Source organism: Pristiophorus japonicus, chromosome 17 (genome assembly GCF_044704955.1).
Source record: "Pristiophorus japonicus isolate sPriJap1 chromosome 17, sPriJap1.hap1, whole genome shotgun sequence".
In the NCBI taxonomy this organism is placed as follows: Eukaryota; Metazoa; Chordata; class Chondrichthyes; family Pristiophoridae; genus Pristiophorus; species Pristiophorus japonicus.
In genome coordinates this window covers 11296030-11440208 of record NC_091993.1, presented here as the reverse complement: position 1 = coordinate 11440208, position 144179 = coordinate 11296030, and the positions used below count along the sequence as shown (strand labels likewise).

The window sequence follows — 144179 nt, the reverse complement described above, 5'->3', positions numbered from 1 at the left end:
GGGGTCGAGAGAGGTAGTGGTGAGGTACAGCTGGGTGTTATCAGTGTGCATGGCACCCTGTTTGAGGCCCCCACTGCAAGATTGGTTTGGCCTGAGGCATTTGCCCCCGCCAAGCAAAAAGTGAGCGTACACAAATATCTAGGCCCAAGGTAATTCACAGAGACGTAATCAAAAGAAATGGACTCCAAAGCCAAAGGAGATAGTAGGAGTGTTGGGCTACAGCTTAGCTAAAGAGGTGAGTTTTAAGAAAGGCCCCAAAGGAGGAGAGTGAGGTGGAGACGCGAAGGGATTTAGGGATGGAATTCAGGAACATGGGGCCACCAGTGGTGGGGTGAATAGAGGGGGAGGAAGCACAATAGATCGCAATACTCAATGCTATTGCATGGACACAGGTCACTCGGGCCAATCAATCCATATTAGTGTTTATCCTCCATATGAGCAAATAGCCCTAATCACGTTTACCTGCCATGTTCCTGTAGTGTATGTAGGCACCTTTAGTAATGACTCCACGAGGCAGGGTATGATACTTAAACTGTGTAGACCTGTAGTCCTTTATTTGCAGCTCCTGAGTGCCAACAACAAGCTGTGAGTTCCCTTTTATACTGGGTTACCTGCCGTGTGCAGGTGAGAATGTATAGAGACATTGAAGTTGAGAATGTGGGAAAATGTATACAGACATTGAAGTTGAGAATGTGGTAAAATGTATAGGGACAGTGGAATTGAACAAAGGATTCATGGAGGAATAGCCTTAAGAATGTCAGACTGCAAATGTTACAACATTGATACAACTAACAGGCTGGCTCCAAGGTCTTACTAGTCACACCAGTAAACTTGAAACATTAACAAGGGAAAGAAAGGCTCTTTGTGTAAAAACAGCCCATACAGATGTCGGCTCATGAGTGGACAAAGGGAAGGAGGGATCAAAGGGGATAGGCTGAACTGAATGTCACTCTAATTGTATCTTGTACTGAAAATGTATAACCGTTGCACCTTTACAATGTAATGGCACTTGTCCGTAGGGAGTAGGTGCACTCTAGAGGGAGAGCATTCTTTCTTTCTGATAAGTCCCGGCCGGTGAAACAAAAGAATAAAGTCTGCTTTGTTATAAGCGGCAACGGTGTTCGACTCAGTGAATTCGCTGAACCAGATTGAGGGAAAAGAATCCACATTTACATTTGGTGTCAGAAGTGGGATCTCAACAGACGACTGCCGAAAACTTGCGAATTAAGAGCCAGACTAGCCTTGGACGAGACGGAAGGAAAGTGGCCACTGGAGTGAGTATAATTTCAATACCGCTCCAGTTTCCTTCGGTTTCAAAAGTCTGAGGAAAGTTTGGCCACTCGCTGGTTCTCAGGTAGTGTCTGAACGAGATCCAGGACAATCTGGCGAATACCTTTTAAACTTAGAATAGGGAAGGATAGGGAAATCGCGCGGTGATGCGAACCGGGTGGCGACTCGGAAGGATAGGTTAGAATAGGTAAATCTGGAACCTAGAACAAATTAAGTAAGGCTTACCGCGCGGAGACATGGAGGGATAGATCACGCGGCGACGCGAACAGGAAAACCGCATGGAGACGCAGAGGGATAGATAATCGCGCGAACCGCGCGGAGACGTGGAGGTTATGGAGTTAGGTAAATTAAGCCGCGGGGCAATGCGGGACTGTGTAAATTTAAAATTGTACTTATTTCAGGTACGGCGTCGATCTTGTATATCACTTGGTCCGCCTAGGCTCTGGATAAGATAACTTAAACCACCGTGGGGTGACGCGGGGACAATCGGGATTAATTAGGACCCGGATCCAATGCGGGGCGACGCGAGGGATCGGGATTAATGAGGACATCCTACACGGGGCGACGCGAGGATGGGTAATTTAGATAAAACTACGAATTCCCTGAAAGTTCATGGATCCAAAAATAGAGCCGGCCAAAACAATTAATAGGAAAGAAGAGAGACTTTTGTGAACATCTGTTTTGAATGAGAAGTACTTATGTGATTTAGTACTTGTGTGATTAATAGGAAAGAAGAGAGACTTTTGTGAACGTCTGTTTTAAATGCGAAGTGCTTGTGTGATTTTGACTGTGGATAAGGAAGCCTGTTTGGGAAACCGGGGAGTTGTGGTTTGTTTTAGCTCCACCCACTTTTTCAAACAGAGTGAAAGTTTTTTTTAACCCTTCGTAGTGTTATCCTGTATGTGGGAAGTTTAAGAGTGTGAACCTTATTGAATTACATATATTCGGATGATAAGTTACGGAGCTAGGAAATGCACAAAGGATAGGTTTGTTGAGTAAAAGATAAAAAATATATGGTACCGGTGGTTGAAAAAAAAGAATTTATTTGACACGCTCACTTAGTTGTCGAAAGAAAACATGCAATGATTGATTACATTGGGTTGAAAGACATAAATTTAGTCTCGGAATGAGATAAAAAGAATGCCTTTTAAAAAAGCTTCTAAGCTCAAAAAAAGTTTTAAATAAAGGTTGAAATTACAAAGTTTGAATTGGGATTTTGAGATAATCAGAGAAGGCACAGCAAAATACTGAGGTGGATGCAAAAAAAAATTATTATTATATTAAATCTGCAGTTTAGAAGAGACAGTATAACACGACCTTGAGGCTGGAACAATTGAGATAACAAAAAGCAGCCCTCAGCCTACATGCCAGACTTCCCTCTAGTTATGGAAAAGACGAAAAAAAAGATGCTACCTTGAAAGAAAACAAATTGAACGAATTTGAAAAAAAAAGTGTCTTCGATTGTCTGAGATTTTAAATTAACAAATTTACCGAGACCCAAGCCCTCTGTGTAAAATACAAAACCTAATTTGAAGAAAGGAGATCTTAAAAAAAAGACGTAACGTACTAAATAGGTGCTGAAAGGAAAAAAAAATGTTCTGAGATTTTAAATTATGAGAAAGTTCCACAGCAGTTTGAAAAGATGCATCACTTCTGTCGAGTTGGCAGGAGAACGGCACTAAATTAGAGCTCTCATTAATGGAAGGAGGACATGTTAAAACCGTAGACGTCTTAAAGAAAGAGTGCGCGCACGAAAAACGTACTAAGAGTTCCACTGGGACCTCTGAGAAAGGTATCGATAGACTACGTAGTCAAATGGTTGGCTTTGCATTGACCAAGGCTGATGACAAAATTGAATTTCAGTAAACAAATAGCTATTAAAAATGTGTGGTCTCGTTTTAAATCAATTTAAAAAAAAAATCTTTGGCAAGTACTTGAATTAGAAGTTAAAAAAATTGGAGTTTAATCTAAATGCTGCCTTTCCTGATGAGAAGACTTTTATTATGACGGCTTTACTAATGATTTCTGCTGTTTAACGGATTCCTAATTTATAAGCAAATTTTGAAGGCACAAAGACTTTTTTTTCAGATGATTATGTGAAATCACGAAATGACATCAGGTCTTCTTACAAACCTGTAAAGGAGTTAACCCTTTCCATTGACAGCCGTTTTATACTGAACATTATTAATTTGGATTTCTTAATAGAAAAAAGACTCACCTAACATAGGAAATGGTGCGATAGTCAGAATAAAAATAAAAACAGAACTAGCTTATGTAATAATACTTGCCTGATACAATAAAGAAATAGATACTCAAACAAAACAAATTGAAGAGTTAAAAGGCTAAGATAAACAAGCTGAAAGAGATCCACAAACCCAACCTAACCCTGACCTCCGATTTCACGGAGTGACCTCGCCATGCATGGATAAAAGATAAGTCAGACTAAAAATCCTGCAAAGGATAAGTTAGCCTCGTGAAAAACCAATGCCAACCATCCAAGATGTTATTAAAGCACAGGAGGACGCTCCTGAAAAAGATAAACTGTTGTGGAAAAATGATGGATGTACTTATGACAATGTTTCTAAACTCTGGACCACTCCCGTGGAACAGACTTGCATGTCTGACGAGTTGGCCCTATGGGTTATTGACTGTATGTACTTTGCTACTCATTGTGGAACAAGGACAACAAGTGACACATTTTTGGCCACTTGGTGGCACCCTAGACTCCAGGCGCTGGCCCAGAACATCAGTAGTCGCTGCCTTGTTTGCCAACAGCATAATCCAGGGAAGGGAGTCCCCTGTGATTGGGGTAAGACGCCCCTACCCGAAGGTCCCTTTGAGACATTGCAGTTGGACTACATTGAGTTGCAAAGAGTTCAGTGTTACAAATATGTGTTAGTCATAGTAGATGTGTTTAGCAAATGGATCGAAGCCTACCCTACCCTGGACAATAAGGCTCAAACTGTTGTTAAGGTGTTAATGAGGGAAATTGTTCCTAGATATGGTATCCCAGCTCGACTGAGTTCCGATAATGGCCCTCACTTTATTGGCCAAATTAACAAAGAATTCTGTTCCCAGATGCGCATTAACCAGCAGCTGCCTTGTGCCTACCGACCCCAAGCTGCGGGACTAGTTGAACGTGCTAATCAAACTCTTAAAACCAAGCTTGCAAAACTGATGGCATCAACCAGACTCAATTGGCTTAAACTCCTTCCCATAGCCCTATTCCAGATCCGAACTACTCCCACTGGTAAGGCTAGACTGACCCCCGCTGAGGTCATTTATGGTAGGCCCCTTAGGACCCCTTGGAATCAGAATGTCCCCTCCACTGTCCAATTCCACCACATGACTGAGGAAATGACCACCTATATTCTTTCTCTGACTCAGGCTCTGCGAATAGCCCACAACCAGGTTTGAGAGGCTCACCTCGACCTCCCAGTTTTACCCGAATCGTCCCTCGTGGCACCAGGGAAGTATGTCCTGATGGATTCGGAAGGGATTAGAGTCACGATGGGAGGTGCCTTTTCAGTTGTTACTTACTACCCCCACTGCAGCTAAGGTTGAGGGGAGAAGTGCCTGGGTTCACCTGCACCACTGCAAGCTCACCACCCTCTAACGAACCTATTTTACTGGTTATTCTAACTCCTGTTTCTGTTCCAGACTTCCTCTTCTCCATAGCTGAACAAGGTCCTTTCTAGGAGCGTCCTGACTAACCGAGTGAGTCCCGAGGAGAACAGTTTGAACTCCTACCCGTAGTGATAGACAACCAGCTACACCGACGGTGACCTGAGAAGAGAGGCGAGAAAACCAAACTCTTTGAATCAGCAAAATATTCGGACTATTTATCCTTGTCCATAGAGACGCTACAAGAAACATTTTGTTCCCGAGTAATTGTTAACCTAGAGCGATAAGATGAAACTGTGTCTGTGTGCCACAGTCTGTATAGTAGTGTTGGTGTATGTCAAGTGCGGCACATGGGAGGGGAGACTGAAGCGAGAGCTCCATGTAAACACCTTTTTGTACATGTCTTATGTTTATGCGCGAAAATGGGAACTTTTCTAGATGCTGGGTGTGCTCACATATCCCTATACATTCCAAAGGGGGAATTCCTTTGCGCCCCGTTCCACTGACCCTAACTGAGACTGTCAAGTGGCTTCTGAGCCAGACTAGCATGAGAGGAGGGGGGCCAATGCAAATACGAAAGATGAAAGGCGGGTCAAGATGTTGGTCTGCGGGCAACCAGACTTTCAGCTGCGAGGCGGCCTGCCCTTCGGAGCTTTCCCTTAATTGTGAAAGAGATAATAACGATACTTGCTTCTTGCTTCCCTCTTGCTTTCAAAGATTGCAATCTAACAGGTATCGTCAGAGGGATCACGGAGGGCAGGAGGAGCATCATACCGTTATCGTGTGGACAACCACGGGGACGTCACTAAGTGGGAGAGTGCTGGGTACTCCGTTAGTCAAACGTTCCAGGGATGGTACCAACCAACCTACGATCGTGAAAAAGGAACCCCCATTCTTAGCCCTGACCAATACCTCGGGGATCGGAAGGCCAACCGGGAACCTATGTTTAACCCGAAATGACACCAGTAGCAAGGGACATATCATAGGGTACAGCGATTGCCCACACAGTCTCAACATCACAACAGGTGCACGAATCACTATCCTCTATCACCTTCCGAATAAAACAGGTGGAGGTCTGTGGGCCCAGTCTTGGGACCCCAACACAATATATCAGAAGGCAGCATATAACGGCACGTATTTTGTGTGCGGGCATAGGGCATATCCCTGGTTGCCTAGGCGATGGACAGGGTCCTGCTATCTGGGATATGTGGTGCCATTTGTGCGGCAAACACGTACCCTGGCGGAAGCACATGCCTCCAGCCGACACAGGCGAGCCCTCACCCCCGCCGAAAGGTTCTTTGGGGTCATGATGTTCCCATTCGGGATAGGACGCACCATGGATGAAGTACAGAACCTAGAGAGGGTATTGGAACAGATAGCTAACTATACCGCTGAAGCTCTGGAGGACATCACGGCCGAAATGGTAGCAATGCGGACCGTAGCATTACAAAACCGAATGGCCCTCGATTATCTGTTAGCTGAGAAAGAGGGAATGTGTGCCCTGATAGGATCTGAATGTTGCACTTACATTCCCGATAGTTCAGAAAACATAACCAATCTCACTGATCATATAAGAAGGGAGGTAAAGAAGTTATCCAAGCCAGCAGGAGGATCTAGCTGGTTTGATTGGCTATGAGGTGGATCTTGGAGATCCTATCTAATGCATGGGGCAATTATTCTCATCGTAGTAATAATTACCTGTTGCTTGATTGTTGGTTGCTTTAACCTTTGTTGTAAAGTCATGATGGCAAGGTTAGCAAACCCTCTTGTGGCCATGGGCTCCCGGGTTATGATCCAGCAAACTAAAAACCTACTTGACAAGGAGGATCAGGAAAGAGAGTGTGAATGGCTGAATGCGATACTCCTGGAATAATCCTAAGGGTTATCATGGAATGATAAAAGGGGGGAATGAGAATGTATAGAGACATTGAAGTTGAGAATGTGGGAAAATGTATAGGGACAGTGGAATTGAACAAAGGATTCATGGAGGAATAGCCTTAAGAATGTCAGACTGCAAATGTTACAACATTGATACAGGCTGACTGCAAGGTCTTACTAGTCACACCAGTAAACTTGAAACTTTAACAAGGGAAAGAAAGGCTCTTTGTGTAAAAACAGCCCATACAGATGTCGGCTCATGAGTGGACAAAGGGAAGGAGGGATCAAAGGGGATAGGCTGAACTGAATGTCACTCTAATTGTATCTTGTACTGAAAATGTATAACCGTTGCGCCTTTACAATGTAACGGCACTTGTCCATAGGGAGTAGGTGCACTCTAGAGGGAGAGCATTCCTTCTTTCTGATAAGTCCCGGCCGGTGAAACAAAAGAATAAAGTCTGCTTTGTTATAAGCGGCAACGGTGTTCGACTCAGTGAATTCGCTGAACCAGATTGAGGGAAAAGAATCCACATTTACACAGGCGCAACCCTTAGGTCTCCAGGCAAGGTGTGTACATTGTAAGGGTACATTCAGTGTTGCATAACAGTGTTACAGACATCACACCGTAAACAGGCATGCATACACAACAATACTCCCCCCTGAGCATTTTACATATCCTTATTGACATGACCAGGGGAGGTGATCAGTGGTGGGCTATGGGAGGTTGTGGTGAGGGTTGTGTGGTTGCCAGGTGTGACCCCTGGGCTTGAGGCTGGCATCGTACGTTTCCCCTCCCTCACACACAGACCAAGTGGGTGTCACTGTTGTGGGATCCCTCGGGGAGGTAGCCACGGCAGCAGTGGGTGGTGTGTATACACTGTGATGTGAGTAGTTGTGGGGTGGTGGGCAGGGCCACAAGACTGGGTGGGCTCCTTGTCCACCAATTGGAATGAGGGTCAGGTCATCCCAGGGTTTGCCAGGGAAGCTGGAGGGTATTGGCCTCATGCTCCTGGTGTTGGCCCTGGTGGCCAGGGGCTGTAGGGCTGGTCTAGTGCAGTTTGCCAGTGGTGGTGGCTGGGCTGCCCATTGACCACTGTCCCTGTAGTGGGTCTGCTCCCACTGGCTGTGTGTGTCCTGCAAGGGGCATCACATTCGTTCCAAAGGTCCAGGCTACATGGTCAGGTAGCCTGCTGGATCTGGGGGTCTCCCACAGGGGGATTCCATTGGCATCAGCATGGTCCCTGTAGGACCCAATGTCCTTTGGCAGTGTCCTACCAGTATACATGACACCTTGGCTCTGATCACACATAGTCGAACATGCATTATACATTCTAGCATTTGCGTCACTTTTGGGTGTCCTGGTTTCAACAGACATGGTTACATTAGGCATTTCACAATCTCTATCATTACTGTTAAGCATAATAAACTTGTTCTTAAGCTTACTGACACCTGCATTCATATCATTAGTCACATTAGTTAAACCAGCATCACAATTCATTGTTACATTGCATACATTTTCATACTTGCACCTTTTAATCGCATCTTTAGCTTTAAAGTCCGTGTACTCAAATAGTTGAAACTTCCCCTTTAAATTTCTTTGGTTACCGACTCCTTTAAGGGAGCCTTCAAATCCGATTGGCCGCTCGGTGTCATGTGATGCTCCTCCATGCTCATTGGTGGCATGGTGGCGGCCATTTTGATTACAAGTGTTTTTCCTTGTGCTGCTGGTGCTGCAGCCATTTCCTGGCTTTCCTGCAGGAGGGCTGTGGTGGTCTTTTCTTCCACAGGGCCACTTCGCCTGATGTGGACCCGGTTCATCCAATTCCTGCCCAGCTGCGTGGGACCGTCGCCAGCTACAATCCGCAGGGGGAGTTTGTGCAACACGCTGCCCTGGGAGACCTGGACGTCTACACTGCCAACAATTTGGATTTTACCTTTGGTATAGGTGAGCAGCTTTGCCTGGACAGGAGACAGTTTTGGTCGAGTGGCAGGATTCATCCAAATTTTTTCAAAGGTCATTTGGCTCATTACAGATTGGCTCGCCCCTGTGTCGATCTCCATGGAGACTGGGACCCCATCGCTGTCCACTTCCATCATCCACGGAGAACTTCCGGTGGAGCAGGTAAAGATTCCATACTCCTCTCCCAGGGTTAGAGCAGCTTCATCTTCATCTGTGTCGCAGCCCCGGTGATCAGCCAACTCGGAGACACAGTGAGTACAACCTTTTCTGCACATTCTCTGAAAGTGCTCTTTCTCTTTGCAGCCTTTGCATGCATAGTCTTTGTAGCGGTACTGGTGGGCCCTGTGGTTTTCTCCACAGCACGGGGCCATCTGGTTCGCCCCATGTGGCGGACTCAGGGTTGCGGGACTCGGGGCAGCATTTCTGCCTTTAGAAGTGTCCATGCGGTGCACTGCGCTCGCCAGTTTCGAGTCCTGGGTCAGTATTCGCCTGGAGTCGCTGGCCGAAACCATGTAGGCCTGGCTCATTTGAATTGCTTTCTGCAGGGTGACCGTGATGTCAGCCGAGAGCAATTTGTGTAGGAGGCTTTCGTGGCCGATTCCGATGACAAATATGTCCCTTAGTGCTTCATTAAGGTGGTCGCCAAACTCACACGGTGCAGCTAGTCTTCTTAAGTGTGCAGCATACTTGGCAATTTCTTGACCCTCAGGTCGCCGGTAAGTGTACAACCGGTGCCTGGCTGTGAGGATGCTTTCTTTCGGTTTTAGTTGTTCCTGTATGATTATTACAAGTTGCTCATAGCTCTTGGTGGTTATCTTCTCCGGGGCTAGCAAGGCCCTGATGAGACCGTAGATGGTGGGCCCACAACTGCAAAGCAGGATGGCCCTGCATTTGTTCGGTAGTGTGGCCGGTGTGTCCCTGTCCAGGTCGTTGGCTATAAAGAAGTGTTCCAATCTTTCCACAAAAGTGTCCCAATCTTCCCCCTCTGTAAATTGCTGAAAGTTACTGAAGTGAGATATGTTGAGCGTGTAGTTCGTGACCTCGTATTCCCGTCGCCAGTTGTAGTGTATGTAGGCACCTTTAGTAATGACTCCACGAGGCAGGGTATGATACTTAAACTGTGTAGACCTGTAGTCCTTTATTTGCAGCTCCTGAGTGCCAACAACAAGCTGTGAGTTCCCTTTTATACTGGGTTACCTGCCGTGTGCAGGCAACCCCTAGGTCTCCAGCAGCAGCACCCTCTGGTGTACAGGCAGGGTTTGTACAGTGTAAAGGTACATTCAGTGTTGCATAACGGTGTTACAGACATCACACAGTAAACAGGCATGCATACACAACAGTTCCAATATCCCTTTATCCTTTTTTCCTTCATCCACTCATTCAGTGTAACCCTTGAAATTAATTCCTTACCTAACCAAGTGAGGGCAGTCGCACTCAACTGGACAAAGGAGGAGAAATGTTGGAGTCAGCCGTAAGCCAAATTTCCGTCAAAGCCAGGATGTCAATGCAACTGTCCTAACAATTTTGAAACCCAAATCTGTCATTACCTAATCACTACTTCCTGGTTACCTCATCATCTCTCCTATTGTTTTCAACCTTGGTGGTGTCTTGCACCATAGACCTCTCTCCACCACCTAACTTTCTCAATAAATAAAAGGAACATGGGGTAGATTTACCCTTTGTCTGGTTTCCAGGCGGAGCAAACATAGGAAGACGAATAGGCCATTCAGTCCCTTGAGCCAATGAGATCATGGCTAATCTGTGACCTAACTCCACAGACACGCCTTTGCCCCATATCCCTCAATACCTTTTGGTTAACAAATATCGAACAATCTCAGATTTAAAATTAACTATTGACGTGGCCTCAATTACGCTTTGTGGAAGAGAGTTCCAAACTTCTGCCACCTTTTGCATGTAGAAGTGCTTCCTAACTTCACTCGTAAAAGGTCTGGCTCTAATTTTTAGACTATGCTCCCTAGCCCTAGACTCCCCAACCAGCAGAAATAGTTTCTCCCTCTCTACTTTATTTAGGATATTTAGGGAACCAAGGGATATGGGGATAGTGCAGGAAAGTGGAGCTGAGGTGGAAGATCAGCCATGATCTCATTGAATGGTGGAGCAGGCTCGAGGGGCCTGTACTCCGAATACTTATGTACACATCAGTTCCCCTTAATACCTTGAAAACTTCACCCCTAAGTTCCAGGAAATACAACACTAGTTTGTGCAATCTCTCCTCGTAATTTAACCGCTGGGAGTGCGGGTATCATTCTGGTATGTCCACATTGCACTCCCTCCAAGGCCAATACATCATGCCGACTGGAGTCCAATTTGTGGACTAACTTCAACTGGTGAGCTGTGGGCACAAAACGGGCATCCGTGGGCAGCTCCAGGCTGCTGCAATATCAGGTGGGCCTCTGAGCCTGATAAAGGTAAGCCTATGGGGACTTGTTCCGTTCGGGGGCGGGGGGGCGGATGGCCTGGTGCAGCAGTGGCCCAGGTCATTTCTGTGGATGCTGGAAAGCACTCCTGCTCCTCCTGGCCCACAAAAATAATAAAAACATACCATCTGATACTAAGCTGAATGTGTGCTGCGCATGCTCTGCTCAGTTGTGTCTTAAAAAAACTTTGGGGACCCCCAATTTAAGTAGCTATCTTGGCTGTACGCTTGCTTCAGGCAGCCTACTGGACAGTCTCTTTTGAGGACCCTGGCAAAATGGCGACGACCAAACCAGCGACGGTGGGAGCGAGGCAGTAAATTCCTACCCGCGGGTTTTTGGGGCATGACTGCCCATATCTGCTGGCTGGAAGGCCTCAAAGTCTGCCCTATAGTATATTACAGGGATGTTAAACATGGAAACAAACTTGATTAGACAGTTAAGAGTTACACAATTGACACAGCAGAACTGAAGATGCTGGACTACCTTGTATTGCTGGAATATAGTGTAGCGGATATAAAACACTAAACGGTAAACAGTTTGTTACACCAGAAAAACGAAAGGTGGGCTGGGGGGAGGTGTCAGTAATCAGGCCCGATCCCTTAAATGAAATTCAGTCGTATTATTTGTGTGCCTAAGTACAGTATCCTGTAATCATGTGCAATAATTTCAATGCCTTTTAAACCGCTATTCTCACAGGATCCTAATGTTGGCTGGCAATAACTTTTATAAATCAAAAGTTATTGGTTTCCATCACCCTCAGGAAGGTCTTCCACACAAACCTCCCAAAATGTACTAATGAGAAAACTCTGATAAATGGAAAGCATGCCATGGGATAGCCTTGAGATTCGATAAATAACTTCACACTCGAGGCTGAAAGTTCAACTCACAAGTAATGAAATTGAGAGAGAATTATTGTCAGCCTCATAAATGGAGATACTCATCATATCTCACTGCTGGCAAAGGCATCCTGCTGATGCCATATGTTTAAAATATAATTTAGAAACAAATTGGTGTTTTTATGGCTTTGCAAGTACGTGAATATAAAAAGTGACAAACAGCTACCAGCCCACAGTGTGGAATAAACAGCAAATCACTTGAATTTCAAAACATGTGCTGTGTACATGTCGAGTAGGATTGTGCGGTCAGTGGTGAAGGAACGGCGCTGGCCATTCACCTCGCTGACAGCTGCCCACAAAGGTGTGACTGGCTTTAGAGTGGAGACTTTCTGCCATCAGACATCTGATCCAGCGCGGCGCCCTCTACAGGGGATCTGTGGCATCAGTGAGCAGATCAAGAAACTGCGAGGCTCTTCAACCAATCAGATTGAAGAATCCTCACTGAGACACGCAGAGTCCAAACCAGGAACTATAAAGAAGGAAATATAAATTAGATTGAAATAATGTATAGAAAGCAAAATAAAGATTGGGAAATACAAATGGGATTGAGCGAGAAAGATAAAAGAAACAGACAGAAAAAGTAAATAAATAATTATTTTTAAAAATCACCAACATTAATTTTCTTCTGAGCATTGACTCTCAGCCTTTCTATAATGTGGGTCAAACTGGCACTATGGTTTTGCTGGATAGCGCAAACATAGGAAATCTTCCCGCTATCTTTACAATGTTACCAACGGAGAAATTGCACAGCGCCCTGTATGTGGGGCGATAACATTTCCGGGCGCACAAAAGTATCGCTGGGCGCTAGCCAATTCCAGCAGATGCAAACTTCCGCTTTCGTGCTCCAGGTGCGCCGTGGAGTGTTAAATCAAGCGCTACCACTTCCCTTGAGCACTAAAGCCAGCAGAAGGTGCGGTAGTGGTGCAGTGCTGCACAATGTCCCGTGCAGCGCTGCAGGATCGGTGGATCCTTCCCTCCCTTAAAGGGAAGGGCCTTTGCTGCGGGCCCTGCATTAAATATACTTCCATGGTGGCCGACTGCAGCCGCGATCCGCGACCATCAGCCCCAAGGGCTGATTGATCTTCGCCGAAGAAAAGGAATAAAATGCTCAGAGGGTTGTTTCAAGAGTTCTCACTCACCCTCGTGCCGATCCCTTGAAATATCACTCCCCAAGCGGCCGGCCTACCTCACAACGCATCCTGCAGCTGTCGGTGTTGATGCCCGGCGATGCTGCCGGGGACGGAACCGCAGCCGGATGCCGTGGCGATCTCTGGGGTGCTGGAGATCGTGGTGTCAGGTCGCCGCTGCCACAAACCTCCCAGGCAAATTCACGGGCGTCGGTACTCTCACTGTGCCTGTCACAGAGGCGGGACCGCCCTCTTATTGCCGCCCCCCCCCCCCCCCCAGAGGCGCGAATGGGAGGCTTAAAGGAGGCCAATTTCTAGCCCAAAGTGATCAAAAGAAAGCTTCATCTAATCCGTCCACAATGCATCACATTACCCTGACTCACATGCTCATTATTGGATTGAATAAATTATGTGATTACTCCTAATCCCTGTCAGTCCAGATAACTGAGGTTTTGTCAATGTGCTGGGTTGTTATTGAGAAGCTGCTGAGGAAAGTAGCTCAATAATCCTTTGTCTTAGGCCCCAATGGACAGCAATGACGATTAATCATTAAACCCAAAGTATTTCTGGAAGCCTAATTTCACAATGGTCGAAGTATTACTTCACAGTGGGACCTTGTACCATTTGCCAATTATCATCAGTGACTAGGTACTGGTCATGGGCAGAGGAATGATGTTCCTCCCCAAGAATGTGCAAACTCCCAGAACAACACATTTGGATGTCTTTTTGATGCTGTTGGAGCTTCTCCAGAGCAGCCTGCTTTTCCTTCTTCGGGTGCATTTACAACAGGGTGGCCATATTTACTAAACCGAATCTGAGGACACACCGGGTGGAACAGCAAAGTATCCAGGACGGAAAATTGAGGTTACGCAGCGTAGTGAGGCTAAATGTTTTGCTATTTTGATGCAAGCTGAATCTGCACAAAGCAGTGCCGGAACTTCCTGTCTGAATTATGCGGCCGCTATTCACCACATGTAGCGGCCACAATCACTGGCTCCTCCCCCTCCTCACAGCCCGCTACTTGCCCACATTATCCCAGGCCGCGGAGCGCGCTCTGATCCAGCTCCCGGGAGATCCACATGGCCCGGCTCCTGCAGCTCATTAGTTCAATGACCAGCGGCCCTCGCTACTCGCCAACAGAATTTCACAGATACTATCTGGGGATTCGGTGGGTGGAGCATGCGTACTGCGGCCACAGAGCATGATCGCTGCATAAATTAAAGTCCCTCAGTGAGTCCACCCCTTCTACTGGTTGAAAACAGGAGATTTACATCCCTCCCACCAATCAGAACCCGCCCCGCTGCTCAGCCCCGCCCGCTTTATTGACTGACAATAATTGGGGTCACATGCTCCTGATTTGAACCAGCACGTACTCGGAGATGTGGTTCCTGAACCGGGGACTTTTCCGGGGACATTGTTTGCCCGGGGACAAAGTCCCTCACCCAGAGACTATCCCCGAAAAATGGGGATGCACGGTCAGCCTAATTTATAAGTTTAGTGTCAGTGTGAGGTGGTTTTGGCTTGACAATAACACTAAACTTGTGTAATGCAAGTTACGTTAACACAAGAATTAGGAGCAGGAGTAGGCCATTCGGCCCCTCGAGCCTACTCCGCCATTCAATGAGATCATGGCTGATCTTCAACCTCAACTCCACTTTCCTGCACTGTCCCCATATCCCTTGATTTCCTTAATATTCAAAAATCTATTGACCTCCTGTCTTGAACATACTCAACGACTGAGCCTCCACAGCCCACCGGGGTAGAGAAGTCCAGAGATTCACCACCCTCTGAGTGAAGACGTTTCTCCTCATCTCAGTCCTAAATGGCCAACCCCTTATTCTGAGAAAGGTTGAACTGCCTCTGAAACAATGTGGAGTGAGACTCCTTGTTAGTATTAGGTCAGGCCCTGACTCATGATGCATTTACATGAGACATTCAGTGAAGCTGCTCTGTACTGACACTACCGTTATAATGTAAGTGAACCTTAAGAGTCCCTTCACTTAAATAACTTTGGCTTTTCTTTCATTCGGTATATTATGCCCTCAGACTATGTCTGCTTTATGTTAAAGTTGAGATAGGGTGCGGGTTTGGGTCCTTGACAGCTGATGTACTGAGTTTCTGAGTGTAGTCATTCTTTGGCTCAGTGGGTAGCACCGCGCCTCTGGGTCAGAAGGCTGTGGGGAGCACAAAAAAAATCTAGGCTGACACGCCAGTGCAAAGGGAGTGCTGCACTGTTGGAGGTGCTGTCTGTTGGATGAGGCATTAAACCGTCTGCTCTCTCAGGTGGACGTAAAGGATCCCATGACAATATTTCGAAGAAGAGCAGGTGAATTATCCCTGCGGTGCTGAGGGAAGACTGCACTGTCGGTGGTGCCGTATTTCGGATGAGATGTTAAACCGAGGCCTTGTCTGTCATCTCAGGTGGACGTAAAAGATCCCATGGCAGTATTTCGAATAACGACATGGGAGTTATCCCCGGTGTCTTGGCCAATTCTTATTCCTCAATCAACATCACTAAAACAGATTATCTGGTCATGATCACATTGCTTTGTGGGAGCTTGCTGTGCGCAAATTGACTGCAGGGTTTCCTTCATTACAACAGTGACTACGCTTCAAAAATACTTCATTGGCTGTAAAGCGCTTTGAGACGTCCTGAGGTCATGAAAGGCGCTATATAAATGCAAGTCTTTCTTTCGTTCACAGGGAGTCGGCAAGCAGAAAAGGACATGTGCGCACAAGGTGGTGAAAGCAGGCCAGAGAAGTAGTCCCGTCCCGTCTCTTTGTGACTAGCCATAGAATGGGGGCTTGGGAGCGTTTGTTTGCCCTCTGCCAGAAGCCATGCACGATGAAAAGACAAGGAATGGGGTGGGGGGGGATACCTTTAAAAGAGGGGGAACTCTTATCCTTGGGTGAAAACAAGTCGATATGTTTTTAATAAAAGAATGGACTAGAAACAGCGCTGTTCCATCTAATAACAGTGAGCCTCCTCCATGTGGATAGCTGATAGTAAAGTGATAACATGCAAAGTAGATTTTGCAGCCTAGATAATGCTTCACTTTAACCAGACACAGTTAAATCCCACAGGGATAAGTCAACAAGGAATGTTGACATGAGTGTTTAGTTCAATAAAGAAGCAGTGTACATTAGTTAACACATTGATCCATACCATCACAAGTATTTCTGCTTGAGCACCCATCATTACAGATTTGAAGACACCTCTCCTTGCCAGTTATCAAGAACATTAGATGTCATGTATTCTTGTGAATGACAGGAATCAGATAGGAAATTTGAAAAGAATATTTTGAATGATATTTTCAGCAGGCCAGTTAAAAGTTTTGTTATGGTGAGACTGGTGGACCAGTCTGATTATGAAATTCTTTCTTGGTATTTTTATTTCAATGGGCGATTTATATTGAAGACATCCAGTGGGCCAACTCCACCTTGCTCACCACATAGCCTTGTGCGGTTATTGGTAAAGCAGAACAGCTTTTCTACATTTGCATATTTTGAAGCACCGATGACTTGCTGCCATTCTGTGACTCTGACAGCACAATCCCAATTCTTGTCTCGTTCACATTACAGTTCCACAGAGCTTGCTCTCTCGGCTGCGTGAATCCTCCTCGCTTCAGGTACTGAGAGTTCAGGGCAGTTTATATCGTGGGCTGAATCTAAATGTAGAATGAGAGCAGCATGGCACTAGATACTTTGGAGGCTGTTTTGAATGCAAGAGCTATCTCAGAATTAGCCTTCTGAGTTTCATTGCGATACTTGCCAACTGAGTTAATGACAAAGGAGCTCGATTCCACCTCCGCACTAATTATAGAGCGTCACGGTTAGTAACAGCGGAAATCAGAGAGTAGAATGCCAGCAAAGTGTTTACTTTTAACGCTGCTCCAAAGGGTTCCTCCAATGTGTAAAAACAGTGATAATGTTGCTTTTTAAGAAAACCGCGTTGGGGACTTGACTCCCTGCTAGGGACCTTAACTATGTTCCTCCTGTAATTGAAGCAGAAGCAACACTAACTGAGACCCATTGCTGCTACTGATATCGAAGCGTCGGGTGGTGATGCCAGCTGAGTGATGCCAGCTGAGTGATTGATGCCAGGTGTGGTCAGGTGTGTGATGCCAGGTGAAGCTACAAGAGAGCATCTGAGGGTCTCATAACTCTGGAAGTTTTACCACCATTGGAATGTGGTTCCTGGAACAACAGGGAACAGCAAGGGATGCTGTTGAGGGTAAAGGGTACAGAAGGTGTGCCATACAGATTCGAAGTTAGTCCCGAAGCAGCTGTCGTGTCTGAACCCAGCACTGCATCATCAGCCTCTCACCGAGAAAGCCTAGCCTGAGGAGATTCTACACAGCTCCATCTGTGGCAATAAAATTAATCACAATCCAGAATCCTTAAGCGACTGGTGTAGTCACTCACAGGCCAGTGACAATGCAGTGCAGAGCTCTGTAATGATGGTTCAAGATCTCCTATATCAACATGCAGCAAGGTAGATATATTTTTACATTGACCCAAAACAATTACAGCTGAGGAAAAGCCACTTGGTTCACGTTGCTGGCCTCCCCAGGGTTTAGGCTGCCGTAGACCATACTGGGTTGTCAGTCATACGGCCACCATTGGTCCAATGGCCAACACGAGCAAGGAAGGCCATTATTTGCTGTGGTGTCTTATGCCCACAGGGAGCTTCTCCGTGTCAGATACTTATTTACTGCCATCCCCCGCTCCCCGCCCACCCCCTCTCCGGTTCCCGGGTCATCTCTGGGTCTCTGGATTCTCTGGCTCCTCTCCAGCCTCACAGGTTTACAGCTGCAATCTTGTTTCCACACCACACCCTCCATCCCAGCATAAAGAGGAGGCAGGCATGTAATGGGACTACACCAGGGCTATGCAAATAGCCTGGACCAATACAATTGAGACACTCCTTCCCTCACAGGAGCAGGGCACCTTTCACTCAAGCTGCAAGGGCTCCTGAAAGGAAAATCAGTCCTGATGTTTGAATTAATTTTGAACATTCCTGATTATAATCGCTCCGCCATTGGTGGCCATGCCTTCTGTTGCCTCGGCCCTAAGCTCTGGAACTCCCTCCCCAAACTTCTCCGCCTCTCTACCTCTCTTTCCTCCTTTAAGACACTCCTTAAGACCTACCTCTTTGACCAAGCTTATGGTCATCTTCCCGAATTTCTCCTTATATGGCTCGGTGTCAAATTTTTTGTCTCATAATACTCCTGTGAAGCACCTTGGGGCATTTCACTAGATTAACGTGCTATATAAATACAATTTGCTGTTGTTGCAATTTCAAATTTACACTAATCTCTTGAGAGTTCCAAAACATTCTCTGCGCTACCCCTCAGCATAAGACAGGCCCTCGTAACATGGTTGCTTAATTCCAACATGGCTCCCCACTCCCACGGAGTTGTCTAGCTAGGAGTGTACCGTTGACAAGCTTCAGACTGACTCCAAATTTAAAGTTGCAAGCTGTAGCTTCCGAGCTAAAAGGGTCTACAAGGAATCCTGGCCCCACTCCTCCCTCCAACCCCATCAGCTCAGGTAAACGGTCAATCAAAGCAATTCTTTTAAAAAAGGATCCTCAGGACGTCAATCATTTGGGATGTTTGAATTGAATGGAAATTGCAGACACTTTGAACAATCTGTGAGACAGGTCCCCATCCACGGACAACAGCGACAACCAACCGACGCATATCAAGGACTTGTTCCGAGGCGTATACATCAGCCAGAGTGCAATGTACATTCTCTGCCGTTTGAACAATTAGCTAACAGTAATTGACTTTAATCCTGTGAGTGCTGTTCCCAGCAAGAGAGAATCTATTAAACAAATTAGAGTCATTCAGGAGTGAAATCAGGAAGCACTTTATCACACAACTTCAAACAGGTGTATTAGAAATCTGGATCTCTTTCCCCCTCCCAAAAGCCTGTGGCTGCTGGGTCAATTGAAATTTTCAGGACTGAGATCGACTTTTTTTTTTAGTTAAGGGTATCCAGGGATTTGGAGCAAAGGCAGATAAATACAGTTCAGATACAGATCAGGCTTTTCCGTGTCAGTTGTGAATCTACTGATAGCACCTTTGCCTCCGAAGTTGTGGGTTCAAATCCCACTCTAACTTGAGCACAAAAATCTCGGCTGACACTCCAGTGCAGTGCTGAGGGAGTGCTGCACTGTCGGAGGTGCCGTCTTTCAGATGAGACATTAAACTGAGTCTGATCTCTCGTAAAAGATGCCATGGCACTATTTCAACGAAGAGCAGGGAGTTATCCCCGGGTGTTCTGGCCAATATTTATCTCGCAATCAACATCACTAAAACAGATTATCTGGTCATTATCACATTGCTGTTTGTGGGAGCTTTCTGTGTACCAGCAGGTGTTTCCTACATTACGACAGTGACTACACTTCAAAAGCATGTCATTAGTTGTAGAGGGCTTTGGGATGTCTTGAGGTTATGAAAGGCACTTTAGAAATGCAAGTCTTTCATGATCTAACGGAATGGTGGAACAGGCTTGAGGGGCTGAATGGCCTACTCCTGTTCCTTTGTTCTGTAATCTAATGCGATGATGCAAAACCTCTGGGGCAGTCCGTTCCCTGGTTTGCTCCTCTTGGACCACGTTAACTGTCCAATTGTGAGCAATCTTCACCGGCATAAGTAACTGTAGAGTGATGCTTCACAGGGAATGGTGTCAAGTTCCATGTATTTCACTATCATTCTTTCTGAGGCATCGTTCAGAACATCCCATTAGTTCCCTTCTGTTGACAGTTGGCAATTGCACTCATTGGTGTACATAGTTTCAGATTATTTACATATTAGCACGTTGGGGGTCAGACTTATTTTTGTCCTCATGAGAGGTGATCTTATCGAAACGTATAAGATTATGAGGGGGCTTGGTGGGGTGGATGCAGAGAGGATGTTTCCACTGATGGGGAAGACTATAACTTGAGGGCATCATCTTAGAATAAGGGGCCACCCATTTAAAACTGAGATGAGGAGAAATTTCTTCTCTCTGAGGGTTGTAAATCTGTGGAATTCGCTGCCTCGGAGAGCTGTGGAAGCCGGGACATTGAATAAATTTAAGACCGAGATAGACAGTTTCTTAAACGATAAGGGAATAAGGGGTTATGGGGAGCGGGCGGGGAAGTGGAGCTGAGTCCATGATCGGATCAGCCTTGATCGTATTATGTGGCGGAGCAGGCTTGAGGGGCCGTATGGCCCATTCCTGCTCCTATTTCTTATGTTCTTATGTCCCCTTTTTAAAAAAGATCACTAAACTTCCTTCAGGCATCTTTCCAAATCTGGAATGTTGTGGGCAGAGTTGACATTATCAGACCCCCTGCCCTCCTCTCCCCCCTCCCCGCCTACTCCCTGCCTCCTTACCATCAGTGTCGATTTGGCAACCAGCAAATGCTATCTAGCTGTGATCCTGTCGATGAGGGGCTTCAGGACTCACTGGTAAAGCAGATTTAGCACCTTGGACCTGAAGCGCGATGCAGGGCTGAATTAATGAATGGTTTTTGCTTTTCATTTGCCTAGTTAGCTGCTAGAACAAAGGCTCATATTTGCAGCTGCTTACTTGCTCATTGGTTGATTCCTGGCCATCTATTGCAACAAACTTTACTACACTCCTAGAGAGTGTTGGGGGTCTGGAACTTACTGCCTGAAAGGATGGTAGTGGCAGAAACCTTCATCACATTTAAAAAGTACTTGGATGTGCACTTAAAGAGCCATGACCTACAGGGCTACGGATCTAGTGCTGGAAAGTGGGATTAGGCTGGATAGCTCTTTTTCGACCGACACGGACACGATGGGCCGAATGGCTTCCTTCTGTGTCATAATTTTCTATGATTCTATGATACTAAAGTCAAACTTCCCCATTTCACAACAGTGTGCACCCACCATCTTGACAGTGATGGGCTGTCCCTCCATTTTAAACAATCAGTGGAAATCATGTCTGGATGATAAAACGAACGGGGTGAAGGAATTATCTGAAAAATATTATGCAACGAACGTACCTGTCTGTAGCAACTTCGTTAACTTTACGCAAGCTTTCAATGGTTTTTGGAGAATAGATTGTGGATAATATTTGAAGGCTATCAGCTTGGTGAGAAAAAAATCCTGCTAAAGTCTTCCACATAAATGATGAACTATCCAATCATTTTAACATAGCCGATTGAGATAAGGGCTGCATTCTTTTAAGAATACTCTCCAATGTAATGCAAGATCCAATCATCAAGGCCTTGCTGGATGATTCTAACACAGACAGTAAATAAAATATATTCGATAAGCAACATGAGATCCACTGGTGATGTTAATATCAAGAACCACAATTCATGGAGCAAGTAAACACTGTGGCTTAAATATAGATGCAGGCAGGAAAAAAGTTTTAGTCCAGTAGACTGAAAGATCCTAAAGTTACAGTAAGTGGAGAAGAAATAGAGCAAGTGGACAAAATTTTTATATCTAGGCAAAATTATTTCAGAAGATGGGAGATATAGCAATGAAATCTCTGTTTATATATCACTCCACTGTCAATTTTGGTTCTGTATTCAGGGGCATGGTAGCATTGTGGTTATGTTACTGCTCGAGTAATCCAGAGGCCTGCACTAATGATGCAGAGACATGAGTTCAAATCCCGCCATGGCAGCTGGGGAATTTAAATTCAATTAATTAAATAAATTTGGAATAAAAAGCTAGTATCAGTAATGGTGACCATGAAACTAATGGATTGTTGTAAAAATCCAGCTGGTTCACTAATGTCCTGTAGGGAAGGAAATCTGCCGTCCTTACCCGGTCTGGCCTATATGTGACTCCAGACCCACAGCAACGTGGTTGACTCTTAACTGCCCAGCAAACCACTCAGTTGCACCAAACCGCTACTGTGGGAGTACCTTCACCACATGGACTGCAGCGGTTCAAGAAGGCCATCACTTTCTCAAAGGCAATTGGGGATGCGCAATAAATGCCAGCGACGCCCACATCCCATGAACAAATAAATAATGTAGTTAGTACAGTTATACAAAGATTGCTGCGTTTAACTGTCTAGTTATTTTGTGCTGAAACTCCATTAAATATCTTATGGTAAAACGCCTTGCAAGACCCTCTATCAGAAAAATTGACCTGTGAGCCAAAGAATGCAAAGAATGCTTCAACTATCACTCTGCCGCAAACCACTATCAATGCTCTCCATATATTACCAAATAATACAATCAGCAAATGCGTCCAGAAATGACGAAGGTAGCTAATAACTTTCTAGTTGTATTTTACTGAAATTCCACCAAAAAGAATCACCCCAGCGGTTTTCCTTCTTGCAATCCAACTGCTAAACGCCTTTGCAATCGCCCAAATTACTGAGAGTAGAAGCATGACTCTGTGCCCTTACCTTTTTCCTGGGTGCTGGCATTTTGGGCATTAAGGGTGGCACAGGTGAAGAGGAGGAGAGATACTTTTGCCCAGTTGTTCATCTTCAGCTTAAGGCCTTTTCTCTTTCGCAGACTGCCAGTTGTACCGTCTTAACCGGCTGCAAGACAAAATAAAAGCAACTCAACTCCCCTTACTTTACTGATTAATAACTAAGCACTGGCTGCAAAGAAAGGGCTTTAAAAATATATATATGACTGGCCTCCTGCACGGAACTCCGTCTGTGGTGATTGTCTGAGATGCCAGTGATGCTGGATGCCGGTTAAGTTTTTTTTATTTATTCCTGAAGGCCGTGAACAAACTGTTCTGGCGTCTGTGATTCGCTCAGGCCAGAGTAGGGACACATTGCGAAAGGATTGCAAAAGTTATCTGGAGCCGGAGCATGTCCCGAGCTTAACCCCAGGCAGCGTTCAGAAAAGAAAGTCAATCCAAATCATTTTGCTGCTGCAAAAGTTACATAGGATTACATAAGATATACGGCACAGAAACAAGCCATTCGGCCCAGAGAGAGAGAGACAGGGAGAGACAGGAGAGAGAGAGGGAAAGAGACAGGAGGGAGAGAGATTGGAGTTTATACTCCAATCAAGCCTCCTCCCGTCTTTCCTCATCTAAATCTGTCCACATACCACTCTATTCCCTTCTCCCTCATTTGCTTGTTTAAGCCTCCCCTTAAATGCATCTATACTATTTGCCTCAACCACTCTCTGTGGTATGGAGTTCCATATTTCACACAAAAATGGGTTGATCTGAAATTGTTTTGGCTCTCAGTTTGTCTCAATAGAACTAGTTGCTCAAAAATGGAAATGACCAGTTTAAGCAGTGCAGTGATTTAAAAGTAAAAGTTTGAAAAGGTCCTTGTGGGTCAAAAGGAACAGGAGTTCTCGCCCCATAAAGATACCTTGGACCTCCCTTGCCCTGGGCTTTTCCCCTCCCTGATCGCGGACTTGCCGACACCTCCCTTCACATCCTTACTTACCTCGCCAGGGATCATTTCTGTGGGTCCCTTGCAGCGGCCTGGCCTTGCCCCCCCCCCTTCCCCTACCAAGTTCGACTCCCGCCCACTGGCAGTGTCGTCATTCTTGCTGGCTTCAGGCGGGTTTCATAGTCGGCAAATGCTAATGAGGCCTGGGAGTTAAAGTCTCCCAGGCCTCATGCTCCGGGGGGAGGGGGGCTGATGGATGGTTTATCCCCACTTCAACAGCCCCCTCCGCCCCCCCGACATATCCTCCCGCAGCCCATGACTTTCCTCTTCATTACCAACCACACAGCCAATCTTAGTGTCGTCTGCAAGCTTCTTAATCATACTCCCTATATTCAAATCTAAATCGTTGATATATATACCACAAAAAGCAAGGGACCCAGAGCTGAGCCCTGCGGAACTCCACTGGAAACATCCTTTCAGTCACAAAAACGTCCATCAACTGTTACCCTTTGCTTCCTACCTCTGAGCCAATTTTGGATCCAACTTGCCATTTTGCCCTGGATCCCATGGGCTTTAACCTTCGTGACCAGTCTACCATGTGAAGAGAACAGACAAGTTAACAATTCAGCGGTGGACTTCTGTCAGAACCTGTTCTGAAGAAAGGTCTGTACCCAACACTGCAAGCTCCCTGGTACCTTCACAATTGCAGCCTGGCCTGCTGAGCGTTTCTAGCATTTTCTGCTTTTGTTTAAGATTTCCAGATTCTGCACTTTTTTTGAAGGTCGCTAATAATTATATCTCTGGTGTGCTGCTCCGGCAGGTTATTCCAAACAATAATCACACTTTCTTGATTTGTATTTGATTTAAATGTACTCTTCACTCATTACATTTAAATTCTTAAATTCTACTTTCCTAGCTTACTTTAACGTCGTTCTTAATTTTGTTGTAGGGAAAAACAAAGATCAGTTCTATCCAGGCATTTTATTAGCTTGTTTCTGCAAATGTTATTACAGGAGCACCAGTCTCAGACACACACACACGTACATATACATACATGCATACAAACATATACCCATACACGAAGTTCATCCAACTGTTTTCTTACCTTTCTGTTCAAACATAAACTCCTTCAGGAATGACAGTCATTTCCTGTTGGTTTCAGAAGTATTTCTGTAGCAACAGAAATTACACTCTAATTTGGCACAGGATGTGTGTAATATACCGCAGGATGTCCTTATTTATAGCTACAAGACTTTATGGCTTTGCATGCAGATACTCCCGAGCATTGGATAATACATTGTGCCCTCATGGTATAAAGTTCCTATCCTTATAAAATTATACAACCATGAACAACAGCACAGAAGATCTGTCAGCATGACTGAATTTTGAGTTCTATTTAATGTTTTAAACAGAATGTTTTCAGGATAGATCAGGGCTCTTGGACTCAATAATTGGCCAAATGCTTCATAAATTCAACACTTTGCTTTTCAACTGTTCTACTCTTTTGCATAAATGATCCAAATCCTTGACTGCTTCTCTGGGTTCAACTACTCTCCATTAATTAGTGGGTCAGATGTTGCTGAAAATGTCACACTGTCTGAGTGACACACACCGTTATTAATTTGCAAATCGACCAGCAACATGAAGCGAGGCAGAGAAGAGAACTGCAACCGTCACAGGTTGCTGGCTGATTTGTGACGCTCTGCCATTAGCTCCGCGAAAACGGCATCTCCCACTTAAACCACCCCGTGATTTTCCTGAAGTTGCTGTATTTGTAGACTTCGGTCGCCTGAGGAAGAGAGTGTTTGAAGACCAGGCCCTCAAATCTGGCACCAAGCTTATGGTCTACAGGGCAGTAGTAATACCCGCCCTCCTATATGACTCAGAGACGTGGACCATATACAGTAGACACCTCAATGTGCTGGAGAAGTACCACCAACACTGCCTCCACAAGATCCTGCAAATCCACTGGGAGGATAGATGCACCAATGTCAGTGTTCTCGCTCAGGCCAACATCCCCAGCATCGAAGCACTGACCACACTCGACCAGCTCCGTTGGGTGGGCCACATGGTCCGCATGCCCGAAACGAGACTCCCAAAGCAAGCGCACTACTTGGAACTCCTACCTGGCAAGCAAGCCCCAGGTGGTCAGAGGAAACGTTTCAAGGACACCCTCAAAGCCCCCTTGATAAAGTGCAACATCCCCACCGGCACCTGGGAATCCTTGGCCCAAGACCGCCCAAAGTGGAGGAAGAGTATCCTGGAGGGCGTTGAGTACCTCGAGTCTCATCACCGAGAGCATGCGGAAACCAAGAGCAAATAACGGAAGGAGCTTGCAGCAAACCAGACTCCCCACCCACCCTTGCCTTCAACCACTGTCTGTTCCATCTGTGACAGAGACTGTCATTCCCGTATTGGACTGTACAGTCACCTGAGAAGCAAGTCTTCCTCGATTTCGAGGGACTACCTATGATGATGATATACATTAAGTGCCCATTAAACTCACCACAGAAAGTTAAGTCTAGTCATTATCAGCATTATCCTTTTAACGACATGATAATTGTTAATGACTGCCAATCAACCTCTCTTGTCCAGAAAGCGAACAATTATAAGTGCGAAGTCTCATTCCTTCAGGTTGTGAATTGTTTTCAGAGATTTGAAAAATGTCAAATTTAAACTTTTACATTTTTTTTCTTTCTTTTCCTTTCTGTCTTTTCTCTCTTAGTGTCAGCTGTGGCTCAGTGGGTAGCACTCTCACCTCTGAGTCAGAAACCTTTTGTTCAGAGTCTTGTCAAAGGCCTTCTGAAGGTCAAACTAAACTATATTCTAGGTGATTTCAGTGTGTACTTTTTCTATTATTTGCTCAAAGATGTAAAAGGCCTTGGTCAGACATGATTTCCCCCTCCTAGACCACATGGGCCATTTCTTATATTATTTCTATAAAGCAGCCTACCCCTTGGAATGACTTTGTCCGATGTGTGGTTGCCTGGATGAGATTTGTTTCCCTTTCTAGGTGGAGGTTTTATCTTTGCCTGATTCCAGCTCTGTGGAACCTATTCAGCGCCCTGCCATTCTTTCATGGTGTTTGCCAGATCCCCATAAAATCTTGTCCCTGCTCTCCCTCAACACCCCTGGTTATTTGCCATCAGACTCGGGGAATTTGTTTGACTTCTGCCCCTTAATCTTGCTCATCACCACTGGCGCACTAATCTCAAGCAGTGTTTGAAGGGGTATCTTGAAACCATCATCACAGCATATACTTCGCTTCTGTTTCTACAAACGGTCTACAAGAACCAGTCCAACCTGGATAATGACCCAACACCTTACGGCATCACGTGCCATCTCTCCATCAGTCGCAACCACCACTCCAGGAAACTTGGGTCGCTAGATCGAGGAGAATGCATCATTGAGTGCAAATGAGCAGATGCACACGATGATGGCAGCGGGGGAACAGGAATCTGCTGGCTGTCCTCTCCTAGATGCCGAGCCCTAGAATTTAGGCCAGCATTTAAGAAGTCCTCCCAACTGAGCAGCAACATTTTATGCAGCCATTTGAGAGGGTATCAAACACCCAACGGTGAGTGTGAAGGAGGTCACGACCACCATCTGCTCAACTGCTTCTCTGAACTGCAGCCCACTGTGAGGTATGTGATGGCTTGAGGGAATTTTATTGCTAGAGGCCGTTCACCCAGCGGCATTATCTTTTGGGAAGGGTCGCCCTGCTGATATGGAGGTTGTGGGCTTCAAAATTCAGTTTGAAGATGTTGGGGGCTCGGATGGAGAGGTATTTCACAGGACTTCACTGCCCTCATTGCTCCCATGCAGATGACTGGACATGTCAAGGGAGTGCTCAGCTGCACGATTACGACTGGGGTCGACACGGATGAAGCTCTTGTCTTTTAGGCCGATGCTCCGCCTGACTCGTCCAGACCCCTCTTCCCCCATAGCTCAAATCACAGTACATATGCCAGAAAGTAGATAGGCCCATACATCCAGCGGAAGCAGTTGCAGGACCATCTCATGGCTCAGTACAAGGAAGAAAGACTTGGATTTATATAGCGCCTTTCATAACCACCGGACGTCTCAAAGCGCTTTACAGCCAAAGAAGTACTTTTGTAGTGTAGTCACTGTTGTAATGTGGGAAACGTGGCAGTCAATTTGTGCACAGCAAGCGCCCACAAACAGCAATGTGATAATGACCAGATAATCAGTTTGTTTGTTATGTTGATTGAGGGATAAATATTGGCCCCAGGACACCGGGGTTAACTCCTCTGCTCTTCTTCAAAATAGTGCCATGGGTTCTTTTACATCCATCTGATAGAGCAGACGGGGCCTCGGTTTAACATCTCAACCAAAAGACAGCACCCCCGACAGTGCAGCACTCTCTCTCAGCACGGCACTGGAGTATCAGCCTAGATTTCTTTGTGCTCAAGTCCCTGGAGTGGGACTTGAACCCACAACCTTCTGACGTAGAGGCGAGTGTGCTGCCCACTGAGTCACGGCTGACACTACAAGGAAGAACAGGCCTATCTCAATCCCAAGAGGCTTCCACTGACAAGCCAGCCACCTCACTTACTTGCCGTGAAGCCAGAATGTCCCTGGCATTCATCACCCATTTTATAAAGATGATTGGGGTACCTGTGAGAAGCCCAGGGAGTGGGGCAAGTGCTCATTATCATCTTATTTGAATCCATAACATTATTAAAATGAAGCTCTCGCACATTTTGTGCAACAGCAGATTTGGATTGTAACTGGCCAGCCGGGAGATAGCATGCTGTGCAAATCCCGCAGCGATCTGGCAGAAGTGATTCTCCGCATGATTTTCCAGTGCCGGCCGGCATTCTACACTGTGATACTGAGCCCAGCCATGTATAAATACCATATTACATTGGCATGAGGAAGTGGTGTCAACAGATCTGTTTTAAAAAATGTATTGGTAACAAAGAATTGTGATTAGCATGCACCGTTCTGCCCTTTTGACTAGATTTTTGTTTAGGAGGCAATTTTAACCCTACCTGCTCAGTGGCAATTAAAATGTCCTGGGTTACTTACCTGCCGGAAATCCACCCGGATCCTGCCAACCGCGATTTTTACTCAGCCTTCTGGACGAAGTGAAGAGGTCCAAACAGCTAGACCTTGTGGCATCAGGAGGAATGCTCTTCCGGACCCTACAAGGAACGCTGTGGCCTCCCCTGCCGCGGACCCCCCTCCCCACTCCCCTCGTGTGAGGCCCTCCTGAAACCGCTTCCCCCGACCCCTCCCTTCACATCGGCGGGAAGCCAAGAGTCGCTCGATTTTCATAAGAGCATAAGAAATAGGAGCAGGAGTAGGCCATTTGGCCCCTCGAGCCTGCTCCGCCATTTAATACGATCATGGCTGATCCGATCATGGACTCAGGTCCACTTCCCCACCTGCTCCCTATAACCCTTTATTCCCTAATCGGCCCAGAGGCCTGCGGCCTCTTCCCGCCCACTTCTTGCCTGTTCCAGACATGAAGCGGACCGACAGCATGTTAATGAGGTGTGGGAGCTAAAATAGCCATGGTCTTAAGTTTCCTCAATTTGCACTCTCCTGAAACCCACCCACAATTAGAATCAACCCCTTAAATGACATCCTTAGTGACAGTGACAAAGGCAAACTATCCCTCCTTGTCCTTCTTGACTGGTCTTCAGCTTTTGACACGCTTAAGCACTCTACCCTTCTCCAACGCCTCTCCACTGTCTACCCTACGTAAACTAGAGGTGATCCGAAACTTGGCAGCCCATGTCCTAACTCGCACCAAGTCCTGCTCATCCATCACCCTTGTACTCACTGATCTACATTGGCTCCCAGTTAAGCAATGCCTCGATTTCAAAATCTCTCCATGGCCTCGCCCCTCCCTATCTCTGTAATTTCCTCCAGCCCCTCAACCCCCCCCAAGATGTCTACGCTCCTCTAATTCTGCCCTCTTGAGTATCCCTGATTATAATCGCTCAACCATTGGTGGCCGTGCCTTCTGTTGCCTAGGCCCCAAGCTCTGGAACTCCCTGCCTAAAGCTCTCCGCCTCTCTACCTCTCTTTCCTCGTTCAAGGCGCTCCTTAAAACCTATCTCTTTGACCAAGCTTTTGGTCACCTGCGCTAATTTCTACTTATGCGGCTCGGTGTCAAATTTTTTTATCTCATAATACTCCTGTGAAGCGCCCTGGGATGTTTCACTACGCTAAGGGCGCTATATAAATAAAAGTTGTTGTTGTTGTAGTGTTAGCTGGAAGGGTTGCAGAAGCAGGCAGTATGAGGGGAGCTGAATCAGGTCAGTACTGAAGCACCTTTGGTTTGATTGCTGCGTCCGAGTATCTCTTTCATCAGCGCCCACTCTATAAACAAGAACATTCAAAGAAATTAGCTTAAATGAACTGAACTACACAAAAGAATATTAGCATTGTAATTTGTTGATTCTCAAAGAGGAACCTGATGTTGTGATACTTCCTTATGGTAAATGTGCCCAGGTTTATTTAATATCATTTCTATTTGCAGATATATTTAACACACCGTTGACCTGAAAATTGTTATTAAATCTTACCCAACAGGGATTGATAGCGACTCATTTCTCAACAGCCAATGACAAATTACTATTTCTAATTTTGCAATCTGAGATGAGGAGAAATTTCTTCACTTAAAGGGTTGTGAATCTTTGGAATTCTCCACCCCAGAGAGCTGTGGATGCTCAGTCGTTGAGTATGTGCAAGACAGAGATCGATACATTTTTGGGAATAAAGGGAATGAAGGGATTTGGGGATAGTGCGGGAAGGTGGAGTTGAGGTCGAAGGTCAGCCACGATCTTGTTGAATGGCAGAGCAGGCTCGAAGGGCCAAATGGCCTACTCCTGATCCTAATTCTTATGTTCTTGTATAATATATGAATTCTAGATATTATATTTCAAAATGTAATCCTTTAAAATTAAATATAGTTAGTTATTTTAAACAGCGTTAAGAATTGTATAAATAATTGTATAATAATTTTCTACAAATATATTGGCCAAGAAATCCCGGTCCTCTGCTTCCTGCGGGCGCTCGACAGAAAAAGGTTAAAAAAAAGCTGCGCACCTACCTGTTCCTGCTGCACTCACCAGCGCTCCCGGTCCTGAGACCTTCCCTCACTGCGTGTCACAGCGCATGCACGTCGGGACGTCCGTAAGCTGGAGCTGCAGTCACATGGCACTGGGCAGCCAATCCAGGTACAGTATTTTCTCATTCATAATAACGGGAATTCCGTAAGTTGGAGTCCTCATTATTATGATTGAAAAACACCCCCCAAAGACAAATAAAAAAAATAGAAAAAATACACCGCAGATTTAAGATTAATTTAAATTAAAGTTAATAAATGTATTATAAAAAATATATATTTTTCCGATTTTTAAAAAGTGTTTTAATTATGGTTTAAAATAAACTTACCTTAGTAGGCAGGGTTTTTAACATTAAAATGTGTTTTTAAAATTTTATTTTACTATGTTTTTGTATATTTTAATACTCTAACACCTGTAAAAGTAGGCTATGCGCCTGCTTTTATCAGACGCAAGAGTGTTCAGGACATCCGCTGGGTAAATACCGCAATCTTGCCAATGCAAATGCCCTGGCTGCCGAGATGCATGCGCATTGTGCGATGAAAACCGGCTTCTGCGATGCCTAGCCGGGTCCGGACACACTCCGTACGGACCGGGGGACACCGGAATTTCTAGGTAATTGTGATCCCTTCTCCTCAACTTGTTGACTTTCCACAGGTACTGCGTGTCCCCTGAGGCTTCATTCAAGTGGCCATCGGTGTTTGAGCCTGGATGGCGAGTCTCAGTAGACCTGTTGACCCTAGAGGCCACTCCCGCTGAGCTTGATCCCGTTAACACCCCTGACATCTACACACATACCTGCAGCAGGATCAAGAGCTGGAATTCTGGCTGAGTTTCCTCTCCCTGACCCAGGAGCACCGGGCCTAGTGTAGCACTCTACCACTGCCCCTCAAACATCAACTAACTCAGCATAGGCCGGTAACTGAACTCTAACGTTTCCTCAGCTATTCAGTTGTCCAGCAGTGCTGTCTGGAAACTGCGTTTTGGACCAGAGGGAAACATTATCAATCACGTCTGCCTACTACAAGCTGTGGAGAGGTTGTGTCACAGGCCATCCTGTCCTCCGAGCCTCTCATTAATTATTTGAACTATTCTTGTTGGTATGGATAAAGGTGAACAGGAATGAAATAACATTTTTGTAAAGTCAAACAGCCGTGTTAAAAAAATATAAATCAACCTCCAACCTGCACTCATTGCACAGTACGATCAGAAGGTAGTTGGACTCGGCTCCACAGCAATGATGTTGCAGGACACCAGCGTGTGAACACTAATACATCTGTCTGACTGGCTTCTCCCTGCTATATTAGGCGCAGTGCTAACCTGTTCAGCTGTTGGTATCCCACAGTGAAAGTTAAGGCCCAGTATTATTGATCCCTGGCCATCGCACACAATTTGTAATGTCAGCGTGACATGGTGATGAAATCCCCACTTTATTAAAAAATTGCGGTGCTTCTAAGTTTCCTGTTGTCAAAACTTGTTTAAACTGTAAATCTGTGGAGAAAACAGAGCGCTCCCTTGTTAGCAAGGCTAGTGACTCAGTGACTCTGAGAGAGTCTGGAACTGTATTGGAGTCACCCCATCCTGGCTTCAAACCTGGCAGCTATGGAACATTAACACACCTGAGACAGAATAGAGCTGACACTTTCTGTCAGATGCGTATTTAAGAATGGTGCACTGGAGTGATGATGACATCCTGTATTAATGAGGCTCAGAAGGCGAGGATGGATAAGTGAACCACCAGCTTACTTCCAGGGGGATTGCAAGTGGCGGAATGCAGGGATTTTCCTCCAACTTTCAGATAGCTCATTAAGATCCCCTGTGAGTGGAGGGTGAGGGCTGGTATTTGAGCCTTCAGATTTCCAGGGCCGGAGAGGAATACAAGCGGGTGAGTGTTGGGGTCTCTCTGGTTAACAAAGATCCATGTCAGCGATTTTTGTCTGCGGTAAGTCCACAATTTTGGCTGGGGTCTTTGTTTTACCTTCTTTCCAATTCAGGCTTCATGACTCAGTAATCACCTGACAAAAATAAAACTCCGATCAATTCTATAAACTTAAAGACTGGAGTAAAATAACCTTGAGTTCTGAGATAATCAATACACTGTAATATTTGTTCAATGTTAAACATTATTCCTATCTTCGTAGCCGCCAAACTTTGGGCCCTGTTCTTTCAAAGAAGCACACACCTGTCCAAATGGGTTTTGCTCACGGCCTCCTCGGCTTAGTTTTAATATTCAGGCGCCAATTCTTGTGAGAGCAAACTTCTTCAACTTATCAAAATGCAATTACTTTCCACAAACAATGCTGTAGCCAACTTTCTGCCTTTTATAAGGCACAGGATTGTTAGCATGCTGTATATCCTCTAACGTGTACATTTTCATGTCGGTGTTTACCAAGTAAAGAAAGAAAGATTTGGTTTTATATCGTGCCTTTCACAACCACAGGATGTCCCAAAGTGCTTTACAGCCAATGCAGTACTTTTGAAGCGTTGTCGCTGTTGTAATGTGGGAAACGCAGCAGCCAATTTGTGCACAGCAAGCTCTCACAAACAGCAATGTGATAATGACCAGATAATCTGTTTTTTTAAAGATGTTGATTGAGGGATAAATATTGGCTAGGACACCAAGGATAACTCCCCTGCTCTTCTTCAAAATAGTGCCATGGGATCTTTTACGTCCACTTGAGAGAGCAGAACGGGGCCTCGGTTTAACATCTCATCTGAAAGACGGCACCTCCGACACTGCAGCACTCCTTCAGTGATGCACTGGAGTGTCAGCCTAGATTTTCATGCTTAAGACTCTGGAGTGAGACTTGAACCCACAGCCTTCTGACTCAGAAGTGAGAATGCTACGCACTGAGCCATGGCTGACACTGTATAGGTATTCTCTGACAACGTGGACCACTTCCCCTATCTCGGGAGCCTCCTGTCAACAAGAGCAGGCATCGATGACGAGATTCAACACCGCCTCCAGTGCGCCAGCGCAGCCTTCGGTCGCCTGATGAAAAGAGTGTTTGAAGACCAGACCCTCAAATCTGCCACCAAGCTCATGGTCTACAGGGCTGTAGTAATACCTGCCCTCCTGTATGGCTCAGAGACATGGACCATGTACAATAGACACCTCAAGTCGCTGAAGAAATACCACCAACGATGTCTCCGCAATATCCTACAACTCCTCTGGGAAGACAGATGCACCAACATTGGCGTCCTCGACCAGGCCAACATCCCCAGCATTGAAGCACTGACCACACTTGATCAGCTCCGCAGGCAGGCCACATAGTCCACATGCCAGACACGAGACTCCCAAAGCAAGCGCTCTACTCGGAACTTCTTCACGGCAAACGAGTCAAAGGTAGGCAGCGGAAATATTACAAGGACACCCTTCAAAGCCTCCCTGATAAAGTGCAACATCCCCACTGACACCTGGAAGGCCCTGGCCAAAGACCGCCCTAAATGGAGGAAGTCATCCGGGAGGGTGCTGAGCACCTCGAGTCTCGTCACCGAGAGCATGCAGAAACCAAGCACAGGCAGCGGAAAGAGCGTGCGGCAAACCAGTCAAACCCACCCCTTCCCTCAACGTCTATCTGTCCCACCTGTGACAGAGACTGTGGTTCTCGTATTGGACTGTACAGCCACCTAAGGACTCATGTTAAGAGTGGAAGCAAGTCTTCCTCAATTCTGAGGGACTGCCTATGATGATGATGATTCTCTGAGCCATATAGGAGGGCGTGTCTCACTACTGCCCTGTAGACCATAAGCTGGGTGCCAGATTTGAGGTCCTGGTCTTCAAACACTCTTTTCCTCAGGCGACCGAAGGCTACGCTAGTGCACTGGAGACAGTGTTGGAGCTCGTCATCAATGTAGGCTCCCGAGTTATGAAAAATATCCACGTTGTTCAAGACTGCGCCGTGGATTTTGGTGACCCAGGGGGCAGTGCTTCGTGGTGGGGTCAAGTTGGCGGAGGACCTTTATCTTACCGATGTTTAGCATAAGGCCCATGCTTTTGTACGCCTCGGTGAAGGTGTTGACGATGACTTGGAGTTCGGCCTGAGTGTGCGCAGACGCAAGCGTCATCCACGTACTGTAGTTCGATGACAGAGGACGGGACGACCTTGGATCTAACCTGGAGTCGGCAAAGGTTGAACAGGTTCCCATTGGTTCGATAGTTTAGTTCCACGCCAGCCGGGAGCTTGTTGAGAGTGAGATGAAGCATTTGCAGCAAGAAAGATCGAGAAGAGCGTTGGCACGTTGGCGCAGCCCTGCTTGACCATATACAGCAGACATCTCAAAGTGCTGGAGAAATACCACCAACGCTGCCTCCACAAGATCCTGCAAATCCACTGGGAGGACAGACGCACCAACATCAGTGTTCTCGCTCAGGCTAACATCCCCTGCATCGAAGCACTGACCACGCTCAACCAGTTCTGCTGGGCAGGCCACATCGTCGGCATGCCTGACACGAGACTCCCTAAGCAAGCGGTCTACTCGGAACTCCTACACGGCAAGCGAGCCCCAGGTGGGCAGAAGAAACGTTTCAAGGACACCCTCAAAGCCTCCTTGCTAAAGTGCAACATCCCCACCGGCACCTGGGAAACCCTGTCCTAAGATCGTCCTAAGTGGAGGAAGAGCATCCGGGAGGGCACTGAACACCTCGAGTCTCGTCGCCGAGAGCATGCAGAAAATCAGCGCAGGCAGCGGAAGGATTGTGTGGCAAACCAGATTCCCCACCCACCCTTTCCTTCAACCACTGTCTGTCCCACCTGTGACAGAGACTGTAATTCCCACCTCAGAACTCACTTTTAGAGTGGAAGCAAGTCTTCCTCGATTTCGAGGGACTGGCTATGATCGGCAGTCTGATGTGTAGTTTTTATGTCGATAACAGAATCTGGATTAAAGACTTTACATGTTGCTGGAGTTGTACTGCACAGTGCGTAATTGGTGTCTTTGCTACCTTTGGACTTTATACACCATTGTTTTAATATTGATCATTTTGCAAACACAATGATATTGGCCCTGAAGTTCCAATGTCCCGGGTCCGTACGAAGTTCCTACGGACCCGGGAAGGCATCGGAAAAGCTGGGTTTCAGCACGCAATGCGCATGCGCTGAAAACTGGCTTTTCCGATCTGTCAAGTTTCTGGCTGGACAGATCTTGCGTATATCGGGAGTGAGGACACATGCAGGGCGAGATTTCCGATATTTACGCATATCTTGCCCTGCAAATGTCCTGTAAAATCTTGTGCCTGATAAAGCAGGTGTCTAGCCCACTTTTACAGGCGCAAGTGTTTAAAAATACACAACCATTTAAATTAAATTAAACAAACACATATGAAAACATACTTTATTGTTTAAAAACCCTCCCCACCACGGTAAGTTTATTTTAAGGCATCTTTTTTTTTTTAAAAGTCGGGAAAACATTATTTTTTTTATAAGAACTTTAACTTAAATGATTCTTAAATATGTTGTATATTTTTTTTTTTTATTGATTTTTTTTGTGTGTTGTGCGGGGGGTTTCTCATTCATAATAATGGGAACTCCAACTTACTGTAACTTGATTGGCTGCCCAGAGCCATGTGAATACAGCTCCAGCCCTGTGCACGGCCCAATGTGCACGTGCTCCGACGCATAGGAGTGAAGGCCTCAGGCTTGGAGGTTCGAGTGGGTGCAGCAGCAACAGGTAAGTGCGCAGTTTTTTTTTACCTTTTTCTTTAGTTTGCCCACGGGAAGACCTCTAGCGGAATTTCAGGCCCAATATCATGTACATTGTGGAACTGCTTCCAATAGAAGGTGTATCAGAATTTCATAAGGTTGCTGGTGTTCACCCATTTTACATGAAATTCAGAGCAATGCCAAAAGCAAAACCCAATTATAATTTAACACAAATTAATATATCTTCACTGTTGTTCAGTTCGAGGAGAGTGAAGAGTGGATGAATGCTGCGATTTCTCCTTAATCTTCAGGCAGTTCATTTGCATAATGATTCACAGTGAGTAGTACGTGTGGCGAGGTGAGAGCCTTATCTCCAGGGTTGGAGAGGAATTCAAAGCACTCGAATGCTGGAACTTTTCCTTAAGGCTCAGATAGCTCATGTGCATAACTTTGCATAAAAGATCACTGCGAGTGGAAGGTGAGGACATCTAGTTCACCCATCAGGTTTCACACATTGTGAGTAGGCGAATCGCTCTCTAACACTCGGATAGTCCCCTGGGAGGAGTGTATTGCAAAGGTGAAACAGAAACTGGTATTGTGGGAGCAGCGCTCCTATCGATTGCGGGCAAAACCCTGGTCATCCGGTGCGGGGTGCTCTCGGTGTTGCTGTAGGGGGTGCAGGTCTGGCCCGTACCTTGCTCCTGCGCCGCAGCTGTCTCCCGAGCCGTCTTCCACCTTATCTGGAGATCAAAAATGGAACCGTGTTCGCAGGGACACAATGTATAAATCTCCAGATAAAGGGGGAAAGGCCATCCCCAACGCCACCCTCATCCTGACGGCCACCTTTGTGTGCGGCCGCATCAAGCTGTGCATCGACCCTGACCACGCAAACACCAAGTGTCACTGCGTGCTGAGGTTCTATCTGTCCCCAGTGTTGCGAAGGGTGGGTCTGGCCAAGCTGCCGCGGAACGTTCCAATCAGCTGGACCGTGCCAGATCACCTGTCCTTCGTGGAAAGGTTTGTGCAGGGAAGTACCTTTGACCACAAGTTAATCAAGCAGTGGTCTCCACGGTACGTCCTCGAGACCCTACGCAAAAAGGCGATGGTGGATCCTGCCGGATGGTTCCCCGAGCAGATTGCCGAAGTCATTTGGCAGAATGTCTCATCACCAGAGCTTTCAAACAAAGCACCAAGACGTAGCTTGGCTACGTGGTGAGAAGGGCCCTACCTGACTGATCCTTCATGCACAGCCGGCGTCACAGCACCACGGCACACTGCCCTCGAGTCGGCTGCGGTGGAGACGAGACCGTCATCCATCTCCTTTTTAGAATGTACCTTTGCAAAGAAGGTCTGGAAAGAGATGCCGTGCTTTCTGTCGAGGTTCATCCTGAGCAGCTCGGTAACACAGGACTCTGTGCCCCACGGGCTGTTCCCGGGGGGACACACACCGAGTCGGACATCAACCGCTGCTGGAGGGCCATCAACTCGGTGAAAGACGCCCTTCGGTCTGCCCGAAATTTTTGGTTTTCCAGAGCAAAGGAGTTGCCCACGACCGAGTGTTGCAGACTGGCACATTCCAAGGTCCAGGGCTACGTGCTGAGGGACGCAGTGAGGCTTGGTGGGGCATGATGGGGAAGGGCCCTCCCCTACTGTACCCCAAGGGGCGGGAACCAGTGTAAAACCCCCTCGCACTGTATGACTGAAAAAAGGTTTAAATGAAAATGTACATGTATTCTGCAAATTGAGTGGCATGTACTACTGTTAATTTGTATTGTACTACATCAAATGTGATGCAGATTGTATTGTAATGTACCTTGACAAGTATTGAAATGTATTATAAAGTTTTATGAATAAAGTATATTTTTGAAATTTAAAAATAAATTGTAATAATGAGTCCCTGTATGGGGAAGTCAAAGTTGAACAGAATAAGTTTGTGTCAAATTCTTTTGTCCAGTGTGCGAACCAGTCAACGCCTCTACCAATGGACGGAGGAATTGCTTACAAATTCATCAAATTAATAAATGAAAACAGCAGTGAGTTAGCTGGGGTTATCCTCACAGGGCAAAATTCATCACGCACGCCTCCTTTTTGTTATAGAACACTTCTTTCTCATGAGGATGTAACCTAAGCAGCGGTTTCTTGAGATCTTGTGAATGTGGAAACATGTGGTTTTGTTTCTACAGTGCCGGGACCACGAGTGCACAAGGAAGTGGAAGAGCTCCCTCTTACGGGAACTTCCTGCACAGAGGCCTAGAGATTGGTTTGCACCGCCCTCGCCGGTGTGAACTAGGCCCAGGGAACGAGCCCTGCACCAGCACCCGATATTGGGCCTCTGGGCCTTGTTCACATCAGGCTGCAAACACCCACTGGCCAGCCCTGGGCAGTTCACCGGTGAAGACAATGTGAGGCTCAGGCTGCTGCCTTGCCGGGGTGGGGGAGCAGGGGGTGGGGGGGGTGGGGGAGCAGGGGGTGGGGGGGGGGTGCAGGGGAGGGAAGGGCACATTGGGAAATAGCAGTAACGGGGGCAAAAATTAATTTACAACAGCTGAAAAGAAAAACTTGCATTTATATAGCGCCTTTTACAACCCACCGGACGTCCCAAAGCACTTTACAGCCAATGAGTACTTTTGGAGTGTGGTCACTGTTGTAATGTGGAAATATGTGGCTTTGCTGTGGCTCAAAGACTCTAAGGGCAAGAAAACGGATGAAGAAATGGCAAAAATAGACTTGACTTTATATTTCTGTGTCCTTTCCGTGACCTCCAAGATACTTACTTCTGTCCAGCAAATCTGGACATTCATTTCACAGGGGAGTCATTTGCACTGGAAGTCCCGCAAGTTATGATGAGAAATGGTGCACAGGATATTCCTGCCCCAAAATACACGTGCAAAGGGAGGGCCCGCCTATTGTGGGGTCTTCCACCATCCCTGGTCCCATGCACCGAAACTGTATTGGTGCACAAAGTGGCAGTGGCTCGGGGGGGTGGGGCAACCTCTGCCCATTCTCTGTGACTGCTCAGAAGTGTATGGGTAAGTGGTGGAAATCTGAGTTTGTGTCGACTAATCGCACCAGAAAGCAAATATTTGTGTGGTAAGGGCCCAATTTCCCGAGATTTACCCCAGTCAGTTATGGGTGGGACTCTCATTTGCTGTGACTTTTGTTCAAAGTGCCAGTCTCAGCAAACTTGTACAACCAACGCAGAAATCTGTTTTTCAAAAGACTTTCAGACGGGAAACTTGATGCTGCGAGAGTGTAACATTTGCAATCCCTCCCACTCTCCATCAATACAGTGAACAGGGGGTCCTGCCAAGTCTACGGGTTGCAAAGGCCGCAGCTCATTGACCTTGGATGGTGGAAGTCTTTCCAAGTGCTTTGTGCAGACTCCAGGAACAGCACTGCCGCCCATCGGAGGAATCTTGCCAACAATGAGCTGAGGCACGGGAGTTAGATCGGCAGCGGCCTGTGTGTCTCTGTACCTGTCTGTAAAATGTTGCATGTTACTTATCATCATCACAGGCAGTCCTCGAAATCAAGGAAGACTTGCTTCCACTCTCAAAGTGAGTTCTCAGGTGACTGAACAGTCCAACACGGGTGGGACAGACAGCCGTTGGAGGAAAGGGTGGGGAGCCTGGTTAGCCGCACGCTCCTTCCGCTGCCTGTGCTTGTTTTCTGCGTGCTCTCGGTGATGAGACTCGAGGTGCCCAGCGCCCTCCCGGATGCTCTCCCTTCACTTGGGACGGTCTTTAAAGCCGTGCCTTTTGAAAACAGGACTGAAATAGGAGCATTATCGCAAGACTCATCTAACTCGGCGGGTGGGTTTGAGTGATCCGCCCATTTTACACCGCTCCTGATTTCCCCCTGGATTGAAACCAATGGATGGTCAGATCAGGCGGGATGTGAAATAGCGGCCAAGCCAATCCCGTCAGTTTACCACTGAGTAAAATGGCCTTTCCCCAAATTTGCCACTAAACGACTGCCTGTCCCGCCGTGACTTTGTGGCAATTGGAAATGTTTGGAAAATGTGCTCCAAAATGTTCTTTAGCAAGGTCTTACAAAATCATACATGAAACAAAGGGAGCATTGATCTTTTGGGGTAGATTTGGGTGTACTAGATCACCGCAGGAGCAGTGAATACAGGGAAACCAGGTGGGCAGCACATCCTCATAGTGGGGCCCACCCATTTCCTGTCCATTTAAATTAATAGATGAAAAATCCAGTGGGCTCCGCTTGGGGTGAGCAATCCTCTCGGCCCAATTCTCTTGTATTCATTGCACCCAGGTGACCCAGTACCCCAGCGCAGGAACACTGAAATCTGCCCCTTCACACATCACAGTTCATTGAGCTTTAGATGGGTACAGTGCAATGCGACTGGGGGGGATGTGTGATTGCTGTAAACTGGACCTCATCGTGCAAACCTGCTAATTCCATAACACTCACACCCTCTTCTCATCTGTATACAAGGCTACAGAGCTAGGGTGGATCTTTCTACTGAACTGTATATCTGCTTTTCAGCTGTAGCGCTTTGGAATATCCTGAGGTCATGAAAGGCGCTATATAAATGCGAGTCTTTCCTTCTTTCTTTCCTTCGTTTCGTCACTTCTTTTCCTTTCTTCCTTTTCGTTCTTCTTTTCTCTCCACATAATTCTGAAGAGCTTTTTGCCCCAAACGGCCTTTGAACTAAGAAATTAAATGGAGTATGTGACTGTAGTTTCTGTGCTGTGCTGAGTTGAACAGGCGGTCCCATGTATGTTAGTGATTTCCCTACATTACAACAGTGACTACACTCCAAAAGTACTTCATTGGCCGTAAAGCGCTTTGAGATGTCCGGTGGTTATGAAAGGCGCTATATAAATGCAAGTCTTTTTTTAGGAAACTGAAAAGGGTCTGAGGGAGATGTGCATTGATAGACTCTTCAGGTATAGCCAGTAGGTAAAAGGGCAGGAGGTTATCACTGCCCTGCAGCTTTGAATCAATGGATACACTGAAGGGCAGGAACACAGATTCAAAGCAGAAGTGACACTTTCCATTAGGCCTGCAGTTCACAGTGGAAAGACAGTGAGGAATGTAACTCTTCAATCTCTCAGGATCAGTTCTTGTAGATGAAGTGACACCTTGTGGTTGTTCAAAATGTGACAGCTTGGTTTGAAATAAAGTGCACGAAGCAACATTTAAGAGTAGAAATGGGTGCTGAAGAAAGGAATCAAGACTTGCATTTATATAGCGCCTTTCATGACCACTGGACATCTCAAAGCGCTTTACAGCTAATGGAGTACTTTTGGAGTGTAGTCACTGTTGTCCTCGCAACTCACTGCCGCTAACGTGCAGGTATCTTGCCCACTGGTGGAACTCCCTCTTTCAGAGAGAGAATGTGAGCCGGCTAGATTTTATTCATATCAGGGCATAATAAGGCAACCCATAATTTCATTGGAGAGGACGCAGAGGAGATTCACCACAATGATACCAGGGATGGGCGACTTCAGTTATGTGGTGATAACAGAGAAGCTGGGATTGATCTCCTCAGAGCAGAGAAGGTTAAAGGAAGATTTAATAAAGTTATTCACAATTATGATAGAGTAAATAAGGAGAAACTGTTTGCAACGGCAGGTGGGTTGGTAACCAGAGGACACAGATTTAAGATAATTGGCAAAAGAACCGGAGGGGAGATGGGAGCATTTTTTTACACAGCGAGTTGCTAAAATTTGGAATGTACAAATATTGCTAGAATGCGTTCAAGGAGCTGTCATGGACAACCCTTGGAACAGCAGAATCTTGGATTCATTGGGTTGGAATGCTCTCTGGAGTTGGCTCCCCAAAGATGGAGGTTGTCCAGCACAAAGAGGTTTCTATTTGTGAACCAATAGAAAGAAAGAAGGACTTACATTTATAGAGCACCTTTCATGACCACCGGATGTCTCAACGTGCTTTACAGCCAATTAAATACGTTTTGGAGTGTAGTCACTGTTGTAACATGGGAAACGGGGCAGCCCATTTGTGCATAGCAAACTCCCACAAAAAACAATGTGATAATGAACAGATAATCTGTATTTTTTGATCTGTTGATTGAGGGATAAATATTGGCCAGGACACCAGGGATAACTCCCCTGCTCTTCTTTGAAATAGCATCATGGGATCTTTTACATTCACCTGAGAGAGTAGACTGGGCATTGGTTTAATGTCTCATCCAAAAGACAGTACCTCCGACAGTGCAGCACTCCCTTAGAGTGTCAGCCTAGACGTATGTGCTCAAGCCCCAGGAGCGGGACTTGAGCCCACAACTTTTGGACTCGGAGGTGAGTGTGCTACCCACTGAACCACAGCTGTCACTGTCACTGACAATGGTGTCATCATCATAGGCAGTCCCTCAAAATCGAGGAAGACTTGCTTCCACTCAAAGTGAGTTCTTGGATGGCTGTACAGTCCAATGTGGGAATTACAGTCTCTGTCACAGGTGGGACAGGCAGTGGTTGAAGGAAAGGGTGGGTGGGGAGTCTGGTTTGCCGCACGCTCCTTCCACTGTCTGTGCTTGGTTTCTGTATGTTCTCGGCGACAAGACTCAAAGTGCTCAGCGCCCTCCCGGATGCTCTTCCTCCACTTTGGGTGGTCTTGGGCCAGGGATTCACAGGGGCCGGTGGGGATGTTACACTTTATCAAGGAGGCTTTGAGGGTGTCCTTGAAGCGTTTCCTCTGCCCACTTGGGGCTCGCTTGCCGTGTAGGAGTTCCAAGTAGAGTGCTTGCTTAGGGGGTCTCGTGTCGGGCATGTGGGCCGCCCAACGAAGCTGGGCGAGTGTGGTCAGTGCTTCGATGCTGGGGATGTTGGCCTGAGCGAGAACACTGACGTTGGTGCGTCTGTCCTCCCAGGGGATTTGCAGGATCTTGCGGAGGCAGCGCTGGTGGTACTTCTCCAGTGCTTTGAGCTGTCTGCTGTACATAGTGCATGTCTCTGAGCCATATAGAAGGACGGGTATCGCTACTGCCCTGTAGACCATAAGCTTGGTGCCAGATTTAAGATCCTGGTCTTCAAACACTCTCTTCAGCAGGTGACCGAAGTCTGCACTGACACACTGGAGGCGGTGTTGGACCTCGTCATCGATGCCTGCCCTTGCTGATAATAGGCTCCTGAGGTATGGAAAATGGTCCACGTTGTCCAAGGCTGAGCCGTGGATTTTGATGACTGGGGGACAGTGCTGTGTGGTGGGGTCAGGTTGGCGGAAGACCTTTGTCTTACGGATGTTTAGTGTAAGGCCCATGCTTTCATATGCTTTGGTGAAGGTGTTGACGATGGCTTGGAGTTTGGCCTCTGTGTGTGCGCAGACGCAAGTATTGTCCGCGTACTGTAGTTCGATGACAGAGGATGGGGCGACCTTGGATCTAGCCTGGAGGCGACATAGGTTGAATAGGTTCTCATTGGTTCGATAGTTTAGTTCCAATCCAGCGGGGAGGTTGTTGATAGTGAGATGGAGCATTGCAACAAAGAAGATTGAGAAGAGGGTTGATGCGACGACGTAGCATTGCTTGACCCCAGTCCGGATGTGGATTGGGTCTGTGATGGATCCGTTGGTCAGGATCACGGCTTGCATGTCGTCGTGGAGCAGATGGAGGATGGTGATAAACCTCTGGGGGCAGCCGAAACGGAGGAGGACGCTCCATAGTCCATCACGGTTGACAGTGTCAAAGGCTTTTGTGAGGTCAAAGATGGCCATGTACAAGGGTTGGTGCTGTTTCCTGCATTTCTCTTGTAGTTGTCGCTGGGTGAAGATCATGTCCTTTGTACCCCGTAGAGGACAGAACCCGCATTGTGACTCTGGGAGAAGCTTTTCTGCCACAGGGAGAAGACGGTTGAGGAGGATTCTTGCGATGACTTTCCCAGTGGCCAACAGCAGGGAAACTCCTCTGTAGTAGCCGCAGTCGGACTTGTCCCCTTTTTTGAAGATGGTCATGATTATGACATCTCTGAGATCTCCTGGCATGCTCTCCTCCTTCCAGATAAGCGAGATGAGGTCACTCATTCATGCCAATAGTGCCTCTCCACCATACTTTTAGTGCCTCACCTGGGGATTCCATCTGCTCCTGATGCCTTGTTGTTCCTGAGCTGACAGATGGCCTTTTCCACCTTGTGCGGGGCTGGGGTTCTGCTGAGATGGTGTACAATACAAGGACGGTAGGTGCACGTAACCTTCAAATGCACACAGTGCTGCTCCCACGTCAACTGCATTGCCGTGACAGTCAGTTCATTCAAGCATGGAGGCCAGTGGCTACGTTTCGCAGGTGCTCTCTCGGCAGCAGTGAACAGTGTCCCAACACCACGGTGTGGTGGGACGGAAACATGGAAACATAGAAAATAGATGCAGGATTAGGCCATTCGGCCCTTCAAGCCTGCACCACCATTCAATGAGTTCATGGCTGAACATGCAACTCCAGTACCCCATTCCTGCTTTCTCGCCATACCCCTTGATCCCCCGAGTAGTAAGGACTACATCTAACTCCTTTTTGAATATATTTAGTGAATTGGCCTCAACAACTTTCTGTGGTAGAGAATTCCACAGGTTCACCACTCTCTGGGTGAAGAAGTTTCTCCTCATCTCGGTCCTAAATGGCTTACCCCTTATCCTTAGACTGTGACCCCGGTTCTGGACTTCCCCAACATTGGGAACATTCTTCCTGCATCTAACCTGTCTGAACCCATCAGAATTTTAAACGTTTCTATGAGATCCCCTCTCATTCTTCTGAACTCCAGTGAATACAAGCCCAGTTGATCCAGTCTTTCTTGATATGTCAGTCCCGCCATCCCGGGAATCAGTCTGGTGAACCTTCGCTGCACTCCCTCAATAGCAAGAATGTCCTTCCTCAGGTTAGGAGACCAAAACTGTATACAATACTCCAGGTGTGGCCTCACCAAGGCCCTGTACAACTGTAGCAACACCTCCCTGCCCCTGTACTCAAATCCCCTCGCTATGAAGGCCAACATGCCATTTGCTTTCTTAACCGCCTGTTGTACCTGCATGCCAACCTTCAATGACTGATGTACCATGACACCCAGGTCTCGTTGCACCTCCCCTTTTCCTAATCTGTCACCATTCAGACAATAGTCTGTCTCTCTGTTTTTACCACCAAAGTGGATAACCTCAAGGTTAACAACTCTCTGAGTGGAAGAGCCTCGCACTGAGCCACTGCCACCACACAGTCTGGGGCGGCTCCTCAATGGCAGTCAGAGCTTTGAGACTTCAACTCACTTCCACATCAGCTTTCGTCCCTTTTATTAATAAGCCACCTTGTCCTGAAAACAGAAAAGAAATATTGAGTAACCTAACAGAGCTGCAGAAACGGGTCGATTCCCTGACTGGACCTTTCATGTGAGAAGCAGCACTTGCTGGAAGCATTGAAACAAGAAAGCAAGATTTATCTAACACCTTTACAACTTCACAATGTCCCAAAGAGCTTTCCAGCCAAAGAATGACTTGTGATGTGCAGTCACTGTTGCAATGTAGACAAACGCAGCAGCCAATTTGTGCACAGCAAGGTCCCACAAACAGCAATGAGATAAATGACCAAATATATTGTTTTAGTGATATTGATATTGAGGGATAAAGTTGGCCAGTTGTACAGGGCCTTAGTGAGGCCTCACCTGGAATATTGCGTTGAGTTTTGGTCTCCTAATCTGAGGAAGGACCTTCTTGCTATTGAGGGAGTGCAGCGAAGGTTCCAGGGATGGCTGGACTGCCATATGAGAAGAGACTGGATCAACTGGGCCTTTATTCACTGAAGTCTAGAAGGGTGAGAGGGGATCTCATAGAAACGTGTGAGATTCTGATGGGACTGGACAGGTTAGATGCGGGAAGAATGTTCCCGATGTTGGGGAAGTCCAGAACCAGGGGACATAGTCTTAGGATAAGACCATTTAGGACTGAGATGAGGAGAAACTTCTTCACTCAGAGAGTTGTTAACCTGTGGAATTCCCTGCCGCAGAGTGTTGTTGATGCCAGTTCATTGGATGTATTCAAGAGGGAGTTAGATATGGCCCTTACGGCTAAGGGGAGCTAGGGCTATGGAGAGAAAGCAGGAAAGGGGTTCTGAGGGAATCATCAGCCATGATCTTATTGAATGGCGGTGCAGGCTCGAAGGGCCGAATGGCCTACTCCTGCACCTTTTTCTATGTTTCTTTGTTTCTATGTTTCTAAAACTCCCTTGCGTGTCTTAGAATAGTGCCATGGAATCCTTTATGTCCAACTGAACAGGCAGGCGGGGCCTCGGTTTAATGCCTCATCCAAAAGACAGCACCTCTGACAATGCAGCACTCCCTCAGTACTACACAGACCTATCAGCCTAGATTTTGTGCTCCAAACTCTGGAGAGGGCCTTGTTCTTCTGACCTTCTGACCTGACCTTGAGACGTGAGTGTCACCAATGAGCTGGCACTGGTCGAGAAATTGTGAGCCCACAGACATTGATTTTCTACACATTTAAATTAGTAGTTGAAAAACTGAGGGGGAGGGAGCTACTCAGGTGTAAAATTGTCTTCCACATTGGGAGCTAGAACTTTTCGCTATTGTAGAGAGCATCGCCCTGTCAGCTATGTCCGGCCAGTCTTTTTTGACGGCTCTTCCCTATGCAGGGAATCATAACATAAGAAATAGGAGCAGGAGTAGGCCTTTTGGCCTCTCAAGCCTGCTCTGCCATTCAATAAGATCATGGCTGATCTGATCATGGACTCAACTCCACTTCCCTGCCCGCTCCCCACAATCCTTTACTCCCTTATCGCTCAAAAATCTGTCTATCCCCGCCTTAAATATATTCAATGACCCAGCCTCCACAGCTCTTTGGGGCAGAGAATTCCATAGATTTACAACCCTCTGAGAGAAAAAAATTCTCCTCATTCCAGTTTTAAATGGGCGGCCCCTTATTCTAAGACTATGTCCCCTAGTTTTAGTTTCCCCTATGAGTGAAAATATCCTCTCTGCATCCACCTTGTCGAGCCCCTTCATTATCTTATAAGTTTCAATAAGATCACCTCTCATTCTTCTGAACTCCAATGTGTATAGGCCCAACATATCCTTATAAGTCAAGCCCCTCATCTCCGGAATCAACCTAGTGAACCTTCTCTGAACAGCGTCCAATGCAAGTATATTCTTCCTTAAATATGGAGATCAAAACTGTACACAGTACTCCAGGTGTGGCCTCACCAATACCCTGTACAGCTGTAGCAGGACTTCTCTGCTTTTATACTCCATCCCCTTTGCAATAAAGGCCAACATTCCATTTGCCTTCCTGATTACTTGCTGTACCTGCATACTAACCTTTTGCGTTTCATAGCCACATTACACTCGGTCCCTTCATCCAAGTCATTAATATAGATTGTAAATAGTTGAGTCCTTGAGTGTCGAAGAGGCTAATCCTTCTTTATTTAATCTGTAAATTTGGCCGTGTAGTATTTAGAACCCTCCATTGTACCTCAATAGTGTGCAGCTTCAATCCATGTCAAAGCCCTTTAAGTGACTGCTGTAACATTTTTCAATTCCTGCTTAGTGCGTGCAATCATCCTTCCACAGGCAGCACCCTGTGAGCTCGCTCGCTCGTCAAGAATATATATATTAAAATCCCATTAATAATAAATGTGAGAGAAGTGTACAGGTGGTTGTGTATTCCACCACTGACACGCCCCCTCCAAATTACACCCTGACAGCAATCCTCTAATCACTGCTCCGTAAAGCTCCCGTTGCATAGAGATCCAAGACTTCACCTTCAGTCCATTCTCTGCAAAAGGACGTTATAAATTACTTCATTTTCTAAAATGGACCTGTATTGATCTTTTGTTTCAATCCATTTAAATTGAGAAATTACATTGCCACATGGTTGGATTTATTGTCAAAAGCCTTTCATCAGAAAAGATGATAAAAGAGTTGAGGAAATGTGCAGCATTCCCTCCGTGTCAGCCTGGATTTTATGCTCAAATCTCTGGAGTGTGACTTGAAACTACAACCTTTTGACTCGGGCGGGAGTGCTACTCACCGAGCCACGACCGACTCTGTGCCATATCTAAATGGCGACCAATCTCGCTTGGATGGCTTGCTGATTGGCTACGGCATTTTGAGACCCACATATGGCACTGTATGGCCAATGAGATGCAGGCCTACCTGCTGTTGGCCATACCGGAAGTGGAACTGCTAAGATTTCCAGGGAAGCCCAGGATCCCCAAAAGTGACGTCAGGATTGAGGGATTGACCAACAGAAGCACCTGCCCCCAAAAGGAGCCAGAAAGAGGCGGAAACCCAGTCCAGAAGGCCCAGAATTTCCGCCCCGGAGTTGTATTTCGGCTCACCAATGCCGCAGAATTTCTACCCTCAGGCCTTCCCTTCTAGGATCAACCCAGATTGATGGGATGGAAATCAGATGGCTGTAAGGTTTCTCTGTGAAATGAGGTCTGGCAGTCTCAGTCCAGATCTTAGCAGTCCCACAACACACAACTGCTTCTAATTTGTCACAAAATAAGCAAACTTACTCAGTGAGGATGGAATGGTGGGAAATTGAAAATAAAAAATCACTCTGGCCCTTTTCTGAGGTCAGGGTTGAGGCACATTGCTGGAGCAAAGCAAAGAGAGACTTGCATTTATATAGCACCTTTCACGACCACCGGATGTCTCAAAGCGCATTACAGCCAATGAAGTACTTTTGAAGTGTAGTCACTGTTGTAATGTGGGAAACGCGGCAGCCAATTTGTGCACAGCAAGCTCCCACAAACAGCAATGTGATAATGACCAGATAATATTTTTGTTATGTTGTTTGAGGGGAAAATATTGGCCAGGGTACCGGGGATAACTCCCCTGCTCTTCTTCAAAATAGTGTGATGGGATCTTTTAAATCCACCTGAGAGAGCAGACGGGGCCTCGGTTTAACAGCAGCTTATCTCTGTATCTACACAGTGCGATATACCCAACCTGGGAGTGCTTGGCGATAACTGGCTGCCAGAAATGTGAATCATTCCATTGCCCAGAGCTAACAACCTTCCCTTGGATCGATGTTCATCCTGTGCAATGGAATATTTGTTGCCATTTCAGGCAATTCAATGCAGAAAAAGCCGTTAAATGTAAGAAGTAATGTGTTTATATGTTGAGGTTGTCAGTTACAGAAATCATTTTTAAATCGCCTATGTATTTTGTGTGACTATAAGCATGGCTAGAAACTTCTGGAACTTCTGGAGATTTCTCCATCATATTTTATTATTCAAAACAATAATCTCCTTTATCATTTGTTGGCTATTACAGAACACAATGTGGAGAGATCGAAAGAGCCTTAATACATCAATGTGTACTTGAACAAAATACAAAAAATGCTGTGAAAATGCCCCTGAAGGATACAATTTGAAAGAAATATATAATTAATGCCATAGTGACAAACAATAGCTGACAAAAACACTACCTCCACTGAGCTCCTGTTACTTAGCAACCAAAGAGGTAACAAGGCCATTGTCTTATGAGAACAATAAATTGCGAGGCACAAGAATATTAAACAAACATAGAAGTTGCCAATGCACAAAGTGATAAGCTACAAGGCAGGTATTAATTGTCTGAGTGAAAGTCTGTTTAAATTTTGTTTTCATGCAACATAAAAGTGATGTGTGTTTAAGGAGGGGTTATCGTATAGTGATGTTTCTAGGTGGGTTCAATTTCCAGCACCTTCTCCCCACGTTGCCCACCTAGGAACTGTCCCTACACAACTCACACAAAGTATTGAACCATGACAAGAAAGCAATGTTTAGGATAGGCCGTGTGCATTATAAATGTGAAGATAGGAAGTTAGAATGGAAATGGAAAAATAAGCCAGAATGTACGGCTATAAAATGGGGACTGAATTACATCTGTGTGTCCTGGTCCAAAACTCCCCCAGTCTCTAACGTCGCTTCAGCAAATGCTTTACGAAGTCTTGACTTTCCATTATGCAGTATCACGGGCAATTAACTCGTATCTGTTTAAAAACAACTTAAGCTGCTTTTTGAGCCAGCAATTAGTTAATAGTAACACCGTGACTGCAGCGTTGCTTCCTAGTAATCGTAAACTGGGAATTTCCTCAGATTTGCCACCGTAACTTCATCGGAAGTGTGGGAGAAATCCTATTTACATCCATAAACGGGGTTTCTGCGGCACCCAGCCAAGTTACGGAGGGGAGAGAAGTGGGAGTGCCTCTGAGGAAATGCCCAATCAGAGGACTGGATTTTGGGGTTTTTGGGTTTTAGGGCGAAAACGCAAGCGATACGTGAAAATTAATGTTTTCGCTCTTTATCTCTGTAGTCTCCTCCAGCCCTACAACCCTCTGGAAAACTAGCACTCCTCCAAATGCTGGCCTCCTGCGCATCCCTGATTTTATTCACGCCACCATTGGCAGCCTTGCCTCCAGCTGTCAAGGCCATAAGCTCTGCAATTCCCTCCGTAAATCCCTCTGCCTCTGTACCTCGCTTTCCTCCTTTAAGACGCCCCTTAAAACCTATGGCTCGGTGTCAAATTTTGTTTGATGATACTTCTGTGAAGCATCGTGGGACATTTTACTACATTAAAGGCGCTATATAAATACAAGTTGTTGTTGTAAGTGAACACCAGTGTTAAAGCACTACACAAAGCCTGGAGCAGTCTGTGCAGTTCTGGGCACCACATCTCAGGAAGGATGTATTGACCTTGGAGGGAGTGCAGCGTAGGTTTACCAGAATGATACATAGACTCCAAGGGTTAACTTACGAGGAGAGATTACACAAACTAGGATTGTAACAAACTGGAAGTTAGAAGGGTAAGGGGTGATTTGATCAAAGTTTTCAGTATATTAAGGAGAATTGATAGATTAGATAGAAGCTATTTCTGCTGATTGGGGAGTCTAGGACTCGGAGACATAGCCTAAAAATGAGAGCCAAGCCTTTCAGGAGTGAAGTTCAGAAACGCGTCTACATGCAAAGGTTGGTAGAAGTTTGGAACTCTCTTCCGCAAACGGTAGTTAATGCTAGATCGATTGTTAATTTTAAATCTGAGATTGATAGATTTTTGTTAACCAGAGATATTAAGGGGTATGGGGGAAAGGTGGATATATGGAGTTAGGTTATAGATCAGCCATGATCTCATTGAATGGTGGAACAGGCTCGATGGACTAATTGGCCTACTCCTGTTCCTATGTTTCAAAATTGTAAGCCCTCTTTCCCCTTCTCAGGAATCCCTACCGCTTGAAGCCAACTTCTCTGCTTGCTCCTGGGTGTTTCTGGGGAAATAACGTTCGCTCCTGCATCATGACCGATCGTACAGTAACATTGTTGACCCTCCGATCGTGAGGTGGAACATATGTTTGGTGATTTTTAACGGGTTGGTGTGCGGGAGAGACAAAATGGCTGGAGTGCCAATTGGAGAAAGACCTACATTGGCCTGCGGAAAATCAAGAAGTGGATCAGTTTGGGCGGAGCTAAGAAACAGCAAGGGGCATAGAGTACAAGGGCAGGGAGCAGGCCTGGAGAGACAGAGAGGGAGCAGGACATAGCACAGCAACAGGGTACAATGTAGCCTCAGCCCTGTCCCTGAGAGAAATACTGTAGGAAATGGTTGATCATTTAAAAATAATTATAATTGTTTGCTCAGTGCTTAACTGCAGCACATACGGATGAAGGAAATTAAAAGGGAGAGGGCGATTAAAAACTTTTCACAGATGCGAAATATTTCCGTCCTTGCCTCCTAGCTCCACAGTTATGGAGAGTTCCCTTCTCGGGCCTGCAGGTGTACCCCTGCGTAAAGGCCCACGGATCCCAGGGGGTGCAGGCGGCTCGCAAGCATCCCTGGGATCACATGGGTGGCCCAACCAATCAAAAAGGGGGACTCCGATGATGCTTATGCAGATTCCATTTACCTGCAGAATCCCCGTAACCATATTAGAAATCCTCAAATAAATAAGAATCCACACCACTTAAATAAAAATAAATGTTCCCATGTTACAAATTCATTAAAAGACTCTCTAACTTAATATTTGAAAAATAAATTTAAACATTTAAAAACGGATCAAAATTTAACTAAAGTAATTTAAAATGTATGTATATGTTTTAATCATTTAAAAAATGTATTTGAACCCTTACACTGGTAAAAGAAGCCTTTATGTTTGCTTTTGCCAGGCCTAAGGGTTTCGTGGGCATTCTCTGGTCGTGGGGAAAATAGCTCAACTCCGTGCCAAAGAAAGTGTTGTTGCAGTGGATGCGAGTGATCTGTCAATGCGAAAATTGACTGTCGCAAGTGCCGGGTTTTCATACATGTGCAGCTCACATGGAATCCCAGGACCTGCGAGGCCTTTCAGAAGACGTCCGACAACATACTCTGTCGAAACCACAGTAGTTTCAGGCCCATTGTTTTATGCAACAATTGTGCATTGTGTTAGCAGCATTCCATTGATATAACATTTAGGGGGCAAAATTGGGTGCCTGTGCACCTCTCGTTGGCACCCCCGGGTGGGGGGGGTGGGGGTGCAAATGGCTTTATGACCAGGCTCGGTGATGACTTATTTGGCGAGAGTTTTGGCGGCGGCACTACGGCATTGCGCCCTGATCTCTCTCGCCCGGAGATTGTGACGTCATCGCTGTGCGCATCACCCCCGGTAACGCCCCGGGCCCAAAAATTGACCTCCGCGACCCCCCCCCCCCCACCCCCCCCTGCAGCAGCGGCGGGTGAAAACACCGACGGCTGCAGGAGGTGCGGATGGGGCAGCCGGCCACGTCGGGGCAACGCTTAAAGGCGAGGCGGCCCGAGTTAAGTAAAAAAAATAAATAAATAAAGGTATTTTCTCTCTTGCAGCATTTTCCGTGGGCAATGGGGATAAGATTTTAATTTTCCTGTTCGGGGCAGTTGCTGCTCCCCATTTGGGACGTGTGCTCCCCCACCGCCCGATCTTCATGTATTCATCGTGCCCAGGCCAATCCCATAACCTCAGGAGCAGCAAAAGGGAAATCGTACCCCGTTCATTTTAACCACAAATACCTGTTGACGTTTAGATTTTGGATGGGTGGAGAGGGAGGAAGAATTAATATAATGCCTTCCTGCACCTCAGGACTATCCCAAAACACCTCTCGTACCCTCAATTACTTTCAAATGCTGCGATGCGTGTTGTTGGCAAAAGGGTCTTTTCACATCGCCTTGTGTTCTTGGTTGCACCATCATCCCCATGAAACATGAGCGAATACTTCACAGAAGGGGCATCGTCACGTGTTGATACATGAGGCTTAATGTTGGAAGTGTCATGGTCATGAATCATTCCCGATTTCTCCTGATCTTGGTCACTTCCGAAGGGACTCAAATATAATCAGCGCAGCAGGAGCATAGTCCCACATCTAGGATGTGATTTTTCTCCTCAGCGTGGCCACTGCTCATGGTCACCAATTGATTTGACACTTTGCTATGTTTTATTGCTGTTGGAAATGTATTTTTTAATCTTCTCCCACCTCGCAGTGGTGACTGTAAAAAAAAAAAAACAGGTCAGTGGTACTACATCCCAGCTGCACTACATCCTAGCAGCAGTGGTGCGCAGACGAGGCTTTTTTTTTATTAAACATGACAAATTTCAAGTAATCACCCTGTGCGAAATCAGCACGGCCACCAATCTTCGAAAGCAACAACAGGGCTGTGGGACAACCCAATTTCTACCGTACAAAATTAACTATTTTGTAGCAGGGATCGGTTACCGTGTCATAGTTACACACTATAAATGAGAAAACCCATTGGCAAGTTGCGTCTCGCACAACCACTTCCCCTGTACTACACTTTCATTATACTGCAACACACCACTCTATTTTTCACTACGCGTGTACTGTATCATCCGCTGTTTACTGAACCGCACTGCCTAAAACTGCAGGCAGAATTCTACATGTGGTCTTAAAATTGAGTTCTAGGCCTTAATTTTGTGAGAATGGCAAAAACAGGATTGAGCTGCTTCATGGCACAGGCTGAGTTGAACGTTATGTAAAGTTTTGAATTTGGGCATATCTATATACTATAGAGAGAGTTAAGCAATGATTCAAAAGAAGAATGAATATTGCCAAGATCAGGAACCAATGAATTATTAAGATTGTTGAAAAGAAAGACTTGCATTTATATAGCGCCTTTCACGACCACCGGACGTCTCAAAGCGCTTTACAGCCAATGAAGTACTTTTGGAGTGTAGTCACTGTTGTAATGTGGGAAACGCGGCAGCCAATTTTCGCACAGCAAGCTCCCACAAACAGCAATGTAATAATGACCAGATAATCTGTTGTTTTTGTTATGTTGATTGAGAAATAAATATTGACCAGGACACTGGGGATAACTCCCTTGTTTTTTTTCGAAACAGCCCATGGGATCTTTTACGCCCACTTGAGAGAGCAGACTCGATTTAACGTCTCATCCGAAAGATGGATGAGATGTTAGTGGTGTTCTACGTCAGGGTGGCCCCAGGGACCCGCTGTCTTTGCACCGGGAACTGAACCTTTGCCCAGGAGCTATGACTGTCCTCGTGTCTTCAGAGCATGGCCAATAGAGGCAGAAACCCACTTTTCCCAGATGGGTTAAAGTTTCAATTAAAATAGCAGAGAGAGGAACTTGATTCTAGTGTCTCCAGTGTTTATCCAAAGACATCACTCAGAGTAACTTCCAGGCTTATCTTCTTAAGATGATTAGTACAGATAATTATGAATGGGAGGATATGTTTTCATTATTTTTTTGTACACCAATGTTGAGGACTGAAAAATGAATTCTTGGGATTTCGTCACGGTTTTACTTTCATAGCAGGGAAGCTATCCCCAGTGTCCTGGCCAATATTTATCCCTCAATCAACATAACAAAAACAGATTATCTGGTCATTATCACGTTGCTGTTTGTGGGAGCTTGCTGTGCACAAATTGGCTACTGCATTTCCCACATTACAACAGTGACTATACTCCAAAAGTACTTCATTGGTTTTAAAGCGCTTTGAGACATCCGGTGGTCGTGAAAGGCGCTATATAAATGCAAGTCTTTCTTTTTTCATTGCATGTCAAATTTAACATTCTGAACTACGAAATTCCAAATTAAATACCTGATTCAAACAAACATTCTGATTAGCCAGTATGGGTGGTGAGTTTCTCACGAACATGAAGAGCATGATGAGAAAAGCAGCCAAAGGGCATGTCAGACATTGGCCCGATTTTTCCTGTAGAAATAATGGTGCTTTTTAAAAAAAAATTTCTTTCTGTCTCTTTTAAAGAAAAATGAAAAACTTGCAGTTATATAGCACTTTCACAAGGTATCAAAGCACTTTACAACCAATGAAGTACTTTGTGATGTGTATCACTGTTGTAATGTGGGAAACACAGCATCCAATTTGTGCACAGCATGCTTCCACAAACAGTAATGTGATAATGACCAGATAATCCATTTTTGTTAAGTGATGTTGATTTGAGGGCTAAATATTGGTCAACACTCTGGGGATAACTCCCTTGCTCTTATTCCAAATAGTGGCATGGGATCTTTTACGGTCCACCTGAGAGAGCTGACGGGGCCTCGGTTTAACTTCTCATCCAAAAGACAGCACCTCCAACAGTGTAGCACTCCCTCAGCACTGCACTGGAGTGTCAGCCTAGACTTTTGTGCTGAAGTCCCTGGCGTGGGTCTTGAACCCACAACCTTCTGACTCCAAGGTGAGTGTGTTACCCACTGAGCCATGGCTGACACTTTTATTTAGCTCTCTTAATCCCATCTTTATTTCCCTCTCTTTATTTTTCTTTCTGTACATGATTTGCCATTGAATGAACTATTCTAATTGACACTTCCTGCTTCAAACTTTGCTTGGCTCAGTATTGATTCTTCAATATGATTGGTCACGGGGAGACACCGTTGCCTGCCCTGTTCACACGAGTCCCAGATCTCCTGCACCGAAATAGCTTTTTAATCACAATAAGTTCCAGTGGAAAAGCCCATAAAAAGTCTGTGGGCAAGTGCAAGTGCAAGTGCAATGAACGGCATTTGCCACTGACCGCCATTATGTCTTGTAACAGGTGGATATTTGCAATTGGACAACAAGTATCGAATGCTCCAGTCACATCCAAACACTTTATATTTTAGTTTCAATTTTATTTTGACGTGCAGAATATTGATAGCTTTAATTATTTCATTGGGATTATACATTTAGCTTCTTTTTCACTCGACAGGATATTTGCCTCTAATCCCAGGAGACAATCCATAGCAACGCATGAGTAACTACTCTCTGTGCAAACCACCTTCTAGTTCCAGCCCTTCCAGACATATGAGTTGAGGATGCCCATCTGTCTGAGTTTCCCCTGTGGAACCCGGCGTTGTTCGCTGGCTTTCTCTGCTGCCTTGTCGCTCAGTCGGTCCAGCAGTTGTTACAGCCTCTCTGGGCTCAGTGCCTTGTGCTTTTTGCGCCAATTCTGCTTCGATCAGCCTGGTGTGCTGCTGGTATCCACAAGGTGGTGCTCTAACTCCTCTGCCACTGTGCAGCCACTCCACTGTTTGCTGAATTTTGTCATTCTCTGGTGACCGAGGGGGAAAGGGACGGGGAACGGGGGGGGGGTGGTGATCGTACCCCATGGCTTTTTTGCCATTCTAACAAAAACAATGGAAACATGTAACCTATGAAACTTCTATTCTATTCATGACTCGCGTATTTAGATTTTTTTTTGAATGTGTGATCTTTCTGGAAAGACAAACTTGACTGCAAAGACCGTCTGCAGCCAGTCCCAAAGTTGCCCATTATAGACAGGCTTTGCTCTTCTAATAGGCCCACTGGGCGATGTTGTAATGATGCAGTAGAACAGTAGTTAGTGACCAGCATAGATTTGCCACATGCTTTGTTTGGAAATGTAAGAGGCTCTCAGGATGTTATCAGATGATAATACATTTATAATATAACTTGCATATCAGTTGGGCTCGGTTGGTAGCACTCTCACATCTGGGTGAGAAAGTCTTGGGTTTAAGCCTGACTCCAACTATGTAATGTATTTACTTCATGTGTTCTTGACACAAGAATTCATAGCAACACATTGCTATCAAGTACTAGTTGGTTTATTAACAGAGGTTTAACAATCAAAACTACACATGGCCAGTTCATCCACTAGGCTCACAACTGCATCCCTCATCATGGATGACCTAGACCCAACTGATTAGGGTTTTATTGAGTCTTGTAAACATCATGTGACTGGCTAAGCCACTCCCAAAGCAACAGCTCTACAACTATTTTGTTGCACCTGTAAAAACAAATGTAAATCAAATGCCCCCTTATTAAAGGGGCACTAAAAGCAACATATTAAACAAATTAAACGTTGGACATAAAACAAATCAAATTAAAATTTGGTTGCCAGGGGTGATGATGCACTTCAGTCCCTCCGGCGCCCACCTCTCGCGAGCGTACCGGTGGACACCGCGTGCTCCATCTCCAGGGACACCCTGGCTCGGATGTAGCCGCAGAAGAGAGGCAGGCAGTCGGGTTGAACGACCCCCTCGACCGCCCGCTGCCTGGGCCGATTGATGGTCCCCCTTGGCCGTGCCCAGGAGCAGTCTTACGAGGAGACCCTCGGACCTGCCCGCTCCCCTCCGCACAGGGTGCCCAAAGATCAGGAGCGTGGGACTGAACTGCAACCAGAATTTGAGGAGCAGCCGCTTCAAATAGTGGAATAGGGGCTGCAACCTCGCACACTCAACGTAAACATGGAACACGGACTCCTCCAGACCGCAGAAATTACAGGCGGCCTGGGAGTCCGTGAACCAACTTAAAAACCGATTGCAGCAACAGCTCTACAACTCTTTTCGTTGCTAAACAAAATAAACAATTATATCAAGTGCCCCCTGATTTAAAGGGGGGGACACTCCACAAACACATTTCAAAAGCCCCCTTTTTTTTTTAGGGCAGTAAAAGCACACAAGTGGCCCCGGTTAAAAGTGGGGGGGAACACTAAAACCCGGCACATTAACCAATTAAACTTTAAAACATATAAAATTAAATTAAAATTTGGTTGCCGGGGGTGATGATGCACTCCAGTCCCTCCGGCGCCCACCTATCGCGGAAGACCGCGAGCGTACCGGTGGACACCGTGTGCTCCATCTCCAGGGACACCCTGACCCGGATGTAACTGCGGAAGAGAGGCAGGCAGTCAGGCTGAACGACCCCCCCCGACCGCCCGCTGCCTGGACCGGCTGATGGCACCCTTCGCCGTGCCCAAGAGCAGTCCTACGAGGAGGCCCTCCGACCTACCCGCTCCCCTCCGCACAGGGTGCCCAAAGATCAGGAGCGTGGGACTGAAGTGCAACCAGAATTTGAGGAGCAGCCCCTTCAAAGAATGGAATAGGGGCTGCAACCTCGCACATTCCATAAAAACATGGAACACAGACTCCTCTGGACCGCAGAAATTACAGGCGGCCTGGGAGCCCGTGAACCAACTTAAAAACCGATTGCAGCAACAGCTCTACAACTCTTTTGATTGGAGAAAAGTAAACAATTAAATCAAGTCCCCCCCGATCTGGGGGACACTCCAAACATTTTTCAAGGCCCTTTTTTTCCTTTTTTTGGTTTTTTTTTTGTGGGGTTTTTTGGGGCTCTAAAACATAAATATATACAAGTGCCCCCTATAAAAGGGGAGGCAACAGCTCTACAACTCTTTTGGGGAAAACATAATAAATTAATCCAAGTGCCCCCCGATCTGGGGGACACTCCAAACACTTTTCATGTGCCCTCTTATTTTTGTTGTTTTTTTTTTGTTGATTTTTGTGGGGTTTTTTTTTTTGGGCAGTAAAACCATAATTTACAAGTGACCCCTATAAAAGGGGAGGGGGAGCAACAACAGCTCCACAAACCTGTCAGCATACTCACAGGTGCATACATTACAAAGACCTAGTCACAATCTTCTCGGCTGACAATTCAGTGGAGCACTGAGGGAGTATTACATTGTCAGGGGTGCTGCCTTTAGAGGAGGCAGTTAAATGAGGCACTGTCTACCTTTTTCTGACAGTTTGGTTGCAAAAGAACATAATTGTGTCCAATTGCAGAGCTTATCATTAGAACTAGACAAAGAGACACTCGTGCAGCTGTTTCTGCACCTGCAATGGCTGGTCTGCTGTTGGTTCTGACTGGGGTGTATGGAGGAGGCTATGTAGTCATAACAGATTCGCTCACTTCCACAATAGCAACGAAACTCTCAAAAACTAAAGCTTCTAATGCAAGTCATAGCTAGAGTTTGCTCGACACCTAGAATCCTACCAGTCCCTTCACCTTTGAATCCACACTGTTGCTACGTTTTTCTTATTCATTCACGGGATGTAGGCATCGCTGGCAAGGCCAGCATTCAGTGCCCATTTGTTGCCTGACTGCCTATTCGACATCAAATTCTGGGTGGGCCAGAATTTTCAACTCAACATCATCAAGAGAGAAATCGCCCTGACCAGCTCATCAGATACTTTGAACCTCAGCTTCCAAATCCATCTTTCTCATTGGCTGCTTGTTCAGCCTGAACCCATTGGTGCACCACCTCTATGTCCTGTTGGGCCTTGAGTTGTACTTCAAATCCCACATCCGGTCCATTGCCAAGACTGCTCACCTCCAGCTCTGGAACATGGCCCACCTATGTCTCTACTGAACCCCTATCACTGTTGACACCCCTATTCATGCCCTCCTCATGTCAAGTCTTGATTTTTCCAACGGTCTCCTCGCCAACTTCCCCAACTCCACCTCACACAAACTCCAACCCATCCAGAATTCTGAAGTCCATATCCTATTCTGCACAAAATCCTGCACACTAATCCGCTCCTCATCCTTGTTCACCTCCACTTGTTCCGTGGCCTCTAATAGATCAACTTCAAAACCTTTGTCCTCATCTTCAAATCCTATTTTGGCTTTGTTCCATGCAACCCCCATATGCTTCTCCAACCCTACATCCCATCACACACCCTCTGCTCTTCCAATTTGCCTGAGTTCCACCATTCATAGAATGACAGAATGGTTACAGCACAGAATGAGGCCATTCGGCCCATCGAGCCCGTGCCGGCTCTCTGCAAGAGCACTTCAGCTCCTCCCACTCCCCTGCCCTTTCCCCGTAGCCCTGCCAATTTTTTTTCTTTTGAAAGCCACAATTGAATCTGCCTCCAGCACCCTTTCAGGCGGTGAATTCCAGTCATTGCGTAAAAAAGTTTCCCCTCGTGTCGCCTTTGGTTCCTCTGCCAATCACCTTAAATCTGTGCCCGCTGGTTCTTGACCCTTCTGCCAATGAGAACAGTTTCTCTCTCTATCTACTCTGCCTGGAACCTTCATGATTTTGAAGACCTCGATCAAGTCTCCTCTAGACCTTCTCTGCTCTAAGGAGAACATCCCCAGCTTCTCCAGGCTAACCACGTAACTGAGAGCCCTCAGCCATCATAGCTTTGCAACCTGGAGTTCTCTTCCTTAATCTCTTCATCTTGTTATCTCTCTTCCCACCGTCTTTAAGACTTACTACTTTGATCATTTAACACCTCCCCTGAATTTCACCCCGACAAAATGCTCAGTATCCACTGCTGCCCCTGTGAAAATGTTCTGGGACATTTCAACACACGATATGAATGTAAGTTGGTGTGGGCCTAGAATGCTCCCAATCTAATTTAATACAGAATGTTACTGGTCCAGTTTGTTATACACTTAGAACAATGTGTTGTTCATGGGGGTCATACACAAAGTGACTTTCTCTCGCCTGCTTGGAGTTTTGATGTGACCTTAGCTCCTTTGTGTCTGGTCCGAGAACTACAATCAATTCTGAAGCACTCTCATGAATCCATTCCCATTTGATCCAGATATTAAAGTACAGTCGAATGGGCAAACTTTAACTTGCTGGTTCCTGTCCTCTTCCTCGCAAGGTCCTAGTGTCTGATTTTTAAGGTAGTGGTTGTTCTTGTGCAAATGTCTCACTACAGTGTCCTTACACTAAGCGGTAAGACGAGCAACACAAATTAGACTGAAAATGCATGGAACTGGACCAAAATATTGAGATGAAAATCAAGTACACTTTTGTATGATAGTAACGAATTCAACTGATTCAGCTGGTTGCTAGGTTCCAGCAAATACAATTGTGCAGGATAGATAAACACAGATCTGTGGGCTCATAGGTGGAGCTAGGCCAATGTAAGGTTACCAGGGCAACAAAATAGTAAACAAACCAGCAACAGAACTTGGCAATACAAAAATGTTCAGGGAAAGAATCTCAGTACATGTGTATTCCAGACTAACTCAATAAAGAGCAGCAAAAAACCCTAACACTTTTTGACGGCTTTGCATCATTTTGAATTCGTACAGTAAATATCCCCAAAGCCTATCTACAGGGCCGATATAAAATAGTCAGCTTGGCTCAGTTGGAAGGACTCTCAGCTCTGAGTCGGAAGGATGTGGGTACAATGTCCACGATGGACTTTGGCACATAATCCAGGCTGATACTTTTGTGCAAGGCTGAGGGAGTGCTGTATTATCGGAGTTGCTGGTCCCAGTCTTTACTGGGACGGGATTTCTAAGAGAGGAGGTGAGGAATTCTGGTCCCAAATGCTGTGGAGATTTAATTCCACAGTGTGTTTCTCTTTCCCCCCCCCCCCCCCCAACAGGACCCCCGCCTGATGGGCGGGCTTGGCTCCCTGTTGGGCGAGGAACGCTGTAGCAGAGGCTGCAGCCCCGATTGGTTCATGATGCTGGGGTAGAGATTGCGAGGGGGGTGGTTACAGCATGGCTTGTACGGTCGGGGGGTGATTGTGGGTGTTCGGAGACAAATCGCGGGCAGAGATGGGGGGGGTCGGTGATTGCGGAGGGGGTCAGATTGTGTGGGTGGGGGGGGGGGGGTTGGTGATCACGGGGAGATGTCGGTAATCACAGGGGTGTCAGTGATATTATGGAGGGAGGAGGGGGTGGGGTCTGATCGTGGGGTGGTGGTTCCGATTGCGGGGACGGAAGAAGGTTAGCTTGGGAGCTGGGAGGAAGCACGCTTGCTCCTCCTGGCCCATAAGCCCAGTGCTGGAAAAGCACTTCCCTCTTCCACGCAGCAGTCCTTGTCTCCCTTTAGCTGTCGGGTAAAAACCGGAAGAGCAATAAAATCTCAGGTACACAGCCTTATTCAAATATTTAAATGAGCATCGTGCCTTCTGGGAGGGGGTTGATTGCCCGCCCTCAGTTAAAACCGGAAGTGAGCGGGTTTGAAGCAAGTTGGGTTTGGGAATTTTAATATTTTTACATCCCACCCGGCCCAAACCCACCAGTCGTTGGGGGCTAAATGTCCCCTTGCTGTCTTTCAGCTGCAATGTTCAACTGTGATCCAGTCTGCATATAAATCTCCAACTATTTAAATTAATAGTAGCAAAATCGTTACAATGCTGAACGAATATCGCTCCTGGTGGGTAAAGTTCCCCACAAGGATTGCGAAGTTGGAATGTTATCATTAGCACCTTATTGTGTCCCTCAGGATGATCCCGTCTGTGTTAAGTGGGAAAATGCTCAGCCATCTTGTGCAGAGCAGGGTTGTACAAACAACAGCAGAATGAATGAATGGGTAACACTACAGCAAAATACTGCGGGTGCTGGAAATCTGAAATAAAACCAGAAAATGCTGGAAATACTCAGCGGGGCAGTCAGCATCTGTGGAGAGGGAAACAGAGTTAACGTTTCAGGTCGATGACCCCTCGTCAGAACTGGAAAAAGTTAGAGACGTAATGGACGTTCGAACTAACGGGTAATCTGTGTTTGGTGAAGCTGGTTTTATCAGAACTGCTTACAATTGCAGTCGCTTGCATCTGCACTTCACATTCAGTCTTAAATCGCCCCATTAATTGCAAGTGAGTTGTCCATTTATACACAAAGCTGACTTTCTGTTGCAAGCGGGTAAAGTTGTGATGGTGAAGGGTAGCACAATGCCTTGGCAATGACACAGTTAGAATCTTCCATACTACACTGCTGATTTGGAAAATAGGTATTAACAAGAACACAGCACCGCATTGAGTTACAAGATAATCAATAAGCAGATGTGAGGTTGCAGTAATTTTAGCTTTATTTCTTGATACAAAATTTATTCAAGTATATGGTTTTGTTTTTCTGCAAAGCAACTCTTAAAGAACCACTTTGCTTTGGGCCTGTGGAACTAAAGTATCAAACACAAATAGATGTGTTTTGGAGGAGATTTGTATAAACTGATAATGGACACCATTAATACTTAGGATACATGAAAATTCACCTTTCTAATACAAGGTATAATGTGAAAGTACCGTTTTATTTCACAACTATCAGTAGCCGAGTTGGTGTGCTACACTTTTGTTCAGTGGTTGCAGCTTCCAGAACCATGTTAATCACCACTGTGATACCACTCTGCATGGAGGTTGTATCCCCAAATATTTAAATAAATGCATATGTGTGATTATATGCAGAATGCACAGCAGGACAAGGTGATATAAAGTAGAGTAACCACTTGCAAAGCAGCTGATGTAACTCCTTTACATCTATGGGGCCTGTGAATTACGTAGTCCTGCTCCCAACTCATTGTCGAAGGAACTTACTCATGACTTTATTACTCATGAGTTGCCAGGTTTTCCTCATTGGATATTGCACTGGTCTCAATTCTGTCTAATAACCATTTAATAAGATCATGGCTGATCTGATCATGGACTCAGCTCCACTTCCCTACCCGCTCCCCATTACCTTTTATTCCCTTATCGCTCAAAAATCTGCCTATCTCCGCCTATATTACATTGGATTGGTTGCATAATGGCTTGTGCGATTGATGACTCTGTCTCCTATCACTAAAATTATAACCGTTTTCTCATAGCTCATTTGTCAGTGGAATAATAAAACTGTTTTCAAAATTAATTCCTATTCTATTCACAGATGCCACCCCTAGAAAATGACTCTTCACTCAATGTTCAGCATTATTTGTTGCACTGTATTGAAATCATTTCGTATTTTGCCTTCCCTTCGACTTGCTGATCTGGAATACAGCGGCTCTGCTCTGGGATCGACTCCTTGTGGTGCAGCTGAATTATCAGAACGTAAATGGAAGTCCCGAGCACTCCGCCAATCATTGGTGCGATGACAGGAACCCACCACCAGCCATTGCCCGCTCTGTGTGGGCAGACAACAGGTCACTGTTAGATGCATTCAATCATCGATGTCACAATGCCAGACTAATTCCTGGCCTGTTAAGAACATAATAAATAGGAGCAGGAGTGTTATGTCTTTAGATGCTCTGATAATGATTCCACGAGGTATTGTGTTGTACTTGAATTGTAGTGACCTTAGTCCTTTATTGATAATTCCAGAGTGAGGATCACACCTGGTGGCCTGCCTTTTATACTAGGCCAGGCACACCTGTACAGGTAACTTACAAGTCTCCCACTGCAGTGCCCTCTGGTGATACATCATGTGTAATGGTACCAGCAGTAAACATGTAGGATACATGACATCACTCTCCCCCAAGACCTTGGTGCAAATCGCCTTCCTGCATGACTGTGCTCTGGGCTTAACTCTATCCGGTTGACCCTTGGAGGGTCGTTTCTATCTTGGGTGAGTGGGTGATGTTTCGTTGGCAGTAGAGGTGCTGGTGGTTTCTGTTTGTGCGATCATGGCCACCATATTCTCTTCCCCCCCACCCCTCCCCACCTACAGATTGTGCCAGGGGTTCATTACATTCATCTACATTCAAGTGCCAAAAAGAAAGAGTTGCATTTGCGCATCACATTCGTGGTGCCATTGTGAGGCAAGTACCTTTGACTGGTGAGGTACTTACTTGATATACACTTCGAGTCAGTGCAGGGGTCAGCACCGGTGTGTGAGGGCAAACTAGTTCCAGAACTGCTGGATGGTGTCCCGGTGCCCAGTGCTGGCAGTGGGAACTCTGTTGGCTCAAGTTGCCTGCTCTCTGGGCTTTTGCCGTTGCTTCTAGCGTCGGGCAGGTTCACAGATGCCTGTGACCTCCCTGTCCTTTCCTTGCGCCCCGGGTCACTGCTGCTCCCTGAGGGGCAGTCGTCTGGCAGTGCACAGGGAACTGCTGACTCGCTGGCCTGGGCACTATTTGGTTTGGGATCCTGGCTGGTCCCGGTCCCATTTGGGAGAACCGTTGCGGGTGACCCTTCGTTCCCGGTTATGGCCTTAGTGGCAATGGGGCCTGGGGGCTGTGCCTTGGCGCGGTTTACTCTTTCAGGCTCGTGGCAGTTGGTGCCATCAGGTGCCTGAGGGGTGGAGCCGATCAGGGGCAGGGTATCGATACCGGTGCCATTGCCCTCCTGAGGTCGCTTGCTCTGCAGCTTGTATGTATTGGCTGCTTGTAGCCACACTCCATGGTGCATAACTCTGGTCCCAGGGACGCAGGCTACTGCATTGGGTAGCTTGCTGGACCTGTGTGCTCCCGATGTGTGTCTGCCCGCTGCATTGACTGAATACAGTTGAAATCCTACATCGCACAACGTTTCATTACTCATTTTAAATAATTTGTAGCTCCGAGCACGATCGCGCGACTTTTCTTTGCTTATTGCACAACTCTGATCATCAATTACACATTTTACATCTAACTTACAGTTGCTCTTACATTGTTTGAATATGTGGGACAGTCCCTTTAAGTGTGGTGGGTTGCAGGCCTCCTTTAAGAGAGCCTTGCTATCTTTACCCCAATCCTCTTCTCTGTTTGGTACCACGTGCTGCTCCGTCAGCGCTGCAACTCGTGGTCTGGCCGCGGCCATCTTTTTCTTCAGCGCTTCACCTCGTGGTTTGGACGCCATCTTTCCTCCATCCGCGATGTCGACTGCTCTGATCCTCGTCTCCCCGGGTTCTGCCACCGAAGCTGGGAAGTCACATTTGGATCCGATTTTCTTCCTCGAGTCCTGCCACTGGAGCCTGGAAGGTGCACTCGGGTCGTCTCAGCTGGATCATCTCCACGCAGTCGTGCTGGGCGGTCTGTGCCTCGGGTGCTGTGCTGCACTGCTCTCTGGTGCTGGGTCCACCCTCAGGTGAGGGCTTGCTTTCCCTCTGAGCGCAGGGGACGTTGATCGCTAGAGGGATGAAATCTTCCCAACTCCAATGGATCTTCTCCATCCACCTTCTTCCGAGTAGCGTTGGTCCATTACCCTGCAACAATCCACAGAGGTAACTTGTACACCGCGCCATCATGGAGTACCTTTACATCCGCACTACCAACGACTGGGATAAGTTCATTGGTGTCGGTCGCAGCTTTGCCTGAACTGGGACCAACTTGGATCGTTCAGTTTGATTGTCCCATAGTCTCTCAAAGGCTTCTTGATTCATTACTGACTAGCTTGCCCCCGTGTCCACTTCCATGAAGACTGGAACGCCATTTATCTTGCCTTCCATCCTCAATGGAGAACACTCGGTGGTGCAGGTAAACATGCTGTACACCTCATCGTGGGGCTGAGCTACCTCTCTGACTATCGTTCCAAAATCTACGCTGGATTCATGGCCATCTGCAGATTCTTCGTCAAAACAGTGAGTCGTATTTCTTTTACACATTTGCTGGAGGTGGCCCTTTGTGCTGCAGCCTTTACTCACATAGTCTTTAAAGCGGCACTGGTGAGCCCTGTGATTCCCTCCACAACGCCAGCATGGAGCTACACGGTTAGCCCCCCTCGGCGGACTCTGAGTTAAAGGACTCGGGGGCCTGTTCTGTCTTCCCTGAGAAGATTCACGTTCTACAGTCCAGCCTCTAAAAGGCGCCATTCTGTGTACAGTACTTGCCAGGTTTGAGACCTGAGGATGATTCATCCACCTAGAGCCGCAGGTCGAGGTCATGAATGCCTGGCTCACGGAGATGGCCTTCTGCAGGGTGACTGTGGTATCCGCAGACAGTAGCTTCTGAAGAAGGCCCTCAAGGCCAATTCCAATGACAAAGATATCCCGCAGCACTTCAGTGAGGTGGTCGCCAAAATCACACGGTACCGCCATCATCATAGGCAGTCCCTCGTATCGAGGATAACTTGCTTCCACGCCAAAAAGGGATGAGTTCACAGGTGTTTCAAAGAAGGACCTAATATTCCAGGTCCTGAACTACATCCTGAAGGGTGGAAGATGCCTGTGTGTGGATTTTTTTAACGTGGGGTGGCCGTTGCACACCAGCCACCACACGGGCTTGACAGAGCTAGGACCTGGTCCAGTGGCAAGGATTAACCAGGACGACTGGAGACCAGCTCTGCTGCCTGAACCTAGTGCGCACACTTATCGCAGTGTGGGCTGGCCCATACTGCCCCTGGGCCCTCGCCTCTTCTGGCCCTGAACTCTCGCCTCTCCTGGGCCCCGGTCAGTTCCATCTACAATCTCTTGCCACTCCTTCGCCCCTCCTGCTGTGCCTGCCCGCACTGCAATCAGCGACCTGGCTTTGCAGCCGTTGCCCTCCTGCAGCAGCATGCACTGCTCCCTCTAATGGCCCTGGCCTACTGACTGGCATGTGGTGTCATTAGGATGCTCCGAATTTATAATTGCACCAGGAGCGATGCTCAGGACTCGAACGGGTTAATAGTGTGCAGCAATTTTAAACACGTGAGCTCTTTTTACCTTCCTTGGACTGTCGACATCGGTGGGCGTGGTGGGAACGTTTGTCCCCGAGTGAGGGGTGCTGTCAGAGGGCAGGCTGCCACCTTTCCCCGAATGCACTGTTGCTTGCTGTTCCTCGAAGCTCTTCTGCTTGGCCTCCATCTTATTTTCCTGGCCTTCAGGCCGTCGGTGTGTATAAAATCGGTGTCTGGCTGTGAGGATGCTTTCTTTGGGCTTGAGTTGTTCTGGAATCAACGTTACAAGCTCCTCGTACGTCTTGGTCATTGTCTTCGCTGGTGCCAACAAGTTCCTGACGAGGCCATAGACAGTGAACCCACAAGTGGTTAGCAGGATAGCTCTGCGCTTATCAGCCAGTGTGGCCGGATTGTCGCCTGCCAGGTCGTTTGCTGTGAAGAAATGGTCTAGCCTCTCCACAAAGGCGTCCCAATCATCACCATCGGCGAACTGCTGCAATGTGCCAAGGTTAACCATTTTCGCGTGAAGGTCTGTAATCGCGTCGCCAATTGTTATGTCTTTAGATGCTCTGATAATGATTCCACGAGGGAATGTGTTGTACTTGAACTGTAGTGACCTTAATCCTTTATTGATAACTCCAGAGTGAGGATCACACCTGGTGGCCTGCCTTTTATACTAGGCCAGACACACCTGTACAGGTAACCTACAAGTCTCCCACTGCAGTGTCCTCTGCTGGTACATCATGTATAATGGTACCAGCAGTAAACATGTAGGATACATGACAAGGAGTAGGCCATTTGGCCCCTCGAGCCTGCTCCATCATTCAATAAAATCATGGCTGATCTGATCATGGACTCAGCTCCACTTCCCTGCCTGCTCCCCATAACCCTTTATTCCCTTATCACTCAAAAATCTGTCTGTTAGAATCTGATGGTTACTGTATGCTGTATTCACACAGCTATTCAGTGTGCTTTGGGTTCAGAGAGGTTCAGGAGCGTGAAGTCTGAGTGGTTTATAAATGTTATGTAAATCCCCAATACTAGGTCACACCATTGGCTCATTTCTTGCTATCTATAATTAATTTGATATCTCCTGATCTCTGGACCTGTGTTGGATGCACATTTATAAAGAACACATTTGCTTTTTTGCTACACCAAACACAGAGGAATTCTTACCCCAGTATTTTTTCCAAAACTGCAAACAACTCAATTATAAAACCCTGGAGAGTGTCATAGGAAACTAATGACTAACAGGCTCTGTCTAACTGTCAACGTTCCAAGCCCACCATGTACAACCAGTCTTCAATTTAGATCGAAGAAATATTCCGTCATTTCTGCTGCCTTACAAATCTCTTTCTCCAGCCTGCTCTAGTTGTTCCTTCCAGCATTAAACAGCTTCGCTTCCTCACCCTGAACTCTTATAACAAACCGTCTCTCTGACCGGTCCAGACAGACCTCGGTTCCTGATCCGGATCAACCTCCCTCTCTGACCCAGGGGAGCTGTTCACACTTGTTCCCAAACTCATCTCTTTGTGGCTCAGGGCAGCCGCCACGGGCTGCAATCTCCTCATTTCACTCATTAAGTCGAAAGAATATGAAGTGGAGAAAACCACCTTGATACACATTCTAGGCTTTTTTGCTAAAATTACTGAAGAGAAGAAAACATCTTCCAGGACAGGGTTTACAACACTCTACAAACGCCAAACATGTTCGTCTAACCCGACCTAACCAAATGGCATCACAGGACAACCCCGCTCACCAACCCAGTCGTTTTCAGTATTAAAGTACCTCACCAAACCAGCATAAACATGAAGCAAAGTAAGATCCCACTCTGTGTAAATCTGTGCAGCTCATTAACACAATGCCACAACCCAATGGTAACTTTGTTACTCACACGTTATTTTGTTATGTTAGTGAGATCTATTAATATAAATTCTAGCAGGATCCTTGATCAACATGTACTGCTGAACAATTGTACTGTTCCCATATTACTCTTTATATGATGTTCAGATTTCTTGCTGTTTGCAACAGTATTTCAGTCCCCTGGGGTAAATTTTGTATCCAGCTTCTAAGGGCTTAGTGCTGCAGTCACCCATATTGCAAAAGAAAGAAGCACAGACTGTAAATGCAGCAGCCAATTTCTGCACAGAAAGGTCCTTCAGACAACAATGTGATAACGAACAGATTATCTGTTTTAGTGATGTTGGTCAAGGGATAAAAATTGGCCGACATACCGGGGAGGACTCCCCTGTCCTTCATATACTGTCATGGGATCTTTTATCTCCACCTGAGAGGGCAGAGGGGGCCTCGGTTTAAGGTTTCAGCTGAAGGATGGCACCTCTGACAGTGCGGCACTCCCTCAGCACTGCACTGAAGTACGGCAGTGCTTCATCCAACAGTGAAGTTTCAAGACAACTGTTATCAAATTAGGTTTCTTTTTATTAAAAAACTCGGGCTAGAAATTCTTTGGCATACCTCCCCTGGCGAGGGTCGGAACAGGGGCGGCAAAGGGTTGGCAGCTACAAGCGGCGGCATTCGTGCCGCTCGGCAATTTAAGTACCGGCGGTGCACAGGAGTATCACCGTGGAGTGCGCGCCGGTGAACAACAACCCCGGTATCGAGTCGCAATCAAAATTAGTTTGGCTTTGCACCCGTAGTCGCTCCGCCAGAGAAAGCTGGCATGTAGAGCTGTCCCGGGGCACGAAGGGAAGGATTGACTGCATGAGGTAAGTGGGATTGATTTTTCATTATTTTGCGGATTTAGTTTTATTTGGGGTGAGTAAGCTAAAGGGAATGGTTTTTGTTCTGATTTTTCTTTCTTGCAGGGAGACCTCTCTTCGGGCGTGACGAAGCCGGCTCTTTAGCTCGAGATATTTAGTTGCTCTCCCGGCCTAGCCCCCCAAGATAAGTGTGGGGGCGAATCCCTTAGCGCTCCGCTCCACTCTCAGGGTACAACCACTGAATTTGTTGACTGCCGACGCAAACCATTTCCCGCCGCTAAATGTATCCACCGCCCGACATTAATGCCTTGAAAAACATTCAACCTAATTTCCAGCCCAGTATTTTCTGGTAAAATTACAAATTTGCATTATTGTACAGACTGTGGCTGTAATTCAAGTGTCCTTGTGATACTAATTTGGGCAATGGGCCGGAGATGGATTAAAGAACTCACGTCATTTGCACTGCTAGTCTGTGTGGTCCGAACACAAATGAGCGTGCTTGGCTTTCTCTGAAACTCAGGGCACCACAGAATAGCCCGTTCTGTTAAAACAGCCCGCGAGTCTAACCTGGCATGCACACACTCTATTTATCTACCAGCACATCGGGTACCGAAGGATAGATATAATCAGCGCGTGTTCTGCCAGGTTAAATAAGCCTGAGGAGCTGAGCCTGTGTTAGCTGTGGCTACAGAGCAGCTCATGATAGCATCACTTGCATTAGATTCTGGAGGATAGACTGTCACCAGTCTCCCTATGCCAACACAGCCAGATGGCACTATATGGTATCCTTCAATCAGAAATGTATTAAATGTATCATTCCTCGGCCCTGAAATTGCGGGGCCTCTCCAAGTGCATACGATGTGCGCACACGGCCGAAGAGGCCCTGCAAGTTCTGGGTTTAGGCGCGCAAAGCGCAGGTAGCGAAATCCGGCACTTGCGAACTGTCAAAATGTCTTTTGGCAGATCCAACGCATACAAAATTAAAAGGCCTCTGCAGGGGAGATTTGGGCCATTTGCCCAACTCTTGCCAGGCGAATATCCTTCAAACTCTTACACCTGGGAAAAGCAGGCTGCTGTTTACCAGCATAAGAGTTTTAAAAGATAGAATAATTTTATTTTATCACTAATTTTTCTATTAAAAACCCTATCCGTTCAGGTAAGTTTATTTTTAATCCTATTAAAACATTTTCAAAAAAATAATAATTTTCCTAAAACATTCAATTTCAATTAATTTTAAATATATGTGAGGTGTTTTTTTAAATTTATTGTGTTGTGTTTGTGTTTTTGGGGGTAATCTCATTGATAGTAATGGGAGCTTGTACAAACGGAACTCGCCAGTATTATCAATGAGAATATTACATTGTGATTGGTTGTCCAGGCCCATGTGATCCCAGGATGCGCGGACGTTCCTGGGATACTTGGGCCTGTGCGCTGGCCTGTGCAGCTAGCCTTCGGACTGAAAGTGTTCATTCCTCGGGACCACCAGGTACTTTCGTTAAAAAAAAATTTGGTCAAAGGCATCCGACCGCAAGAAGCCTCCGACCACAATATTTGGCCCATTTGTCCTCATTCCTCCTATGGCCAGCATATTGAAAAACTGGGACTTAATTTTGATTCCAGGGTTATTAATAGGATATCACATTCTGCATCTGGCCTATACTAACATGTTGACTTGGAAAGCCAGGGACAGTAACACAGCTGGTGAGAGTGGGAAGAAGGACATTTGGTGGAGAGGGGTAACTGCACAGTTGGATTCTGAAGATTATAGGGAGAGGACTGTAACACTTTTATTTTTCTTGCTTGACTAAATTTTCGAGAGAAACTAGGCATGTATAAAGCTGTGGTTCCCTCATATTTACTTTTTCACTAAGATTAGAAAAGAGAGGAAAGTAGATCCTCTGGGAGTTGTGCTGAGCCATGAGATTGGGGTAGTTGGAAAATTTACTAAACTCTTCTGGGTCAGGGAGCAGGCTTGATCTGAGCCCGTGACTTATCAGATCTGGTTCTGTGCAGTGAACTGCTGTGGAAAATAGAGTCAAAGCTTTGAGCTCTCAGGCAGTTGCTGAAATCTTAGAAAGACTTTATCACCTGCCAGGGTCCTAATTAAATCAGGAAGGGTTTGTTTTGTTTCTAAATGTGAAACATGGTTAGCTGCAGGATTGATATATGATAGGACAAAGAGCGTCTAATGTCGAGGGACTCACACAGTTGGATTCTGGAGCTTTTAGGGAAAGGTCTGTACAACTTGTACCCTGGGGGCATATCTTGCTTCACTCATTTTAGCAATTTGAGAGATTTTGGGCCGGATTTTGGGCTTTCGGGGTTTTTCGGCGGAAATGGTAGTGATGCGTGAAACTTACTGTTTGCGCTACGCTGCCGTTTTTAGCCCGAAATTTCGGCCTTTACGCCTGCGCGGTAAAATCCCATTGCACGAGGATTTGTGGCGCAAAAATGCAAATTTCGCCAAATTTAGTCCAGGGCCGGGAGCGCTGAAAGGCCTTGGGAGGGGGGGAAAAAAAATTCCATAAAATATTCCAAAAACATTTACAAGACCCTTATCTATCGAATCGCTGGAAAAAGGTAAAAAATAAAAACTTTAACTTTCCTTTTTTTGCAGGTTTTTATACTTACCGCTGCTGGCAGGGCTGCATCGACAGGTTAGACCTGTCGCTAATCTGGGCGTGGCGTACGGCTCGGCAGAGAGCCGAAAGTCCGACTGTAAAGGCAATCTGCGTCATTGCACGTCGGCTCACCTTTCCCCGGTGGTACGCTCCATCGCCGCCACAAACTGGTACAGCTTTGCGACCGGATCTCCGCCGCGGAGGGGGTCAAATCACAGCGAAAACCCGGTTTCAAACTTCTCGAAATCCGGCCCTTTAACTGGAAGCTGGCTCCGCCCACAAAGCTGGCCCACCCCCCCCCATATCAACATAACAAACATGGCAAATTTCCGCCAATAGCAACCATTCGAGGAGGCTCTTCAAATTAAGCTTCTTTTTCTAGGTGTAGAGTTACTGTTGCGCTGAAATTGCCCGTTGTCACGTACCTGAAAACCTCAAATCCCCATCCGGCCACGGCTGTAAATAGCCGGGGTCCAAGGTCACGAGCTGGGTTTATCGGACCACCGCAGTTGTAGCTCATTGAAAAACCGATAACCATGATGATCAGGCCAATCACCACTGGCTCCAAACCTTTGGGTACGCTATCATTCTTCGAGTCCAAAATGGCCAGAAGAGAGAGGAGCAGTGCAGCAGTGCCCACAATCTGTATAAAGCAGGAAGCAAGGTTCATCAATTACACTGATATTTGTCACTTGCATAATGTCAATTACATTTTCACTTTTTTTTTCTTCCCATCATCACTTCACAGGGAAAGAAATTATATATTCTCCAAATGATTTTAAAACGTGGCGCACGATATTTCAGTTCCTTCTGTTGAGGAGATGTAACTAAATTGAGCACACACGTCGCAATGAACGTTTGTATGGTGCTCATTTTGCAACTGCATCTCTGAGAAATATCCTTTGACTGATGGATGGAAGTTCATACAACTGGTTTTGGGAAGTCATTGGGGAAGAGATGTCAGGAACTCTGAAGCTCGAGTGAAAAGAAACAACTGTGTTGTACTTATTTCACAAGCCCACTGCATCCATGTTTATAAAATGTGTCTCTCGGGATTGGTGTTGGGCCTCAACTATTCACAATATTTATTAATGACTTAGATGATGGCATAGAAAGTCATATATCCAAATTTGCTGATGACGCAAAGCTAGGCGGCATTGCAGGCAGTGTAGATGAAAGGCAGGCAGAGGAAACGTTTCAACGACACCCTCAAAGCCTCCTTGATAAAATGCAACATCTCCACCGACACCTGGGAATCCCTGGCCAAAGACCGCCCTAAGTGGAGGAAGTGCATCCGGGAGGGCGCTGTGCACCTCGAGTCTCGTCGCCGAGAGCGTGCAGAAAGCAAGCGCAGGCAGCGGAAGGAGCGTGCGGCAAACCAGACTCCCCACCCACCCTTTCCTCCAACGACTGTCTGTCCCACCTGTGACAGAGACTGTAATTCCCGTATTGGACTGTTCAGTCATCTGAGAACTCACTTTTAGGGTGGAAGTAAATCTCCCTCGATTTCGAGGAACTGCCTATGATAGATAGAGATGAAAGCATGCATTTCCTAATCAATAGATTAAGTGAAAGGGCAAAACTATAGGAAATGGACTTCAGTGTGTGTGGCATATGTGAGGTCATCCACTTTGGACCTAAAAAGGATAGAACAGGGTGCTTTTGAAATAGTGATAAGCTAAAAACAGTGGAGCTCCAAAGAAACTATATGGGTCCAGGTACATAGATCATTAAACTGTCATAAACAGATACAGAAAATAATCAAAAAGGCTAATGGAATGCAGGCCTTTATATCTAGAGGACAAGAATACAAAGGGGGTAGAAGTTATGCTGCAGCTGTACAAAATCCTGGTTAGACCACACCTGGAGCACTGTGAGCAGTTCTGGGCCCCAAACCTTGGGAAGGATATATTGGCCTTGGAGGGAGTGCAGTGTGGGTTTACCAGAATGATACTCGGATTTCAAGGGTTAAATTATGAGGAGAGATTACACAAATTACGGTTGCATTCCCTAGAATTTAGAAGGTTAAGTGGTGACCTGATTGAAGTTTTCAAGATATTAAGGGGAACAGATAGACGAGACAGAGCTAAACTATTTCCACTGGTTGGAGAGTCTAGGACTAGGGGGCATAGTTTGAAAATTAGAGCCAGACCTTTCAGGACTGAAATTAGGAAACATTCCTACACACAAAGGGTTGTAGAAGTTTGGAACTCTCTTCCGCAAATGACAATTGATGCTAGATCAATTGTTAATTTTAAATCTGAGATTGATAGATTTTTGTTAACCAAAAGGTATTGAGGGATTATGGGGTAAAGGCGGGTATAGGTTGTAGACCAGCCATTATCTCATTGAATGGCGGAACAGGTTCGAGGGGCTCAATGGCCTCCTCCTGTTTTATTTTTATTCGTTCATGGGATGTGGACGTCGCTGACAAGGCCAGCATTTATTGCCAATCCTGAATTGCCCTTGAGAAGGTGGTGGTGAACCACCTTCTTGAACCGCTGCAGTCCATGTGCTGATGGTACTCCCACAGTGCTGTTAGGGAGGGAGTTCCAGGATTTTGACCCTGTAACAGCGATATATTTCCAACTCAGGATGGTGGGTGATTTGGAGGGGAACTTGGAGGTGGTGGTGTTCCCATGTACTTGCTGCCCTTGTCCTTCTTGGTGGTAGAGGCCGCGGGTTTGGGAGGTGCTGCCAAAGAAGCCTTGGCGAGTTGCTGCAGTGCATCTTGTAGATGGTACATACTGCAGCCACGATGCGCCGGTGGTGGAGGGAGTAGACGTTTATGGTGGTGGATGGGGTGCCAATCAAGCGGGCTGCTTTGTCCTGGATGGTGTCGAGCTTCTTGAGTGTTGTTGGAGCTGCACTCATCCAGGCAAGTGCAGAGTATTCCATCACACTCCTGACTTGTGCCTTATAGATGGTGGAAAGGCTTTGGGGAGTCAGGAGATGAGGCACTCACCGCAGAATACCCAGCCTCTGACCCGCTCTTGTTGCCACAGTATTTATATGGCAAGTCCAGTTAGGTTTCTGGTCAATGGTGACCCCCAGGATGTTGATGATGGGGGATTCGGTGATGGTAATGCCATTGAATGTTAAGGGGCGGTGGTTAGACTCTCACTTGTTGGAGATGGTCATTGCCTGGCACTTGTGTGACGTGAATGTTACCTGCCACTTATCAGCCCACGTCTGAATGTTGTCCAGGTCTTGCCGCACGCGGGCATGGGCTGCTCCATTACCTGAGGAGTTGCGAATGGAACTGAACACTGTGTAGTCACCTGCAAACATCCCCACTTCTAACCTTATGATGGAAGGAAGGTCATTGATGAAGCAGCTGAAGGTGGTTAGGCCCTGAGGAACTCCTGCAGTGATGTCCTGGGGCTGTGATGATTGACCTCCATCTTCCTTTGTGTTAGGTATGACTCCAGCCAGTGGAGAGTTTTCCCCCCCGATTCCCATTGACTTCAGTTTTACTAGGGCTCCTTGATACCACACTCGGTCAAATGCTGCCTTGATGTCGAGGGCAGTCACTTTCACCTCGCCTCTGGAACTCAGCTCTTTTGTCCATGTGTGAACAAAGGCTGTAATGAGGTCTGTAGCTGAGTGGTCCTGGAGGAACCCAAACTGGGCATCAGTGAGCAGGTTATTGGTGAGTAAGTGCTGCTTGATAGCACTGTTGACGACACCTTCCATCACTTTGCTGATGATTGACAGTAGACTGATGGGGCGGTATTTGGCCGGATTGAATTTGTCCTGTATTTGTGAACAGCACATACTTGGGCAGGTTTGCACATTGTCAGATAGATGCCAGTGTTGTAGCTGTACTGGAACAACTTGACTAGAGGTGCGGCTAGTTCTGGAGCACAAGTCTTCAGCACAACAGCCAGGAGGTTGTCGGGGCCCATTGCCTTTGTTTGTATCCAGTGCGTTCAAGCATTAAATATTAATATGAACTTTACTTAAGTTCTAGATACACCATAATCATGTGACAACCTCAGACATATAAAATCATTAACTGAAAATAAGATACTGACCCAGAAATTCGATTAAGGCCGAAAATGGGCATTGCCACCACGGCCAAGGTTACGGCCGCCTGTTTAAAGAGTGCTGGTCTCCAGTCGTCCTGGTTAACCCTTGCCACTGGACCAAGACCTCGCTCTGTCAAGCCCGTGTGGTGGCTGGTGTGCAACGGCCACCACACGTTAAAAAAATCCACCCACAGGCATCTTCCACCCCCTCAATTAGAGTTCAGGACTGGAACATCGGGTCCTTCATTGAAACACCTGTGAACTCATGTGGAAGCAAGTCATCCTCGTTCGAGGGACCGCCGATGATGAAAGAGCGCTGGCAGTATTTTGGTGATACCTGCTGATTTAAATGAGCGTTCCCGTCCATCAAGCTCTTTCTGACGGGAAGATCAGCAGGAGGCCGAAGGTCGGGTCTTAAGGATCGTTGTGGCGTTCTCGGCAGTCACTTTATTAACAGTTACACCCTCCACCCCGCCTCCTCCCAATTCCCCAGACAATACAAATTGCTATTTCCCGTCTTTATGAGACATGTGGCTAGTCGAGAAGTTAAGATTTTCAATAAGAGCGGAAAAAAATCCTCTCTCAATCTTAATATTTCTTTGTTTAGTTGGCTCATCAGTATTCTCTTGCTATAAACTGGATCTTGGTGAAAAGATCAAAAAAATTAATTAATTTAAGCAACAACGGATAAAAAGCCAGCTCGATCGGCATCATATTAAAGGATTTTTGCAATAAACTGAAAGTCAGTTATTTGGGTGTAACTTGTTTAAAAGTAGCAGGGTGGATGTGAATTGTACAGAATGTGTACTGTACTGAGAGTCGGTTTATAACCCACCGCCGCTTTCTCCTGGCTCTACGCGCTGTCAACAGCTGCACGCACGGGCGAGCTTTGGAGAGGGCGGTAAGAGAGGCGGTAATATCCAAAATCCCCGATTGTGCCTCAATTCGGCGTTGCAAGGTGACTGACGTCATTAAAATACTTGCGGCGAGCTCAGGCAACGGCCTCGTGCCGAGCTGGCGAATATGGTGGCAGTGGGCGAAAGCAAAGCGGCCGCCATTTTATCTTCAAATCTGGCGTTAACGGCCGACGCTAAAGGTTCCAATTTCGAGGCCACTGTATCTCAGACTAGACATGGCACAAGTGAAAACATCTGAGCTCGGTGGTGATATTTTCATTCTCGTAGTTTTTCGGTGCTTGGCTTTTGTGTTGAGGAGTTTTTTTTGATCAGCGATTCCCATTGCTTAGCTTTTCCTTGTGTGGGTGTGTTTCCCATTTATGTTTGTTGCGCAGGTCCTCGGTTTGGCAAACGGGCGAGCAGCTGAACTTTTTCACTGAATAGCTTTGTTTTCTCCCTGCACACCTCTCACTGGGGCTCTGCTGTTTCTCAGAGGGTAGTTGACCAGTTCCAGCTCAGTGAGGCTTCACCTGGCTGCCGGGAGATGTGGAGCGCAGGTCATTTTTACAACTCGAATGGCAACAAGTTACATAAAGCTGAGAACTGCAGGAGATGTACAGCAACGGCCCAGTGTCGACACTCTGGGGTCAATTCCTGTCCTCACCACTGGGCAGGAACGGGGCAGTAGCACAATGAGAATCGGCCCAATTGCCATCCCCCGCTGGCCTTGAAATGGGCAGCCCGGGCACACACTGGAATCAGGAACAAAATCGGAGTCCTGTGACATCCACAGGATCCTGATACAATGACGAACTACCAATGGGAGTAGTATGTGTCGCACAAGCTCCATCAATTGCCCCTGAGCAGCTTAACCAGTGGTTAACCAGGGGAGAGCTGCAGGGCGATTAGAAACATTTGATAGCTTGTAATTCATCTCTGTGGGTTTAGGAGGAGCATTAATTCCCCCACCGCAGTCAGGGCTTCTTAGCAGTAGGTATGGGCAAACCCTGGTGTTCCATGATCATGGAGGAGCCGAAGAACAGGGCAGTATGAAGCAAAGGAGAGTCTGGAAACGTTCAAGGAGGCTGCAGCCCACCAAATATTACACCCCCCGCATAGAAAGTACAGGCAGAGCCTTACTAAAGAGGTGTGTATCCGAAGAGTGTACTTCGCCATAGAGGCATTAGGGCAGCTCTTTCACATACTGAATGATGACCTGCAGACACTTATCTACCCATACTGCTCTCTGTGACTACGAATGTAACTGCTGCATTGAACTTTTATGGTACAAGCTGCCGTGGGTGATCTCTACACCATGGGCACACCTTCGTCAGGTCACTGATGCCCTTTACAGGAGAGCTGGCAAATGCATCACCTTTGACGTCACTGCAAGCCAGCAAGAATGTAGGGCCATCCCCTTTTATGGGGACACTGATTCCTGCAAGGTCCAGGGTGCAATCTATGGCCCCCCCCCCCCCCCCCATGTTGTTTAGTGAGCTTATAAAGCAAACCCCCTCGGCTCCCTCAACAGGAGGGGCTTCCACTCCCACAATGTTCTGATTGAGTGTGACAACATGCAAAGGATGCTACACGTCAATCTCCGATATGTTGAAAGTTATCAGGATACCTTCATCCTTCACAGGTACGCCTTCCCTGACATATTCAGGGAAGAAAATCACATCAACAGATGGCTTCTGGCTGACAAATCCTAGCCACCTACTCCCGTGGAAAATGACCACACTAAGAGTAGCCCTATTAGCAGCAGAGGAGCACAATAATGAGGCACATCAAGAGGTCAATTGGGCCTTAAAGAAATGCTATCACTGCCTCAGCAGGACAGGAAGAGCTCTGCAGTGTCTCCAGATCATGTCCCATGAAGTTATAGCCTGCTGTGCCCTTCACAACTTCACCTTTCAAGAAGAGCTGGATTTTGACATGGCTGATAAGGAAGTCTTGGCTCCGTTGGAGCCTGAACTACACACTGGAGACCATCATAATCACCTGCACTACTAGGACTCCTCAGTGACTACTGCAAGGGAAGGGGCATCAGAGCACATCTCATCTCATCACTGAAGTCTTCTCTTCTGTGTAACACAGTCTGTCTTTGACATCACTGCCTTTCATCCCTCGCTTCATCCTTTCAATAGAGGAGCATTCCCTTAACTGACTACCCATCCGACAACATAACAACACATCAGCCCTCTTTGCCCCTATACAAATGTGCCGATAATCATCACCTGAGTGAATGAATCAAAGACGAAAGACTTGCATTTCTATAGCACCTTGCACAACCACCGGACGTCTCAAAGCGCTTTACAGCCAATGAAGTACTTTTGAAGTGTAGTCACTGTTGTAATGTGGGAAACGCGGCAGCCACTTTGCGCACAGCAAACTCCCACAAACAGCAATGTGATAATGACCTGATAATCTGTTTTTGTTATGTTGATTGGACTGAATATTTATCCCTCAATCAGTCCAAATAAATGCACCCTTTCCTGTAAGACTCGAATGGAGATGAATAGCAAAGTTTCATGTGAATGCACATTCCATTTAAATACAATAATTGTATACAAGCCAACCTACCCCTGCACCTATTTCTTATGTTTTTATGTTCTTAACACCATGCATCCCCTGGGTGCCTACATGTGTCTTTCTCTCACCCACTATAGTATTTCTTCGAGGTGTAACTTGAAAGCCAGAAACGTGGGAGGTGGTTGGTTCCTCATGCGCTACAAAGGGCCAATGGGACTGAGATGGAAGGAAGCTGCTGCTGGCTGCATCTCTGAAGCTTGCTCTGGGGCTGCTTGGTATTGCCATTCACATCCCACTGGCATTGTTCTCTGAGGGGGATGGCCGAAGGTGCTTGCTGTTGTCCCAAGAGTCAGCAGAATCAGGCAGGTGGGCTCTAGCCGTTACCATTCATAAGAACATAAGAAATAGGAGCAGTAGTGGGCTCTAGGGCCCTCGAGCCTGCTCGGTCATTGAATAAAATCATGGCTGAACATTAACTTCAACTCCACTTTCCTGCCCGATCTCCATATCCCTTGATTCCCCTAGACTCCAAAAACCTATCTATCTCAGCCTTGAATATAAGCCGAGACTCAGTATCCACAGTCCTCTGGGGTGGAGAATTATTCTGGACTCTGGAAATATGGCCCCACTGATCAGTGGGGCGGCCAGTCTAAAGATGCTGAGAGCCAGGTCACCTTGGTCTGGAAATGGCTTTGCAAGCTGCTGTATATTCTCTCTTCTATTACCACCAGAGATGTAGTCTGTGCCATAGTGAACATGGTCTTTTCCTAGCTGACAATCTGCTGCTGATTCCAGTGAAGCTGCCTCACAGTCCATTGGTTCCTACAAACGAAGACAAAGCTTTGGAGATGTTGCTGCAAAGAAGAGCTGTGGACTTTAGAGCCGCATTTGTCAGTTGCTGCACATCCTCAAAGATTGACCTCGGTGCCTGCATGTAGGCAAGGTGTTTCTTGAACATCCTTCTTCTTCAGGTGAGTACCCATGAGTTCTGGGCCCCATAACTCTGAAGCCATCGGCAGTCTTTAGCTCAATCTCTGCTGGGAAGGAGGCACTTCCTTACCCATGTCCCAGTCCACAGGCTCCCTCGTGCTCTGAGAATCACCACATCCTCACTAACTACCCCTGGATGAAAGTACCTGAGCTGGTGACAGGACATGAGGAAGCATGTGCCACAGAGGGTGACATCTAAAGGGGTCGGACTAAAAACACGGGACAGGATCATGAGCTAACCGGCTGAACTAGCTCAAGGGGTTCTAGGTTGTGCAAGTGAGTAATTGGTGTTAAGGGAGCTGGGTGGACATAGTGCAAGATACCGAGTGAGAGCCTCCCTTAACCTGAGTGCACTGTGAAGGGTTAGTTATGCGCATGTTACTTTAAAAGGGCGAGCTGGTGCACAGGGCGGACAAGGAAGGAAAAGAGGAGCATCCAGTCTTTTACCGTGTCTTCCCTGGTGAGGTCGTTGAACTTCTTGCTGCACTGCTCTGCGGTCCTGGGGGTGAGGGAGTTGGCACTTATTGCCAGTGCCACCTCCCTCCAGGTGGCATTCCTCGCTGGCTCGCTGCCACACGCGTACAGGAGTCTGTCCCTCCTGACTACAATTTCTTTGAGGTAGGCTGAGAGATAGGGGTCGGTAAAGTGCTGTGCTCTTCTCTTGCTTGGTGCAAGTCCTCCTGATGTAGATTTAATTCTCGAAATGTATGATGAGAAAAGATTGAAGAAAGATGCAGCGATGTTATGAGAGTTAAGTGAGCCAAGCACCGTTCCTTCCTTTCTTTGAGTTCCCCTATTCCTGATGAAGTGTGCAGGCTGAACTGTTCTTTTAAAGGCTGCACTCCAGTATCCATGTGCTGCAGCCAATTATACTCACTTTACACACTATGCACACCAACAACTATTCCAGTGACTATTGATACGAGCTCAGCCAGGAAACTCTTGTGTAATTGCCTGTCCAGGCCACCAATGAGCGTCAATCTTTTTCTCATTGGCGTAACATCAGCACAAGTCACTGTGAGAAGTCCTTGTGTCACCACCTCGGAAGTTTAGTTGGTTAACTGCATCACTTGGGGTGGTACTAAGCCTCACAGATGGGGAAGGACTCCGATTTATTCCTTGGTGAACTAAATAATCTCAGCCAAGAGCTTGGTGGCACGGAAACCATTATCCTAAAATTGGGCATGAGTTGCTCAAATCTTCCGGCTATTCAAATTGTGAGCAGCTTGTACATGATTTTGAGATAAGGGCATCCGTCCCAACAAGCTCTTGTGACCCAGCAATGAAGATGGAATTCTACCCCAGGAGACTGAGGCAAAGGAAACAGGGAAAGAGGTTCTTTGTAAAATGTGGTGAAAATTTATAATTATAGTACGCAAGTATATATTTGTGAAATAGTCCAATCTAAACCACATGCTACATTATTACTAAGTGAAAGCAGGGCCGAGAGTAAAACTGAGACCATATGGGACAATTGATTCCAAAATACTTCAATAGCTGCATATAAGTTGAGATTCATGTAGAACTTTTATGAAAAATGAATAAAAACACCTTAATTGTTCAATTAAAAATAAGGCGCAGGACAAATAAATGATAAAAAGAAGCCTTTTCGTCAAGAGAACATTAAAATGTTTTATAACAATTATGAAACAATGATATTTTGTGTGTAAAATATTTGAAAGTTAATTGAAGTAGTCAATGATACCTTAAAGCATATAAATATCAATTATTTTTCTTCAGCGGTCCCTCGTATCGAGGATGACTTGCTTCCACACCAAAAAGGGATGTGTTCATTGAGTTCATGGGTGTTTCAATGAAGGACCTAATATACCAGGTTCTGAACTGCATATTGAAGGATGGAAAATGCCTGTGCGTGGATTTTTTTTAAACATGTGGTGGCCATTGCACACCAGCCACCACACGGGCTTGACAGAGCTTGGTCTTGGTCCGGTGGCAAGGATTAACAAAGACGACTGGAGACTAGCTCTGCCGCACAGACCTAGTGTGCGCACATATCGCAGTGTGGGCTGGCCCGTGCTGCCCCTGGGCCCTCGCCTCTTCTGGACCCCGAACTCACGCCTCACCTGGGCCATAAAAGGTGAGCGGCCTGGAACAGCATGGCAAGCGACCACTTCAGGGAGCAGTGCGAGCTGGTGCAGGAGGGCGACAGCAGTGAAAAGGGCGACTGGTTTGAACGTCACCATAACCCAGGTCGGTGGTTGGAGCGTGGGCAGGTACAGCAGGACTGGCGAGGTCGGGGCGCAGGAGCGGCGAGAGATTGCAGCGCCATGTAATATCAGTAGGAAACATACGATCACCCAATGAAGCTATACTGAATGAGAGTATATATTGGGCCATAATTTGTGGTCCCTATGGGCCCGAGTAAGTTCCAAGTTCAGGCATGTGTTGCGTATGTGCTAAAACCCAGAACTTGCGATCTGTCAAGATTGTACAAATCCCAGAAAAAGGGATTTGCTGACGGAGAGTGGGGCTATTTGCCCAACTTCTGCCCAACAAATGCACGTGAAATTCTTATGTCTGGTATAAGGCCTGCTTTTACCAGCGTAAGAGTTAAAAAAAAATTTATCAATAATTTATACATTTAATAACCCGTAAAATCAGGTAAGTTTAGTTTTAGCCCCTTTAATTTATTTTTCAAAAAATTTAATTTTTGTTTTAAATATTTAATTAAACACCATTTTAATTAATTTTAAATATGTAATGTTTATTTTTTATTTATTTGGTGTAGAGGTATTTTTTGGGGTGTTCCCAGTCATACATATGGAATCTCCATAAGCATGAATGGGGATCCCCTGCTGTCATTCTGATGAAGGGTCATCGGCCTGAAACGTTAACTCTGTTTCTCTCTCCACAGATGCTGCCTGACCCGCGGAGATTTCCAACATTCTCTCTTTTTATTTCAGATTCCAGCATCCGCGGTATTTTGCTTTTGTGTTCCCTTCTGTCATTCGTTGGGCCAGCCCACATGATCCCATGGGCACTTGCGAACCGCGTGCGACTCTGGGATACGCAGGCCTCTACCCGCGTGTTCCCGGAGAGGCCCAGGACCACGAGTCTCCGTACCTCCTGGACCACCAGGTGCGCGGGAATTTTATTTGCGGATCGGAGGCATTTCCCCGCGGGAAGCCTCCGACCGCAAATTCGGTGCCATGATGGAATTGTGGCACATTCGTGGAGCTGTACGAGAGTGTACCCCTTCCAAAGTGATTATTGGTCTGCTCAGCACAAAAGTCCCACATCAAGGTCTCCCAAGATAAATTGAACAGTTAGCAGTTGCTTGAGGAATAACCATTGACCAGGCCATTGGAAGAACTCCTCTGTGAATAGCGCCAAGTGATTTTTTTTCCCCCCACCCATTTGAACAGGCAGATGGAGCCTTGATGTAATGGGGAAATCTTCTGTTTTCACTACATGGCAGTAATCAGGGCGGAGCAGGTCACCCACTCTTTATAAAACAAGCCCGATTTTCATTCCGTTGATCTCTCATTTTAAAGAGGGCACCTCTGATAGTGCCGCACTCCCTCAGCACTACACTGATGTGTCAGCCTAGATTTTGTGTCCAAGTCCTGGAATGAGGTTTGACCCCACAACCTTCTGACTGAGAGGCGGGTGCTGACACTGAGCCACGGAGTGGTAGATAATGTGGGTTTGCAAACCCTTCCAAGGTGAATTCGCATTCTGCCTTCTGCCACTGGCAAAAGTCTTCGTGCTCAAGAAAATAAGGAAATGGCAAGGGATGAGATTCCATAGCTACTGTTAAGCACTTCGTCACGGCCAACTCCAGACCAACGGCGGCAATGAACCTGACAGTTGGCCATTGTATGCTCGCTGGTACAGTTTTGTGGTGCAGAATATGGAGCAGGTGGAGGGGAAAGAGATTGTAGGCTGGTGGAGTGTCAACACACTGAGCCGTAGATTGGTAGGAGTTCTACATCTTTGATGCAATACAGAGGAGGCAATAAAGGACAAGTGCTTCCCAGGGGCAAATCAGAGGGGTGCATTGCCCCGGGCTGCCCATAGAGTGCTAGCTAACTGCGAGATGCTCGTTAATGACAGCAATTGCAGGGTGTTTTAAGAATCAGTTGGCATTGATCAAAAAGAGCGAGACATGAAACATACCAGAAGCACTATGTTTGAAAGCATTTAAGTTTACCTGATCTGCAAAGCCATTCGCAAATGACAAGTGTGGAGCTGGATAAGAGGAGAAAATCTGTGCCGTTGCATTTTGGCCCGTTACTGCCAAGTTGCCGCCATCAAAAGCCATGAAGGCATCTAAAAAGTACAGAAGGATTACTGAGTATTCGGCGATTTCCATTACTTAAATGCCAATGTGAAAATGACAGACTTACCATAATAAAGCCCAAATACTGCCGCTGAACCGACAAAGGCTCCGACAAGCTGCGCGACGCAGTAGATGGGAAGTTTCAACCACTGAAGCCGTCCTAGCACACACATAGAGAGGGAAATGGCAGGATTCAGGTGGCCTCCTGGAACAATATCAGACATATTCACAGTATGCGGGGGAAAAAGTCAAATATTCTCTGTCACATTTTCCAATGATAACCATCGCATTCCATGGATTAGCCACATGGCTATTTCATTCATTTATCAGGAGCAGGTTTTTAAGAGTCGTAGCTTGAAGAAACACTCAAAGCATTTAAAGCCATTGGCAGCCTCTGCTCAGACTGGAGAAGTCTAATGACAGGTGTAAATATGACTGAGCATCTGACAAGCACCAATGTCAGGAATTTCATGAAGGACTATTCCCTTAAACAAAGCACAAAAATCTAGGCCGACACTCCAGTGCAATGCTGAGGGAGTGCTGCACTGTTGGAGGTGCCGTCTTTCGGATGAGACGTTAAACCGGGGCCCCGTTTGCCCTCTCAGGTGTATGTACAAGATCCCATGGCACTATTTCGAAGAAGAGCAGGAGAGTTATCCCCGGTATGCTGGCCAATATTGAACCCTCAATCAACATAATAAAAAGCAGCTTACAGGTATCTGGTCATTATCACATTGCTGTTTGTGGGAGCTCGCTGTGCACAAATTGGCTGCCGCGTTTCCCACAGTGCAACACTTCAAAAAGTACTTTATTGGCTGTAAAGTGCTTTGAGATGTCCGGTGGTCGTGAAAGGCACAATATAAATGCAAGTCTTAGTTTCTTTCAAATCACTGATTTTCCAAGCTATTTAAAAGAATGAAAACCCTGATTACTGTACATTAAATAGTGTATTTGTCGATCCATTTAACATCTTTTAAGTATAGACAAACTACAGACTGGGTTCAAAGTTATAGAGATCAAACAAAAATCTCAATGATAAAATTAAATCACTGGGGGTCTGTTTAAAATATCAAGGATTTCATTCACTGTCTAGAAAGCATGTTTCTAATATAGCGGCACTCAGTATATAAATGTTACTCTGCTCCTTGAGGGTAAAGTAATCTCACACACAAGATGGATATGGAATCCCTGGCAATTCAAGTTAATGATCCCACAGGAGTGTGGAGAGGTAGTAAGTGCTTAGCTGAGCTGGTTTGAATCGTGGGAACGAGGATCCCGACTCTCTGACTGAGGTCTGCTCATCTATTCCCAGCCCTGACAGCACCAGCAATACACTCCACCTGAATGATGGTGAAAGCTGCTAATTAAAAGTGTCCAAAGTTGGGTTTGTGAGCTCAATTTAGCCAAACAGTGCAATTAAACAGCATGTCGTTGTCTGGAAGAGCCCAGGACTGAATTTTAACTGTAGAAGATATTTCATTTAGAGGCTGAAATTCAATGACTTCGACGACTGGCATCTCATTGAGGTTAAGCACAAGCCTTCAACCAACCCCCTGGGGATTCATTATATCCAGAGAGAAATATATCCCCCCCCGCCCCCCAACCCCCATTAGTTCTCTTCTTCATTCTCTTTCCATTTCTCTCTTTAGTCTTTCCATTTATTCGCTCCCTACCACACTCACTTTTGCGCTCCAGGCCCCTCCGCTCCCCTCCCTCTCTCCTGTGTTGTAGCTGCTGAATTCCTTCTGCAGTTTCGCCCCCCCAGCGAGCTGTTCAGACCTGGGCGATGCCACCCGCTGTAATAGCCATCGGTTATGGTTGAGGATTCAGCACCACCCCACCACCCTTACCCGCTGGGTATAAAGGCCAGCGCAATGAAGCAGGGATACAGAGCTGGAACAAGAGGTTGCTCCTGACCTCAGGAGTCTGTCCCGATTGCTCAATACAGCAACAAATCCCGTCAACCTGGTGGGGCGCCTTCAGCCTCCTAGCTTACCTTGATGTATGTTGCTACCTTTTCGTCACCTCCTTACTAATCCGGATCTCACTTAACTGAGAAACGTGAAAGACCAGATTTAACCCTGCCCACCCAGCCTGGCGCTTCCTACTGCCTTACCAAAACGTTCGGGTCTGTCACCAACAGAGCTATCGTTAGTGTCGGGAAAGGGGCAGACCTCATTAAAATGTAAAAGACGCCATTTGGACCTCAACGTGATTTTAACCCAGGGTCGCGCAAGTCACACAGGGTGCCAGAAACGCCACTGATAGCTAATGGATGGTGCTGAGCAAACACGTGTTTAGCCCGTAGTATAGAGTCATTAAAACATCAATGTATGAAAAGTACCTCTCCACCAAGGGGTTTACAGTAGCAGAACAACGGCAACTTGCATTTATATAGCACCTTTAATGTAGTAAAATGTCCCAAGTTACTTCAGAGGGTCGATATCAAACAAAATTTGACACCGAGCCACATAAGGAGATATTAGGACAGGATGAGGCAGATTTTAAGGAGCATCTTAAAAGGAGGCAGAGAGGCTTAAGGAGGGAATTCCAGAGCCAAGGGCCCAGACAGCTGAAGGCATGGGCTGCCAATGGCAGAGCAATGGAAATTGGGGATGCACAAGAGGCCAGAATTGGAGGAGCGTAGTGATCTCAGCGGGTTGTAGGGCTGGAGGAGGTCACAGAGATAGGGAGGGATGGAGGCCATTGAAGAATTTGGAAGCAAAGATGTGACCCTGAAGCGGTAGGATGTCTGCCTTTGGTCTCTGATGTTCGTCTCCAGGGAAATAAGCACAGTGCACTTTTGTCCACATTAGTTCAAGTTGTCTGGCTCCTATGGTCCAAAGTCTGCAGTATTATCATTTCTGCAGACCTTGACCCTTGACCTACGTTGGCAGTACCAAGAGAATGTTGCACCAGAGTCCTTTAAATCAACTTAAGGAGTAACCTGAAAATTGCTGTCGTATGAACACTTAACGTGTGCGTATTCACCATTCAAATACACAAGGAACTGCTTCTGTTGAGCGAATGGAGAGGCGAATTTGGGGGCTGACTCTGGTCTCGCACTGCTCGTGGGGAATGGCACTCAGGAAGCACATGTGCGAGAAGTTGCAGATGCACAGCCTGTGATTCTCCAAATTGGCGTCAAAGCTTCGAGCCGTGGCCCTGCTATTTCTCACAATGCCCTGTCCATAACAGCCAGCTCCGGCTGGGTGGATGGGAATGGCCGCTTAATACAGACATGTAAAAAAACTCATACAACATCATTGCCTTTACGCGTGAGTTCCCGGTTATTGACTGCATCTCAGATTGCCATGTGCTGCAGTGGAAAATGACTGGGTGGAAGTACTCAAAGGAGAACTGGATTGATTTCTGATTCAACTGGGAGCACAGCGAGAAGAGAAGCCAATGCAGGAGATGTGTTGACTGATAGAACAGGGAATACTGGAGCCATGACTGAGAGATGCCATAGAGACAGAGCACAGTGGTGAAATGATGAAGGATGGAGTGATCGACTGCGTCAAAAGCCGCAGAGCGATCAGGGAAGGAAAGCATATAGCAGTTGCATAGAATATCATCGCCGCATTTAAACAGGTGCTATGAGGAATTGAAACAAGACACAGTAAAACAGATGACCAGGGTGCTAAGAGTACATGCCATCAGCCATGACTCAGTGGGATGCACTCTCGCCTCTGAGTCAGAAGGTTGTGGGTTCAAGTCCCACTCCAGAGACTTGAGCACAAAATATCTAGGCCGACACTCCAGTGCAGTGCTAAGGGAGTGCTGCACTGTCGGAGGTGCCATCTTTCGGATGAGATGTTAAACCGAGGCCATATCTGTTCTCTCAGATGAACGTAAAAGATCCCATGGCACTAGTTTGAAGAAGAGCAGGGGAGTTATCCCCGGTGTCCTGGGGCCAATATTTATCAGTAAAACAGATTATCTGGTCAAAAGCAAAATACTGCAGATGCTGGATTCTGGAATAAAAACAGAAAATGCTGGAAATCTCAGCAGGTCAGGCAGCATCCGTGGAGAGGAAGTAGCGTTAACGTTTCGGGTCAATGACCCGTCGTCAGATTATCTGGTCATTGTCACATTGCTGTTTGTGGGAGCTTGCTGTGCGCAAATTGGCTGATGGGTTTCCTACATTACAACAGTGACTACATTTCAAACAAAAAGTACTTCATTGGCTACAAGTTGCTTTGGGACGTCCAGTGGTCGTGAAAGGCGCTATATAAATGCAAATCTTTTTATTAAACCCCTTTTTGTGATTTCACTAATATTTTATATAGAGTATCAATTTCAAGTGCTTCAACTTACAACTAGTGAAACACTAGTACACCACTACTCCAACATCTTACTTATCTTTGTAAGTGCTGCCAAATACTTCAGTGGCACTTTCATTTTTTGAATCAATTGCGACGCTAGATTTTTCCCTGATGTAGTTTACTTCATGATCTCACCTTAATTGTGCAATCATAGTTACTATTTTTAGTACAAATACCTGCATTCCCTTATCTTTCCCAGTACCAAAGGTGCATTCCCGGATAACTCCCTGCAATCATCTTATTTAGTATTAGTGGAAAAGATGTCCGCCCGCTAGGTTTAAAATTTACAAAAAATGATTTATTTTATCTCCATATTCTTCCCTCCTCTTCTGTAAGCATCAATTCATTCTCAGCTAAGGTTCCGCAGGATTCAAATACCTCACCAAATGATCATTATTCATCGGCGAGCCTAGACAGTGAGTATTGGCACAAGAGTTGCGTTAAGGTGGGGGCAGGAATGGAGCAAGAAAGGCAGACAGCATGAGTATTCCTCATGTGTGGTCGCGACCAACTGGACATTCAGTGAGTGGAAGCCTTTGAGGTTACGGAAGATCTCAGGATTGTGATGCGGTGCCCGCAAAAGCGACGTGGGTGCAATGAATGGCGCCCTGCGCCATGGGGAATCCACATGCACGCTCATGCTGCTTCTCTCTGCTCATGGGGAAGGAAATGTAATCCCTTCTCCTTCTGTAGAGAGCATCTGTGTCCTCGCGGGTGCAGCAATGGATGGCAAACCCAGAGATGTTGGAGATGTCTAATATTGTACACTGGAAGGATCCATTGGCATAGAAATTGAGCGCAGTGGTGACCTTGACTGCCACTGAGAGAGTCGACTGCCCCCAAAAGTTTGTCACCAACTTCCGCCTGCTCCACGACGACAGGCAGGCCGTGATCCTGGCCAACGGATTCACCACAGACCCAATCCACGTCCGGACCGGGGTCAAGTAGGGCTGCGTCATCGCGCCAACGCTCTTCTCGATCTTCCTCGCTGCAATGCTCCATCTCACTCTCAATAAGCTCCCTGCTGGAGTGGAAGTAAACTATAGAACCAATGGGAACCTGTTGAACCTTCGTCGCCTCCAGGCTAGATCCAAGGTCGTCCCATCCTCTGTCATTGAACTACAGTACGCGGACGACGCTTGCGTCGGCACGCATTCAGAGGTCGAACTCCAAGCCATCGTCAACATCTTCACCGAGGCGTACGAAAGCATGGGCCTTACGCTAACCATCCGTAAGACAAAGGTCCTCCACCAACCTGACACCGCCTCAGAGCATTGCCCCTGCAGTCATCAAAATCCAAGGCTGAGCCTTGGACAACGTGGACCGTTTCTCATACCTCGGGAGCCTATGATCAGCAAGGGCAGACATCGATGACGAGGTCCAACACCGCCTCCAGTGTGCCAGCAGAGCCTTCGGTTGCCTGAGGAAGAGAGTGTTTGAAGACCAGGACCTCAAATCTGGCACCAAGCTTATGGTCTGCAGGACAGTAGTGATACTCACCCTCCTATATGGCTCAGAGACGTGGACCATATACAGTAGACACCTCAAAATGCTGGAGAAGTACCACTATCGCTGCCTCCGCAAGATCCTGCAAATCCACTGGGAGGATACACGCACCAACGTCAGTGTTCTTGATCAGACCAACATCCCCAGCATCGAAGCACTGACCACACTCAACCAGCTCCGTTGGACAGGCCACATCGTCTGCATGCCCGACACGAGACTCCCAGAGCAAGCGCTCTGCATGGAACTCCTACACGGCATGCAAGCCCCAGATGGGCAGAGGAAATGTTTCAAGGACAACCTCAAAGCCTCCTTGATAAAGTGCAACATCCCCACCAGCACCTGGGAATCCCTGGCCCCTAAGTGGAGGAAGAGCATCCGGGAGGATATGGAGCACCTTGAGTCTCGTTGCCGAGAGCATGCAGAAATCAAACGCAGACAGCGGAAGGAAAACCAGACTCCCCACCCACCCTTTCTTTCAACCACTGTCTGTCCCACCTGTGACAGAGACTGTAATTCCCGTATTGGACCGTTCAGTCACTTGAGAACTCACTTTTAGTGTGGAAGCAAGTCTTTCTCAATTTCGTGGGACTGGTTGCAGGAGATGGCAGAGCTCTGTGACCATGTCCTTGCTGAAACACAGTCCTCGAACACCCTGCTCCTCAGTGAAATTGATGAAGGAGAACTGCTGCCGGAATACTCTGGGAGGGTAAGGTGACCTGCTGCCAGCCCTATTGTGCCTTCTCTTTCTGGCCACATCTTGCTGTTCTTGTACCTGTCTTTTCCCTGTATCTCTCTCTTTATCTTTCTCCCACTTTCTCTCTGTGCCTTTCTCCCTCTCTCTCTCTAGAATATAAGAACATAAGGAATAGGAGCAGGAGTAGGCCATATGGCCCCTTGAGCCTGCTCCGCCATTTAATATGGTCTCGGCTGATCCGATTATGGACTCAGGTCCACTTCCCTGCCCGCTCCCCATAACCCCTTATTCCCCAATCGGTTAAGAAACTGTCTGTCTCTGTCTTAAATTTATTCAATAACCCAGCTTCCACAGCTCTCTGAGGCAGCAAATTCAACAAATTTACAACCCAAGATTCCATTGACCTTCCTGTTCACTTGCTGTACCTGCATAATAGCCTTTTGTGTTTCATGCACCAGGAACCCCATGTCCTGCTGTACTGCAGCACTTTGCAATTTTTCTCCATTTAAATAATAACCTGCTCTTCGATTTTTTCTGCCAGAGTGCTTAACCTCACACTTTCCAACATTATACTCCATCTGCCAAAATTTTGCCCACTTACTTAGCCTGTCTATGTCCTTTTGCAGGTTTTTTGTGTCCTCCTCACACATTGCTTTTCCTCCCATCTTTGTATCGTCAGCAAACTTGGCTACATTACACTTGGTCCATTCATTCAAGTCATTAATATAGATTGTAAATAGTTGGGGTCCCAGCACTGATCCCTGCGGCACCCCACTAGTTACTGATTGCCAACCCGAGAATGAACCATTTATCCCTACTCTCTGTTTTCTGTTCGTTAGCTAATCCTTTATCCATGCTAATATTGTTATACATGCAGACTATAGATATACTCTCTGTGTAGTCACTGCATAGTTGCATAAGATGGAGACTTGTTACCCGATGTACTATCAATAAGGTTTACACTCTGTATATACTATGCTGGCACCACTAGAGGGTGCAACTGGTGGAGACCGGGGTTTCCTGCCCCTGTGGCAGAGGCTGTCCACCAGAGGGCACTGCAGTGGGAGACCTGAGGGTCACCGGCATAGGTGTGCAGGGCCCAGTATGAAAGGCTGCTCACCATGCTTGTGCCTCACTCTGGAGTTACGAATAAAGGACCAAGGTCACTACAGTTTGAGTACAACACGTTGCCTCGTGGAGTCATTCATAAGTGCATTACAGACATTACAAATATATTATCCCCAACCCTGTGCCTTTCTCTCTCCCTCTCTCTGTGCCTTTCTCTCTCCCTCTCTCTGTGCCTCTCTCCCTCTCTCTGTGCCTCTCTCCCTCTCTCTGTGCCTCTCTCCCTCTCCCTCTTTTTGTGCCTCTCTCCCTCTCTCCCTCTCTCTTTGTCTTTCTCCCTCTCTCCCTCTCTCTCTCTGTGCCTTTCTCCCTCTCTCCCTCTCTCTTTGTCTTTCTCCCTCTCTCCCTCTCTCTCTCTCTGTGCCTTTCTCCCTCTCCCTCTCCGCCTTTCTCCCTCTCCCTCACTCTCTCTGTGCCTCTTTCTCTCTCTCTGTGCGCCTTTCTCCCTCTCTGTCTCTTCCTTTCTCTTTGTATTGCTGCCTCTCTTTCTCTCTGCCTTTCTGCCTTTCTCTTTGCTTTTGTCTCAGCATTTGTCTCTGCCTAAGTAACCTCCGACGGTGACGTAGCAGCAGGAGCTCGAGTGCCAACACAGCCCCCATGAAATGAGATAAATGTTGCAGAGTCAAATCTGCTCTGAATTAAACATATGCTTAAGAGCCAAAACAGTGCTTGGGGTGAAAACCGCTACAATCCTTGCATCAGGCACTCTGCCTATCTGTCAGCAAGCTGGAAATAATAATGACCGACACCAATGTTTTCGACAAGATAGCGCCTCTAAATAGCACGTCTCCAGTCGCCTCCCGCCTGCAACTCAACAGCGGAAGTTGTTGTCAGCGTCAGGCGATATCTGAGGGGGAGAAGCTAAATTTATGTGGCGTGGGGCGGTAACGAGATGGTGCGCATGGCGATGATCATCACCGGGCGCACCCGAGCGGGGCGGGCCGGTACCTGGTAGCGCCTCCAAAAAACCTGAGGCCAATTTTGCTGGGAGTGATCGTCCGATTTGCGCCCTGTTAGCACCCTCTGGAGGTGCTGACGGGAGGCGCAGACGAGGTCAACTGCAGCCCCTAAGTTATCACAAAAGCGCAAAAGCACAATAAGAAATCTCAGGATCTGGGAGGACCATCTGCACAACACAAGATACTCCAAGCAGCTTCCCAGCTTTGGCAGCTCCTTCCCGCCTTAATAGCCACAGATAGAAACATAGAAAATAGGTGCAGGAGTAGGCCATTCGGCCCTTCAAGCCTGCACCATCATTCAATAAGATCATGGCTGATCATTCCCTCAGTACCCCTTTCCTGCTTTCTCTCCATACCCCTTGATCCCTTTAGCCGTAAGGGCCATATCTAACTCCCTCTTGAATATATCCAATGAACGGGCATCAACGGCTCTCTGCGGCAGGGAATTCCACAGGTTAACAACTCTCTGAGTGAAGAGGTTTCTCCTCATCTCGGTCCTAAATGGCTTACCCCTTATCCTTAGACTATGTCCCCTGGTTCTGGACTTCCCCAACATTGGGAACATTCTTCCTGCATCTAACCTGTCCAGTCCCGTCAGAATTTTATATGTTTCTATGAGATCCCCTCTCAGCCTTCTAAACTCCAGTGTATACAGGCCCAGTCGATCCAGTCTCTCCTGGTATGTCAGTCCTGCCATCCCGGGAATCAGTCTGGTGAACCTTCGCTGTACTCCCTTAATAGCAAGAATGTCCTTCCTCAGATTAGAAGACCAAAACTAAACACAATATTCCAGGTGAGGCCTCACTAAGGCTCTGTACAACTGCAGTAAGACCTCCCTGCTCTATTCTCAAATCCTCTGCCAAGAAGGCCAACATACCATTTGCCTTCTTCACCGCCTGCTGTACCTGCATGCCAACTTTCAGTGACTGATGTACTATGACACCCAGGTCTCGTTGCACCTCCCCTTTTCCTAATCTGCCACCATTCAGATAATATTCTGCCTTTGTGTTTTTGACACCAAAGTGGATAACCTCACATTTATCCACATTATACTGCATCTGCCAAGCGTTTGCCCACTTACCTAACCTGTCCAAGTCACCCAGCAGCCTCTTAGCATCCTCCTCACAGCTCACACCGCCACCCAGCTTAGTGTCATCTGCAAACTTGGAGCTATTACACTCAATTCCTTCATCTAAATCATAAATCATCTAATTCTTTCATCTACATCATTGATGTATATTGTAAATAGCTGGGGTCCCAGCACTGAGCCCTGCGGCACCCCACTAGTCACTGCCTGCCATTCTGAAAAGGACCCGTTTATCCCGATTCTCTGCTTCCTGTCTGCCAACACGTCAGTACATTACCCCCAATACCATGTGCTTTAATTTTGCACACCAATCTCTTGTCAAAAGCCTTTTGAGAGTCCAAATACACGACATCCACTGGTTCTCCCTTGTTCACTCTACTAGTTACATCCTCAAAAAATTCTAGAAGATTTCTCGAGCATGATTTCCCTTTCATAAATCTGTGCTGACTTGGACCGATCCTGTCACTGCTTTCCAAATACGCTGCTATTACATCTTTAATAATTGATTCCAACATTTTCCCCACTACTGAAGTCAGACTAACTGGTCTATAATTACCCGTTTTCTCTCTTCCTCCTTTTTTAAAAAGTGGTGTTACATTAGCTACCCTCCAGTCCATAGGAACTGATCCAGAGTCGACAGACTGTTGGAAAATGATCACCAATGCATCCACTATTTCTAGGACCACTTCCTTAAGTACTCTGGGATGCAGACTATCAGGCCCTGGGGATTTATCGCCCTTCAATCCCATCAATTTCCCTAAAACTATTTCGCACCTAATAAGAATTTCCATATCCTCTCCATCACTAAGACCGCCTACTTCCATCTTCGTAATATCACTCATCTTCACCCCTGCCTTGGCCCATCTGCTGCTGAACCTGTTATCCATGCTTTTGTTACCTCCAGATTCATCTATTCCAAACCTCTCCTAGCTGGCCTCCCATCTTCCATCCTTCATAAACTTCAGCTCATCCAAAACTCTGCTGCCTGTACCCTAACTCAGACCAAGTCTCATTCACCCATCGCCCCTGTGCTCGCTGACCTACATTGGCTCCTGGTCCATCAACATCTAGATGTTAAAATTCTCATCCTCATGTTCGAATCCCTCTATGGCCTCACCCATCCCTAACTCCAACCTCCTCCAGCCCCACAGCCCTTTGAGCACTTTGTGTTCCTCCTGGCTATAGCATTCGGCTCAATTCCCGTGGACTTTAATGCCAAATATTGGTTAGAAGGACAAACCTCATCTGAAAGTTGAACAGCGTGTTTGTAAAGATGGGAGTGGCCCAGGTGAACTGTGATGGACAGAAAATCCCAACCGATCAAGGAGGATTGCTGTATAAACAGACTTCTTTGGGAAACAATGTCCCAGCTGGTAAATAGCATCATCATCATCATAGGCAGTCCCTCGGAAGTGAGGAAGACTTGCTTCCACTCCCAAAGTGAGTTCTCTGATGACTGAACAGTCTAATACGAGAGCCACAGACTCTGTCACAGGTGGGACAGACATTCGTCGAGGGAAGGGATGGATGGGGCTGGTTTGCCACGCGCTCCTTCCGTTGTCTGCGCTTGACCTCTTCATGCTCTTTGCCTGAGACTCCAAGAACTCAACGCCCTCCCTCCTGGTTAAAGAGGAGATTAATGCAATAGTTAGGATGGACATTAGCTTGGATGATGTGGAATCTATATGGGTCGAGCTGCAGAACACCAAAGGGCAAAAAACGTTAGTGGGAGTTGTGTACAGACCTCCAAACAGTAGTAGTGATGTTGGGGAGGGTATCAAACAGGAAATTAGGGGTGCATGCAATAAAGGTGCAGCAGTTATAATGGGTGACTTTAATATGCACATAGATTGGGCGAGCCAAACTGGAAGCAATACGGTGGAGGAGGATTTTCTGGAGTGCATAAGTGATGGTTTTCTAGACCAATATGTCGAGGAACCAACGAGGGGGGAGGCCATCTTAGACTGGGTGTTGTATAATGAGAGAGGATTAATTAGCAATCTCATTGTGCGAGGCCTCTTGGGGAAGAGTGACCATAATATGGTGGAATTCTGCATTAGGATGGAGAATGAAACAGTTAATTCAGAGACCATGGTCCAGAACTTAAAGAAGGGTAACTTTGAAGGTATGAGGCGTGAATTGGCTAGGATAGATTGGCGAATGATACTTAAGGGGTTGACTGTGGATGGGCAATGGCAGATATTTAGAGACCGCAAGGATGAACTATAACAATTGTACATTCCTGTCTGGCGTAAAAATAAAAAAAGGAAGGTGGCTTAACCGTGGCTATCAAGGGAAATCAGGGATAGTATTAAAGCCAAGGAAGTGGCATACAAATTGGCCAGAAATAGCAGCGAACCTGGGGACTGGAAGAAATTTAGAACTCAGCAGAGGAGGACAAAGGGTTTGATTAGGGCAGGGAAAATGGAGTACGAGAAGAAGCTTGCAGGGAACATTAAGGCGGATTGCAAAAGTTTCTATAGGTATGTAAAGAGAAAAAGGTTAGTAAAGACAAACGTAGGTCCCCTGCAGTCAGAATCAGGGGAAGTCATAACTGGGAACAAAGAAATGGCAGACCAATTGAACAAGTACTTTGGTTCGGTATTCACTAAGGAGGACACCAACAACCTTCCGGATATAAAAGGGGTCAGAGGGTCTAGTAAGGAGGAGGAACTGAGGGAAATCTTTATTAGTCGGGAAATTGTGAAAGGGAAATCATGCTTGACAAACCTTCTGGAATTTTTTGAGGATGTTTCCAGTAAAGTGGACAAGGGAGAACCAGTTGATGTGGTATATTTGGACTTTCAGAAGGCTTTCGACAAGGTCCCACACAAGAGATTAATGTGCAAAGTTAAAGCACATGGGATTGGGGGTAGTGTGCTGACGTGGATTGAGAACTGGTTGTCAGACAGGAAGCAAAGAGTAGGAGTAAATGGGTACTTTTCAGAATGGCAGGCAGTGACTAGTGGGGTACCACAAGGTTCTGTGCTGGGGCCCTAGCTGTTTACATTGTACATTAATGATTTAGACGAGGGGATTAAATGTAGTATCTCCAAATTTGCGGATGACACTAAGTTGGGTGGCAGTGTGAGCTGCGAGGAGGATGCTATGAGGCTGCAGAGTGACTTGGATAGGTTAGGTGAGTGGGCAAATGCATGGCAGATGAAGTATAATGTGGATAAATGTGAGGTTATCCACTTTGGTGGTAAAAACAGAGAGACAGACTATTATCTGAATGGTGACATTAGGAAAAGGGGAGGTGCAACGAGACCTGGGTGTCATGGTACATCAGTCATTGAAGGTTGGCATGCAGGTACAGCAGGCGGTTAAGAAAGCAAATGGCATGTTGGCCTTCATAGCGAGGGGATTTGAGTACAGGGGCAGGGAGGTGTTGCTACAGTTGTACAGGGCCTTGGTGAGGCCACAACTGGAGTATTGTGTACAGTTTTGGTCTCCTAACTTGAGGAAGGACATTCTTGCTATTGAGGGAGTGCAGCGAAGATTCACCAGACTGATTCCCGGGATGGTGGGACTGACCTATCAAGAAAGACTGGATCAACTGGGCTTGTATTCACTGGAGTTCGGAAGAATGAGAGGGGATCTCATAGAAACGTTTAAAATTCTGACGGGTTTAGACAGGTTAGATGCAGGAAGAATGTTCCCAATGTTGGGGAAGTCCAGAACCAGGGGTCACAGTCTAAGGATAAGGGGTAAGCCATTTAGGACCGAGATGAGGAGAAACTTCTTCACCCAGAGAGTGGTGAACCTGTGGAATTCTCTACCACAGAAAGTAGTTGAGGCCAATTCACTAAATATATTCAAAAGGGAGTTAGATGAAGTCCTTACTACTCGGGGGATCAAGGGGTATGGCGAGAAAGCAGGAAGGGGGTACTGAAGTGCATGTTCAGCCATGAACTCATTGAACGGCGGTGCAGGCTAGAAGGGCTGAATGGCCTACTCCTGCACCTATTTTCTATGTTTCTATGTTTCTATGCACTTTCTCCACCTAGGGCGGTCTTCGGCCAGGGTCTCCCAGGTGTCAGTGGTGATGTCGCACTTTACCAGGGAGGCTTTGAGGATGTCCTTGTAACGCTTCCGCTGCTCATCTTTGGCTCATTTACCATGAAGGAGCAGGAGATGGCTGACCCATTGTCTGTATGGAAATAAGCCAGTTAACTAGATCGGTTTGGAGATCAAAAGCCATCATCGACCATTAAGAACATTAAAACATATCGAGAAGACATCAAACCTGAAACACCTTTTGTTACCAGGGAGACCAGGCCCCAGAAGGCGGGAAGAAGCCACAAAGGACTCGAGTGGATGATCCATCCAAACCTGGGAGGAAGCCTGGAAATCATGCCCTGAGGCCCTGCATCCATTAAAACACAGACAGTGGTCTGTGTATTGGAGGGGTATATCAGAGAGCCGTTTTGAGAGTTCTCTCTCTCGCTGCTTGGCTCGCCCCATCGCCCTCACCAGGAAACCAGCACTCCGCCACGGGACGGAAGGATGGAACATCACGGAGAGCTGAGCCTTTCTTTTCCACCCCAATACGGAGCGCAACTCAAACTGGGACTGGAATACTGCATCGGCGGTACAGAACCAGGAGCCACGGCGTACGGAAGAAGCTGCAAGCAAGTCCGCGGGCAATCGGGGTGAGTATTGTCCACACCTTAAGACCACTTAGCGGAGTGAAGGGGCGTTGTATATCCTAGCCAAACCATAGGGGTTTAGTCTGGGAAGCTTCTTTTCTTGTGTACTGTATATTATATGTTAGGCCGTGGTAACTTGACATGGCCAGGGCTTGTTGGACAAGCCAGGGTTGTAGTTTTGTAATGTATTACACCACCATGTACTGTTTTACTAGTGGTGCGGTTGAACTTTATTAAACACTATATGGTTGAGCCTGAAAAATGTTGTCCGTGCCAGATTTTGTCTATAGTAATCCCTATCGTCCAGAACTTGTAGTAGGAGGTGTGTTTCGGTACGCCCGAGCAAACCACTTACATAGCCTAGTCCTTCCCTGGCCAAGTCCATCCCCCACTTCCTTTGCCCCACCATTGGCAGCTGTGCGTTCGGCCGTCTAGGCCCCAAGCTCTGGAATAACCTCTCCAAACTACTTCACCTCTCTCTTGAAACGCAGCCTAAAACCGACCTCTTTGACCAAGCGTTTGGACACCTGTCCTAATGTTTCCTTCTTTGGCTCAGTGTCAATTTTTTGTCTGGCTATGTGCCTGTGAAGCACCTTGGGATGTTTTACTAAGCTAAAGATGCTATATAAATGCGAGTTGTTGTTGCTATAACTGTAAGCTTTTACAAAAAGCTTTTGTTTTTCTATTCTCCTTTACTGTTTTGATACTATTTAAAAACATTTTTCTTCTCTTATGTATTCTTTGCTTAGATTTATTGATCTCCAATCTAAGAACAAGCTATAAAAAGACATTCTTGAGGAATAGGCTTGACTGCAATCCCTTTAAATTGCCTTGTAAATGTTCATATCAGTGTGGCCTTCTGATAGCAACTTAGGTGAATGGATGTTATTGGGTTATCATGCAGCCATAAAATGGTTGCGTAATGTCGGTTTCAATAATCTTTAACCTGCATAAAATCTAAAGATCCATTTAAATGCACAGCTGAAACCTCTGTGTAGCAGTCTAAGGGTTAATATATCACTTAGAAGGTCTGATAGGCAGACTGAATCCCTTTACATATAAGCATATCAGTGAGCAGTTAACTTGGGTGTAAACGATTATTCTTTTTTCCTACAGGTACTTATCCAATTCCCATTTGAAAGCCGCGAGTGAGTCTGCCTCCGCCACCCCCTCAGGCAGTGCATTCCAGATCCTAACCACTCTCAGCGTAAACAATATTTTCCTCACGTCGCCTTTGGTTTTTCTGCCAATCACCTTAAATCTGTGTCCTCTGGTTCGCGACCCTCCGCCAATGGGAACAGTCTCTCTCTATCGACTCTGTCTAGACCCCTCATGATTTTGAACACCTCGATCAAATCTCCTCTCAATCTTCTCTGCCTTAAGAAGAAAACCCCAGCTACTCCAGTCTATCCACATAACTGAAGTCCCTCATCCCTGGAACCATTCTTGCAAATCTTTTCAGCACCCCCTCTAAGGCCTTCACTAAAATGCGATGCCCAGATTTGTTGACATGATGGCCTCCGGAATTCCAGTCGGAGGCTTCTATCGGACGCATACCTCCGACCGGAGAATTTTTACGAATTTACCTGGTGATCCCGGGGAAGCATGGGATTCCAGTGAGGAGGCCTTCTCTTCCCACGCTGCAAAGCGCGCTCCCGAACTCCGGGTTCTCACGCAGAAGATGCAGTCACATGTGACTGCTCAGCCAATCAGGTGCAGTATTCCACAGCTTTCTCATTAATAGCAATGAGAGCTCCGTATCTATGAGTTCTCATTGCTATTAATAAGAAAAAAACCAAACACATAAACACCATAATAAAAAATAAAAACACACCTCACATAATTAAAATTAATTGAAATTAAAGTTAATAAATGTTTTAGAAAAAAAAATTATGATTTTTTAAAAAGTTTTTTTTTAAAATTATGGTTTAAAATAAACTTACCATAGTGGGCAGGGTTTTTAACAATCAAGTTTTATTTTATTATGTTTTTGTGTGTTTTAAAACTCTTACGCCTGTAAAAGTAGGCTATGCGCCTGCTTTTATCAGGCGTAAGAGTTTTGAGGACATCCGCTGGGCAAGATATGGTTAAAAACCGCAATCTTGCCCTTACTAATGTCCTCGCTCCCGAGATACGCAAGCTCTGTCAAGCTTCAGCTTGACTGATCGGAAAAGCCGGTTTTCAACGCATGCGCATTGTGCGCTGAAAACTGGCTTTTGTGATGCCTTCCCGGGTCCACACACACTCCGTACGGACCTGGGGAGGCTGTGATTTCCAGGCCAATACTCCAGTTGAGGCTGAAGCAGTGTTTTATAAAGGTTCATCATAACTCCCTTGCTTTTGTACTGTCTGTCTCAATTTATGAAGCCCAGGATCCCATATGCTTTTTTTAACCGCTTTCTCAACCTGCCCTGCCACCACCAACACTTGGTGCACATACACCCTCAGGTCTCTCTGTTCATGCACCCCCTTTTAGAATTGTACCCTTTAGTTTATATTGTATCTCCTTGTTCTTCCTACCAGACTTTCCAGCACAGGTCACTGAATAGCAAATCAGGAGCTGGAACTGTGTAGTGTTTTTAGAATGATTTTAGGGAAGGCACATCCCACACAGGCTCTCCGGACAGCAGTCTATTTTCCAAACTTACAAAATTGTTTATTCACAAAGATGAAACAACAAAGGTATGAAGCCTGCCACCAACAGAGGCCACATACAAAGCGTATGCAGAGTTCACTGTCCCCTCTGGCAGCAGCACATAACTTAGCTAAATATCCTTCAAAACCAGAACACTTTATTCCTGCTCACGATGAATTATCCCAAACTGATTTAGTTGCCTCAAGACCAATACTAAAAGTGCGGCAAACCCACCTCACAACAGTTAAATGTTGGCTTCCCTAAAAATACAGTCGAGTAATTTTATTAGCACCAGGTATAGCACAGCACACAGATTATATATATCCAGTCAACAACAACAACAACAACAGCTTGTATTTATATAGTGCCTTTAATGTAGTGAAATGTCCCAAGGCGCTTCATAGGAGTATTACGAGATGAAAAATTTGACACCGAGCCACATAAGTAAAAATTAGCGCAGGTGACCAAAAGCTTGGTCAAAGAAGTAGGTTGGTAGGTTTTAAGGAGTGTCTTGAAGGAGGAAAGAGAGGTAGAGCGGCCAAGAGGTTTAGGCAGGGAGTTCTTGAGCTTGGGGCCTAGGCAACAGAAGGCATGTCCACCAATGGTTGAGCGATTATAATCAGGGATGCTCAGGAGGGCAGAATTAGAGGAGCGCAGACATCTCGGGGGCGGGGGGGGGGGGGGGGCATTGTGAGGCTGAAGGAGATTAGAGAGATAGGGAGGAGCGAGGCCATGGAGTGATTTGAAAACAAGGATGAGAATTTTGAAATCGAGGTGTTGCTTAACCGGAAGCCAATGTAGGTCAATGAGCACAGAGGTGATGGGTGAGCGGGACTTGGTGCAAATTAGGACATGGGCAGCTGAGTTTTGGATCACCTCTAGCTTACGTAGGGTAGAATGTGGGATAACCTTCATGGATAAAACATGTCTACAGACATTCAATGAGCCTCTCAGATTTATATCATTGTCATTAAGGATATCGTAGAAACATAGAAACATAGAAAATAGGTGCAGGATCTTCTTTTAGATCTTGTAGTGAGTTTACTTCAGAGACTATCGCGATTGAAATCTGAACTACTTTACCTGCCTCAGGTGGTAGTACAGGGTATCACTATTACAGAACTGGCCATTTGGCCCAACAGCTCAATGCTGCTGTTTATCCTCCACACAAGCCTTCTCCCACCCTTCTTTATCCAACCCACTCAGCATACCCTTCTAGTCCCTTCTCACTCATGTGTTTATCTAGCTTCTCCTTAAACGCATCTATGCCATTTGCCTCAGCTACTTGTGGTAGTTCGAACCACATTCTAATCACTCTCTGGGTGAAGAAGTTTCTCATGAATTCCTTATTGGATTTATTAGTAACTATCTGATATTTATGGCCCCTAATTCTTTAGCTGATTCTTCAGCTGGATTTAGTAGTTCCGTGGAATTTTACCCCCAATTATTACCTCAGTTGGATAAGACGATAACACCTCATAGTAATCGATAAGCCTTGTTCTGACTGAAACAAGATCTGATCTATGTGTCTTTTCCAAATTAAGTAGCCAACTTGGATGTAGTATGTCACAAGTCAGAATCAAAACTAGATCTTCAACTTTCTTTTCTGTGAAGCTCTGGTCTGATTTTGGATTGTACCCCTCAGGTTGATCATCATTATAGTCCTACTAGGAATGGAGCTGTCAACCCATCAACAGTTTAATGAGCATGCACTTGGTCATGCTTTATGATAATAGGTCAGAGGATATCCTCTGACTCATTGGTCCTCACCATTTAAGTCAATGGAAAAGAAAATTGGGTGTGGTGCAAAATGAGCTGCGGTTTACTATGAGTTCATTTTGCGCTATTGGCTTAGTCCAATTTCAGTGCATCAGCTGTGGCTCAGTGGGCAGCACACTCACCTCTGAGTCAGAAGGTTTTGTGTTCCAAGTCCACTTCAATGCAGCGCTGAGGGAGTGCTACACTGTCGGAGGCGCCGTTTTTCAGATGAGAGGTTAAACCAAGGGCCCCGTCTGCTCTCTCAGATGGACGTAAAAGATCCTATGACAATATTTTGAAGTGCAAGGGAGTTATCCTCAGTGTCCTAGCCAATATTTATCCCTTAACCAACATAACAAATCAGATTATCTGATCATTATTGTCATGTATCCAGACATGTTTACTGCTTGTACTATTACATATGATGTGCCACCAGAGGGCACTACCATCTGAAACTTGTACACCAGCTGTATGGTCACTAAGGTGTGCCACCAGAGGGCACTGCAGTGGGAGACTTGTAAGTTACCTGTACAGGTGTGCCAGGCCTAGTATAAAAGGCAGGCCACCATGTGTGATCATCACTCTGGAATTATATTAAATCGACTAAGGTCACTACAGTTCAAGTGCAATACATTGCCTCGTGCAGTCATTATCAGAGCATCTAAAGGCATAACAATTATCACATTGCTGTTTGTGGGAGCTTGCTGTGTGCAAACTGGCTGCCGTGTTTCCCACATTACAACAGTGACCTCACTTCAAAAGTACTTCATTGGCTGTAAAGCGTGTTGAGGTGTCCAGTGGTCATAAAAGGTGCTATATAAATGCAAGTCTTTCTTTCTCCTTTTTATCCAACTCTAATTCCCTCAACTGCATTGCATGTTTGAAAATTCGAGCAAATATTCCTGCCATTTTGTCTAAACTGAGATAATAAGGTTCGAATAAGCTCTGTTGTATGTAAACTGAATGACCATTTCCTGAAATTAGTTTGATTAGTAAATCGAGATGAAAATCAATAGTGATTATGGATGGTGTACGGTGACTTCAGACCATTTATATGTAATATCGAGCAAATAGAAAAAACACTCATAAGTGGACCAGCAAAGTTAATGGGCCCATTGCCATGGTCTTGAAGGCCAAATTCTGAAGCGGTTAGCTGGACTTGTAATAGACATAAGTTGATTGTTTTGACAAAGGGGTAAACTTATATCATCTGAACGACATCAGAATTCAAATTTAGCCACCACACATGCATTCCTGCCAAGGCTTTCAAGCATACCGTAACAGGGTGGAATTTATGTAAATATACAAGTGTTCTGCCTTGATACCAAGCTGGCAGCTAACTCAAATAACTCATAGCAGATAGCACTTCTTCAATATCTTTTTTCCTGGAAGAGGATTTTATCTCTACTGTCGGGTTATTCACCTAGCCAGTGTTGTAGAGTAAAATCTAAGATTTGTGACAAAAATTTGCTCATGTGTAGAGTGATGGATTTACTTGGTGTTGCTATAAACCTTTGTAACTCAGCAATACTCCAAGGAGTAGAAATTTCGCCACCGTAAGGATCGATTTAGCTCGCTAAAAGTTTTTTTTGGAGCTAAATAAATTTAGGGCCATTTTGTTAGTTTCGCCAGGTGGTGTAACACCGTCCTTAGAAAATAAGGGCCGTTTTTTTGAGAACCGTTTTTATGACGTCACTTGGGGTCAAACCCAACAATAACGCCATTTTTGCAAGTTTCCCCAATAAGGATATTTTAAGGACAGTGCTAAATACCACTTTTAAAAAGCTTGCCTTACCGAGTCGAGTCCAATCGAAATCAGCGTTAACAAGGCCATCTTGGGAAACGGAGCAAAAAGTTAAAGTTTTGGGAGGGAACAAAACCTATATTTTATATAAAAATGACTTAAAAATGCGCTGAACATTTGAGATTTTAAAAGTTAAAGGACTACTTTGACTATGAAGCAGCAATGTAAAAAATGTAAACTTTTTGGTAATTTTGTTTTATTCTTCAGCCTGCATTGTCAGTCACACTGCACCGCAGCAATTTCCCTGCGCTCCTCCTCAAAGCAGGCACACTGGCCGCGATTGGCCTCAGCACCCGACCTGGAGGCAACACCACTACTGGCAGCTGGGAGATAAAGAGCAGCAGCCCAAAGACATGAAACAACACGGACATTTCAGTCTCGTTTCCAACCGAGGCAGATTTGTTAAAGGGGTTTAGGGGCCGTGGTTACGAGAGAGAGCGAGAGGAGAGAGAATGAAACAAGACAGAGAGAGAGAGAAAGAGAGAGAATGGAAGGAGAGAGAGAGAGAATGAAATGAGACAGAGAGAGATTGAACTCAGGACTCTATGTGGTCAGACCATGTTTATTTTACAGTACAAGTTTCACTAAAGGATGCATAAATATCCATTCACCAACATCAAAGCTGAGAATAAGGAATTTTTCGGTCAGAGTAATCTCCCTGCCTGCATTTTAACTTTAGAGCCTCAAGTATATGCTGTGTTGGGCATGCACAGAATGGGCATTATTTTTAAGGCGAAAAAATTTAGCTCCGTCCTCAAAAGCAGTGGTATTTTAAGGCTACGGCTTAAAAAACTTTTAAAAACTTTTAAAAATTAAAAAAACTTTTGGTGAAACTTGCCCTTTATTTTTGCCGCTATTTCAGCATAAAAAATCAGCCATTATTCCCAAATAGCGCCAAAAAATGGAGCTATTTTTCAATGTGGAAAGTTTGGCCCTATGTATCAAGCAGATCAAAGCCTCCATTTTCTAATTACTACTCTTCCATCAGCACTGACGATGCAAGCACCAGCTCAGAATAAGGTTGAAGAGATAAAAGTATGTGAAAGCAGAAAGGTTAATTTAGATATGAGACTTCACGGTGTCAACCTTGGCCCAGTGGGTAACATTCTTTCCTCGGAGTCTGAAGGTCATGGGTACAAGCCCCATTCCAGGACTTGAGTTCGTATCCTCAGCTGACACTCCAGTGCAGTACCGAGGGGAGTTCTTTCAGTATCCTGGCCAAGATTTATCCCTCAGCCAACACCTCTAAACATTTCGATTTATCTCATTCCTATTTGGGAGACCTTGTTGTGTGAAAATGGGCTGCTGCGTTTCCTTACATTGTAACAACAACTACACTTCAAAATTAGTTAATTGGTTCGGAAATGTTTTGGGACATCCTGAGGTCATGAATGATGCTATATAAATGTACGTTCATTCTTCCTTATTTCTCTTTCAATCAACCAAATTAAATTGTGACTATCCAAGAGGTTCAGAGTCTGAGTTGGTAAATATAATGGATGGCTGCTCCGTGACCAGTATGACCGAGAAGTGACGTGAGGCATGCACATCTTGACATGGTAGCTGTAAGTAACCCAGGTAATATAAATGGGAATGGAAGCTGTAGAACCTTTGGAGATAGTGACCACAGACTGATAAAGTTTGACTTGATCTGCGATTCAGAAGCACCAGGGAGCCAAAACCAAAGATATAGGCCTAGAGCTTGCACTAGTTTGCTTTGAGTTTATCAGCGCAATCCGCCTAAAATCGTCCAAACCACCGCAAAGGATCGCAGAATTTTAAACGCAAATTACATCAAAGGTAAATCGAGTTTCCGCGATCTTTAATGCTGGTTTAAAAAACACTGGGCCTGAAATCGCGCTCCCCACGGGTGCGTATGTCCCCGTTTAGGCATAAGAAGTGCAAGAGCCTAAATCTAGCACCTGCAACCTGTCAAACATTCATTTGACAGATCGTATGCATGTGATACTAAACGGTCTACGCGGGTGGAGAGTTGGGCTATTTGCCCAACTCCTGCCCAGCGAATGTCCTTCAAATTCTTACGACTGAACAAAGCAGGTGTAAGGCCTGCTTTTATCAGCGTAAGACTTTTAAAGTACAGAGAAAGACAATTAAAAAAAATAATTTAAACATTTAAAATCCTGTTACATAAGGTAAGTTTATTTTTAGAGTGTTTAAAATATGTACATTTCTTTTTCAAAAAATTAAATTTTTGTTGTAAATTAACTAAATTCCATTTTTATTAATTTGAAATTTGTGAGTTTTTAAAAAAGTTATTTTCAGTGTGTTTCTGGTTTGGGGCGTATTTCCATTCAACCCTGTGGTGATTCCATATATATAGAATCACCATAAGTATGAATGGGAATCGCCCAACACTGATAGGTTGGGCCGGCCCACGTGATCCCATTGACGAAATCCATACGACCCTGGGATACGTGTGGGTCTACAAAGGCCTTTGCGTAGAAGACCAGGACCAGGTCTCCGAACCTCCGGGACCACCAGGTGGATTCGTCAAAATTTTTCATGTTGGAGGCATCCGCCCGCGGGAAGCGTCTGCCCGCAATTTTTGGGCCATTGCATTAGAAGCTGGCCCTGCCCACTAAACTAGTCACACCCGCAGATCAAAATGACGAGCATGATGAGTTTCTGCCATTTGCACCTATTTGTAGCTGTTCGAGGAGGGTCTGCAAATTGCGCTTTTTTTAGGCGCAAAGACACGTTTTAAAAGCTGTTACATATTAAAAGATATTTAATTTACTAAGAAACTGACCTGTGTGCACCAATGAAACTAGTAAATGGTCCAGTATAGTTTTAGAAAGTCATTTTCAATTATTTAAAATGAGGTTACTCACAAGTGGAGGACTGGACACTTACTAAAATGCTTACATTTTGTGATAAATCCATTTTCAGCTGTATGAATAAAACTGCACCGGGTTACCACTCGTAAATGCACCAAGGAATATTTTTAATGCAAAGGAAAGAATTAAAGATAACGTCCTGTTGTGCTGACTGATTGCATAAGTCATGGAAGATTTTATGTTCAGTGATTTGCAAATGATTTTGGGCAGAAACTTGAACCATAACTTCATTTCAGAAAAACAGCACAATTTCAAACGCACTTTGTGCCCACAGTGCCAATTGCGTCCAAAGTTGAAACTCTACCCCTAGATTTATAAAAGTCTAATTTCATGAAATGAAGCAAGAGTTTAAACAATTTGACTGGAGATGGGGTGTTCAACAGAGAACAAATTGAACACTCTTAAGGCACAATGCAGACTGTGCAGGGCAAATACATATCTGAGATTAGCAAGCATAGACTAAACAAGCGTGACCTTAACTGAATAAACAACTCAATTGGATGTGAAATAATAAGGAAAACAACCTCTAAAGCTTTGCAGGAAGAAAGGTGAAGGATGATTATAGAAATACGAAGGAACATGTTAAAAGGGATCACCCTTTTAAAAAGGATCAAGGGGGAAAGGGAGACACTTAGAAGTGTTTAACTAAAGGCACAAAACATAACAAGAATTAATTTTTAATTCTATAACCTTAAGAGGTCAGAGAAGAGAACCATAAAAGATGCCAACAGGGTCTAAACTAAGAGTAAGCATAAGGTAGTTAATATACTCAATGATTAGTTCCTCCAAGAATTTACTGGGAAAGATATTAGCATGTTTCCCATAAATAAAATTAATCAAGTAAAATTAAAAGTATTTCAATATAAATAAGATGGAGGTCCTATACACATTAAAAGCACTCAAAACAAATAAATCTCCAGAAATTGTTGGTGTTATATGAGACAAGGGATGAGATTTGTAAGGTTTTCACGGTAATTATAAGAGAATTGATGCACTTTGAGAAACTCCCAGTGGGTTAGAAGCAGTGGGTGGTGCCCATTTACAAAGGGTGACAAAACATAGAATTACATCGAAAGTACAGCATAGAAACAGTCCATTCGGCCCAACAGGTCTATGCCGGTGTTTATACTTCGCATGAGCCTCCTCCCACCCCTCTTCATCTACCTCTATCAGCATAACCTTCTATTCCTTTGTCTTTCATGTTTTTATCTAGCTTCTCCTGAAATGCATCCATTCTATTCACCTCCCTGTGGTAGCGAGTTCCGCATTCTCACCACTCTCTGGGTAAAGGGGTTTCTCCTGAATTCCCTATTGGATTTATTAGTGGCTATCTTATATTTATGGCCTCTAGTTTTGGTCTCCCCCACAAGAAGATACTATTGTGTTCCTAACACAGATGAGACTGCACCCTGGGAAGTTAAAGTAACAGTGACCTCAGTCTTTATTAAGACACTCCAGAGTGAGGAACAGGCCTTAGGCCTTATATACAGTGCTCCCAAGGGATGCTGGGATCCCTTGGAACTTCAGGGGATGCACTCCCTGGTGGCGGAATATGGGAGTGCATGCTTTACAGATACACAACATCACTCCCCCGCAAAGTCAAAGTGAAAACTATTTACAAGGTGAGGCGGTCGGGAGCCTTTCTTTCCCTGGTGGACCGCCTCGGTACAAATGTCTGATTCGGTGTGTTGGCTGTGCCCTCGCTGGGCTGGCGTGTTGTTGGCCCTGCAGGGTTGCTGGGTGAACCTGGCCTTGCTGGGCTGTTGGGCGTGATGGGTTCGATTTCCTGGTCCGGGGTGGTGTCGTTGATCCTTTGGGTGTGTGTTGTGGGCTCGAAAAAAAGTGGTGTCTGCTGTGGGTTGTTCAGGGCAGTCTGTGAACCGCAGCCTCGTTTGGTCCAGGTGCTTTCTGCAAATTTGTCCCTTGTCTAGTTTGACGACAAACACCTTACTCTCTTCTTTAGCTATCACCGTGCCCGCGATCCACTTGGGACCATGTCCATAGTTTAGCACATACACAGGGTCATTCAGATCAATTTCCCGTGACACAGTGGCGCGACCATCGTTTACATTTTGTTGCTGCCGTCTGCTCTCTACCTGATCATGCAGGTTGGGGTGAACCAGCGAGAGTCTGGTTTTCAGTGTCCTTTTCATGAGTGGCTCAGCCGGGGGCTAAAGAAGAGAGTAAGGTGTTTGTCGTCAAACTAGACAAGGGACAAATTTGCAGAAAGCACCTGGACCAAACGAGGCTGCGGTTCACAGACTGCCCTGAACAACCCACAGCAGACACCACTTTTTTTCGAGCACACAACACACACCCAAAGGATCAACGACACCACCCCGGACCAGGAAATCGAACCCATCACGCCCAACAGCCCAGCAAGGCCAGGTTCACCCAGCAACCCTGCAGGGCCAACAACACGCCAGCCCAGCGAGGGCACAGCCAACACACCGAATCAGACATTTGTACCGAGGCGGTCCACCAGGGAAAGAAAGGCTCCCGACCGCCTCACCTTGTAAATAGTTTTCACTTTGACTTTGCGGGGGAGTGATGTTGTGTATCTGTAAAGCATGCACTCCCATATTCCGCTGTGAGTGAGTGGGGTCTCGTGCGGTAGCTGAGCAGTACTCGGGACAGGCGGGTTTGGAGTGAGCCTTCTGTGACTCATTTAAGGCTCTGTTGATTGTACTGCCCACTTTACCTGTCCATTGGAGACTGATTTAAACGGGGCCGAGGTGACATGATTGATCCCATTGAGGGTTATGAATTCTTTACATTCGGCACTGGAGAAACATGGCCCGTTGTCACTGACCAGAATGTCAGGCAGGCCGTGGGTGGCAAACATGGCCCTCAGGCTTTCAATGGTGGCGGTGGCGGTGCTTCCCGACATTATTTCACATTCAATCCATTTTGAAAAAGCATCCACATCCACCAGGAACATTTACCGTGAAACGGGCCTGCACAGTCGACATGGATCCTTAACCATGGTCTGGAGGGCCAGGACCACAAACTTAGTGGTGCCTCTCTGGGCACATTGCTCAACTGAGCACACATGCTGCATTGCCGTACACAGGGCTCAAAGTCAGAGTCGATACCTGGCCACCACACGTGGGATCTGGCTATCGCTTTCATCATTGCTATACCCGGGTGTGTGCTGTGCAGATCAGAGATGAACGTCTCCCTGCCCTTTTTGGGTAGCACTACGCGGTTACCCCACAACAGGCAGTCTGCTTGAATGGACAGCTCATCATTTCGCCGCTGGAACGGCTTGATTAGCTCTTGCATTTCAACGGGGATGCTGGCCCAGCTCCCATGCAGTACATAGTTTTTTACGAGGGACAACAGAGGATCTTGGCTGGTCCAAGTCCTAATCTGGTGGGCCGTGACAGGTGATTTATCATTTTTAAACACTTCCATGACCATCAACAAGTCTGCGGGCTGCGCCACCATCAACAAGTTTGCAGGCTGCGCTATTTCCACCCCCTTGGTGGGCAATGGTAGCCGACTGAGAGCATCGGCGCAGTTCTCGGTGCCTGGCCTGTGGCGGATGGTATAGTTATACGCTGATAGCGCGAGTGCCCACCTTTGTATGAGGGCTGAGGCATTAGATTTATCCCCTTGTTTTCAGCAAACGGGGATGTGAGGGGCTTGTGATCAGTTTCCAGCTCAAATTTGAGGCCAAACAGGTACTGATGCATTTTCTTTACCCCAAACACACACGCTAATGCATCTTTCTCAATTATGTTGTAGGCCCTCTCGGCCTTAGACAAGCTCCTGGAGGCATAGGCGACAGGTTGCAACTTCCCTGCAATGTTAGCTTGTTGTAATACACACCCGACTCCGTACGACGACGCGTCACATTCTAGCACAAGTCTTTTACACGGGTTATGCAATACAAGCAGCTTGTTGGAGCATAAAATGTTTCTGGCTTTCTCAAAAGCAATTACTTGGTTTTTTCCCCATACCCAGTTCTCACCTTTACGCAATAACACATGTAGGGGCTTTAAGAGAGTGCTTAACACCGGTAGGAAGTTACCAAAATAGCTGAGGAGTCCCAGGAACGACCGCAGCTCCATGACGTTCTGTGGCCTGGGCGCGTTCCTGATAGCCTCTGTCTTGGCGTCTGTGGGCCGAATGCCGTCCGCCGCGATCTTTCTCCCCAAAAACTCCACTTCTGTTGCCATGAAGCCGCATTTCGATCTCTTCAGCCACAGCCCTACGCGATCCAGTCGCTGGAGGAACTCCACCAGGTTTTGTAGGTACTCGACGGTGTCCCGACCCGTGACCAATATGTCGTCTTGAAAAACCACCGTGTGTGGTACCGACTTGAGTAGGCTCTCCATGTTTCTCTGGAAGATCGCTGCAGCCGACTGAATTCCAAACAGGCATCAATTGCAGATGAACAGTCCCTTGTGCGTGTTGATGCAGGCGAGGCCCTTCGAAGACTGCTCCAGCTCCTGCGTCATGTAGGCCGAAGTCAAGTCGAGCTTGGTGAACGTCTTGCCTCCTGCCAGCATCGCAAATAGGTTGTCTGCCTTAGGTAGCAGGTATTGGTCCTGTAACGAGAAACGATTATTAGTTACTTTATAATCGCCGCAAATCCTGACCGTGCCATCACTTTTGAATACTGGAACAATCAGGCTGGCCCACTCGCTGAATTCCACTGGGGAGATGATGCCCTCGCGTTGCAGCCTGTCCAGCTCGATTTCCACTCTCTTCCCCCATCATGTGAGGTACCGCTCGCGCCTTGTGGTGAATGGGTCGTGCTTCTGAGACCAAATGGATCTACACCTTCGCCCCGGAAAAGTTTCCAATGCCTGGCTCAAAAAGGGAAGGAAATTTGTTAAGAACCTGGGTACATGAGGCCTCATCTACATGTGATAGCGCTCGGATGTCATCCCAGTTCCAGTGGATTTTGCCCAGCCAGCTCCTTCAAGCAGTGTGGGGCCATTGCCCAGGACAATCCAGAGTGGCAGTTCGTGCACCGAGTCCTTGTAGGTGACCTTGACCATGGCGCTGCCCAGGACAATAATAAGCTCTTTGGTGTACGTTCTCAGTTTCGTGTGGATGGGGCTCAAGGTTGGTCTGAGTGCCTTGTTGCACCACAGTCTCTCAAACAACTTTTTACTCATGATGGACTGGCTAGCGCCAGTGTCCAGTTCCATGGCTACGGGTAAGCCATTCAATTTTACATTTAGCATTATAGGTGGACATTTCGTCGAAAATGTGTGCACTCCATGTATTTCAGCATCTGCCTCCTCTCTCTGAGGCTTGAAATTGCTTTGATCCACCATGGGCCGATCTTCCTCTGCCACGTGGTGGTTAGCAGGTTTTGCAGAGCTTGCAGCTCATCAGCAAGCTCATTGGAGGTGCCCCATTGTTCCACAGCTCTTGCAAACATACCCTTTGAAGCGGCATGAATAGGCTGAATGGAAGCCTCCACAACGCCAACAAGTTGTGAATTGCCTTGCATTCATCCTTTGTTGCTGACTCTGAGTCATCTGGGTCACCTGAGGCCTGCTGGCAGTTGCAGACTCGTGGTTTCTGCCCTGTACATTTCTGCTCGCAAACACAGTTCCAGTTAATTTATGAACATTGCTAGCACTTGTGTGCTGAGACATTTGTTTGGTATTATCACTGGTGGACATAAACGCCTGTGCTATCGCAATGACCTTACTGAGTGTCGGTGTCTCTACAGTCAAAAGTTTTCGTAGAATGGTCTCGTGGCCAATGCCCAGTACAAAAAAGTCTCTGAGCATTTGCTCCAGGTAGCCATCAAACTCACATTGTCCTGCAAGTCGCCTTAGCTCGGCGAATTAGCTCGCCACTTCCTGACCTTCAGATTGCTGGCACGTGTAGAACCGATACCTCGCCATCAGCACGCTCTCCCTCGGGTTAAGATGCTCCCGAACCAGTGTACACAGCTCCTCATACGACTTATCTGTGGGTTTCACCGGAGCCAGAAGATTCTTCATGAGGCTGTAGGTCGGTGCCCCGCAGACAGTAAGGAGGACCGGCCTCCTTTTTGCAGCGCTTCCTTCTCCGTCCAGCTCGTTGGCTACAAAGTACTGGTCTAGCCATTCGACATAGGCTTCCCAGTCCTCACCCTTCGAGAACTTCTCTAGGATGCCCACAGTTTGCTGCATCTTTGCATTGGATTCGTATATTCGTCGCCAGTTATTGTGTTCCTAACACAGATGGGACTGCACCCAGGGAGGTTAAAGTAACAGTGACCTCAGTCTTTATTAAGACACTCCAGAGTGAGGAACAGATGCTGGGATCCCTTGGGACTTCAGGGGATGCACTCCCTGGTGGCGGAACATGGGAGTGCATGCTTTACAGATACACAACAGATACATCTTCTCTACATCTACCATATCAAACCCCTTGATAATCTTAAAGACCTCTATCAGGTCACCTTCAGCCTTCTCTTTTCTAACGAAGCTAGCCCCTGCCTGTTCAATCTGTCCTGATAGGTGTAAGCTCTCAGTTCTGGTATCAACCTTGTGAAAAGAAATGCACTTTCTCCAGTGCTTCTATACTCTTTTTGCAATCTGGAGGCCTACTGTGCATAGAAACAGACCCAGGAAACTATAGATCCATTAACTTGACATCTGTATTGGTAAGACATTGGAATCAATTATCAAGATAAATAGAAGGAATACCTGTATGATTATAATCTTGTAGACAGTAACCAAAATGGGTTCAGATGGGGAAGACATGTTCTGACTTTTTTTTGAGAAAGTGACAGGACAAGCTGACTTACACCATACCGTGTGGTGTACTTACCTCCAAAATACATTTGACAAAATCGGAAACATGACTTCAAACAAAACCACAATAGCAGGATAGGAATGTGCACAGGTTGAAACTAGAAAAAGACCAATTTAGAATTGATTTCAGCAAGTTCTTTGCACAGAGCGATCAACACATGGGGCAGACTTCGGAATAGAGTATTTTGGGTGAAAAACAGAGAAGTCAACAATTGGATGAGTGGGCTGAATGCCTTGAGCATATTGTAGGCCTGATGCCTTCACACCCAACTTTCCAGGGAACACAGCAGTTGCTCAGCATCGTAGCATCAGCCCCTTTACATTTCTCAGAAGAGTGGATTTTAAATTCAGACCTTGTGTTTAACACATTGAGGCTTAGGGGGCAAAATTTTCCCTTTTTATTGCCCCATTAGTGTTTCCGGGGGGGTTAACCCTAACGCCTCCCGGGGAATTGCCCGGAGGTTTAGGGAGCGCTGTCCTGGCAACGGTGTGCCCCACGGGTAGTGCCCCAGGCCACCGTGTAATCGGCGATGAGATGATCGCCGTGTGCACCGACCCCTCACCGCCCCACGCTGACCCTGTTTCGCCCCGCGGGGGAAATTGCCCGGCGAAGCTGGCGGACATCCGCTGCCAGGGCGTTATTTAAAGGGGAGGCCTTTAACACCCCGGGCCGTCATCTTTATTTGTCAGCCGACTCTTGGCATCCCAAGCGTGGACTGGGCCGACATCGTGCAGCCCAGCACTCCGTCTTGGGTGCCGGGCTAGCCCGGTGTCACGCGGCCCTGGTGGCGGTGTGTGTAGCGTCCTTCCCCTTTAATGGAAGGGGTGGGGCATTGTAGCCTAAAGGAAGCGGGGCGCTGGAGATAGCGGAGGGGCGGACGGCCTAATTCTGTGTTGGGGGACTTCCGGGCCGGCCGATAAAAGTCCCGGCCCCGGAAGGTTACCGCCCCTAATCGGGGCGAGGGGCAATTTCGCCCCCTTATTGTTTTATTTTGAAACCCCTCTTTGCTGAGTTTGTCGAGAATTACAGTTACTGTAGCATTCAGCACCAAAGCTATTCTTACCAAACTGTCAACAAGTCAATGCAGGCTGCAATAGTTTGATCAAATCACAAAACAAATCTCCTGGTACCATGAGCAAACACAGCAAAGGTCACTTTTCTGATGCCTCATCAAAATGACTGATTCTGGACTTTTAACCCTTTCATTACAACATGTGCCTTCCAAATTAGTACTGACCCGAGGACCATTTCATTTGCTTTGCACCTTTCAAAATCTATTTTAATTTCTTTCTATTAAAAATGGAACTGTAAGAAGATCATAGACTATTGTTGCTAACACATGAGAGTAACCTGACATGTTTTGATATTGACATAAAATATTACCTTATTTTTCATAAACACAACGTCCTCAGCTAATGGGAAAATTCACAAGTTTTTAAATTACTTGGAGACTAATCTATCAATATTTCAGACAAGTATATTAGATACTTAGGTTTATAAATAAGTAATGCTTAAAGCCATGACATTACTGCGTTATTATATATTCACCTAGATTTGTCTTAAAAATATAAAAATACCTTGAAATGAAGGATCCCGTTTTTTGAATTTGAAATTTGTCAGAAATAAACTCCAGCACTTGTGTGCTTAGCTTCAACCTAAGGCAACACAGATAATGGTCTGCTTGGAATAGTATGTTTCCATCCAGGAACATAGAACAGAGGAACAGGGGAGGCCATTCAGCCCCTCGAGCCTGTTCCATCGTTCAATTAGATCATGACCGATCTACACCTGACCTACTTTTCCCAACTATATGGAGTTAAGTCCCCAGGCCGCCTGCACTTTCTGCGGTCTGGAAGAGTCCGTGTTCCACGTTTTTATGGAATGTGCGAGGTTGCAGCCCCTGTTCCATTATTTAAAGGGGCTGCTCCTCAAATTCTGGTTGCACTTCAGTCCCACGCTCCTGATCTTTGGGCACCCTGTGCAGAGGGGAGCGGGTAGGTCCGAGGGCCTCCTCGTAGGACTGCTCCTGGGCACGGCCAAGGGGGCCATCAGCCGGTCCAGGCAGCGGGCGGTCGAGGAGGTCGTTCAACCTGACTGCCTGCCTCTCTTCTGTGCGTACATCCGTGCCAGGGTGTCCTTGGAGATGGAGCACGCGGTGTCCACCGGTACGCTCGCGGCCTTCCACGAGAGGTGGGCGCCGGAGGGACTGGAGTGCATCGTTACCCCCGGCAACCAAATTTTAATTTGATTTTATATGTTTTAAGTTTAATTTGTTTTATTTTCCGGTTTTAGTGTCCCCCTCCCCTTTTATAGGGGGCACTTGTAAATTATATGGTTTTAATGTCCCCCCAAAAAAAAAACAACAAAAAAAACAAAACAAAAAAAAAGAGGGCAGTTAATAGTGTTTGGAGTGTCCCCCAGATCGGGGGGCACTCGATCTAATGTTTATTTGTTCCCCCCCCCCAAAAAGAGTTATGGAGTTAAGTGCTAATTTAGGTGGAATGCTTTGCACAAATAGAGTTCTTCACTCTCAGGGGAAATAAGCAGATTCAGAGATCTCTAATTCCTCCTGTGGTGCATGAACCTTGTATTTGCAAAAGGCATTAAAGGATTGAACACGACTAGGGTATATGAGTCCGCCATGTTATCGTGAGGAAATGCCAAAGGGAAGTAAAATAGAACGGCTACATTTTTGAAGTAGTATTCTGAAACCTATTAAATGTGAATTCATGTGGACTCAGTCATTGTTGTCTGTTAATTATTATCTCCGATCATCATTTAACTGATTATCTCCACTTCTGTCTATATTTACCTACAGTGATTCAAACTTGATGGGGTAGAAATTGCCCTTCGCCCGAAACAGGGTGCACGTACCCCGTTCCTATGGTTTTTACTGCAGCTGCAGTTCAGGTTGACTCTTTCGCGACATTCCGTTCTTTGTTTTTTTTTGATTTTGATCCGGAAGTCGGTGTTAATGGGGGTGGCGATTACACTTGAGGGGCAAAGACATGGCGGTGACAGCAACTGAGGGGGGTGGAAGTTGGGGACGGTACGTATTCACAGCCGCGATTACGTCATCACAGCTCTCCCCTTCACTTAAAGGGGAGAGCCTCCGCGATTTTTAAACTTCAGCCCACTGAGCCACCAGGGAGAGTTTCGGCCGGGCCAGCGGCCTGGCACCCAAGAAGGGGTGCCCCAGGCTGCCCATTGGCGGACCGGCCGAACCCGGGGGCATATTGGTCAGGCCGACATGGCAGTCGGACGAAAATAAAACATGGTGGCAGCGGCAGTGCGCCCTCCCCTTTAAAGGGAAGCCACACCACCGTTGCAGAAGGCCAACAACCTCACTGGGCCACCGGAGAAAAAAGGTTGTTCGGGCGGGCCGAAGATTTTCTGAGGGGAATGTCGGCATCGGGGGGGGGGGGGGGGGGGGTTAGATTGGCAGTGCACACGGTGATGGTGTGCTTAACATTGATCGGCAACAGCAGAGTGGTAAAGGGGATCGGGGCACTGCTGGGAAAACTCAGGCGGACAATTGGGCTAGCTGTGGCCATTCCACCAAAAATCAGCGGCCACGTCACTCTGCAGCGTGGCAGCCGATTTGCGGTGGTAACAGGCCTTAAGGAGAGGGGCAATTTCAACCCCGATGTTTCTTCCAGATGGGAGTTAACTCTATTAAGGATAATGTCACATCTACCAAATCACTGATAAAATAAGGAAATTTAATGAGGCTAAATAGACTTTCCTTATTTAGGTGGTATGATAAGGTTCATTTATTTTTCACCAATGTTCTCATTCTGAGAAAGTTACTGATCCAGCTCGGTAGCTCAACAGGTAAGAAGCCAGATTTACAATAAGCCTAAATAAAAAGTTCCAGAAATGTTAAGGGTTATATTTTTATTATTTGACCAGGAACATCACAAGCCAACCAGTATAATTTGAAAACAAATTGAAAACCAGGTAATTGAGATGTTGCAATAGCGTTTTATTCACAATGGCTTTCACAGTGATGGTTTAAGTGTTGATCCATAATTATTGGGCTATGGATATGATTACTTCTTATTGATAGACCTGGCTTTTGCTTCTTTCCACTCAATGGGCTCAAATTTCCCCAACCCCTTTTTTCGGCGCACTCTCCCGAGATGCGCTGACTTTGTGTGCTGGAAACGTAAAACTTACTCATGATTCTGGCAGCTCTGCTGTGTGTCCCGGCTCCTGGCGCGGCGCTCCTCGTGGAGTGGGGGGCGGAGCTACAGCCCTGCACCGAAAACAGTGCCGGCAGCTGCGCGCCTGCGCAGTAGATCCGTTCGCCAATGATTGTGATGATGCCTGCAGAATGCGTCCAGCCCCTATCCCAGGCCGAATGGCCTGCCGCACAGGCCGGCCACTGAGGGCTGCAAGAAACAGGTTGGTGCGACTGAGTTTTGATCGGAGCGAGAGGGAGGAGGAGGGGAGGGGAGGAGGGGAGGGGAGGGGAGGGGGGGAAGAGCTTGGTCGTCTTTGGTTGCAGTCTAGTGGGTTGGACCGAGGATAGATTGTCGTGTAGCGACGTCGCTTGCTGGGCTGGCTTTGCGTTCGTTTGGTTGGGTGGTGGTCTTGTCATGTTAAAGAAGCACATATACAGTGACAGCCATGTGCTTAACCTACATCCCATCTTGTGTATCAATAAATAACCAGCAACATGCAGTTACATTGTATTACAAATCATTTATGTGTGAAGCTCTTTGAAGATGTCAGTGGGGAAAAAGGGAAAATGGGCAAAAAGAGAAAAAATTCCCGCCCAAAAAGGGTTGAAAGTCAGTGGGGCTCAGCCGGGTTCACCCTCCCCTACCTTAGGCCAAAGGTAGGATTTACTTCAGCTCTTTATTAATTTTGTTAATTTAATTATTTACTTCAGTTCTTTAGTTTTTATTGAATGGTTATTACTGCTTATGCTTTGTTTGTTGCTTGGTGGTGCTTGAAATGTTGTTTAGGTACAGGGTTCCTTCTATTTTTTAATTTTTTATTTATTGATTGCTTATTACTTCGGTCTTGGTGCTTTAGGGGCATGGTTGTTTCTATTTTATTTGTTAATTAATTGCTTATTACTTTTTGTGCTTTGTTTGGTGCTTGGTGGTGCTTTAAATGTAGTTACTTGCACCGATTCCTTAACTGTAAGTAAGGTCTTTCTGTGCAGACAAAAGTGGACACAAAAGCTGCCCTAAGTTAGTTTAGTGCAACTTTTTTCTGGCCAAATTGGCATAAATGGTCGAAGTGGCTGGGAACGCCCCCTTTTGAAAAAAAAATTGACCTAACAAAAAACCTAACTAACTCACTTACACTGGCGCAAATTAAATGGCCATATTTGCAACTTAAATGATACACCAGAAAAATCAAGTTACACCAAAAAAAGCGGTGCAACTCATGGGGAAATTTGGGCCCAATGGGTCAGCACCAATTGACAAGCAGCTAATTCCTTCGATAAGGCATTGAGGACCTGAGAATGTATGACATCAAGTCCAATATCATGGGGTCAATTATTTAAAGCAAATGTTGCATTTTGTTCGTCTGGTTTTTACTCAGCTGAATAAGTTGTGGTACTTTGACAGAACTTTTGATATTGATCCTGGATTTCGCCTGATTTTACAGCAAATGCAGTGTTCATCGAGCTTACTTTATTTACATAGAGGCTTCTCAAGTAACCTTGTTCTTCTCAAGAAAGTGGAATGGAATTTGATATTGGAAACAGATTGAACTACAGCCTACCAATCCTTGAAGCCTGTGTGACAATCATGTAGTTTGGAATTAATCTAAGACTTGTCTACTGGTGGATGAGTAACCAAATTTTTCAGTGGGACTTGGTATAGAGATGGGCCTCCCTGTCCTTCTGATTGCCTGATTTTCATCATCTACCAAATGGTGCAGAACATCTTTCATCTCTGAACCCATAACAATGTTTGGCTGTTTGAACCAAATGTTTTGGGCCATTACATAGAAGTGTACATTTTAACACTGAGGGCTCCCAATGCAACATGCAACAAGCTTGTATAACAGAAATTCAAATACAGAGGTGAGTGCGTCTGACTCAAAACCCACACAATTACCCCTCTATTAAAATGAAAGGGCATAAATCTAGGTCTCCACCCTATTTCTACCAAGTGAACAATTGGTAGTTGAATGGAAAACTGGGTTTTGGCCAAATTCTTGCCAATCGGAGTAACACACCATTTGATTATTTGAGTGCAAAGATTTTCCATGCAGTCACAGCCAAATAGTACGAGGCAAATCCAACTTAACAAGGAGTTCATTGGATCATCCACCACAACATAAGCCTTCTACCATAGGCAATATTTAGACTGGTCAAAACCAGGATTAAGAAGTACGGTATCTGCAACGTACAGAAAATGACATTGTTTTTATAATATAATGTATTGTGGATTATTTCCATTATAAATATAGCAGTAAGACAATGAGCTTTGCATACTTTGGTGAAAGTCAACAATTTATAAAACAGATCTTGTCACTGCTATTGCATTATCACATTAAATGGAAAGAGCCTCTTTGCAAAGTGTGCTTGTAAAAAATTATGTTTCTGACAAATATTTTATGTCTTTACATTATGGTGTAAATGAAACCATATGGGCTTGTTGGTTTGCAGGATCTATTCAATAATCATACATTAATTTGCACTACCAAGCTCAGAATGTGGATGTGCGTGAAAATAAGGTTCAGGAAAAGGGACTGAGCTTTTTTATTGTAGAGAATTTAAAAGTTTCTATAATATCTCTGAGGGCGGGGCGGGGAACGGGACAGGACAGCAGCACTCACACAGGGCCAGCCCACATTTACAAGCAAAGATGCACCGACCTGACAATGACTGTGAAAGGTTGATCAGGGGACAACTATGCCATCTGCTGTGTGGGCACCTGCAACTTAGATGTACCATGGAGCTGGGACTCTTTCTCTGCCCCCTTCCAGCGATGCTTGATTTCTGTCCTACTAGGAAGATGCCCATGCGTGAAAAGCTGGGCCCCCTCCTTGCTACCAGCTCCCTCCCCTGTGACCTCTACCCTCAAGAAGGAGAAGTGAACACTATCACCTCCAAGTCACACACCACCCTGACTTGATCCATTATCGTCACTGGATAAATATCCTGGAATTTCCGATCCAACACCATTGCAGAAGCATCACCATCACAAGAGCTGCAGCAATTCAAAGAGAAAATCCATTACCACCTTCTCAGGACAACTAGATGGACAGGCAATGAATATGGATTTGCCAGCATGGTCCACAAAACAAATGAAAGAAAAAATTCTACACCACCTTCATCTTGCTGACCATATATCAGGGTCGAAGTGCTGTACCACTCCATTGCTCCATCACAGATTCCATGTCCTTCCTCCACAACTACCAAAGCGGTGACCCGTGGTGACCTGTGTTCAGTTTGGTCCCCTAATCTGAGGAAGGACGTGTATGCTATTGAGGGAATGCAGCGAAGGTTCACCAGACTGATTCCCAGGATGGCAGGACTGACATATGAGCAGAAACTGGATGGACTGGGCCTGTATTCACTGGAGTTTAGAAGAATGAGATGGGATCTCATAGAAACATTTAAATTCTGATGGGACTAGACAGGTTAGATGCAGGAAGAATGTTCTCGATGTTGGGAGAGTCCAGAACCAGGGGTCACAGTCTAAGGATAAGGGGTAAGCCATTTAGGACCAAGATGAGGAGAAACTTCTTCACTGAGAGTTGTTAACTTGTGGAATTCCCTACCGCAGAGAGTTGTTGATGCCAGTTCGTTAGATATATTCAAGAGGAGTTAGATGTGACCCTTACGACTAAAGGGATCAAGGGGTATGGAGAGAAAGCAGGAAAGGGGTACCGAAGTGAATGATCAGCCATGATCTTATTGAATGGTGGTGCAGGCTCGAAGGGCTGGATGGCCTACTCCTGCACCTATTTTCTATGTTTCTATGTTTCTGACCACTGCACAGAATTGCCCTGCGGGAACAGCGCTGCCACAGGTAGGTGTCACTGACAGCTTTCCCCAGTGGGGAGCTGTCTGTGGCTGGGCAGCATGTCCGGCATTAAAGGGGAGGTCGCACTGCCGGCGACTCCATTTTATTTTTTATTGTCGGCTAACTGCCAGGTCGGGCTGACAATTACGCCCAAGGGTTCGGCCGGGCCCTTCTTGGGTACCAGGCCGCTGGCCCGGCCAAAACCCTTTCTGGTGGCCCAGTGGACTAACTAAAAACTTTGCAGAGTTCACAGTGGCCCCTCCCATTAACTAAAAGGGAGGGATGTTGTAACATGTCAGTGCGACACGGCACCCCATGGATTGGGGCGGAGAAAAACTTAAAGAAACGGTAAGTGCACCGTGTTTGGGGCGGAGGGCAACTTTGGCCCTTTAACCTAAAACACATGAACGTCAAAAATAAATACAGTACTACTACGTTAAAATGTTGAGGTACTATTGTACAAATCAATTGAACATCTAAAAATGATGTACTTGGATAACATTAATTTTGAGGTGAATAAAATAATCTAAACATTAAATTGCAATAACTTTATGTACCTTTGAGAGATTTAGACACCATTTCTAAGATTCCTCTGAAGTGTGTGCAGCATATTGACTAAGGAGACAGCTTGCTGCAATAACCAAGTTCCACAACATTATGGAACATTTTGAAGTGTATTTTTGTTTCTATACACATGGCTGAAGCTATACTGCAGTGACCAGATATCTATCTAGCCTCGGACATTAGTGGCTAAGTCTCCATCTTGTGGGCTCTGCAACTGTTGAAGGGAAGATGAACTACTTTGAAACAATTTGTTGGATGTTTCATTCTTTGGGCCGAGGAATGCATTTTATAATTTTCTACCTTGCTTTACCAACATACTTATGTATTTTTTTTTAATGTCCCTTGTCAAGTTCTCTTATTAGTGCTTATACGAAGCAAAATAAAGAAAGTTATGCAAAGAAGCTTACAGCCAGTGATTAAGATGGCAATTATCAATAATTACAGCTGATTTCTGATTAGATGTATTTTTTATCCACTCGCGGAAGAACTTCCCTCAGTGGAAAGTTTTGAGTCATAATAGTGGCTGGCGGATTACTTCCTCATAATCAGTCAAATCCAACAAAAGCAATTATCCATTTGCAACCCTGAAGATAATCCTTGGATTGTTTGATTGGTGAGCTATCTTCTGAGGTCACAACATAATTATGGTAGCCCAGTCATACAGACAAGCCTTATATTTGATATTCCATTCTATGAACAAAAGCCTTTTTGAATGCGGGCAAGTTGTGATCAGAACTACCAGCATATTTTGAGTTGACCAGTAAAAATTCCCAGGTCACTTGCTGCCTTGGAGCCAGTGGGAGTTAACCGGCCGCTACTTTAACCTGCTCCATTATTGTCCATGGAGATAAAAGAAACTGGGAGAGATGTAAAACTGGCTTCCAACTTGCTAACAACCACTTTACACTGTCGCACAAAGTCAAGAATCTACCCCAATTAGTCTACAACAGATCCAAACATGGGGCAAGGAATGCCCGCTGGTGAAAAGCATTGCGAGCCATAGATCCAAAGTCATCTAAGCTGCAACACATTGATGGGCTCGAAGGGTTTAATAAATGATGAGAGAGAAGCTCCAGCAGTTTATGGATGTCACTGAAAGCCAGGAAGAGTTGTAGCCCGCAAACTACATTCGAGCCAGGGTGTCCCTGGAGATGGAGCATGCGGTGTCCACTTGTATGCTCATGGCGTTCCACGGGAGATGGGCACCGGAGGAACTGGAGTGCATCATCACCCCCGGCAACCAAATTTGATTTGATGTAAGTTACTGTCAAAGTTTTATTTGAAATTTCTCGGTTCTGGTGCCCTTGCCAAAAGGGGGCACTTGATTTAAGTTCAACTAAAAATAGTTGTAGCCTGTAAACACACTGCCATGTTTATTTTTACTCTATATTAAATAGACACCTACCGAGTTTACAATGGTCGAAGAACTTAACAGTGAGTGTAAACTAACTGGAGAAAGAGAAAATTGGTAGGAATAGAGATGAATAGTATGGGAGCAGATTGGCTGTCACTGCACCATGGTATTCTAACTGATAGGATAGGATGTAATATGACTCCTCTCCAGCGTATCATAGATTTATATTGCAGCTCGTACTCATGTATAGGGTGGATTGCATCTATTTATCAACATAAATGCTCAATTCCAAATATAGAAGATGGTTGTTCATAAAACACAAATGTGAAGACTTTCACCTTATTGATTTAGAACAGTATCAGAGAAAGTTGCTGGAATTACAAACATCATTTGCCCTTGGACTAAACATGCCAGTAAGCATGTGTTCTTTTAAAGAACATCTATAAAACAAATACATTTCATTCCATGGAACATTAATCCAAATCATTGGGCTCATTGTAATGGACCCAACAATCGACCATTTCACATTTTTGAAGCGATCAAAAGGGCAGATTCACTGCAATCCCATTCATTTATTTAGAAAATACACACTGCATCAAATACAGTTCAAAGGGGCACTTTGTAATCTATTTAATACAATGTCTATTAACCCTTATCCTTCTACTTGTGGATTTCTACAGTGTGTTCATGAGGTTTTCAGCAGGTACGGTTACTTGTACAATCCATTCTATGGGCTTTAATTGTGCATTAAGTGATGGCTATTTTTTCTCCCTTTTTGTGTAGTTGCAGGAATGCTCAGCTTTATATACAATGCAATTAGGATGCATTACAACCAATGCAGAGCTGAGCAGATATTGGGAAAAAAAACTACTGTAATGGTGCTAAATCACTATCACACTCACTTAAGGACTGTACATTGCTATGAATTATACTCAATGTGCCAATCAGTTGTGCTGTGTTAGCACTGACTGAAGGAGTAGGTATAGAAAGCGTTCTTTGCAGATGAAGTCTATCAGCTATTGTAGACTGTGTGAGGGAATGGTAAGATGTCCTTCATGAGTCAGTAAAATAACTTATTGTGAAATGGACACTCCAGCCAGGAAGGGGCTGAATCACAGAAATGCCAAATATATAATCAAGATTATGGTCAGTAAATTGGCAACAGTGACTGCACTTTAAAAGTAATTCATTGGCTGCAAAGCCTGTTGGAACGTCCTGAGGTCATAAAAGGCACTGTATATATGCAAATCTTTCTTTTTCCTTTTATTCTACTTGGATATGACCATCAATTATTCTACACTGCTATACAGTGGCCTTGACTGCTAATTGTTGGTGTCTGATTAGCTTTATGCAAGAGAATTGTTCCACCAAATTCTGACGGTGCCTTGATGTAAATGGAGAACAAAACAGGTAATGAGGATATTTCAGTATGTTCACAAGAGGCGAGAGAAGCCAGACCTGCTTAAAAAGTATCTAAGAAATATCATTGATTTTCCATCAGCTAGATATTCTACCTTTCATTCTACTAGACATGTAGACCTGCCAGTATTTGCACTGTCATTTGTGCTTCTCTCAAAAACTTGTGCCTCAAGCAATACATACTGCTCTTTTCTTTCTAAACAATGATTTTCAATAGGCAAATAGACACTACCATGCCAGGACTAGTGGTAACATGCAATAGATAAAACCATTATGGAAGTCATGGATAGGAAGGGCATAAAATGCCTCAAGGACACAAGTTTGTGGAGGAGAAAAGACCGTGGTTTGTGCATAATAACTGTATGCATTTTCAGTGGCAATGATTCCCGCATGAGTTTTGAAGCAATGTTTGTTTCCAACACAAAACATAACACATGGTGTCACTGCAGCATGAAATGTCATATGGTCATTGTGTGCCATCCCTTCTTATAGATCGACCACAAGAGGAGGAAGCCGGTACTGATGGACCATTAAACATACATCAACACACTTCATTGTTTACATGAGGCAACACACAGGTAGTCACTGATCATGATGAAGAAAGGGTAGATGGATAGGCAACCAGTCCAATCTCAAATAGGTCCTCAGGAGACCTTTCAGGAAGGCAGTACACTTATTATTTCCAATAGGACCTTAATTTGGACAGAAGGAGGTTCCAAAGGTGGTAGCTAAAGAGGATGACATTGAAGGATCTGGAGATAGTTTTTCTGCAGGGGTAGCAGGTGGCAATAGCAGGGAGATATGGATGTTGAGAGATTCAGGGAAGTGATCAGAGCTAGCCTTGTTAATGATCGACACTATGGAAGTGGCAAAGACTTGTGCGATGATGATGTTGAGGCGGTAGCAGTGGATATGAGTGGGATTCAACATGAACAAAAGGGCAGATAAATCAGAAATGGGGCAAGAGGAATTTAGGTGACAGATTAAGTCACTGAGTATAACAAATTGCTTGGGGCAGAGCCTAAATAAAGAGAGAAGGGAGGAGAGTTTGGTAAGGAAGTTGATAACAGATTGGGGTGGAGGTGGGGGTAGATAATTTGGATGTTGAAGGAGTGTTGGGAGTGGTGGGAGATGTGGTCAGGATCTGGGGCCTGGGGTGATGCTTAGGGTCCAAGGTGTGGATGGGTGATGATCAGGTCCAGAGCCTAGTTGGCTGGCCGAAGTCTGGCGATCTCCTGTTGCACTCACAATTGGAACAGTGTCAGCTCCCTACCGTGCTTTAATGCCAACTTTAAATGGGAGAAATAAACTTGGATAAGGTAAATTTGCATGTACTAGGTTAACTGGTGCTTTATCAGTTATCAAAGAAAGAAAGCATTAATACTGAGTCTGTAACTCAAAAATATTTAATCCCAAATGTAAATTTAAGAGCAGTCGTAAAAATGCTCAAATACTCCATTAATCAAAGGTACCGTTAATAACAATTAGTGTGTGCTCTAACACATAGAAAACATTCAACTTCTATAAAACTAACAAGATTTCCTGTTACATTTGTCTCCTTGGCTTAGTAATCACACCCTGCCCCCATCTCGCTACTCAATGTGGACTACAAGATCCTGTCAAAGGTCATTGCAAACAGGGTCAAGTCTGCTCTGGAGCTGGTGATCCAACCGGACCAGACATTCGCTGTCCCCGGCAGGAAGATCTCTGATAGCCTGGCGCTACTCAGGGATACGATCGCCTACGTGCAGGACAGGAGGGTGGACACCTGTTTAATCAGCTTGGACCAGGAGAAGGCCTTTGACAGGATATCGCACACGTACCTGATGGACGTGCTCTCCAAGATGGGGTTTGGGGAGGGTATCCGCAATTGGATCCAACTGCTCTACACAGACATCAGTAGCACAGGTCTAATCAATGGGCGGGAAACTGAAAGCTTTCCGATCAGGTCTTGAGTCAGGCAAGGCTGTCCCCTCTCCTCTGTCTTGTTTGTGTGCTGTATCGAGCCCATTGCCGAGTCCATCAGGAAGGATGCGAGCATTAGAGGGGTGACGATCCCAGGCAGCGGAGGCGCTCAGGTCAAGACCTCCCTGTACGTGGACGATGTCGCCGTCTTTTGCTCGGATCCGCAGTCGGTCCGCAGATTGCTCACAATCTGCGACCAGTTTGAACTGGCCTCGGGAGCGAAGGTCAATCGCAGCAAAAGCGAGGCCATGTTCTTTGGCAACTGGGCCGACCGATCCTTTATTCCCTTCACCGTGAAGCCAGGTTACCTGAAGGTGTTGGGAATATGATTCGGAGTGGACGGGGTGTGCGCCAAAAACTGGGAAGAGCGTACCGCCAAAGTGAAACAAAAACTGGGATGGTGGAAGCTGTGCTCCCTCTCCATGGCAGGAAAGAACCTGGTCATCAGGAGTGAGGTGCTCTCGGGGTCGCTGCACGTGGCACAGGTCTGGCCCATCCCTCGCTCCTGTGCCGCGGCAGTCACCCGGACCGTCTTCCACTTTGTCTGGAGGTCCAAAATGGACCGTGTCCACAGAGACACAATGTACAAATCTCTGGACAGTGGAGGAAAGGATGTTCCGAACGTGGCCCTCATCCTGATGGCCACCTTTGTGTGCGGCTGCATCAAGCTGTGCACAGACCCCCAGTACGCAAACACCAAGTGTCACTATGTCTTGAGGTTCTACCTGTCCCCGGTGTTGCGAAGGATGGGCCTGGCCACGCTGCCGCGAAACGCCCCCACCAGTTGGACCATGCCTGTCCACCTGTCCTTTGTGGAAAAGTTTTTCAGAAAAAACCCCCTTGACCACAAGGCCATAAAGCAGTGGTCGGCACGTAAGGTCCTGGACGCCCTACGAAAGGAGAGGGTGGACCCTGTCGGGTGGTTCCCCGAGCAGACTGTTGAACTCGTCTGGCAGAATGTCTCAGCGCCAGAGCTTTCAGACAAGCACCAAGACGTAGCTTGGTTGGTGGTGAGAAGGGCCCTACCCATCAGATCCTTCATGGACAGCCGGGGTTTCAGAGACACGGCACTCTGCCCCCGAGTTGGCTGTGGTGCGGATGAGACTGTCATCCATCTCCTTCGGGAATGCCCCTTTGCAAGGCAGGTCTGGATGGAGATGCAGTGGTTGCTGTCGAGGTTCATGCCAAGCAGTTCCGTAACACAGGACTCTGTGCTCTACGGGCTGTTCCCAGAGACACACACCGAGACAGACATCACCTGCTGCTGGAGGGCCATCAACTTGGTGAAAGACGCACTTTGGTCTTGCCGAAACTTGCTGATCTTCCAGAGCAAGGAGATGTCCACGTCTGCGTGTTGCAGACTGGCGCAATCCAAGATTCAGGAGTACGTGCTGAGGGACGCACTAAAAATTGGTGCAGTCACCGCAAAGGCACGGTGGGGAAGAACCACAGTTTAAAGCCCTTCCGCCACGATAAACCCAGGAGCTGGAATCGGTATAAAACTCCCCTCGGGTTGTACTTGCAAATTTTTGTGTATACATAGAGCACCATGATCTGAAAAAACCTATGTAGTGCCATGTATAATGCAAGTTCTGTTTAGTAATGTATGTTGCAAAGAAATGTAACTGTACCCTCACCCATTCCGTGTACCGTATAGTGCCACTAGTAAAGTCATTTGATGACTGTATTACAACGTATCCTGGATTGTACTGAAATGTACCTCGAAATGTAAAGCAAGCAAATCTATTGAACGGAACTGCCATTAGCATCCAAATGTATTGTATGGAATTGCTGACCGCATCCAAATGTACTGAACTGTCTTCCAATGTATTGTGCAAATTTTACACGAATAAAGTATATTTTGGGGGGGAAAAAAATCACACCCTGCCCCTGAGTCGGCTGTGGTGTGGACGAGATTGTCATCCATCTCCTTTGGGATTGCCCCTTTGCAGGGCAGGTCTGGAAGGAGATTCAGTGGTTGCTATCGAGGTTCATCCCAAGCAGCTCCGTAACACAGGACACTGCTCTGCGGACTGTTCCCAGGGACGCACACCGAGACAGACATCACCTGCTGCTGGAGGGTCATCAACTTGGTGAAAGACGCTCTTTGGTCTTCCCGAAATTTGCTGGTTTTCCAGAGCAAGGAGATGTCTATGGCCGAGTGTTGCAGACTGGCGCAATCCAAGGTCCAGGAGTACGTGCTGAGGGATGCACTAAAGATTGGTGCAGTCGATGCAAAGGCACGATGGGGAAGAGACACAGTTTATGGCCCTTCCGCCACGGTAAACCAGGGGATGGAATCAGACCCCCCTCGGGCTGTATTTGTTAATCTGCTTGTATACATAGAGCACCATGTACTGAAAAACACCTGTGTTGTGCCATGTATAATGAAAGTCTCTGCACTGTTTAGTAACTTGTAAAGAAATGTAAATGTATTCTCATCCGTTCCGTGTACTGCTTTCATCTGCATAGTGCTACATGTAACGTGATTCGTGATCGGTATTGAAATGTATCCTGGAATGTAATGTAAACCTGTTCTCATCTGCCCCATGTAATACCCTTATTTGCACAGTACTACATGTAACGTGATTTAAGGATTGTACTAAACTGTACCTTGAAATGAAATGCGCGCTAGTGCATTGTATGGAACTGCTGTCAGCATCCAAACGAATTGTATGGAATTGCTGACTGCAAGGTACTGAACTATTTTCCAATATATTGTGAAAATTTTATATGAATAAAATATATTTTTGGAAAAAAAAAATCATACTTTAACAATGCCAGGGCACACAAATGACAAGAGTAATGCTAAAGCAGATTGAAACATGACAATTCTCAAGATGCCATGATACTAAATGCCACAGTCAGCAACTTCTGTGTATCTCACTCAATCATTGAATACAATTGCTCTGTTAATCAGGCTGCAGAAATAAAACCCTATCTGTTATTGTGTTCAAAGAAAATGGACTTCATGATCATGGCCTATGCCATGCCGATATCTGAGTGAGTGGCTGGGCTATCCCTTCTCTCAAAGATTATGACGAGCAGCACCGGATGGGTTGCTAACTCTTCAGCCAAGAGCTCTTTTTCCAAGACCACAAAACCACTGCAGCTGCAGCTCAACACTCTCTATTAATTGAAAACATCCGTGCAGAATGCCAGCAGCGAAGCTTCACACACCACTTCTCCTGCTTGTAAAACGGTGTTTCGAACAACCCCATTAATTGGGTACACTGTTGACAGAGGTTGTGAGGCAGTTATCCATCCCTTGTTGAACCAGGGTTGCTGGAGCAGGCCCTCAAATCTGGCACCAAGCTCATGGTCTACAGGGCTGTAGTAATACCCACCCTCCTGTATGGCTCAGAGACGTGGACCATATACAGTTGACGCCTCAAATCACTGGAGAAATACCACCGACGATATCTCCGCAAGATCCTGCAAATCCCCTGGGAGGATAGACGCACCAACATTAGCGTCCTCGATCAGGCCAACATTCCCAGCATTGAAGCACTGACCACACTTGATCAGCTCCGTTGGGTGGGCCACATTGTTCGCATGCCTGACACAAGACTCTCAAAGCAAGCGCTCTACTCCGAACTCCTACATGGCAAGCGATCCCCAGGTGGGCAGAGGAAACGTTTCAAGGACACCCTCAAAGCCTCCTTGATAAAATGCAACATCCCCACCGGCACCTGGGAGTCCCTGGCCAAAGACCGCCCTAAGTGGAAGAACAGCATCCGGGAGGGCGCTGAGCACCTCGGGTCTCATCACCGAGAGCGTGCAGAAAGCAAGTGCAGGCAGCAGAAAAAGCGTGCGGCAAACCAGTCCCACCCACCCTTTCCCTCAACGACTGTCTGACCCGCCTGTGACAGAGACTGTAATTCCTATATTGGACTGTTCAGTCACCGGAGAACTCACTTTTAGAGTGGAAGCAAGACTTCCTCGATTTCAAGGGACTGCCTATGATAATGATAAGGGTATGATAACAGAGCAAGATTCATTGTGGAGACACTAAGAAGTCAAGTTAGTTTCTGATACATAGAAGATAGAGCGATCTTGAAAACACAGCGTGGAAAAGGAGATCTCAAAACCATGGAACTGGTGAGAGGAGATCTTGAAGAAACAGGCAAAATAGGAATATTAGAGGCATGCAGCAGGCAAGGGGAGACTTTGCAGCCTGAAGTGGGCAGGGGGGAAATGCTCTCTCTCACAGGTCATTAAAAAAAAGTAACATTCATCGACTGCACTTGACTATTTTACTGGGTAACGCAGGGCATGAGAAAGGACAAGTTGCTATAACAAAGATTGCTCAGAGGCCTGATTTTCTGAGTGCACACTCCCAGCAGAGCCTTGGCAGCCAGCACTCAATAATGGGACATTGTAGGTGCTGTCACCATGATTTTCCATTGGGAATGTTGGCCCTCATATCTGTAATGGGTTGGTGTGCTGTACTCTTTTCCTTCCATGGCTGGTGTGAGAGATGGAAAGTGTGTGTATAAAGGGAGAAACTTGCTGGGAAAGAGAGAACCCGGAGAGGGAAGATAGTTGTGTCGAAACTGGATGGAAGACTCCTGTTTTTCAATTTGTAACAATAACTGTGTGACTGAAAAATAACTGGCAGTTGTGACAGTTGCCCATGAGTCTGCACCTTGATAAAGTTTTTGTATTTCAGTTAATTGGATTATTTTAGTTTGAATAAAAGAAATAAAAATGAACCTAGATTGACAATATTATAGTGCAGATAGTGAGAAACCCGGGAATCCTTTCTTTACTTGTGCGGAATACATGTTTGAGCTCATCAAAGTGAAGGACATGATTATTTTTCCTTTTCAAAAATCCTGACAATTTTCTCCCTTTCTCCCCTTAAAGAAGAATTAAACTGCATTTATTTAGCACTGTCACATTTGGGGATATTTTTAACCAATTTTCCATAGAAGAGGATTTGAAAAAATAATTACTTTTCAGTGTTGGGTCTTTAAAACAAAGCGGATTTGCATAAGTTTAAATAGCAACCCATAAAGTGCAGGCATTTGCAGAACATATAAAATCGAGGCCAGACTTTGATACTGTTGTTCTGGATGGTCAGAAACAATAGTGGAGTTGTCATCTCATCTCAGGGATTCCTAACAAACATTCACGCTATCGGAGTTGTTCCTTCCTAAAGAGCTGTCCATGAAGGTAAATTCCAAAGCGAGGGAGCACAGGGTAGCCAAGGAGCTCTTCTGACCAATTCCCAGACACAAGGAGAGGTCAGGAACCAAACCCCAACTTCCTCTGGGGACAGGAAGGAAGTAAACAAGGATCTACATGTATGCAGCAAACAAGTGGGAGAAGAATGGAATATAGGAGTAAGAAAAGTATTTTAAATCAAGCAAGACAACCCACAGAAGCGAGGTAGCATATGGTGTTCATTATCTTTATATTATTATGCAAAGACAAGTTGTATCGGTGGACGTTAATAACTCTGATCATATATTTTATTTCTGTGCTGTAGGTTTGTATTCATAAATAACTTGATAATCACTTCAGAGCCCTACAACCAGTAGAGTGGGACTTTCATCCCATCACTATAGATTGGATATAAACTCCAGAGGTGAATGAACACTGTGCTAAATTATTGTGCCATTCAGTCCCCACAAGAGTTTACATGTGTGATAGGTGACTCACAACTGTCCATGCTGTGAGTTTTACATTGTGTAGCTTATCAAATGGGTGTGGAAGTATCATATTTCATAACTGATAAAGCCATGTGTGATTTTATCAAATCATCCACATGTTCAGTAAATGTCCCTGTCAGGTTCCTCCCACACTGGACTGTAGTTTGGGAATAAAATCTAAAATTAGTGTCAGGATAGATTGGAAGTTATGGAGAAATACCGAAAGATGCCTCACCCAATAAACATCACTCACTGTAAAATACTTAATATAAATAGAATTTAGCCTTTGTACTTTGCTTTTCTGAGCGATTGACATTGGCAAAGCATTAAAGAATTTTCCTGAGTTCCTTATAAGAAATTATTTTCTGAACTGTTAAAAATACAAGCCATGACTGTTGCTTCTACTGTTTTCCTTTGTCTATTTTAGCTGGAGAGCCTGTAGGCAGAACAAATATATACTTCTGACTGGAGGCATTATATGTTAATAGAATAGGAGTTCTCTCCAATTTGTGTGATATTTGAAGGCTTGTTGACAGCCTTGTCCAGATGTAAAATTCCAATGGTTTTCACTCAAAATTGGCACAACTTATCAGACAGCCAGGAGAGTTGTTTTTCACTTCCCATCCACCAAGAATGATATAAATAATTAATATTGATATATGGGCCGTTGAGAAAATGTTTATATTTTTCTCCCCCAAAACATGCTAATTGTAGTAAGTCTGCTTTTGTTATTGAAGCATTAGAAGTTGCCTAGAACAGAATTAATCAATATAACTTTTGGCTTGTTTTTCTCTTAGCCGTGCCGGTGTTATGTCATAACGATGGAATGAAACTCCATGGTTGAAGCACCCATGTTAAATTAAACTAAGATCCAATTTAATGGACTCTAAAAAAATAATCTAAGAATTCCAAAATACTTTTTGGTTTCAGAAAATGGCTTTTAAGTATGAGTGAGAGTTCAATACTATGTTCCTAGTTTGCTTCAGTATGACTTTTACCACTTTAAACCGAAATCAATTATAGCTTAGCCTGAAAATACATTCTGTCAGCTGATGGTTTGTCACCTGGAGCACCGGGTCCTGGAATGTCGTGGCGAGGGGCGGCTAATGAGGGTACGGGGCCCAGAAGAGCCGAGGGCCCCGGGGGCAGCACGGGCCAGCCCACACTGTGATATGTGTGCGCACTAAGTCCGTGCAGCAGAGCAGGTCTCCAGTCATCCTGGTTAATCCTTGCCACTAGATAAAGACCTAGCTCATCAAGCCCGTGTGGTGGCTGATGTGCAGCGGTCACCACACGTTAAAAAAATCCACGCACAGGCATCTTCCACTCCCTCAACTGGAGTTCAGGACTGGAACATCGGGTCCTTCATTGAAACATCTGTGAGCTCTCGTGGAAGCAAGTCATCCTCGGTACAAGCGACCATATGAGGTGTGGGCCTCCCCATAGTAGTTACCTTGTGGCTGTGAGCTTGAATAAGGACTTTGGAAGAAGCCTTTTCTGTTGATTGGATAGATTAAAAAAAATATTTGAATAGGAATTAGGGCAGATTATATTAAATAAAGTAAAAATTATTGAAATATTGGGCCGGATTTTGCTGTCAAAATAACGATGAGGCTAACTGCGCTCTCCCAGCAAGCACACATGTGCAATTAAATGAGAAAATCCAGAAGTTGCATCGCTCCTCCATAAGCTGCGTCGAAATGGCATCTCGCCGTTTGACTCCATATTCAAATGTATTGAACAGCGTTAAATTTACATCGTGGAGATGGACAAAACTCATCACAGAAAGTTATGGCTTGACCGTTCCGGTGTAAATACTCTTTTAATGGTGTGGCGAGTCAGTTACTGAAAACAACCTCTCTGGCACTGAAACTTAATTTTTAAAAGTGTGGAGTCTCGTAATTTAATTATTGTTGGAGATTTTTTTTTTAAATGTCATTTTTTTTTTACTTTTCTTTCTGTCTCTTTTATCTCTTAATCCAATCTTTCTTTCTCTCTCTTTATTTTGCTTTCTGTACCTGATTTGACATTGAATTCATTGTTCTAATTTACATTTCCTGATTCAGGCTCTGCGCTGCTCATCAACAATTCTTCAATCTGATTGGTTAAGGAGATCCAGAGTTGCTCGCCCTGTTCACACAGGTCCCGGATGCCCTGCAGAGGGCGCCGCACCATGTGGTGTCCTGCTGACAGCAACTTGCCGTGCAAAACTCCATGGAAAGTCTATGGGCAAGTGCAAATCTAAGAAATGACTGGTGCCGTTCACAGCAAAATACTGTCCAATATGATGGAGAATGAGGACAGGAAAAGCATAAGTCAAATTATTTAAATCTGTTTAAAATTAATATTTTAAATGTGGATTTTATTTGCAAAGAATGAATTATACAGTGGGGCTGAAATTGCGGTCGGAGGCTTCCCGCGGGCAATTGCCTCCAACCTGAAACATTTCTACGAAGTTACATGGTGGTCCGGGAGGAGTGTGGGATTCCATTGGGGGGGCCTTCTCTTCCCGTGCTGCGAAGCGCGCTCCCGTTCTCCAGGTTCCCACGCAGAAGATACAGTCACATTTAAAATATTAATTTTAAACAGATTTAAATAATTTGACTTATGCTTTTCCTGTCCTCATTCTCCATCATATTGGACAGTATTTTGCTGTGAACGGCACTAGTCATTTCTTAGATTTGCACTTGCCCATAGACTTTCCATGGAGTTTTGCACGGCAAGTTGCTGTCAGCAGGACACCACATGGTGCGGCGCCTTCTGCAGGGCATCCGGGACCTGTGTGAACAGGGCGAGCAACTCTGGATCTCCTTAACCAATCAGATTGAAGAATTGTTTATGAGCAGCGCAGAGTCTGAATCAGGAAATGTAAATTAGAACAATGAATTCAATGTCAAATCAGGTACAGAAAGCAAAATAAAGAGAGAGAAAGAAAGATTGGATTAAGAGATAAAAGAGACAGAAAGAAAAGTAAAAAGAAAATGACATTTAAAAAAAAAATCTCCAACAATAATTAAATTACGAAGGCATGAGACTCCACACTTTTAAAAATTAAGTTTCAGTGCCAGAGAGGTTGTTTTCAGTAACTGACTCGCCACACCATTAAAAGAGTACTTACACCGGAACGGTCAAGCCATAACTTTCTGTGATGAGTTTCGTCCATCTCCACGATGTAAATTTAACGCTGTTCAATACATTTGAATATGGAGTCAAACGGCGAGATGCCATTTCGACGCAGCTTATGGAGGAGCGATGCAACTTCTGGATTTTCTCATTTAATTGCACATGTGTGCTTGCTGGGAGAGCGCAGTTAGCCTCATCGTTATTTTGACAGCAAAATCCGGCCCAATATTTCAATAATTTTTACTTTATTTAATATAATCTGCCCTAATTCCTATTCAAATATTTAAAAAAATCTATCCAATCAACAGAAAAGGCTTCTTCCAAAGTCCTTATTCAAGCTCACAGCCACAAGGTAACTACTATGGGGAGGCCCACACCTCATATGGTCCCTCGTACGAGGATGACTTGCTTCCAGGAGAGCTCACGGATGTTTCAATGAAGGACCCGATGTTCCAGTCCTGAACTCCAGTTGAGGGAGTGGAAGATGCCTGTGCGTGGATTTTTTAACGTGTGGTGATCAGGTACAGTATTCCACAGCGTTCCCATTAATAGCAATGGGAGCTCCGTATATATGAGTTCTCATTGCTATTAATGAGAAAAAAAACAAACACACTAAACACATGTAATAAAAAATAAAAAACATACCTCACATAATTAAAATTAATTGAAGTTAAAGTTAATAAATGTCTTAGAGAAAAATATTTTTTCCGAGTTTTTAAAAAGGTTTTTTAATTATGGTTAAAAATGAATATAACATAGTGGGCAGAGTTTTTTAAACATAATTATGTGTTTTTTTTAATTTAATTTAATTATATTTTTGTAAGTTTTTAAATTCTTACGCCTGTAAAAGAAGGCTATGTGCCTGCTTTTATCAGGTGCAAGAATTTTGAGGACATTTGCTGGCCAAGATATGGGTAAATCCTGCAATCTTGCCCTTGCAAATGTCCTCGCTCCCGACATGCGTTGGATCTATCAAGCTCCAGCTTGACAGATCGGAAAAGCCGGTTTTCAGCGCATGCGCATTGTGCGCTGAAATCCAGCTTTTCCGATGCCTTCCTGGGTCCGTAGACACTCAGTACGGATCCGGGAGGCCGGAATTTCCAGGTCATAGAGTTACTCATGACATTTAAGTTGTTTCATTATTAAAATATTAATGTTTTTTTCAGCATCATTGTGTATGAGCTGAAAAGTTTATAAAAGCAGGCTAGCCAAGGGGAGTATTTTTTCTGTATCTGCCAAGAGTCTGAGGATCGTACAGTCCTATGTTCTCAAGGCTACATTCAAATATTAAAGTGCTATCTCCGTTTTCTTCACTAATGCTAATAGTCCAAGAGCCAATAGTTCTATACTGGAATAGGAAACCGCGAGTTAGTTCAAGCTTTACCTAGATATCCATGAAGCTTTGGACCATACGAGGTGTGGGCCTCCCCAAAGTAGTTGCCTTGTGGAGCATGAATAAGGACTCCGGGAGAAGCCAAAATTATAACAGAGTGAGCCTTTTCTGTTGATTGGTTAGATTTTAAAAATTATTTGAATAGGTATTAGGACAGATTATATTATATCCACTGTTTCAACATTTAAGGCCAACTCGCTCTTTGACTGTACGCAGGATAATGCCCGGCACTTACCCGACACTCCTATTGTAGCATAAACAGCGATGGTAATTCCAAATGGAAAGGCGATGGAAGAGGTCAGCAAATTACCACTTACTCCTCTGCTCAGTATTGATTGGGCGAGGGAACCACAACCAAACAGCTGCAATATATAGAATTTTGAACAATGCTTGTGTCAGGTACTGTAACAATAATGAAATTATCAACATTATGAAATTAGCATTGATATATTAGCGTGAATGCTTAACACACACATGAAATTCCTTTGTTACTATTTTACTAGCAGAGGAAACATATTTAAAGCAAATGAATTAATTTCTCCATTTAAAGGGCACATCAAGGAATTTCGCAGAGAAAGACTTGCATTTAGATAGCGCCCTCATGATCTCAGAACGTCCCAAAGCGTTTACAGCCAATAATTAAGTATTTTTGAAGTGTGGTTATTGCTATAATGTAGGTATACTCATACTGACAACACACAGTGTCACTTCAAGGATAATGGTTGATAGGAAATTGTCTCGATCTGAGAGAGATTCCTGGAATGGCTGGGAATAGCCATTTTCTAAAGCCCCATGTCAACTCCATCTTGGCTGTCCGGATAAATGTAGAAAAAACAACAGGGGAGTAGTCAGTATCTATTTGGATCCATTTGGACTGAGCCTATATCAGTGTCACCTTTACCTATTTTTTAAGGACTAATAGATCAATGATAGCATCACTGATGTATTAATTGTGCACAACCCTAAGCACAAACCAGCCAATTAAAAATAAGAACAAAATCAAAAGGAAATGTTTTATTTCCATCCATTGCATTTATTCCTGTTAAGTACTGAGTGGGGGTGGGGGTGCGATGCTGCTGCATTGTCGGACATGGACAAGGCCCCATCTGACTGTATCCATCAGAGGTAACAGTCCCACAGGCCTACTCAAAATGCCAGGGAATTCTCCCAGTGTCCTGGCCAACATTTATCCCTTCAACCAACACCCGCGAAACAGATACTCTGCACTGGGAATTCCCTCGGGCCTTCTCGCTCTCTACGGCTGGAATTTGAGCGGAAGTTTGGCGGAAACCTCGCTCGCATATGCAATTGGAGTTTCCGCTGAGGTTTACAGCGGTGGAGACGGGTAAGCCCCAGGGAATTGGCAGCATTGGTGGTGGTTCTTCGTGCTGGTTGTGGGATCTTGCTGTGCTCCCGCTGGTTATAAAGGAACCAGAGGGAAGATGAAGATTTTTTTTACCGGAGGTGTTATGTGGAAGCAACTTTCAAAAGGGAACTAGATAAATACTTGAACAGAAAACGCAGGGCTGTAGGGAAAGAGTAGGGGGTGGATTAAGTGGACAGCTCTTTTTAAGAGTTAGGACAGACACAATGGGCCGCATCTGCGCTGTATGATTCTATGAAAATCAGAGTGACCACACTTGAAAAGTACTTCTGTGGCTTGTTCTGAGGACATGAAAGGCACTGTATTATAAATGCGAATTAGTTCTTTCTTGAATGACCCTAGATTTTGCTCCCGTTATCTGGCATGCTGCAATGTTCCCAATTACACCCGGCGGTGTTCTCACCATAGTTTAACGACCTGTCAACTTACCACAAACTAACAGTTTTAATATCAAACATCTTTGTGTTCGGGGCAACCTTCCGTTACAACTGGCACATGAGACATGGTGCCACTGATAATTCTCAGTGTGAGCTTCCAAATGAATAAAATATGGCAGAAAAGGTTATTCGCTTAACATTGCACAGACTAAACAACATTGGTTCGATTCTTTGTGATAAAAATCAGCCGATGTCCAGTGATCTGCACAGAGTTTGTTTACAGATGCCCTCTGGTTTGAAATGTGTTGTTTATTCTGTTCTGGGAACATTTATCTCGACATTTAAAAAAAAAACACTTTCAAAAGTCAACGTCCTAATTTGAACGTGTTGTCCTGATTTGTACTTTACTGGAACTCGGGTGGATATTGATCAAAATCAGCGAGCTTTACAGCCATTTAACGAATAACTGGGGTAAGGTCTCTTGCAGTCCTGTGCACGATGCCTGGGCTGCAGGCTAACGGGCTCAGTGCCCTGTGACAGACCATGGACATGTCCCATCGCCAATACTTACAATCAGGATAAATGTTCCCAGAAGTTCGGCGAGCCCTTCCTTTATCCAGTTGTTGGTTAGTTTGCACTTGTCCATCAGATTCTTCTTTTGGATCTGCCCATCCATGGCCAGTCCCAGAGCTTGCGTGTTGGACATGGAAGCCAATAGTCTTGTGTCTGGTAACAGCGCACCGCTCTGAACTTCGTCACAACGAATTAGCAGCGGACACGGGCTGAATGCGAGGTTCAGTCGAGATCAGGTTAATATTTGCACAAGTTGCAACTCTTCAGTTCACTCTCAAAGTGACCAGAAACTTATCTCTCTCTCTCTATCTCTCTCTCTCCTTTCTCCCCTCCCTCGCCCGCGGCGATTTCCAAATGCGGTCAGGTGGAAAACACTCGGAAAGTTATCGACATTGGTGAAAATGGAACATCTGTACCTTTCTCGTAATTCGTGCAATCGCGGTTAATCATTACCATCTGTCGCACGGCACACATTGTACACCTTCCCTCCGAGTAACTGCGTTCAGCCAGCTAAGCGGATTCTTTCTCAAAGTCGCTATTTCTTTTGGGGAGTGTTAATAGAAAAAAGGCAGCGACTTTATCAAAAGAAGGGAGCTCTGATAACAACGGCACGTAATTGGAGACTTTGGCGATTAGAAAGGGCCGACTGATTGGCTGCCACTTGAAGTATTTCAACATTACATTGCAGCTGATAGTCCCCGACATTATCTATTGGTTGCTGATCTCCCAAAATGCCAGTACGGGGTGGTCTGGGGCACATGTTACGCAGGATTACATAGGATATACAGCACAGAAACAGACCTTTCAGCCCAACCAGTCAATGCTGGCGTTTGTGCGCCACTCCAGCCTCCTCCCGACTTTCCTCATCTAAATCTATCAGCATAACCCTCGATTCCCTTCTCTCTCATAAGCTTGTCGAGCCTCCCCTTAAATGCATCTATACTATTCACTTCAACCACTCCCTGTGGTAGCGAGTTTCACATTCTCACCACTCTCTGCGTAAAGATGTTTCTTCTGAATTCCCTATTTGATTTCTGGATGACTATCTCATGTTGATGGCCTCTAGTTTTGTTCCTCCCCACAAGTGGAAACACTGTGGCTGGAATTCTCTGGGGTTGTTGTGGGCATGATCGGTGGGGGTTCAGGTGGGAAATTTGTTATTTTTGACAGCGGGTCCTCTTGCTCCCATGCGCCTTTCCTCCAGTCGTGTCTGTCATCGCAGAGCCGACCCGACCATCAGCGGCAACTCATGGAATCATTATCAGGTGGTTTACAGGCACTAGAGCACTTTTTTCACTTTTTAAATTTCCATGCATAGTCCTGGGATTCACGCAGCTTGGGAACCACGTCTGTCAATCTGAGCCAGGAGTTCTGTGGCCATTGCTCCAGCTGATTACTTGACAGCATCAAATGTACAGTAAAAGCTCACACCTGACAGATGATCACTTTCCTTAGGCAGAAGCTGTTGCTCAGTCCATTGCCAGCACAGATTCTGCAGGCTGCAAGTGTTTCCAGCAAAGTCTCCATATAGTGTCACCTCATTGGAAAAACTCTTCCACCATTGACAAAAATGTTCTGTCATCTATATTTCACCTGCCATCTACTCCATCAGCATGGGTGCCATTTATACTGTCTTACCTTGGTCCTCAGAATCAGACCACAATGAGCCCCAACACCAGCAGCACCAGACACACCAACAGCAGCAACAACAACACCCACCTTCTCCGCAATCACCTTTTGCTGCACAGGACACAGGGCATCAGGAGCCGAGCACATTGCTGCCTGGGACACCAGGGATGACCTCTCCATTACCAGCTTTACTTCACTTGACGCTGTACACCCTGGCTGCCATATGATGCGCCAGGTTGGCACCACCCCACACCAACACCATAATACAATGCCCAAGTCATTCCTTTCATACTGATCACCATTGCGGGAGTAACCGTTACGTTTCACCATTCACTGCAGCTCACTAAGCCACTTCCAGAGATTCACACAAATCTGCCCAAGTCCAGAAGGTGTGGAAAATAAAGATTTTTATGTTTGACACCACATTAACAGAAACTTTACATAAACATTGGATAAAACACCCAAGTGGCTACCCTTGTGTGTTGTTAGTTGGTGTGGTTGCACTAGGATGAGGGTAAATGTGAGGGGTGGCTAGTGAGATAATGTAGATAGAGAAGGATGGGTAGAGGTGCAAGCTATGTTGGTGTGAGCAAGGATGTGCAGGAGTCGGGTAGGGAAGGCAGAGTGATGGGGATGTGATGAGAGGCACAGCAGGATGAGGTTGAGTGTGGCTTTGCACTAATGTTTCCTGACCTGAAGA

At 45.8% G+C, this 144179-nt stretch overlaps 2 protein-coding genes across 2 annotated transcripts in view; both read right to left on the bottom strand.

Moving 5' to 3' along the window:
* lipca (lipase, hepatic a) overlaps positions 1 to 22837 on the bottom strand; it is an 87712-nt gene extending 64875 nt beyond the window's left edge. Inside the window, exon 1 of the mRNA XM_070859308.1 lies at positions 22604 to 22837. Coding sequence (XP_070715409.1) covers positions 22604 to 22685 — 82 coding nt within the window. The 5' untranslated portion in view covers positions 22686 to 22837. The remainder of the gene's footprint in view (positions 1 to 22603) is intronic.
* A 40516-nt stretch (positions 22838 to 63353) lies between these two features.
* aqp9b (aquaporin 9b) lies at positions 63354 to 142434 on the bottom strand. Its single transcript, XM_070859307.1, has 6 exons — positions 141849 to 142434; positions 139752 to 139878; positions 85929 to 86066; positions 85733 to 85851; positions 73535 to 73752; positions 63354 to 64379 (listed from the first exon to the last, which is right to left on the bottom strand). Exons 1-6 carry the CDS (start codon positions 141981 to 141983, stop codon positions 64187 to 64189), a joined length of 930 nt encoding a protein of 309 aa, XP_070715408.1. The 5' UTR covers positions 141984 to 142434; the 3' UTR covers positions 63354 to 64186.
* Positions 142435 to 144179: the final 1745 nt, after the last annotated feature.

What these genes read in the sequence shown, in the direction of transcription:
- aqp9b (XM_070859307.1), bottom strand. Translation starts at nt 141,983, where the DNA reads ATGTCCAACACGCAAGCTCTGGGACTGGCCATGGATGGGCAGATCCAA. An exon ending in TGGGAACATTTATCCTGATT is followed by an intron (nt 139,879 to 141,848) that starts GTAAGTATTGGC and finishes TATATATTGCAG; the next exon opens with CTGTTTGGTTGTGGTTCCCT. An exon ending in AGTATTTGGGCTTTATTATG is followed by an intron (nt 85,852 to 85,928) that starts GTAAGTCTGTCA and finishes TGTACTTTTTAG; the next exon opens with ATGCCTTCATGGCTTTTGAT.